The following is a 144,179-nucleotide window of genomic DNA, read 5'->3' on the forward strand; positions in this document are numbered from 1 at the left end:
TTTATTTAAATTTTAAATATTATTATAAAAATTATTACATAAAAAAACTTTTATACTATTTGAGATAATATTCAAATGACGATTACAATATTCAATCGTTAAATTGAATTCTTTATCTTGAGTGAGTGTAATTGTTGCTAATAAAATATATAAAAAATATTTAAAAGATCATATATTGTTTTGTTGGTCGAAATTTTAAACAATAAATAAATATTATTCAAAAAATTAATTTTTTATTAGATGAATAAATTTTGATTAAAAATTGTAGTTATTTTTAAGACATGTTAAAAATATTTACATTGAAATTTTGACTAAGATACATAATAATAATAATAATAAGAACAACAACAACAACAATAGAAATATGCGAACAATTAATATATAAAAATTTCACTACGAAACTCTTTTAAATATCTAGAAAACATAATATTATGTATAAAATTTGTATTTTATTTAATATGTCATAGCAGTGAGAATTAAATATATAAAAGTGACACAAAACTTAAAATCATAATCAATATTAAATGAAATGATATAATCAATACATTTGATTTATCACTAAACACACATGTCATATGTTAATTGGACGAAAACATTAACCATATTTAATCTAAGTTTTATGTTAGAAAAAAGACAATATACCAATCTCAATTGACATGGCTATGAAAAACCCTTCTCCAACATTAATTTTTTTCGTCTCAAGTTTGGTGACAGTTAATAAATTTTTAGTCAACTGAACAAATATAAATAAATCAACAAATTCCAAGTGTAACATTTTAAATCACATAATGCATTTAATTTTCATACTGATCCTCTAAAAATAATATTTAATATAAAGAATCGTTAGCATAACACGTGTAAGCTACGTAACATGGAAGGTGTTTTATTTTAATAAATTTCTTTTGCAAGTCATTTATATGTATATTTTATATTTATTATATTTGATAGAAAATTAAATTTGATATTATTTCTAAAATTATTTAAATATATATTCTTTGTAATTATCGTTTTTAACATTAATATATATTCTTTGTAATTATCGTTTTTAACATTAATAAACTTTGACATATTTCTTGGTATTCACTCACTAAAATTTTTGATAATCAATAATAGATATCAAATAGGACAAAATATAAAATTTATCTCTGATTTTGTAAACTTAGTCGAACAACTCAAATTTATATTAATTAAATTAAATTAATTAAGATAACTATACTGCGCCCCACGTCATAACAAATTTCTAATGGTGCAACAGCATAATTATATTTTTGCACAAAAAAAAATTATATATATATATATATATATATATTCTAATATTTGATGAAGTCTTTTTTTTTAAAAATTATAATAATGAACTTGGCATTTGACGAGTCAAACGTTAATGAGTAGGTCTCTTGTGGGACGACCTCACAAATCTTTATCTATGAAATATGTCAACCCTACCGATATTCACAATAAAAAGTAATACTCTTAGCATAAAAAGTAATAATTTTTTTATAGATGACTCGAATAAGAGATTCGTCTCACAAAATACGACCAGTGAGATCGTCTCATACAAGTTTTTGTCAATATTTAATTTTGTTGATATTCTGAACTGTTACATATAACATGATTATATTTTTATTATGTCAAATAGTCCGACTCAGCACAGAGTAAGCTTCAGAAAATGACACCTTAATTAATATAATTTTTGTTTTTCTTTTTACTTTCTTTCTTTATTTTTTTGGACACGTTATTGTTTCTCAAACGTTCACGGATGGCATCAATTGCAGAACTACTGATACGTTAATCTCTTTAAATGAAAAATCTTTGTATCTCACATATATTTTCTTGAAATTTCGACAGAATTCTTAAACTTTTCATATATCAAATGATCAAAATTGGCCATTAAAATTTTTGATATACACCCGAGCTACATTGTTTACAAAAGAAAGAACATAATGTTGATACAAAAATGTGAGAAAATTATAACATGGTCCTGTAAGTTGGCTTATTTTGGTTTTTATAATTTAAATAGTTCATCGTGAAAGTTGAGTTTATAATATTATTTTGTCAGAATGCGGATATGACGTCGACACTTGCAAATTATGATTAGGGAGGCGAAAAAACCCAACTTGATTTGGACTAAAATTTGATGACTTAAAGTGACCATATCCAAAATAGGTTATGTATCTCTACAAATAATTTTATTAAGGAATACAATGAAGGTATGGTTATATATCACTCAAATTAAAATTGGAATATATGTGATAGATAAGGTTGTATGTCTAAAATAAATCATTAAAAATTCTAATACACGTGGATCCCTTGGGGCAAGATAAAACTTTGATTCTGTATACAAACTTTAATATTTTTTTGTAGTATATATGTTTTGGAAACAAACACCACGATTTATTTGGCATATTTGTTCTTTTTTTTTTTCTGTTGCTTCCATCCTACGTATAAGGACATTACCCATGATAGAATTAATGGTCCAAATTTAGCCACACATACATGGGGTCCACTATTTTTTTTAAAATCACATATGTGTGTGAATCTTGTTCATCCAAACCATGTGGGACATTGCCTCCACATGTAGCATCGAAGCCACTTTTTTTCCAGACAATAATATTATATATAGTTGGCGTTAATATTTCCTCGCGATTTCGAACTTTCAACCATTTGTCAGATAATGTTATCCATAACTCAATTTATTTAAACTTTATTTTTGGAATATAAATATTTAATTCACAACCAAGAGCTACAAATATGCTTCGAATCCCCCCTATTCCACACACTTATGTGTCTTTTATGCGTGTATTTTCCGGCCCTGTTTTAATTTACGTGTGTTCTTTGAGCACACATTTATGGTGTTTCTTTCCAGTTTCGTGATTAATTCTCTTGAATTTCCTCGATCCGATATGATTTTTTTTCGATATCGAATTTAAGAATTTAGAACTGAAATCACTGATCCCAGTTCAAGATTTTGATTCGTATTGTTGTTAAACTAAATGGGTAGGGGACAAGAAAATACTGTTTGAGAAATACGAGATGGGAAAGCTTTTAGGCCAAGGTGATGTTTTAAGACAAAACCCTGCCTGAATTCTGTTTAGTTCAATTCGAAGAGTAACAATGTTTAAAAGGAATTCTCAGAATAATCATGCATGAGAAAAATTTGGATCCATGTTTATAAGATCTGTTAAATGAAGAATGAAAGAAGAAGAACAAGCTCTTCTCTTGCTGAACTGAATCTCGAAATTGAATTAATTGACTACTGAAGAATACACGCATTTATATGTCTAAAACTAAAAACCATTAAAGTGCTAATCCAATAGCTAATAAGGAAAAAGAAAGCGTATAAAATGAAAGCACGTTTCTTCTACAACTTGTACCAGAATATAACCAACACACCCCCCTCAAGCTTGATACAAGTTTCGAGTACCAAGCTTGGATAGAAGATGACGATAATGATCTTTCCCTAAACTCTTGGTGAAGATATCAGCAAGCTGATTAGTGGAAGAAATGTGAGTTGTTTGAAGGACGCCCATGGTGATCTTCTCACCGACCACGTGGCAATCGATTTCAATATGTTTAGTACGTTCATAATACATCGGATTAGCAGCAATGTGAAGAGCAGCTTTATTATCACAATAAATAGTTGCTGGGGAATGTATGGGGATGCCCATATCAAGCAAAATCCCACGGATCCAAACAATTTCATGAGTAGTAGCAGCCATAGCTCGGTATTCGGCTTCAGCAGAGGATTTTGACACGATTTGTTGCTTTTTTGTTCGCCAGGAGATTAATGAATCACCAAGCTTGACACAGAAACCAGTTAGGGACCTTCTAGACATAGGGCAAGAAGCCCAATCAGAGTCACTATGTGCCACAAGAGACATGGAGTTTTGTGCTGCCAACAATATGCCCATACCAGGAGAACATTTAAGATATTTTACTACCCGTAAAGCAGCATGCATGTGAGATTGTTTTGGAGAATGCATGAATTGGCTAAGATGTTGGACGGCATAACAAACTGTCTGGCCGAGTGATAGTGAGATAAATCAAGCGGCCAACCAACCTTTGATATGAATCTGATTTACTCAGTAAAGGATCATTAGGACAACTGGACGTAGCTGTTGCAATTATGGTATCTAACTCCACAGATGTCAACTTCTTATGTTGCTCCATAGGTGTATCACATGGTTTACTACCAGAAAGACCAGAATCGGCAATGAGTTCCAGCGCATATTTACGTTGATCTCGAATTTGTAAACGAGTGTGTAAAAAAATTTTGAGCTTTGCAATCAATTCCAAGCTACTTCCCGTGATGACAATATCATCAACATAAATCACTAGAATTGTGATATGTTGAGAGTCTCGACTAGTAAAGAGGGAATGATCATGATGAGATTGGACAAAACCAGCAGCTTGCATGATACTCACAAATTTATGATTCCATTGCCGAGAGGCTTGTTTGAGACCGTATAGTGATTTGCGTAAACGACATACCTTATGAAGACCTTGAACATGATAGCCAAGTGGGATCTTCATAAAAATCTCCTCATCCAAATCACCCTGAACAAAAGCATTGGCAACATCCATTTGTGTCAATGACCAGTTATTTACGGCAGCCAAGCCAAGCAAGCAGCGGATGGTAACGATCTTGGCCGTAGGAGAAAAAGTATCATGAAAGTCAATGCCCTGTTGTTGGGTATAACCTTTTGCGACCAAACGGGCTTTAAATTTATCCACTGCCCCATCAGGATGATACTTAATCTTATAGACCCATCGACAACCAATTGGTTTAGCATGAGTGGGAAGATCAACAACATCCCAAGTATGATTAGAATCCAATGCGGCAATCTCTAAATCCATAGCCTTCTTCCATCTAGGATCTGTCACTGCCTCATGGTAAAAGCGAGGTTCCATGATTGATGATATGGCAACCACAAAGTGTTGATAGGCTGGTGTAAAATTAGAATAGGAAAGATATTGAGAAATATGATATGTGCAAGGAACAGAATTACTTTGAGGTAATGTAGGACAAGAGTAATCTTGTGTCCATTGGGGAACAACTTGGATTCTGTTAGATCTTCGAAATGGTGGTTGGGAATCAGCACTTGGTAATGGAAGGACTGAAGATTCAGTTGTTTGTGGGATACAAGAATTATCAGTAGAAAAATTTTCAGGACAAGTGAATGAGGGTGGAAATGGTGGAGCTGTAGGTAAAGTTGAGGCAAATGGAAACAAATTCTCATGAAACACAACATCCCGAGAAATAACAAATTTGCTGCTCTGAAGATTCATGACTCTATATCCTTTTTGTACATTTGAATATCCCAAAAAAACAAAAGCTGTAGCACGAGCAGAAAATTTGTGTTCAATGGTCGGGGAATGAACGTAACAAAGACATCCAAAAACTTTGAGATGATTATAAGTTGGAACTTGGTTGAACAAAACTTCGAAAGGAGTTTTAGTTCCTAGGACATGAGTAGGGGTTCGATTGATTATATATACGGATGTCAACACACAATCATCGCAAAATCTTAAAGGTAGAGAAGCTTGAAACCTTAAGGATCGAGCTATATCAAGAACATGCCTATGCTTACGTTCCACTACCCCATTTTGCTGTGGTGTATAAGGACATGAACTGAAATGAATAACACCTTGGGAAGCAAAAAAATCACGGCACTCAGCTTTAAAGAAATCAGTCACATTGTCCGACCGAATGGAATTTAATTTGAGCAGAAAACTGATTGTGCACCAAAGCAAAAAATTGCTTAAGAATTCGAAATACATCAAGCTTAGAATGCATAAGATAAACCCAGGTTCCTCTCGAAAAATCATCCAAAATTGTTAGAAAATATCTTTCCCCATTGTATGTTGGTGTATTAAATGGACCCCAAATATCCATATGTATGAATTGAAAAGGGAATTGAGATTTTGTCAAGCTCATTTTTGGAAATGATAATCTAGATTGTTTTGATTGATGACAAATAGAACAATGCTTCAATGACACATTTTTTGACAGAAAGGGCAGCAAATACATTCTGGAAATAGGCATATGTCCCAATATTTTGTGCCAAGTATCACAATCAACCGAAACTGAGCTTTGACACACAACATTATTTTGATAATGCAAGTTATTACAACTAGGACCGAAAAAAGGCAACGAAATTACAGTAGAAGAAGGGTTGAAGTGTTGAAGCAATTTATTGGTGAGATGATATAACCCATTCTCTTCTTTACCAATCCCAACTATTTTCCCACTCACCAGGTCATGAAATAGGCAAAAACGAGGGAAAAAAACATAGAGCAGTTGTGAGACTTGGTGAATTTAGAAACATATAAAAGGTTGAATTGAAAATGAGGAACACAAAGTACATCTTGCAATGTAATTGAAGATGTAAGGATACAGAACCAATGCAGCTAATGGACAGCTTGTTACCATTTGGTAGTCTAACTGAACTAGAGGATTCAGCCATGGATTGAGCATCTTGCAATAGAGATGAACAACCAGTCATGTGTTTATTTGCTCCTGTATCAATTATCCAACTAGTACAAGATTTCGAAAAAACATTACCTGCCATATTAGCAGCTGGAGTATTCGAGCTATATGTGGTGTGATTTCCCAACAACTTCATAATCTCAACATACTGTTCTTGAGAAAAAATTGGAACAGGGGAAACACAATCAGCTGCTGGTTCTTTATCACCTGATTCCTTATTATTTTTATCTTCCACTGAATTTGCTGCTACAACTTGCCTTTTTTGTTTCACATACATTTTTGGATTTCTTCGATTATCACCACGAGGTTGCTGCCCATATAGGCGATGTACAATAGGATAACCAACCAACTTGTAACATGTGGCTTTCGTATGTCCTGTCCAGTGACAATACTCACAATATGGCTGGCCTTTTTTTGGTTCTTCAGCTTTATGTTGCATAGAATAAAACACGGATGCTGGGTTGGAATCCACTGAAGTTAATGATCTATGTGATTCCTCCTGGGATATAATAGAAAAAGCATGTCCAACACTCGGTAGTGGACTCATCATAAGAATTTGGCTACGAACCGACATGTAGCTATCGTTTAATCCTATAAGGAATTGAAGTAACTTCTGCTGTTGGTCATGATGCAAGTACTTTCTAGCTGTATCACATTCACACGAAGGGAGAGTGACCAAAGATGCATATTCATCCCATAAGTGTTTGAGTTTCGAATAATAAGCTGAAATTGTGCTGCTTCCTTGAGTCAATAGATTAATATCACGATGAATTGAAAAAATCCTTGATCCATTCACTTTGTGAAACTGTTCTTTCAGATCACTCCAAACTATTGAAGCGTCTGTTGAATACACAATTCCTCCATAAATCTCCTTAGACACTGTGTTCATTAGCCAAGAAAGCACCAAAGCATTACATCGCTGCCCACTGACGTAATGTAACATGTCCAACCGCTGGTCGCGGAAGAGTACCATCAACGAACACAATCTTATTTTTAGCTCTTAAGGCAATTATCATAGCTCGACTCCAAACTCCGTAATTTTCAACACCGAGCAATTGATCATTAACTAGATTCATTCATGGTGTGTCCGAAGGATGCAAAAATAGAGGATCGTTGAAATTACCTGGATTTGCCATCAATTAATGTCTTCGCTGGTCTCTTATGTGCAACTTCTGTGGTACACTTGAGATATTCACGCAGCTAAATCCAATAAGATAATCTGAGCGAAGAAACGAAGAAGTGCAGCTCCTATTGATGTGATCTTGATTTTGTAACGAGTCAGGAAGTAGGATCGAAACCTACTTGCTCTGATACCATGTTAAATGAAGAATGAAAGAAGAAGAACAAGCTCTGCTCTTGCTGAACTGAATCTCGAAATTGAATTAATTGACTACTGAAGAATACACGCATTTATATGTCTAAAACTAAAAACCGTTAAAGTGCTAATCCAATAGCTAATAAGGAAAAAGAAAGCGTATAAAATGAAAGCACGTTTCTTCTACAACTTGTACCAGAATATAACCAACAAGATCTTCCAACATTTGTCCGATCATTTATAAGATTCGAGCCCGAAAGTTTTCTTCATTTTCGATACATCATGCAGACGTCTGGATTTCAAAAATTTCACACGACTTGATAGTTCCGTATTTTTCCATCACTCGCAGTTACATTTGCCAAAGTTTACTACGGAAAAAACCTGGCAACCGGCGTGTGCGTGGCGATTAAGGTCATCAAGAAAGACGAGGTTATCCGAAGCGAAAGAATGATGGAGCAAATCAAGAGGGAGATCTCAGTCATGCGTTTGGTTCGCCACCCAAACATCGCTGAACTCAAAGAAGTCATGGCCACCAAATCCAAGATTTACATAATCATGGAGTACGTTCGAGGCGGCGAGTTGTTAGCCAAGGTGGCGCGTGGCCTGCTCAAGGAGGATGCGGCCAAGAAGTACTTCCAGCAGCTGATCAGCGCTGTCGATTTCTGTCATAGCCGTGGCGTCATCCACCGTGATCTGAAGCTGGATAATCTGCTCCTCGATGAGAATGAGGACTTGAAAATATCCGATTTCGGGTTGTCGGCCCTGTATGAACATCGTTGTAAAGATGGTCTTCTTCACACTCAATGCGGGACGCCGGCATACATTGCGCCAGAGGTTTTGAAGACGAAAGGCTACGACGGAGCCAAGGCCGATCTATGGTCGTGCGGCGTCATATTATACGTTCTATTGGCGGGTTTTCTTTTATTTCAAGATGATAATCTCTCTACAATGTATAAGAAGATCTTTCGAGCCGAATACGAGTTTCCTTCATGGTTTTCTACGCATTCAAAAAGGATTGTATCTAAGTTATTGGTTGCGAACCCTTGTAGAAGGATTGGGATCCAAGGTATAATGAAGACGCATTGGTTTAGAAAAGCGTTCAAGAGACCTAATGCATTCTCCATGCAAGAATCTATCTTCGAAAAATTCGATGAAGAGGAGAAATTCATGCACGAAATGATAAAAAAGTTCTCGTCCTTGCCGGCCTTCCTCGACGCTTTTCAGTTCATTTCCGCGATGTCCACGGGGTTCGACCTGACGAGCATGTTCGAGGATGAGCGGAAGGTGGGGTTCACATTCGCGTCGAGATGTTCAGCAAAGGTTATCATGGCAAAGATGGAGACGGTGGCGAAGAAGCTAGAGTGTTGCTAGGATGAAGGATTTCAAGCTGAGGTTGTTAGGGACAACCGAAGGTCGAAAGGGGCGATTGTCCCTATACACCGAGGTTTTTAAGGTGGCACCGGAGGTGACAGTGGTCGAGCTTTCGAAGTCTTCGGGCGACACGCTGGAGTACATTAAGTTTCGTGAAGATGAATTTAGGCCCGCCTTGAATGACATTGTTTGGGCATGGCAAGGTGACCCTTCATTTGGCGAAGAATGTTCTAAGCAATAATTTTTCCTTTTTTTTTTAAAAATTTTTAATTATTAATTTAATGTCTTTCCCTTGAATATCTATAGACGGGAACCTTTTTTTTATGTAATGGATTGAGGTTAATTAGTCTATGGCATGATTTTGTATATGGTAATGCTTAAATTAAGGTAAGTACTCTTCGACGTACTTTGGATATATATTTTTATATAAAAAAACCAATTTTTTTTATTTATTAGAGAAAATTACAATCTTAGTCTTATAAGTTAGTCTGTTTTGGATTATATTCCTTAACTTGTCGAAGTTTGGTTTTCATTTAGTAATTTGGATTTTTTTAGTTTTTTGTCTTTATTTTATGAAACCACTAAAGCAACCAGACATTACTTATTTAGCACTGAAAGTCTCTTATGTAGCTCATGTGACAAGGATAGAACTTAGATTACACACATTAAATATACATAAACAAAAATAATGAGAAACAACAAACTTTTTTCCTATCATTTGAAGTATTGAAGGTCATTTTGCTTTATTTTTTCTTTTTTTGATTAGATGAATTTGAATTTGAGTAATATGAATGTATTTCATATGTGCTACATAAAAGAAAATCAATACCCAATAAATCGTATTTGATGGAATTAATTGTTTAGGGGGAAAAATACAAAAAAAATTACAAGTTAGTGTATGAAAACCAAAATTTAAAAACTTACAAAATTAAAACCAAAACCTGTAAAGTTACTGGACTAAAATTACAAATTTCTCACATTTTTTAACTTTTCGATTTCAATCCCCACTCCACGTAGATGTGCTATTAATGAGCGGAAGCAACTATCGAAAGTAATACCATGTCTAATAATAAATAACAAAGGAAAAACTGATAAATTGCATATTTATATTCTCACAAACTATAAATTATAGTAAAACGACAAACATTGCAATTTTAGTTATTTCTTAATATAGTGCTGATATAATATTGACATAGCGCTGATCGCTGATGTATACAATGTTATACGAGTAATCATGAGGTAAAATGATTAAAATTATCAAGAATTAATAGATACAAAAATAAAAATGAAATTTGACAATCGAAGTACAAAGAAGACATGAGCATAACAAATTATATCTATTAAAATAATATATGTTTGCTACAAAATTAGTTAGTATGTAATAGCTCATTATAAACCAGTTCGTATAGATATAAAACATAGTTATTTCAAATAATATATTTTATGATGAAATTATTTAGTAATTTACTGTGAAGGAAATTTAACAACAACCAAATAAATATTTGACACTCACTGAAAATTTAGGGTCCGATTCCAGCAAGTGAAACTAGTCTAGACGCGGGCTTCGAATTTGCCCTAAGCCTGAAATCACGAAGAAGACCGTTAGAAGGAAGTCGGGAGGGTGTCCCGCTTTATCCCTTCCGACGCTCAAGTCAGAGACTGAAGATATATGAGGGAAACATCTAAGGGTGATGCTGGAAAACAATATAGTGAATGATCAATTAGAGACACTCAAACCTGATATTTATAGTAGAATACATAGGCCTGTCATGGGCATTCTAACTGAGATAGGGATGGGCCGAGGATTTGGGCCTGATCTTGAGGGCCCATTTATGAGGTATCGATATTGATTTACATTATCATGTTTAGGTCTCTTCTAATTTAGCAATAAAAGAAAATAGAACAACTGAATATAATATTCTTAAAAATACATATATATTTTTATATAAAAAGTCATATAACTAGACCTCAACTCCGAGACAAACCACTTCAAAATATTCTTGCTCTCAAGTAATTCACAGAATGTTCAAAACTAATGAACACGTCCTCAAACCTCTAAAAAGAGCCCAAAACTAAATTGCATTACTCTCTTCCTTTTGCTCGTCATATTTTATTATTAATTCAATAACATATTTAACTTTCCATTACTTTTTTTTCACGGTGAAACCAAAATTATATGTCGTAAATACATGAGCTTACAAATACACTGAACATACCCGGCGAGAATACAACCATCCAATATCAAATCACTCAAATATCGAAAAACATGTACTTTAATTATAAAGAAAAACCTATATAGGTATGGCAGGAGTTCTCCAAAGTGGAGGAGAAACCCGAAGTTTGAGCCTTCATAATCCGAGATGTACATTATAAGCTTTCTTGATTCACTTGGGGACACTCCAAATGGTAATTGGAAATCGAATACCAAACCATCCTCCAACCTTGTCCCAAATTTCTTGTCTGAAAGTTTCAGGCAAAGCAACACACAGCTGACATTTTTACTATATCACTCGCCGATGCTAAATTTTCTTATTTTAGAAATATTTTAGGTCTTCATGATCTATCTTAGAATGCAGACCGACCATTTAAATTCTTTTTAAATATAATTTATTAAATTTAGATCTTTCAAAATTGTTTTTAACATTTTAATTTATTGCACTTTAAGTGGCTGATTGGTTCGTTCAAAGTACTTATTTTTGAAATTTCAAATATTTATAATCGGTAGTGTGACGTGTGTCTCGACTGTCTGAGTAAGATTGCATACATAAATATCAGACATCTTTATTCACTTTATTTCACCTCAATTCAAATTTCTTGTAAACTCTTCGAATTCTCATTTTTATTCTCTTTACATTCAAACTCTTCTTATTTCTCTTCAAGAAATCCATCCACAGAAATGACAACTCCTTCTTACATCGCAAATGTTATGGCTATCTATTTTGAATCGATTTACTCTATGGAAGATGCAGCAACCGCCTCTGTCTTCAAGCTTGTTCAGTCATCTGAACTCAAAGCTTTCTTGAGCTCAACTTTGTGCATCTATTTCCATAACTGAAGTAATTCTATGATAGAGGATCTGTTTCCTAAAGAAAGATAATTATGCTAGTTGGAGAGCAGACACAACAGATCGATGAAGCTTATTTTTCTACGCTGTTTCAGTTGCTCGTTGAAGGGTTAATTGGCTTCTATGTTATTCTCCTGGTTCCAATGAGCTTATCAAGACATCTCGAAAGAAGAAGGAAATGAAGATGAAATTTCGACTCATTGCTGATGTGGTAGCCAAACTGTTTTTGGCTAAGGCATGATCATTTGATGTATATACGACTGAGAAGTTAATTGTGATGGTTGTCATTGCATCTGGCATGAAGATTAACTGGTCATCGGTGCTATTTAAGATTCTAAACGCTATGATTTTTTTCTGAGAGTTAATCATAGAGATTTGCCATTCCATTAAGCCGACTATTCGAGGATGTTGGTGTACCTCTGAGTGATCCAGTTACTCTGCACAAGTTCAAAACTCTGAATGTGCAAAATGTAATTGCACTCAAACCAAAAGGACAAGCTCTTAACATCTTCTCCGCAGGCCTATTGAAGGTCAAGAAACAAATCGGAGAATAACTCACTGTTGTCAAGAAGTCAACTAGTGAAAGAAAAGACCAATTGATAGATCATATAAGATTTTATAACACATTTATCAGTCCATTAGAATGTCAAAGTTGATACACACTACCTGCATGTACTATTTGTCAGAAAGAATGATGACACGACACAAAGACTTCCTGATTTGGGAACGGCTATCAGATTCAAAAATGCCGATAGTTAGAATCAAAGCTTATAAATAGATAAGTTGAATGGACTTTTAAGCTCTCCCAACCTTCCGAATCATCAAGTTCTTGAGAGCTTATCTGATCGAGCAAAAAACTCATCACACATATATCTTATTTTATTTGATCATTTAATTATCATTTTGTGCTTAGTATTTTTCTGAGAAATCATTGTAATTGACAGAAAGAATTCTTAATGATAACTTTGTTTAAGTTTGTGAATATACTAAGAGTTTCACTTAGACATTCTTAAGCCCTGCTGAAGCGAGAATTTGAAAATTGTTGTAATTTGTCAAAGTCTTTTAGTAAAAATCTTTCCACGAGAAATAAGGAGTGACACAGAAGTTATTCAAATATCCAAACATCAAGAAACACACATTTGCTTTTACACTTAAGTTACCTTGTTTTTAGCTTTCATTTGATAATCAAATTGTTCTTTTAACTGCTAGCTTTTAAATACCCAACTAATAAAAATTTCATTTAGTGTTGTTAAGCACAATCGAAATATTTACAAAATTTGTTAAGATTATTTATTCACCCCCTCTGAATCAATCTTAGATCCTAAAAAAATTTATATATAAATGTTTGACTTCTTCCATTAGTCTACTCATCCAGAAGCTATCACGGTTTCAACACTGATATATATCTATGTTATCGACATTATATTATTAAATAAATAATTTTAGTTTTTCACGCTATGAGAAAAAATAATAAAACACTAACTCACAATTTTTTTTATTTTTTGTGAACTAATTAAAATATAAGTTAAAATCCAGACGATGAGCTAATGTAAATGAAATTTAATTATGAGATAATTCTTCCAATGAAATGATAAGAAATATTGATATTGTAAATAAAAAAATATTTATATATAAATATTATTAAACATGAAACACATTTTTGGGGAAACATCAAAAGTAATGGCATGGCATGAACAAAATCCATATATAATATGACATTGAAGATATTTTCGTGGATTAATTTTGCAACACAACAGCTAGAGTAACTATAAGGCACAATTTGGTTAATAAGATGAGATAATCATACTATGAGAATAATTAATAAATTGAAAGTATAACTCTAACTATTTTAAAACTCGAGCCAAAAATTAGATGAAATAATTATGGAAAAAAAATTCAATATTTTATCTTTCGCACCAAGTTGTGTTTTGAGATTATTATTTTTTATATATTATACAAATAAAGATAAAAATGAAATTATTATTTTTTCTGTTGTTGTTATTATTATTATTATTACTATTATTATACTATTAACTAAGATAATGATTGTGCATTGTTGTACCTAATCCATGATACAAGGTTTTGTCGGAAGATTCACTACGATAATGTTTGAACAAAGAACTCCTACTTTATTTTTTTACAATTAATTAGTTATTAGTCATTCTTAATAATTATTACAGACTATGTAGAAAAAGAAAGAATTACTTCGAAGCCAAGTTTGATCATATCATGTTTGATTTCTAGGTTTTAAAGTAAAAAAACATAAATTAGTATATACGCATCGACATATCTTGACGTGTGATATTGTGTGCGTATACAATATTAAAGTTTAATATTGTGTGCGTATGTATTCTGTGTTATTCTCTGTGCCTTGAAGACCATAACCTTAGATAACATTAGCAGTCTACGACCCATTATATAAGACCTAATTGGGATAGGTTTCTACACATAATGTAGACCATACCGATTTATTTAATATTTTGAAAACGTATAATTAATTAGATCACTTTATTGAGTCTTTTATTAGATAGCTTGTCCATGTACAATTAATTAAATTATATGAGCTCCACAAAATAATTCCAACACTTAGTCCATAGCTGAAATTGTCCCTTTTTAAACGATTGGAGTACCAAAGTCTTTAAGAAAAAATGCAAATATTAATGGTTAACGTATTCGATAGGATAATTATTTTCAACCAATTAATGCTAGAGCATCATAAAAAATTTCAAATTGAAATTATGATCATGTATGCTTAATTAATTATATTTTAATAATAAATTATATATCTAATTTTCAAGTGATGGATATTAAACAAATATATTTCTTCCATTCAAAATGGCAGTTTTATATTATAATTATAATTATTATTATTACGATTTACAACAATTTGTTTTGAATTTCTTTGTTATTTCATGATCCAAGGTAAGAAACTAAATTATAGTAAAATCTTTACACATGCTATAAATAAATATTTATCCCATTTCTTGATTTTACATCACAAAATAGCATATAATATCCGCTGATTATATAACACCATTTTCCAATACAATTTCTTCGAAAAATTGCATCTATTAAACCAAAAATCATATAATTCTTAACAGATAAGGTTTCCACACAAGATATATATGAATAAATCTTCCACCTTGGCTAAAATACGAATACAGATTGTAGAACATGGACAGCTTCAAGGGACAGATTAATCGGCCTAATGAAATTACTGGAAAATTTCCCCGCAATAATATAATTATGAAGCCTCAGAGAGAAGTAAAAAAGACTCGACTCAGCTTCAAGAATTATATATCTTATGCCACAAATGTTAAGTCTATAAATATAGGTTATTCAATCTTAGTCAATTTCAATTCATTTATTCAATATATTTCCCAAAAAAAGTGTTCAATCTATTCACAAGAAATTCTTGCAAAAATCGAAGCTCGAGCTGTAGTTACCCTTCAAAACTCGTTGATCGAATCGAATCATCTTGATACGAATTCTTATTAAATTTCTTGATTCTCAGTATTGATAGAATGGAGAAAGGTAACTTGTTAAATGGGAACTGTTTTATCGACCTCAACTCGAACCCCATGCAGAACCCTAGTGAATATTCGGTAAGCAATATTTTGTCAAAAAAAAAAAAAAGGATTTATTTTTATTTTATTTTTTCATTTTATTTTAATAAAGGGAATGTTAAAATTGTATGAATTTTATCATTTTTTTCATCAGAATTCGGAGTTTGAAGATAATTTTAATTATCATGAAAAAGGGTTGTCTTTGAAAGATCATGAGGTATGCCTAATCATATCATAGTGCTGCAAATTATTATATTTTCTCTTCATGCCATTTTATGCATTATGTGATATAATCTGTATATTATAACTAAAATTCTTGATTATTTACTATTTATATAGACTATAGTATATAAGTTTGCAATATTAATTTCATGCACGTAAACTAAAACTGATCCAGGAGTTGGATCGACTAAAATCCGAAAACAAGAAGCTGAATGATATGCTTGCGAATTTCCTCAAAAATCAAAACGATTCGACACAAAAGCAATCTAATTCTGATGAGAAGTTTTCGCGGAAGAGGAAGCTCGACGATTCGAATTTTATTAAAAAGAGATGTTGTAATCAAGCTTGTTGCGAAGAATGTTGGTCACACGGAAGACCAAAAGGGATAAAAACGAATGCTTCGAAAAAAGTTTTAGTGAGCGCCGATCCCTCGGACACGAGCCTAGTAAGAATATTTTGATGATAAATAAAACTTGTTATATCCAGCATGAAAATCTGCATTTGTGGATAATGGATTCTAAAATTCTTAAACATTTTTAAAAGATAAGAGTAAATTTGTTTTTTTTTTTCTCGTTGAGAGCGAATACGACGAGTTTTCTGGATATTCCTCAATGTCCCGACTATTCACGGCATGAACTCATTATCTTATATAAGAATTTCAATTGCATTTTGCAAAACTGGAACTTTTTTACAGGTAGTAAAGGATGGGCACCAATGGAGAAAATATGGACAAAAGGTTACAAGAGATAATCCATCTCCAAGGGCCTATTATAAGTGCTCTTTTGCCCCCATTTGCTCAGTCAAGAAGAAGGTGAATTCATATAATCTTTTTAATGAAACAACAATTTAATTTAATTTACTGTATATTTATTCAAAACATTCAATTTTAATTAAATTTAATAGAGATATTGCTTTTGGAAATTGCTTTGTGCTTGTAGGTGCAGAGAAGTGTAGATGATCCATCCCTTTTAGTTGTTACATACGAAGGCAAGCACTACCACCACCGCTCTTCCTCTCAATCTGAAACAGCCGGAGTTTCGTCTCCAGGCTCGATTTCCGGTGAGTGTACAAGCCCTACAGCGAGTCTTGATTTGAGAGATCCTATAATGCACTGCAAAATGCAGAGGGCTATAGCAAATTGTGATAGCAAGGAAATCCAAGAATTTTTTGTGGATCAAATGGCTTGTTCCTTGACAAGAATTCCAGGTTTCACTGCTGCACTTGTTTCAGCAATATCAGGAAGGATACTAGACGAGGAAATACCTGAACCATGATGAGAAATGCTAGTAAATGAAATGATTTTGTAATTTTGGAATAAAAAATATACACATTTGAGAGGTAAACAATACAAAAATGTATATATAACAGGGCGTCAAGATACGTGATATAAACTACATGAACGAACTCGTGCAGATTTTGATCCGAAAAGAAATGAAACGGGAATCGAACTTAAAGAGCAAGGCAGCGAAAACGCAGTCCCGTTAAGTTACATGCATATTGTTCACCATTTCATGTAATTTCAAGAAAGACATGCCTGAGATAATCATACAATTTTTCTTCTAGATGCTATGAAGCTTTAACGTTAAGCATTCCTAAGAAACATAGAGCTGGGAAAGTGAACCTTGAAACCCAGATTCAGTATATGACCAGTAGCTTTTTAAGCAAGGTGGCCTCAGCACAACTCGGTATTTAACTTGAGAGAAATTCCCATACTGAACAGCTCCTGACAGTGAAGCTTCGCTCCGTATGGGACGTTGACCCTCACCACATCTTCCACCGACTCACAGAACCGACAATAGGGACCACGAATCTTCCGGCCACCAAAAACTGGGCGCTGAATTACGTTGGCCACGTTCTTACAGCTGCGGCAGATGTGAATCTGAGAGGAATCACTCAGGGTGAAGAGGCGCTCGTGTAAATTTGCAGCTGCACCGTGGGCTAATAGACAGTCGCGTTCCATCTCACCGAATTTGATCCCGCCAAATCGCTTCCTATCTGCAACTGGCTGGCGGGTAAGTGGATGGACTAGCCCTGTATTCCTGAATTTCACTTTATCCTCGGCCATGTGAGTGAGGCGCTGGTAGAAAGTTGGGCACATAAAAATCAGGGAACGAACTGCTTCTCCAGTCCGACCATCGTAAACTCTTTCATGCCCCCATCTTGAAAATCCAAGCCTGCAAGTTACATGTGCTTAAATATATCCAAACATACAAATTGATTAGGTATAATAAAATGTTAAGTGGGACGGACAATGATTCTCCTACATAACGGATGATACCTATGAAGTTGAGCTGTGATATCTTCAACCGATGGTGTTGAAAATGGGGTGGCATATTTTAGTGCACCCCCCAAGGCAATCCCTTTGCCTAAGGCGGCCTCTAAAAGTTGACCAGGAGTTTGTCGGGAGGGAAATGCGTGAGGATTTATCACAATGTCTGGGACTATTCCTTGTTTCGTAAAAGGGAAATTTTCTTGAGACTCCAGAAAGCCAAGAACGCCCTTTTGTCCATGCATACTCGAGAACTTGTCGCCAAGACATGGAGAACGAACCTGCACAGTCATCCTTATGCCACAACTACCATGAAAAAACTAGGGTATAATGAAATTTTAGAGAATAAGAACAAGAATCAAAGGGCCAAATTGGTCTGTGACAAATCGAAGAGAGTAGCTCTCGGTTGTGTTCACAAACACGGAGACATAATTGACATAAAAAACACATCAAATGCAATCCAACAACAGTGGCATAAGTTGTGGGGAATACTCACCTGTCCTAGAGATACAACGGCATAGTTCTTTCCATCATCATTAGCAGAAAGCACGACTTTGTGAACCATCCCTCTTTCAGTGTGCCGCAACTTAATGCTGTGATCGACCCCTGATTCAGAATGCTTTCCTATGATTATGTCGCCTGTTTGGAGGTTGGCACCAACGAAGGGAAGGCCATCATCGTCAAGGCTGTCTACCCGACCAATTTTGCTCTGTGTTTTCCCAAAGCTTATACCGTCCTCAGGCTTAAGCTTTTTCCCTAATCCTTCGGAGCTCTCAACCTCCGCCTTATAGCTTCTAATGTGTTCAGATCGAAACATTCCACGCTCCAGGGATGAACGATTCATCACAATCGAGTCCTCTTGGTTGTATCCCAGATGGACATTAACAGACACGATCGCGGACTGACCATTAGAGAACTCGGGGTGTGGGATCATCCCCCTTTGCTGATGAGAATATGATGATTTTCCTAGACAATCAGAAAGCATCGTCCGGAAAAGTGGCCTCTGGGGGTAATACAGCTGATGAGAATTAGTATCGACTCTGGCATTCGGGTTTGTCGTAGAAAATCCAATTGCTTGCTGGGAATGCTTCTCGGACTGGTAGAGTACTCTCTTCGCGTGATCGTGGTTGTTGAACGGAATGATTCCGCAACTTAAGCCTTCCAAAAACGAACAATCTAACTCACAGTGTGTATATACAGGTTGCCTAGATTTTTCATTGGTGAAAAGGTATCTAATTCCCCATGCAGTCTGGCAATCTTCCTCTTCTTCTGGTCTTATTAACTCTATTATTCCATTATCTAGTAGAGTCTGAAATGTATAATCTCCTTTTACTCCTTTAATCTTCTTTAAATTTCGAACAACTAAAAGAGGCCGGAATATCCTTCCAGAATCAGCAAATATGCGCACTTCAGAATGATGCTCGTCTCTCTTAATCTCAACCTACAAGAGGACAGAGTGTGAAAAGTTCGCCGACAGAAGCTGACAAATGGAAAGCACGTTGGTAGACAGTCGCAGCAGAGCAATGCTATCACGCTACAGAAGAAAATGGGGGAGAGTAAGGAAAATGAGCAATTATTTTCCATGTTATTGGAAAATAATATTTAAAATGTGTGTATTGAATATTTAAATGTTGAATATTTAAATGTTAAAAATAAGAGTTGTAAATATTGAAATTAGTGTGTGATGATGTAGATAATGATGTATTTTATTTTTGGATTATTTGTAAAGATTTCCTATAAATAGATCTCTCATTTGTGAAGAAAATCACAATTGAGTAGAGAGAAAAATATTATAAAGTGTGTAGTTTGGTAAATTTTGAGAGTTTGAGATTTTTACTTTTTACCATAAATTTTTACTTTTTCACAACACGTTATCAGCACGAAGCTCTAAAAGTCCTACATACTTTTCCAAGCTCCAAACAGAAGAAAAAGGTAACAAAAATAATTATATTTATTTTACTGTTATTTATTTATTGTGTATTTATTTAATATACAATATAATGTTATTATTAGAAATAATAAAAATAAATTTTTCATAAACTTGTTATAAATCCTGGGAGGATGTTAAGACGACATCCCACACTCCCGGTAAGGGATACGACAAGTATAAAAGCCTATAAGGTTTTTAAACAAAATAAATTATGACACTCATTATAATATTATGATATGATATACATAATTATTTAAACATGTCTAATATTATATATATCATATTATTACCATAAAATTATACAAATACATACCTTTATTTTTTTTTGTACCCCAACGGTCATAAATGGTAAAAAACGGCTAGTTTTTGCCCTATAAATATGATCTCACAAACACATTCCATCACTCCAACTTTTTCTTCTTCTCTAAAAATTATTCATCATCAAATTTTTCGAAGAAAAAAGAAGATGGCTTTCTCAAGGATATTTTTAATTATTTTGGTTGTCATACTCACGAGTCTTGTATTTATCGAAGAATATCCTCCTCGTACGTTTTCTTTATTTTTACAAATACTTGTACTTGTTGTTTATCCGTTACTTTGTATTGCAATAATTATTAACTAATAAAATGCATCGTAATTTTTTTTAGTACCACCATGTCAAATTTAACAAAGCTCGAATTTGTTGCGCTCGACATCACGGGAAAGAATTATATGCCATGGACTCTAGATGTAGAAATGCATCTTGAGTCATTGGGTCTAAGCGAGACCATTAAAGAAAATGGCATATGCACGTCACAAGAAAAGGGAAGAGCCATGATATTTTTGCGTCGACATCTCGACGATGGATTGAAATGTGAATATCTGACTGAAAAAAATCCCATGGCTTTGTGGAAGGGATTAAAAGAAAGATTCGAACATATAAGAGAAGTTATACTTCCGACCGCCCGGGATGAATGGAATACATTGAGATTCCAAGACTTTAAAAAAGTCAGTGATTACAATTCGGCGATGTATAGAATAATCTCGCAATTAAAATTTTGTGGACATGAGGTCACAGAATCTGAGATGCTTGAAAAAACATTTTCCACGTTTCATGCATCAAATATTACTCTACAACAACAATATAGAGTACGTGGATTCGCAAGATATTCTGAACTCATCGCCTGTCTTCTTGTGGCGGAAAAAAACAACGAGCTATTAATGAGAAATCATCAGTCCCGACCCACTGGATCAACAGCATTTCCATAAGTAAATGCTGTAAGTAAAAATGAATTTAAACCTGGAAACCAAAATCAAATTCAAAGACAAGGTTTTGGTCGAGGTCGAGGTCGTGGACGTGGACGTGGACGTGGAATTGGCCGTGGTCGTGGTCAAGGCCGTGGTTTTGAAAATAATCGAGATAGTTATTTTTATAACTCATCTCAAAAGAACGTCCCAAACCATCCACAGAAAAGGCATCATGAGAATACAAGTGTTAATGAGAAGCACTCAAAAAGATATGAAAGTTCTTGTTACAGATGTGGTACTCCAGGACATTGGTCCAAAGTTTGTCGAGCCCCTGAGCACCTTTGTAAACTTTATAAAGAATCATTAAAGGGAAAGAAAAGGAGACCAACTTCACTGAACGCAGTGACCGTTTGAGTGATTCAACTCATTTTGATGCTGGTGATTTTATGAATGATTTCTCTGGAAATGATCAATATGTTGGTGGGATAGAAATGAACAATATTGATGCTGCAGATTTTCTCAACGATTTCTCTGAAAATGAACAATATAATGGTAGAATATAAATGTACAATAATCTATTTTTCATGTATTCATAGAATAATGTTTTATTGTATAATTATGATTTGTGTTATATTTAAATATATATTGCAAGTAATTTATTTCATTGCATATTTTTTTGAAGTTCAAATATGGAAAATACTATGAGCAAAGCTGAAGTTTGCATACCCGATAGTGGTACAACGCACACTATCCTCCGAGATAAAATATATTTCTTGGAACTAAAACCAACAAAAACAACGGTGAATACAATATCAGGTCCTGTAGACTTGATTAAAGGATGTGGTAAAGCACAATTTTTGTTACCTAATGGTACAAAATTTTTGATCAATGATGCTTTGTATTCACCACAATCGAAAAGAAATTTGTTGAGTTTTAATGATATATATTCCCATGGGTATGATACTCAAACAATGAATGAAGGGAATGAGAAATATATGTGTCTTATCACATATAAATCAGGAAAGAAATATGTGATTGAAAAACTACCAATGCTCCCTACTGGATTGCATTATACACATATAAGTCTCATTGAATCAAACATGGTAGTTGATAATTCTTCGATATTAACCAATTGGCATGATCGATTGGGACATCCTAGTTCAACAATGATGTGAAGAATTATAGAAAATACACATGGTCATCCACTGAAAGACCAGAAGATCTTTCAGAATAATAGGTTTCAATGTAAAGCATGTTCTCTTGGAAAACTTATTATAAGACCATCACCAGTCAAAATCCAAACTGAATCACCAATGTTTCTTGAACGTATTCAGGGTGATATTTGTGGACCAATCCATCCACCATGTGGACCATTCAGATACTTTATGGTATTGATTGATGCCTCCAGCAGATGGTCACATGTATGTTTATTATCAACTCGAAATGTTGCATTTGCAAGATTACTTGCTCAAATAATAAAATTGAGGAATCAATTTCCCGATTATACAATCAAGAAAATTAGACTTGATAATGCTGGTGAATTTACTTCCCAAACTTTCAATGATTATTGTATGTCTATGGGAATCATTGTTGAGCATCATGTTGCTCATGTACATACACAGAATGGATTGGCTGAATCATTGATTAAACGTCTGCAAATGATTGCTAGACCAATGATTATGAAAACAAAGCTCCCTATTTCTATATGGGGACATGCAATTTTACACGCTGCTTCATTAATTCGCATCAGACCAAGTGCATATCATAAATACTCCCCATTGCAGCTTGCATTTGGTAAAGAACCAGACATTTCTCATCTGAGAATTTTTGGATGTATGGTGTATGTGCCTATTGCACCACCGCAACGAAAGAAAATGGGACCTCAAAGAAAGGTTGGAATTTATATCGGTTATGATAGTCCATCAATCATTCGATATCTTGAACCTCAGACAGGCGACGTGTTCACAGCACGTTTTGCTGATTGTCATTTTAATGAGGAAATCTTCCCAATGTTAGGGGGAGAACAGAAACATACCGAAAAAGAAATTACATGGTATGTATCATCATTGTTACATCTGGATCCAAGAACAAAACAATGTGAAAAAGATGTACAACAAATTGTACACTTGCAAAGAATAGCAAATCAAATACCAGATGCATTTGCAGACACAAAAGGGGTAACTAAATCATATATACATGCTGCAAATGCCCCTGCTCGAATTGAAATTCCAAAGAAACAAATGGAAGATACTCATGATGTCATTAAACGCCTGAAGCGTGGAAGACCAGTCGGTTCCAAGGATAAAAATCCTCGAAAAAGAAAATTCATAGAGAAACACGATGATCACAAAATAAAGAATGACGTTTCTGAACAAACACATGATGATCACAAAATAGAGAATGATGTTCCTGAAGAAACACATGATGATGAAAATGATCTGTCAGAACCACAAACTGACGAGAATCATGAAATCTCTATCAATTATATTAATACTGGAAAAATATGGAACCGAAAAGATATAGATGAAATTGATGATATATTTTCTTATAATGTGGCAATCGACATCATAAATGATAACGAAGATCATGAACCAAAATCTTTTGGTGAATGTAAAAATCGGCAGGATTGGATAAAATGGAAAGATGCCATCCAGGTTGAATTAAATTCGCTAAATAAACGTAATGTTTTTGGACCTATAGTCCTTACACCTGAAGGTGTAAAACCTGTTGGATACAAATGGGTTTTTATTCGAAAGCGAAATGAGAAAAATGAAATAGTAAGATATAAAGCTCGACTTGTTGCACAAGGTTTTTCTCAAAGGCCTGTAATTGATTATGAAGAAACGTATTCTCCTGTGATGGATGCAATTACGTTTCGGTATTTGATTATCTTGGCGGTATCTGAAAATTTAGAAATGCGTCTTATGGATGTTGTTACAGCTTACTTATATGGATCACTTGATAGTAATATATATATGAAAATCCCTGAAGGATTTAAGATGCCTGAAGCACAAAGTTCAAAACCCAGGGAATGTTATTCTGTGAAATTACAAAGATCATTATATGGGTTAAAGCAATCAGGTCGAATGTGGTATAATCGACTAAGTGATCACTTGATGAAAAAGGGATACGTAAATAATTCAATATGCCCTTGTGTTTTCATTAAGAAAACAACATCCGGATGCGTAATTATTGCTGTATATGTTGATGATTTAAACATCATTGGAACGAATAAAGAAATTCAAGAAGTTGTGTCATACTTGAAGGAAGAATTTGAAATGAAGGATCTTGGAAAAACCAAGTATTGTCTGGGTTTACAAATTGAACAAAAAAAATGTGGAATGTTTGTTCACCAGACAAATTATACAGAAAAGATCCTTAAACGTTTTAATATGGATAAAGCAAATCCTTTAAGTACTCCAATGGTTGTTAGATCATTAAACATAGAAAATGATCCATTCCGTCCATGTGAAGATGATGAAGATATTCTTGGTCCAGAAGTACCATATCTAAGTGTCATCGGTGCCCTTATGTACCTTACAAATTGTACAAGGCCTGATATATCTTTTGCCGTGAATCTGTTGGCAAGATTTAGCACATATCCAACAAAGAGACACTGGAACGGAATTAAACATATATTCCGTTATCTACGAGGAACGACAGACTTGGGACTTTTGTATTCAAAAGATGCTAATCCAAGTATAATTGGTTATGCTGATGCTGGATACTTATCTGATCCACACAAGGCACGTTCCCAAACTGGATATGTATTTACTCGTGGAGGCACTGCAATATCTTGACGTTCTCAGAAACAAACGCTCGTAACAACTTCATCAAATCATGCCGAGATTATTGCACTACATGAAGCAAGTCGTGAATGTGTGTGGTTAAAATCAATGACCCAACATATCCAAATTTCATGCGGATTATCATCTGATGAGAAGCCTGTGATACTATATGAAGATAATGCTGCATGTGTTGCTCAAAAGAAAGAAGGATACATAAAAAGCGACAGAACTAAACATATTCCTCCTAAGTTCTTCGCATTCACCAAGGAGCTTGAGAAGAATAGATGTATTGATGTTCGTCACATTCAATCAAGTGAAAACTCATCAGATCTCTTCACAAAGGCACTTCCTACGTCAATATTCAGAAAGCACATATATAATATTGGGATGCGCAATCTACGAAATTTGTGAAGAATTGTTCATGTCAACATCAGGGAGAGTTTACGTGACTGCACTCTTTTTCCCTTACTATGGTTTTTATCCCAATGGGTTTTTCCAAGTAAGGTTTTTAACGAGGCAGTACAAAAACACGTAATGAAGACATCATCGTATCATGATCATCATCACAAGGGGGAGTATTGGAAAATAATATTTAAAATATGTGTATTGAATATTTGAATGTTGAATATTTGAATGTTGAAAATAAGAGTTGTAAATATTGAAAATTAGTGTGTGATGATGTAGGTAATGATGTATTTTATTTTTGGATTATTTGTAAAGATTTCCTATAAATAGATCTCTCATTTGTGAAGAAAATCACAATTGAGTAGAGAGAAAAATATTATAAAGTGTGTAGTTTGGTAAATTTTGAGAGTTTGAGATTTTTACTTTTTACCATAAATTTTTATTTTTTCACAGCACTTATTTATTACTTATTAGGATGCTTCATTCTGCAATAAAAATATAATTTATACAAAAATGATATTTATTCGTTACTCTGAAACACGTGTGACAGGTACCAAACAGGTAACAGCAACCATGAAAATTAATGCATGGTAAAATAGTCCCATTTAGAAATCATATTTACTCTATTACAAATTAAGTGAATTAAATGCAAAGAAAAAATTGGAATCAAATTTGAAATCACAAACCAAACAAGGCACTGAAGACAATTTTTATTTGAAGTTCCTGCAGGTAATGAGATTTGCTAACATCTTATGGCATTGCCGATCTCAACCTACGATTTGAGATCTGCCTCTTAAAGTTTCCAAGGAATACAAAATAAATGTAGATGAACCAAATGAGGCACTTCCATCCTGCGACGTTTACGTCTTAGCTTAGCAACAAATGACGCAGAATTTTCAACCCCTCCAACCCAATCTCCATCTAAAAGAACCTTTTGCTTCCCTTCGAGCAAACTTGAAGTATCGTCAACCAAAATTTCCATTCCATACTGGCGTAATTTTCGGAGAAGACCATTCTTTTCCAATACGTGGATGCTGACAAGACCTAAGCTTGCTAGATTCTTAACTAGTCCACAATTTTCTCCGTCAGGTGTAGAAAGGAAGCAAATCTTACCCCAGTGAGATGGGTGGCTGTATCATAATGCAACCAATCATAAGCTATTCTACTATTCTTGTTGAGATATCAAGAATATAGTTAGAATGCTAATGAAAACAAGATTCAAATAATATGAAAAACACATGTACGCCACATCTGGCCAAAAGAAACTAGGAAATGTAGTTTCCCTGTAAAAAACTACACCAACATATGCATGAGAAGCAGTTTTCAAAGCAGAAGAGAATTTGGCCAAGGTATTACATAAAAACTAAACTCAAAAGCAAACAAGAACAAATTTTGCTGTCGATTTAAAGCAGAAGAGAATTTGACAAAGGTATTATATAAAAACTAAACTCAAAAGCAAACAAGAACAAATTTTGCTGTCGATTTAAAGAATCAATAGTTCACCATCCTTTACAATGCTGCACCATGCTCATGATCAAGTACAAACAAAAACCCCAGCACCAATTGAAATCACACAAAAAGAACTACTGACGCACACTGCTTTTTAAATGGATAAAGTAGGTCAAACATGGTGAAGCAAAGGTAAAACAAGCCATGCTGAAAACAAAAGAAACATTTTCGGATAGTGAAAACAAATCAGAGTATCAGTTTCAATGGGAAATTGAAACTCAGTCAGAGAAGGAAAAATATGTTGGTTAACTGCTTCCCGCACGACCATTTTCGAATAGTGAAAACAAATCAGAGTATCAGTTACAGATTGAAACTCAGTCAGAGGAAGAAAATATGTTGGTTAAGAAACTGCTTCCAGCACGACCATTATTAAGGTACAATGCATAGAAACAAAAAAAAAAATCAGAATACACGCACATAAGCAATACAAGCTCTCTACAGGATTCAGTTGCTACACATGAAGAAAGCATGCCACCACAACTCACATTTTTTGTTTGGGGACTGGCATGATGAATAAGCCAATGAAACAAAGCAACACAAGGAAGAATGGAGCAGCCAAGAGTGTGACAAAAAGGCATTTGCTCCAAAAGAATAGTATGATGACAGACAAAAGCAAAACAATTAAGAATCATAAAGAGAAAAGTTGAAATGTACGCTACCAAAAATGACAACAGCAGAAGATACAATTAAAGGTTGTGTTTGATCAATATACAACAACAATCAAGCCTTTATCTCACTAATTGGGATCGGCTATATTTATCCTCCTACATCATTGTGTTCTTCCCCTGTTATATCATCGTCTATATTTAAATGAATTTTATCCTATTTTATAGTTATTAACCAGGTCTTCTTTGGTCTTCCTCTTTCTCAGTTAATGTGCATATTTGTTATGATCTCAGATTGCCTAATTGGGGCATTATTGTGTTTAATCAGTATCTCTCCAGAAAATTTTGGAGATCATCATGGGTAAGTATGTGCTGAAATTTTGAAATGGGTCGCGATAGATGTAGTGCAGTAACTGTGGTGATTGTAGGAAAAACAGAGAGCAATTTGTTATAGCTGTATCTTTTGAAGGTAGACAAATAGCATGTTTGAAAAAAATTAGGGAAAAAAAACAGAAGAATGGTGAAGTAAAATAAACCATTAAAGTAACAAAATTGCCACTCAAGTTACAAACAAGCCCAATTCAGTTTCCTAAACAATGCATCAAGGTTAGCCAATCGTTTATCAGCACATTATACATTTCTGAAATCTGGAAATAACTATTCCCCATTGAACGTATTATTTTGGCTTCTCACAGAAATAGCTGCTGATATTGGGGGATTTTACTTGTTTTTCACATCTTGTTATGTCGCATTGTGTTGCATTTACCATTTAGATTGCATGCATTTTGTATGATTTTAGCATAATTTATGTTTTATTGTGGCTCATGCGTCCAAGATGTGGGAAAAAGATGAAATCTGCGAAGACCATCCGCCCGGGAGGAAACTTATGTCCGCCCGGGCGCGCTTGTAATTTTGGAAAAAATTCTGGACGATTCCATTCCTTATTTTCTGAAGGTGGATGATATGGTAGGGTATGGAGCACGAAATCAGTCATTCTTCATCACTATTCAGAGCCGCCATAAGCTTTGGAGAGACTTTTGCGCTTGGATTGAAGATTCGATGATTTCCGGGCACCGTTCTTCGCGTTTTTCGTCAATTCTAGTATTTCTAATTTAGTTTTCATCTTATAAACATTGTTGTGTTTATTTTCAATATGAATTCTAGTAGCTAACTTTTTATAATTTGTTGGGATTTAAGGAGATCCTACCCCAAACTTTGATATAATTAATTTACATCTCGATTTCTGATTTGTTCTTGATTATACTATTGTTTTATCGTGTTGTTAGAGCGTAACTAACTTTAACAACGTTTTTATATTGCGAGTGAGTTCGAGAGAATAACTTGTGATAGGAACGAGTAGTATAATCCGTGGATCTACAATTTGCATAGATATATGAAATTGGATACGCGCCGATAGTCATAGTCCTAAGGGTCGAAAACTAGGGGATTTCACAAATCGACATGCAATTCACTCTTGATAAATAATTAAAGACATTTAATTACTTCATTGAGTAGAATTAGTTTGGCATAGCTCGAGAGAGTGTGTTCAATTGAATAGGAAATCCTGTCGCAAGCATATAATCATTATCGAACGAATTAATTAATTAACGAGGGGTAGATGAACCGATATTCCCAACAAATTTATTTCTCATAGAATTTTCATCAACTAATTTTTTTGATGTTATATTTCATTATTCCATTCTTGAATATTTTTTATTTGCATGTTTATTTGATTATAGTAGAAATAAAACAACCAATCACTTTTCGTTGCTAAAGATCTAATAACTGAAAATAATAATTGTTAAATACAGTCTTCAGTGGAACGACACTCGTACTCACGTACATTATACTATAACTTGACATCGTGCACTTGCGATTAATTTTGAGCATATAAAACGTATTTTTATTGAGGATTCCACAGTGCAAGTTTTGCTCGATCAGCTGCTAATTTACTAAGCACCATGTTGAATGAAGTACAGTACAATCACATGGCAGGAGTTGATGCAATAAAGACAGAATCCATAAAATGAGTTTTCACTTTTCAGAGTCAAGTCCTAAAACCAGATAAATAAACATGACAACTTACGGGTATCTAGCATCACCAGCCCTCCCTGTGTATGAAACCTGCTGGCGTGTTTTCCTCATATCACAAGTCGCTTGCAAAGGATTTGTTCGCCTTAGAGTAGCCACAACACCAGAAATTCTCTCCATCCTCTTGTAAGGATGTGACCAAGCTCCAGTAGAAAAAGCCCTGGAAAGACCGTTCGTGATGATTGAAGTATCCAAGTAGTGTTCAATTGACTGTATCTCCCGATCTCCATAAAGATCCCTTTGCATGGCTTTCACCATGCGCCTCTCAGCATGTTTCATGTGAACTCTCAATTCTCTCTCAAGTAGCTCACTAGCCAACTCCAACCTCTTGTTCCTGAAATCATCCCTGCTGTCAACTTTGCGAAGTCCCATGTAAGCTTCTAACACACACTTGACCATGTATGCCAGAAACCGAGCCTTCTGCCCCAAGCTTTTGAGGTTAGGAAAGAGATAATTTTTAAAGCATTCTTCCACGGACTCTGTAGGTGGGAATTTGCAACCCTGCATGAGTTTCTTAATATGATTTATTGCACTGTCCGCCTTACGGAAACCCTCATAATTTTTATCAGCAACATGAATCGATGCAACAAGTACATTTGCAACCCTGCAGTCTTCAATGTCCAGATCTATCAACTTTACAACCTCTAGGTCATTTGAAACACCCAAGGCAAAGAACAGAATCCAGATTGGAACTTCAGTTGCCATAAAGTAAACTGTAAGGATCTTCTCTCCTCCACTGATGTGCTCCACTTTTGGAACTAACTTTACGTGAACTTTTCTTCGCTTGGCAACTGAGCGATATGCGATTGACCAATTCGGATCTTTTGCTATCCACAGTCTTTTTAGACACATTTGCTCCTGTGCAATGAAAGTCTGCATAAATGTTGAAATTAATCCTTTAGTATTCGAATTAACTGCATTGGTCACAGAAGACAAATTCTAAGTCATCAATAAAATGGTTAACTGGTAATAATAAACGGTGAAATTAAATATAGCTCGTGAGTTTGTTACTCTACTACTCGTGTAGCCAGTTAAAGGGTGAACTGGTGTGGATAAAAGACATTGACTAAGACAAATCTTGACCTTGTACAACAGCATTTTGCGTTTTAATTGATACTACAAACTCCCTTGTTTGAACTTTACCAACATTTGCAAGGAATATACAGAAAACCACTATAAAACTAAACCCTCACCTTCTCAGCACCCTTAATAATAAAATATCCTCCATGGTCAAATTCACAATCCATTTTCTCAGTTCCTTTCTCATTGCACAAATCTGATTTCACCATTACCGGGAGGCTGCCAAATAGAATGTCACTCTGATGCACACTTACCACCGTCTTTTCAACTTCTTGTTGTACACCAGTCTTGAACTTGTCACTGCTAGCAAGATTTTCGGTAAAAACCTGAAAAGTTACAAAATGATAACAAGATAATAAAATATGATACATAAATTTTTTAGGAGGTAGAAAGCTTTGGCTACATCATCATCTGACAGTAAAATTTTATATAGGTTTTAGTTTACGATCAAAATAATAATAATAATAATTTGAAAAGGTAGGTACAAAATAGACACAGTATAGCATCTGTTCGAAAGCTACAACTACTACAGTTCTTAAGAACGTAGGTCATGCAAAAATTTACGTGAAATTTTCAGAAGATGAAAACAAATACAAGAGGAAAACTGAAAAGAATGTAGAACGAAAAAGTTAAATAAAAAAATAATCTAATACATACTACTAGTTTATCGTATAATATCTGTATCTATGCTCATCATCTAGGAGATGCTCTTCATCCAAAAATATTCTGATTGTTCATCCACAACCATAGGTTTTACATAAAATGAAGAGCAATCCCACAGAACTAGCACAAGCAACACAATCAAGGAACTACTGTTTTAATCCACTTTTTAGAACTATAACATGCGTGTTAGAAAACCTTAAGGGAAAAAACATGATGGTCAAAATTAGCTTGGGGGTGGTTGAATGCCAAACAAAAGATAGATTCTCTGACAAATAGAACCTCCAAGATGAACCTGGTCGCCAGCAGATTGTACCAAGCATTCAACCCACAAAATACAAGAAGCAATGATCACTGAAGAAATAAGAAAATAACATGCATAAACCCTAGTCCAGAACGTCTTCAGAAAAAGAAAGAAATAATCTTAACACGGATCCATTTACAAACCTCAAGATGAGTATCGATTCTGATCTTGGATGAGTAGGTCATATTCTGAAGCCGTGCATGCCGGGGCAACAAATTTAAATAATCCTTCCCACCATCGGCTGAAAACTTATCGCCGGTCCAAAATATAGGCTTCTCAAGGGTAACCTTCCCAAATTTGAGAGATGCCTGTTATACAAAATGTATGCTGAAACAGAAAGGTATACAAAACCAGCGAGCTAGTACAGCGAACTAAACAGTAGCACAATGCATAAAATAAAGCAAACCGAGGCCTGTATGTAATACAGTGTCCTTAAAACAGATTCGTCCCCTCCGGTGTGCTTCGAGGATGAACTTGGACGTCTGTTTCCCAGGATACAACGGAACAACCAGCAATACCTTAGCACGAGATACCACAAAGGCGAACTGAAATGTACCTGAACTTTATCACGAGACAGAACGAGAAAAGGAGCAGCAGCCGGTGGAAGGAGCAGCAGCCGAGACAACAGAACAAGCAAAGCGTCGAAATAACAGAATGTAGGAGAGTGTGTTGGTATATCTGAAAGACTCGAGGCTGCCTCTATTTATAGGCACTCATATGGACAGTTACGGCTGGCCATCTGAAAGGCCAAAGGTCAGCAGCTGGAGCACCAAAAGTCAGCAGCTGGAGCACCAAAGGTCATTTCAGTTACAACACCAAGGGTCAGCTGAAATACCAAAGGTCTTGGTCCATAATTCCAATTTTCGAAAATAAAAATAGCAAAAGCCAGGTGAACCTTGGTGGGAAATTTTGCCTTGATCGGTCCGACATTCGACGCACCCAGGTCGCGCTCGTACGCTTGCACACAAGTCAAGCCTTTTTCCACTGCAAATCGGGCCCATGATTTGCACCCCCGCTGCGCCTGTGCGCGCGAGAGAGAGCCTCTTGACCAATCATTGTTACACCTCCATAAAGTGTAACACTATATAAACTCACCAATGCTATGTTCATTTTCCAATGTGGGACATTTCCCACTTGCCATCTACTAGGCCTTGTCCAATTTCTCATTCAAAGAACAAGCCCAATAAGCCTTTATAAGTCCAACAATGCCTGCCTCCAACCATCATCTCTCCTTTTCGATGGATCATACCCTTGCGAGATAACAATCTCACCAATAGAGTCAAACAATTGTTGTATACCATATTTAAAAAAGTCGTTATATGAATTAATTTGGTGACTAATTAGCCCATACTGATAATAAAAGGTGGTCGAAGCCTTCTTGCAGAAAGTTTTCAGCGACCCTTCACCTAATTCTTGAAAAGAACTGCCCACATGATCACCGTCATCAGAATCAGAAAGCTCAAAGTCCATATCATCGTCAATATCCATTCTGGTGGTGCCATTGGAAAACTTCTCATTGGCGCCACTAGGTCCAGCTTTTGGAAAATCCGATCCACCCATCTGTTTAGAAACAACAAAAAACTAAAATTGTCAATCCCCGACCAATATAACTCAAAATTTCTTTCAAAAACCACTTATGTGATCTTTTACAAAGACTCAAACATAAATGGTTTCTTCAGCACAAAGAGCAAGGTAAGCAGCTCTAGTTGCGATACTTTCATTACAGAACATAATTTAACACGGAAAAAGCTTAATAACTCTCATTCACTCATGCCCCATAAAAAATAATAATTTCTACACACACAAAAAAAAAATCCTTCAAAACACATAATATTAGATAGGAGAACACGTTTCTATTAGTCGCATTTTATGTTAATTCCTCTGTGTATATATAGCATCACCCTTGTACTAAAACTCATTCACTCATATCAATACAATGGAAGTTTCTCTCACCCAACTCTTCAATCGAAACTATAATATGATATTAGAGCTCAGACCCACCGTTATGTGTTGGACTGCCCTAATGGACCACCCGCTAATATCTTGCATATTTCACGGTTCAAATGTTCATTCTTGGACGTGAGGGGCTGTGCTAGATGTCTCACATCGGCTGGATTAAGTCCTTGATAATTATATATACAAACTTGAACAATTCTCCCCCCTTGAGTAGCTTTTGACGTTGAGTTATGTTCAAGTCTCAATCTTAACATGATATCGTAGAGTTAGATCTGTTTGCTGCTTTGTTCTTCTCATGGCTAAAGGAGCTCAAACATTGAACGCTCAAGCTTCAAATGCCAATGCTTCGAATCCTCAAAATACCAGAATTGTGTTTGAAGATTCGAGCATTCCATTTCATCTTCAAAATGGAGATCGTCCCGGTTTGATACTAGTTTTTCACTCACTTACACAGCCGGAAACTACAACACCTGAAATCGAGCAATGTCAATGGCGTTAACTGCAAAAAATAAACTCAGATTTGTTGACGGTATGGTATGTTTCTGCAACCCTTGCTTGACGATCTCTTATATGGAGCATGGATACGATGCAATCGTATGGTGATTTCATGGCTCCTTAACTCAGTCAATCGTGAAATTGTTGATAGTTTAATGTACATTTCCACTGCACGGGAGATGTGCATCGATTTGCTAGATCGATTCCGCCAAAGCAACGTTCCTCAAATTTTCCATATTAAGAAAACTTTGAGTGTTATACAGCAAGGTTCAATGGACATCGGTGGATATTATACTCGAATGCGGATTTTATGGGATGAATTGACAGATTTTCAGCCAGTATCTGTTTGTCGATGTAGATTTGTGAAGGAATGAGTGACTTATCAAAATCACGAGTGTGTTATGTAGTTCTTTATGGGTCTCAATAACTCGTATGCTCAAATCAGAGCCCAAATTCTCATGATGGATCCAATTCCAGCAATCTCCATAAAAATTTCATTTGTCGTACAAGAGGAACAACAGAGATCTGTCGACAATGATGTTACTTGTGTCTTAGTGGATCAAAGTCTTTTAACTACTCCTTCCGCTAATGCTGTTGTTGGGCGAGGATCTCACCCCAATAAGGGAGGTAAATCTGAAAAACCTTCTTGTTCTCATTGTCACTTTCCAGGTCACACGGTTGACAAGTGTTATCAAGTACACAGATACCGACCTGGACATCCCAAATACAAACAGAAACCAAGTGACAATCAAATGCGAGTGAACCAAACCAGAGCTTCTTCCTCTGTTGTTGTTGATGATTTGCATCGCTCTCATACTGATAGATCTTCCAATGGCGTCGGTGATAAGTTAAGTCCCGAACAGTGCAAGCAACTCATTGCTTTTCTAAGCTCGAAACTCCAGCTTGGGTATGGACAAACACCGATTGATCCTTTTGTGTCATGTTTTAGTGGTATTCTTTCAACTTTTTCTAATTTTCCTTCTATATGAGACGCTCATTGTGCACTTGATACTGGGGAAACTCATTACATTTGTACTTTACTTTCTTCTTTTCAGTCTTTTGAATCTTTCCACTGTCACTTTAACAAATAATTTTATAGTTCCCACCGCACATACAGGTTTGGTGAAGATTTCTCCTGATTTACTTTTGCACAATGTCTTGTGTGTGTGCCTCAGTTCCATTTTAATCTTCTTTCATTTAATTTTCACACTCAGCAGCTTTCATGCTCAGTTTCTTTCTTCTCATATTTTTGCAAAATCCAAGTCCACGGCAAGGATATGATGACCAGGATGAGTAGACGAGTTGGCAATCTTTATGTCCTCAATACTTCCAGCCTATCACCAACAGTTTATAATGTTTCTTCTACTCAACATACTTGGGGAATAATCGGATGGATCATCCCTCTTTGTCCAGACTTCATATTTTAGGCAATGTTCTTCATTTTGATTCTCTCAAACATGATGATTTGCTGAATTGTTTTGCCTGTCATTCAGCGAAACATAAATGATTGCCCTTTGGGTATAATAATACAATTTGTGATGCATCTTTTGACTTGCTTTAGTAGATATTTGGGGTCCTTTTCATCCTATAAGTGTTGATGGTTATAAATATTTTCTGACTACTGTGACGATCATACACGTTTTACTTGGATTTTTTTGTTGGAAGCAAAATCTGAAGTCTTAAGTATTTTTCCTAACTTCTGCAAGATGATCTGTACCGAATTTGGTGTCAGACACGAACGAAATTTACATTTCTCGCGATGTTATCTTCCATGAAACAACATTTCCCTTCAAGGTTAGTGTTGATACTTCTGACCCCTTTGTTATTTTTCCTCATCGTGTATTGTCAACTCAACTTAACTGCTTCTACTCATGTACCTGGAGTTCTGGTGACTCTCAGCCTGATTTTCCCCAACAAACTCATTTCCGTAGGGTTTCAAATAAGCCTAATCATTTGTGTGATTATTATTGTTTTGCTACTAATGTTTCTTCTTCACCTACGGCCCATTCTTTAAACATGTTTTTTAGTGACGCAAGTTGTCTTCTTCCTATAAAGCTTTTGTTCACGAGCGTATCATCCGTTGTTTAACCTCGTACCTTTTCTCAAGCTGAAAAATCTCCAGTGTGGTGCCAGACCATGGCTGCTGAGTTACGAGCTTTAGAGGACAATAGTATTTGGTCAATTGTTCCCTTGCAACACTGTAAAAGTGTTGTGGGTCGCAGGTGGGTTTATAAAGCAAAAATCTTAGCTGATGGGACTTTAGAACGTTATAAAGTGAGGCTTGTGGCTAAGGGCTATAGCAACAAGAGGGAATTGACTATTTTGATACTTTCTCTCCCGTTGTTAAGCTTGTCGCTGCTCGAGCTCTTCTTGCTTTAACTGTCATTCATGGCTTGTCTTTAACGCAATTAGATGTTAACAATGTCTTCTTACACGGGGATTTATTAGAAGAAGTTCACATGTATTTACCACTTGGTTATCATCGAAAGGAGGAGATTTTACCTTCAAATGCAGAGATTAAATTATACAAGTCCTTATATGGTTTATAGCAGGCATCTTGACAGTGGTTCGCAAAATTTTCTTCCTCCTTAACTCGCATTGATTTTGTTCAGTCGCATGCTGATAATTCTCTCTTTCTTAGAACTTGTGGTAATATTTTTTTGGCATTGCTAGTCAATGTTGATGACATTGTTATTGCAACCAATGATCCAGCCGACACCATTGCCCTAAAAGTATTTCTCAATTATCAATTCAAGCTCAAGGACTTGGGCAGCTTAAAATATTTTCTGGGTATTGAAGTTGCTCATTCCTTGCCAGGGATTTATCTTTGCCAACGTCATTATGCCCTTCAACTACTTGATGAAACTGGCTTACTTGGGTGCAAGCTTGCACTACACCTCTGGATGTGAATTTTAAAACTTTGCCAGGATGAAGGTGAGCTTCTTCCTGATTCTTCTTTGTATCAACGTTTGATAGGGAATCTTCTGTATCTCACAGTTACACGTCCTGACTTAGCTTACTCTGTATATAAGTAGAGTCAACTTGTTTCTGCTCCTGCCGCCTCGTGATGCCCATTTGCATGTTGCATATTTTGTTCTTAAGTAAGTCAAAGGAACGATTGGGCAGGGATTATTTTACAGCTCCTCATCTGATCTCAAGTTGAGTTTATTCTCTGAATCTGACTGGGCTGCACGCCCTGATACCGCTCTGTAATCTGTATTTGGTTTTTGTGTGCTTACTAGTGGCTCTTTGATCTCTTGGAAACATATTGTTTCTAAGTCTTCGGCGGAGGCCGAGTATCGCTCTATGGCTCTAGCCACTTGAGAAATGGTGTGGTTACTCTCTTAACTAAAGGATGTACAAGTTTGTGTCCAGCTTCCAGTTCTTTTGTCCCGTGATAACCAGGCAGCTCTACATATTGCCTCTAATCCAGTCTTTCACGAAAGAACAAAGTATATTGAAATTGATTGCCATGTTGTTCGGGAACGCATTCAAGTCGGCCTTCTGAAAGTTCTCCATCTTGCTTCTCATCTGCAACTTGCTGATTTGCTAACAAAGCCTCTCTTTCCAGCCCAGTTTCGTGAGTTCTTGGTCAAGATGTGTATTCTAAACATTCATTCCCCATCTTGAGGGGGAGTATTAGATAGGAGAACACGTTTCTATTAGTCGCAGTTTTTGTTAATTCTTCTGTGTGTATATAGAACCACCTTTGTACTAGAACTCATTCATTCATATCAATACAATGGCAGTTTCTCTCGCCCAACTCTTCATTCAAAACTCTAATGCATAACTAGCGAAAAAGGTGACATGCACTTCACTTTGCAAACCATTATTCACATAAAAACAAAAACAAAACAAAACTCACATTCCCAAAAGACCCATAAACCTTTGAACGACGACGAAAAAAGATATCGCACAATATGAAAAACATGAGATTGAAACTTACTTAAATCTGACTGTTGGGTTACCAAATATTTCAATTCTCAAGCATTTTGAAACTTTTGCTCCTCGTTTTAGACACCCAACATACACACATTCAAACTCTCTTGGCGACGGAAATATTTAGTTAACTAAAACGCTGCCTTGCAGGAGAAAAACCAAAGACTCAAAATTTAAATTAAAAAAAAACCCCACAAGAAAACCAAAGAAAAGGAAGCGAAAAGGACGGGAATTTTCTACCCGTTCTCCTTTTTACTTGCTGGAGACTAGCAGAAATTTTGGTGCAGAGATAATAAATTAATGCCGAGATTGCTGTATGAATATGTGTAGTGAGAAGTAAGTCCACTGGCTGACGAGTGAGGTGTAGTGTAGGGTATAGAGAATTAACTTTCTTTAAAACAAAATTACAGAAATAATGCCATGTATCCTTATTCCTTGTATATTTAAAAATATGACGACGGAAATTCGGAAGATATAGACAAGGGTAGATAAATATTTTAATAAATTTGGAAATTTCGGAAATGCGGTATAGTAGTTAGTTACAGATGGGTCATAAATCAACTTAAAATAACCTTTTTTTATGATACTATCGATGCATACGTTACATGCTAGTTAATTGGTATAAAATATCATAGCAAAAACAAGATCGTCAACATTCAAGACAAGGCTCTCGGTAGGTGAAAATGAACTAATTCTGTGTACAGATATAGTTCACATTTAATTGTATGTATAGTAAACTTTTTTTAGAATATATATATATATATATATATGGATCAATGAAAATATAGTTTTTAAGAAAATTAAATGCAAATAATGTAATAATATTTGAGGTAGGTATCCCCATGCTACACAAAGTCCAGCTTGAAATCATAGCTATGTTGCAGTCCATGGACATTGATTTGTAATGATTAAATTAACATTTAACCAAATGAAACAAATCATGTGTAACATAAGATGAATGAATCCAAATTAGCTGTGGCTCCAACTCCTTTCACAAAAAGGAGAGCCAACCAACAAACACAGATCTTCCATTATCATGAACCAACTGATCAAAAACACACACATCCTGTCAATGTATGTCCATATTACTTGCTTGCAAGTAAAATTCCATCAGCTTTAATACACATGACTTGTTTCCGATGGGTCGACCAGCACTGCACAGGGCGAATTCCAATCGGCATCAAAGATTTTTTGACTTTGAGACACAATTGCAAAGTTATAAGTCCCAAAGCTGGCTCCTGCTGCGGTATAGAAGTAATCCAAATTAGATTGCTGGTCCCTATATGGGCTCGAACGTTGCTGACTGCATATTTTCCATGGTTGACACGTGTGTAGCCTGGGTATATGTTTCCGGTTGCTGAGCCTTTTTTGATGGCAGGCCCAGTTAGATTGGATCCTGGAACAAGATAATATCTTATCTCGACTTTTCCAGAACATTTGTTGTATCTTGAAGAAGAGCACAAGGTATTGGTGTAGAGGAGATCTTTTAGGTATGGATCTGTGTTGTTTATGAAATGCGCCCAGCATGCAACTAATAGCTGTACCTTAGCATGCTTGGCATAGACTACCTAAAGCCAAGAAGATGTAACACGGGTAACACCAGTCTTTTGAGGTCGAACATGGAAACACTAGTCCCAACAGAAATTCTACAAAAGTTTACATCGAATACCACTAAACTTTTACAGAGTATATAAAAGTCTAGTTTGAGTACTTCTGGACTTTAAACACCATAAAAGTCATTAAAAGTCTAGAACCAATACATCATCCTTAATTTCTTCTTTTTAATCATCCTTGGTTGGATTTGTGGCCCATCCCTTGATTTTTCTTGATTTTTAAAAACTCTACAAAAGTCTATAGATATTCAAAACTCTACAAAACTCGACCCTGATTAGAAATATTTTTTAACATAATTATTATTTATTTTCAAGTACAAAAAATTGTCTTGCTTATTTTTTTATTTGACAAATTGTTTGTATATTACATTATTATTTATATTTTTGTAGTTTTCAAATATTATTTATATTATTCATTAGTTAATTAACTCTACAAATATAATTTGATGGGTAAATATTTTTTAGTGGATTGTGGATATCCACATCGACGTCAATTCTTGGCTCATTTTCGAGATGTACGTTATCATCTTCAAGAATTCACAGGTCAATGTCGTCACCATGAATATGCTAAAGATTTGTTCAATCTTCGTCATGCTTCTTTGATGAATGCTATTGACTGGACATTTGATATATTTAAATCACGGTTCAAAATATTCAAGAAGACTCTTACATTTCCATATACGACCCAAACAGAGCTTGTATTGGCTTGTACTGGATTACACAATTTTCTTCGAAAAATTTTCGATTGATGTGGAGCGATGTTGATCAAATTGTCAATAATGATTAGATTTTTTCTGTAAAAGACTACTCATTATTTTGATTGTTCTTTTAATAAAATTTTATTATGAACTTATAAAATATTGTTCATTAATATGTTAAATTGACATAAAGAATTGAAATTTTGATTTCAATAATTTGGATAATTCATTTGTTGTTTTTCACATATTAAATTGATTTAACTTTTAAGTAAGTAAAATTCATTTACATTCTTAAATTAAAAAATAATTTAAAACTGAAAAAGTTATCTATGTCCAATAATTATTTAAAAAAAATTAATAAAAAAATAAATTACAATTATAAATTACAAAAATCACATAGTTCTATGAAAAAGTTTACAAAAGTCTACAAAAATATTGAAAAAAAGTTTATAGGAGTATATGAAATTTGTTTTACAATTCTATGAGATTGTATAAAAGTCAATAAAAATTCATCAACTCCACAAAAGTCAATCATTTAAAAAAAGCCATTAAAAATCTTTAAAAGTATAGAATGAATACACCTCCCGTGAAATTGTTTGTGCGATATTTCTAAATATAATTTTGCTGAAATATCCAATGAATCCCCACTTCCTAGAGTCAAATCCTGGGTATGCATGCCACTAAAAGAGATGATGTACGATCTCAACCCTATGGTGGAGATACCAGGTAAATATAGCATAAAAAGGAACATGGGCAATGCAAAGAAAATGAGCTTTTGAATAACATAATTACCACTACATACTAAAATTTTTACCTCGGATATTGCAGAAGAGAGGGATGACCAATACACAGTCTGAGCCAAGTATTGTGATTGACCGAGCTAATCCATAGTACTTATTCTAACCGTTCCTCCATTTCATACATATTTGATTGTATCCACCTTGAAAATATCTAGAGAATGGAATGAAATTCATGGCAGAGAACAGAATGTGAAAAATCCAATGAGACCATGAGCTCATTTTCGATATACATTTCAGTAAGGATATTATATGAAGAATATAAGTATAATATTTTGCTGCTTATATTGATTCCGTAACGGAAATCTGTACAACAAAAAGATAAGTGTTTACAAAATAATTGAAAGAAGAATTAACTCAAATTGCTAGATGAGATTTTTTCAAGCGAATCTTAATTTTACAAAAAGGAATAAGATGACATAAATATTAATCAGAGGTGCAAGACAAATACATTGGTATAAGATAAAAACACCACCGATTTATTTTCATGATACATGAACAAACATGTTGATGGGAAATAATTTTTTCAAATTTTTAAATCCTATACACAATAAAATGAGACTACAAGATTAGTGTTTACAATATCATGTGATTATAAAGTCATAGTCTAGAAACTAAGAAATGTATTTTACAGAAAATTGTCAATCCAGTTTCGCAGCAAGCTTGGTGATTAAGTAAAACTTTTGAACAAAAAGATGAAAGATTCTAGACGGTTTGAAGAAATGATACTTCAATTAAGAGCTGATCAAAACCTCTAACTAGAGTAAATAGAATTCTTCAAAAATTATTTACATCAGAAGGATGTAGCGTCAGAATAATTAGCATACCTAGAATATGTCAAGAAATGATCAAAGAAAACTATAATGAAGATCACTTGTCATGATGAGATAGAAATCAACTCCAATTTAGCCTTAAAATTAAGGAAGACATGGAATATGAGTTCACTTATCCCAATGGACATAAATTATCATAAGGATATCCAAATTATTATCAAGAAACACTTCACCTCGAATATTGAAGAGGGAGATATTAACCTTAGACCTCAAACTGACAAAGAAAAATATAAGTTTGGTACTAACAAGCTTATAGTTTATCCATTTCAGGTATATCAACATAACTGAGAGAAATTGAGAGCAAAAATATGCATCAATCCAGCCATAATCCGAGTTGATGTAGCAGGAAAGTATCATAGAATATTGATGAAACCAAATTCTTATCACAATGAGATAAAATCATGGTATGAATTTAGGGCTCTTGCCTCAGTAAATTGGATCAAGTAAATTTTTCATGAAACATGGACAAATAATGATTATTTGTCAAGATGAGATATTTCGGAGCTTTACTTTTTTAGTACATCACCAGAACCAGCCGGAAAAGGCTCACATGAATCCTTTCACTTGATTAAGTTCAAAAGATGAACATTCAAAAGTTCATCAAAGATCCATGGATGGTGAAACACCTCCTGTTTCATGACTCACTGAAGACGGCATCTCCACCAGACGAGCATGATGATTATGGGTCTGTCTCACAAAGATGTACAAAGCCGAGTTTCCATTTAATCTAACAAATTATGTATATGGATCTTTTTTGTTAAATACTACGACATGAAAAACTACAAGCTTTGCATAAGAAATATTTGAAAATAAAAGAAAAGAAATATTATGTGAAATAACAAGTTGTCGGTGATTAAATAAACTCGTCGAAAATTTTACAATATGACTCATGTGGGAAGATAGTCAGAAGAAATCTGTCCAGAATGCCCAAACTAGAAAGAACCAAAATCCGAGAAAGGTTTTCGTTCCAAATATGACCGAAAGCATAATCCAGAGATAAATCTAAGTGGTGAAGATCTACACAAGTCATGTTTTCCCGGGGGACCATATTAAAACAAAAGATTCTCTAAAAAAAGGTAAAGAAGACATGTGATCAACCACTTCATTTGTAACGTACCGTACTTTTTACTACTTAAAATTTGCGGAAAAATTAAAAATTTTCTTAAATAATTCGTGAACCTTCAAAATTTGATAAAACAACTGTTCATCCTCAAAAATTGTTGCAATAGAACAAAGTCTCAAAATAATGTCTACCAAAAGTATTTGCTCGAACCTCAAACAATAACATAAAATCAGAGTATTTAAACATTTCAAATATCATTAAAACATGGGCGGTCCTCGGGTCTAGCCTCCTGCTTAGTCCAAGCCTGCTCCTTGGTCCCCACCCCTAGTCTCCTCGAAATCGTCCTCACCTGCATCGATCAAGTCTAGTGAGTCTAAAAACTCAACACGTATAAACTGAGAGTAACAAGTACTACATAATAAAACTACATACAACTTTAAGATAGAGCATACATAACTTGAAACTTGAACTTGCACTTAAACTTGAACTTACATACGTACATACGTAGTGCCATAAACATAAAACTTTTCTTAAACATGCTTGCATACTTGAACATACATAACTTCATCATTTTGCGTAGAGGCATGTTTCAAAGCAAGTGACCCATAACATAAATCGCCTGATCAGACTAAACCACAATACTGGGCTGACAGGGACAAATCCACTGCCACATACATGAGATCTCCGTTCATGCTTTAACGGGTGGATTGGTCCCCGTTCATGCTTTAACGCTTTCCAATCCTGATCTAAACTCGTTCATGCTTTAACACTTTCCAATCCTGATCTAAATCCGTTCATGCTTTAACGGGGTGGGTTGGTCCCCGTTCATGATTTAACGCTTTCCAACCCCATACATAAATTGGTCACAAGACATTTAGCATACCTCAAAAACTTGAAAATATTTTCTTGCACGTCAACATACTTACTTGGCGTTGAAGGATTCGTTGGGTCTTGATTGGGACCGCTGCTGCAACATACCACAAGAGTTCAAGCACTTAATTTTCATACTTAGACATAATGATCGTGCTCACCACCCAAAATGGCAATTTTCTTATGACATTCTAAATTGCTCGGGACTTGACCTCCTTTAATCGTTGTACTAAACCATGACATCAACCCTCGAAACAAATCCTAAAATGATGCGTGAACATTCCTCAAAACATAAAAGACATGAGCCTAAAATAGTGATTTAAAAAGTCATGGACGATCGCTGGACAGTGCTGCGCTGCGGCACTGCCTAGCGCGCCGCGGCGCTAGCATTGCCAAAGGCCAAGCGCTTCGGCGCCACAAGGGCAAGGCCGCGGCGCCTGGCTTGCGCGCTAATCCTGCGCACAAGCAACCCAAAATAACACATTTTTGATGCAATTTTAAAAGTCATGCTTAAACGACTCGAACCGATGCAACGAGACTCATCTTAGGACGCTATGACGTGGATTCAACTCAAACAAATGTCCCCAAAACAACGACACACGACAACTACGCAACAAAAATCCGTAAACATGAATTTTGACACCCAAAATACTTTCTACGACTTCAATTGTAATCAAGTGCCTATCGACTCGAGATTAAACACCAATCATCAACCCCACATCATACTCACCATGCTTACACGCAGCAGCAGTCACCCAACGTTCCCAACAAAGCCTTCAACAATAAAACTTCAAGGCGCATCAATATCATAATTTTAGGAAAAATGCAGTTTGAGCAGTCTGACGAAAAACGCCATAACTCACCCAATTTTTATCCAAATATTTTGAATTTATTGTCAAATCGAAGGTATCAAAAAGTTCTAAAATTTTCATCTTGAAATTTTTCTCAGAATCACGACCGAAAAATCACAGTTTTAAAAATGACAGCAAAACCGAGATTTGAGATCTAAAACTTTTTCAAAATTGATCCAAACATCATCGCTCAAACTTCCACACCTCACACATATATTTTTACGCATAAATAACAACACAACGCATAATATAACGAGATCGATGCAGCAATAACAGAATATACATGCCTTTGATGATTAAAAATACCGATATGACGACACCGACGCGGGAAAAGATGCGAGGTTGATCCGGGACGCTTGTGGGACGGTTTTCTTGCAATAAAATTCACCGAAAATTGCTGAAATTTTTTGAAGGGAGGGGCGGTTGCTGAGTTTCTCAAGAACCCTAGGTTGTGACTTTTTAAAAATCTGAAATAAGAGTGTGTGTTGTGTGTTGTATGTTTTGGTGTGTGTAAAAATGTGTAAGTGTGTGTGAGTGTGTGAAACGTGTGTGTGTGTGTTTTAAATTAGGAGTATTTAGTGCTAATTTAACTTATTAAAATTGTAAGGCCCGAGAATTCGATTACCGTGATCTGAAATGATTTGGGGGATAATTGATATGTTTATAGACGGGAAGGATCGGACCGGGAAAGACAAGATAATGCATGAAAATGTGCGAGGAACAGTAGCCCTCGCGCATATGCGCGCGCGAGCAGGTGTATTCAGGAATGCCGAGTCCAGAGAGTTGGGCGCATATGCGCGGAAATGTGTCGCGCATATGCGCCAGCAGTTGGGAAGACACGCGCCGAGACTTAAGGTCTCGCGCATACGCGCCGGTTGATGTCGCGCAAGAAAAACGGAGGGAGAAACGAAGAAAGAGAAGATTCAGAGAAGCTCCGAAAATCCTTACGCCTTTTGTGAGAAATCCGCCCGTCCGATTTTGAATCCGACTTCGGTATTGAGTTCCTATCAACGTCGGCTACAACTAGACGTAAGTTTTACTACGTTTTGATATGATTTGAAATTATGGTATTGTCAGAATCTGATATGATTCTTATATGATGTTCTGGTCATGTTAGACATCGTATAATCGAAACCGGACTGAAGAATAAATACCATATGGAATTGTTATGATTTTCGGAGTTGTTTTGGAATCGATTTGATATTAGAATTGAATTGTTACCGATTATGAGATGTTAGAATTGATATCTGACTGAGATGATATTGCTGGGTATACTGAGACTATGACGTTATATTGTTGAAACAGAATTTGATTTAATTCTGATTATATCCAGTGTTGTTTGAGTGGTGTATTGATACCGTACCCTCGATATTGTTATTGTCAGACTGAGTATTGACAGGCTTTGAGTTCGAGACTTCGACAGAGTCAGAGTATCAGAAAGAAATGTATAAATTAATGTTGAGTTGGGATTGCACAACTCGAGTGAGGTTTGACTCGAGTTTCCCTAAATCACATACTTAGTTTATTGCATTGATATTTGTAATTGATGAGATTGATGTTTGTAGTCTATTGATTTATAGCCACTGCATGTATTGACTACTGATTCGCTAGTTATCGGCTGATTCGCCTAGTTACTGTATGCATGTATTGACTGCTGATTCGCTAGTCATTGGCTGATTCGCCTAGTCACCGGCTGATTCGTCTGGTTATTGGCTGATTCGTCTAGTTATTGACCGATTCGTCTAAACTTTGACTGATTCGCTTAATTACTGGCTGATTCGTCTAGTTATTGACCGATTCGTCTAAACTTTGGCCGATTCGCTTAATTACTGGCTGATTCGTCTAGTTATTGGCTGATTCGCTTAATCCTTGACTGATTCGTCAATTCTGTGGCTGTTTCGCCCAGACACTGAATATAGGAATTATATCGATGCCGTTTAGGGTTGAGTCATTCCTATCGACTGAGATTCGATATAATTCTCAATATTCAAAACCGGGATCCCTAGATTAGGAATGAGTCGAGTCTGAGACGACGCATTGTTTGAGTCAAGTCTGATACGACTAGTTGATTTACAGTTTTGATGTCATACATGTTTGTTGATTGGCTGCATGTGAATGATATATGTTATATGCTTTTGTATATGTTTTTATATGATTGCATGTTTACATTGTTTATATTGAGATTTATTCTCACCGGAGTTATCCGGCTGTTGTCTTGTTTTGTATGTGTGCATGACAACATGTGAGACAGGTTCAGGGTTGAGAAGATGAAGAGAGATCGTGATTAGAGTGGAGGCTCCGGACTTGGATTAGAGATAGGGTTGGACACTTGATATTAGCTGTTAAACCTTAGTTGAATCAATGTATGTAGTACAAGACTTGTACTTTTATACTGAGATGTATATATATGTTTTATTTCACTACGTTCCGCATTTAAAAAAAAAAATTTAGACCTTATTTTATAATTGATTAATTAGTCCCAATGATGATTAAGAACATGATTAGCGTCCGGGTCCCCACAAAAATGCTATCAGAAGTTAACTCACACTAATTTTTTTCTAAAATTCTCATTTCTAACAAAAATAAATTGCACAAAGTCAACTTTAAAAGTTTTAAAATTCTAAGCTCTCTAAATAAATCAATTAGACTTGAAAAATGTTAAAAACATAATAATTTATTTAAAATGCCTCAAACTCAACTTAAAATAAAATATCACATTTTATAATTGCCAAAAATCATCACTGGTCTCTTCTTCTCGATCTCGCATCGTATAATCGCCTGAAACATGAAACTCGAAAAACAATTTAACGTGCATCACCTAAACTTAAATAATTTAAAATAATACATTTAAATAAGTCATGCATGGCAAAAACTCATTTTAAACTTAAATAAATGCTTTTAATAATTAAATAAATGCATGAGTTTTACGTGTATTGATTTTGGGCTCTACAGTTCCTCCCCCACTTATATAAATTTCGTCCTCAAAATTAAATCTTACCAAACAACTCCGGGTAGCGAATTCTCATGTCTGCTTCGGCTTCCCAAGTAGCCTCTTCCACTGATTGGTTCAACCACTGAACCTTGACCAACTTGGTCACCTTACTCCAAAGTCTGCGCTCCTGTCTGTCTAGGATTTGGGCGGATCTTTCCTCATATGACAGATCCGGAGTAAGCTGCAACGGCTCATAACTCAAAACATGCGAAGGATTAGCTAGGTACTTCCTCAGCATCGAGACATGGAACGCATTGTGTACCCCGGCCAAATTCGGTGGTAGGGCTACACGATAAGCTAGTGTCCCAACTCTGTCAAGAATTTCGAACGGTCCAATGAACCTCGGACTCAGCTTGCCTCTTTTCCCAAATCTCATAACACCCTTCATAGGTGCTATCTTTATAAAAACGTGATCACCTACGGTAAACTTTAGATCTCTTCTCGTTTTATCGGCATAGCTCTTTTGGCGACTCTGGGCGGTCTTCATTCTGTCTCGAATCTTGACCACCACATCTCCAGTCTGCTGAACTATCTCCGGACCAAGTTCTGCTCTTTTACCAACCTCATCCCAGTGAATCGGCGATCTGCACTTCCTCCCATACAATGCCTCGTAGGGAGCTATACCAATGGATGATTGAAAACTATTGTTGTATGTGAACTCCACTAGAGGTAGTTTAGATCCCCAAGTCCCCTGGAAATCAATCATACATGCTCGCAATAAATCCTCCAAAATCTGAATCACTCGCTCATACTGGCCATCTGTCTGCGGGTGAAAAGCTGTACTGAATAGCAACTTCGTCCCCATGGCTGCATGCAAACTCTTCCAAAAGGACGATGTGAACCTCGGGTCCCTGTCGGACACAATAGAAACTGGGATCCCATGCAACCGAACTATCTCCCTGATATAAAGCTCCGCATACTGCGTCATGGAGAAAGTCGTCTTCACTGACAGGAAATGTGCTGACTTAGTGAGTCGGTCCACTATAACCCAAATGGCATTGAATCCTCTGACTGATCTCGGCAAACCAACCACAAAGTCCATTGTAATATTCTCTCATTTCCACTCGGGAATAGGGAGTGGCTTATGCATTCCTGCTGGCCTCTGATGTTCTGCCTTCACCTGCTGACAAGTGAGGCATTCAGACACGAATCTGCGAATGTCTCGCTTCATCCCTGGCCACCAATACAAAATCTTCAAGTCCTTGTACATTTTGGTGCCTTCTGGGTGGATTGAATACGGAGATGCATGTGCCTCTATCAGAATATCTTCTCTGATCGAATCAACACTAGGCACCCACATTCTACCTCTGTACCTCACAACATCATCTGAAACTGTGTAGAGAACACTGCACTTGGCCTCATCCTTAAGTCTCCATTTCAATAACTGCTCATCTGAAGACTGACCTCTGTGGATTCGGTCTAGCAAATCAGACTTGACTGTCAGATTAGATAGTCTGGGGGCTCTGCCCTTGGGATAAACCTCTAAGCCAAACCTCTGAATCTTAGACTGAAGAGATCTCTGCACTGAAAACTGTGCTACAACTGCCACTTTTCTGCTCAAGGCGTCTGCGACAACATTAGCCTTCCCTGGATGGTAGCTAATCTCGCAATCATAGTCTTTTACCAATTCCATCCATCGTCTCTGTCTCATATTCAGCTCTTTCTGCGTGAAGAAATACTTGAGACTCTTGTGATCGGTAAATATCTAGCATTTCTCGTCGTACAAGTAGTGTCTCCAAATCTTCAATGCAAAGACAACGGCGGCTAATTCTAAATCATGAGTTGGATATTTCTTCTCATGCACCTTCAATTGTCTGGAAGCATAAGCTATCACCCGACCATGCTGCATCAATACTACGCCTAACCCGAGCTTATATGCATCGGTGTATAGCACAAAATCTCCTTGCCCAGAAGGCATGGCTAACACTGGCGCTGAAATGAGAGTTTGCTTCAAAGTATCAAAGCTCTTCTGACACTCGCCACTCCACACGAACTTAGCATTCTTTTTGGTCAGTGAAGTGAGTGGCATTGCTATCGAAGAAAACCCCTGAATGAACTTGCGGTAGTAACCGGCCAAGCCTAAGAAACTGCGGATCTCTGAAGCATTCTTCGGTTCAGCCCATTCCTTAACGGCTGCTACCTTGGCTGGATCCACCTCAATCCCGCTGCTTGACACTATGTGCCCCAAAAGGCTACATTTTCTAACCAGAATTCACACTTACTGAACTTCGCAAATAACTTGCGACTCTGCAAAACCTGCAAAATTGTCCTCAAAAGCTGCTATGCTCCTCCTGGCTCTTCGAGTAGATGAGAATGTCGTCAATAAATACTATGACAAACTGATCAAGGTAAGGCTGAAATACTCGGTTCATGAGGTCCATGAAAATTGCTGGAGCGTTCGTCAATCCAAAAGGCATCACTAAGAACTCGTAATGCCCATGCCTGGTCCTGAAGGCTGTTTTGTGAACATCTGCGTCCTTCACCTTCAGCTGGTGATACCCTGATCGAAGATCTATTTTAGAGAACACTGAATCTCCCTGCAACTGGTCGAACAAGTCCTCGATCCTTGATAATTGGTATTTATTCTTGATCATTTCCTTGTTCAATTCTCGGTAATCGATGCACAGTCTCATGCTCCCATCCTTCTTCTTTACGAAGAGTACTGGTGCGCCCCACGGTGAGAAACTAGGGCAGATAAATTCCTTGTCAAGGAGCTCCCGAATCTGCTGTTTGAGTTCTAGCATCTCAGCTGGAGCTAAACGGTACGGTGCCTTGGAGATTGGCACAGAGCCTGGCATGAGATCAATCGCAAACTCCACCTCTCTATCCGGTGGAAGACCTGTGACGTCATCAGGAAAGATGTCTTGGAACTCTCTGACTATTGGCACATCTGATAATAATGGAGTGGGTATGTCAGGTGTTGAAATGATGCTGGTCAAGAAAGCCTGACACCCCTTGGAAATAAGTTTTCGCGCCTGCATGCAAGAGATGATGCAAGGAAAACTCCTCCATCTAGCTGGCTCGAAGAGAAACTGCTTCATACCCAAAGGTCTAACCAATACTGACCTCTTCTGAAAATCAATTAGGACTCGGTTCTTCGTCAGCCAGTCCATACCCAGAATGATATCAAACTCTGGCATTGGCAACACTATCAAGTCGGCATATACTAGGTGGCCCTGCAGCTCTAGATCAATATCTCTGACCACGCTGGTAGCTAACAATTCTTCCCCTGATGGGACTGTCACCGAGTAGTTCATGTCAAGGTCTATAGACTTGATGTCTAAATGAATAGCGAATGTCTCCGAGATAAAGGAGTGAGTAGCTTCTGAGTCTATCAGGGCCTTCGTAGCTAATCTCTTGATGAAAATATTTCCTGAGAGACGTTAGCACCATGCAACTTATATCCCAAAATTCTAATAGTGGTCTTATGCAACAAAAGACACCAAAAATTCCATCTAGCATCCTAATCATCCCAATTCAAATAAACATGCAAGGCGAAAATTTAATACTGTACGGAATTAAATAAATTACCCGTCAGCAGTGTAGTGTCTGGGTTTGTCTCCTGTGCATGCATGGCGAACACTCTGCCCTGAGTTGGCTGCCTCTACTAGCGGGCACTCCTTCAGCATGTGGTCACTTGCCCCGCATTTAAAGCACTTGCCTGACCCGTATAAACATTGCCCCGGGTGCTGGCGGTTGCACTTAGGGCACACTGGGAATTCACCGGGTTTCTGAGGCGCCCTCTGCTGTTGAATTGGACCCTTGCCCTTTGGCGGTCCCTGATAGGGCTTCTTCCCTGGCTACCCTTGGAACGGCCTCTTAAACTAAGGTCGTTGATGCTGCTGCTGCTAAGGTGCCTGATAGGGCCTCTTGCCCTGCCTATCAACCTCAATATCTCTCTGGTCTTGTTCTGCCGCCAAGGCTCTAGATACTGCCACGGCATAGGTAGTAGGTCCAGCAATCCTGACATCACGGCGCAAGATCGGCCGCAACCCATCCATGAAATGCCTCAGCTTCCCCTGGGCATCATTAGCTATCATGGGCACAAAGTGACACCCCCTCTCGAACTTCCTCACGAACTCCGCCACGCTGCTATCCCCCTGACGCAACGTCATGAATTCCCTGGACAGTATGGATCGTACTTCTTCAGTGAAGTACTTGGAGTAGAATACCTCCTAGAAACCATTCCAAGGCAACACCTGCAAGTTGACTGCCACTGACGCACTCTCCCACCATAATCTGGCGTCCCCTGTCAGAAGGAACGTGGCACACCTGACCCTATCTGCATCGGTCAGTTCCATAAAATCGAAGATTACCTCGATGGACTTAATCCATCCCTCTGCTATCATCGGTTCAGTGGTCCCCGAAAACTCCTTTGGGCTCATACGTCTGAACCTCTCGTATAATGCTTCTGGTCTGGGCCTTGCTTCTGTATTTTCGCAGACTGGTTCCCCGCAAACTGTGCGAAGAATTGCGTCATACCTGCAAGCATCTGAGCTTGCATATCCGGCGGTGGAGGAGGTGGAGCGTCTCTCCCCTCCTCTCGAGCCTCTCTGTCTTCCTCCCTAGCTTCCCGGTTAATTATGCGTCTAGGAGGCATACTGTTCCAACAATTTACCCAACACCTAAACCCCATATGCATGGATCATGATATCAATAATATAAGATGCACGTACTTGAACTTAAAATTATGCACATGCTGAAATCAGAACTTCATGCTTACTACATAACATAAATTTAAAACTTTAAAACTTACAGACTTGATGTGTGACTTAGTGAGCTTCTTGCGACTGGCAATAGGCGTAACCCTTTAAAAGAACACCGCTCTGATACCAACTGTAACGTACCGTACTTTTCACTACTTAAAATTTGCGGAAAAATTAAAAATTTTCTTAAATAATTCGTGAACCTTCAAAATTTGATAAAACAACTGTTCATCCTCAAAAATTGTTGCAACAGAACAAATTCTCAAAATAATGTCTACCAAAAATATTTGCTCGAACCTCAAACAGTAACATAAAATCAGAGTATTTAAACATTTCAAATATCATTAAAACATGGGCGGTCCTCGGGTCTAGCCTCCTGCTCAGTCCAAGCCTGCTCCTTGGTCCCCACCCTTATTCTCCTCAAAATCGTCCTCACCTGCATCGATCAAGTCTAGTGAGTCTAAAGACTCAACACGTATAAACTGTGAGTAACAAGTATTACATAATAAAACCACATACAACTTTAAGATAGAGCATACATAACTTGAAACTTGAACTTGCACTTAAACTTGAACTTACATACGTACATACGTAGACGTGCCATAAACATAAAACTTTTCTTAAACATGTTTGCATACTTGAACATACATAACTTCATCATTTTGCGTAAATGCATGTTTCAAAGCAAGTGACCCGTAACATAAATCGCCGGATCAGACTAAACCACAGTACTTGGCTGACAGGGACGAATCCACTGTCACGTACATGAGATCCCCTTTCATGTTTTAACGGGTGGATTGGTCCCCGTTCATGCTTTAACGCTTTCCAATCCTGATCTAAACTCGTTCATGCTTTAACGGGGTGGGTTGGTCCCCGTTCATGATTTAACACTTTCCAACCTCATACATAAATTGGTCACAAGATATTTAGCATACCTCAAAAACTTGAAAATATTTTATTGCACGTCAACATACTTACTTGACGTTGAGGGATTCGTTGGGTATCGTTTGGGACCGCTGCTGCAATATACTACAAGAGTTCAAGCACTTAATTTCCATACTTAGACATAATGATGGTGCTCACCACCCAAAATGGCAATTTTCTTATGACGTTCTAAATTGCTCGGGACTTGACCTCTTTTAATCGTTGTACTAAACCATGACATCAACCCCCGAAACAAATCCTAAAATGATGTGTGAACATTTCTCAAAACATAAAAGACATGAGCCTAAAATAGTGATTTAAAAAGTCATAGACGAGCGCCTAGGCGCTGGACAGTGCTAGGCGCTAGCATTTCCGAAGGCCAAGCGCTGCGGCGCCACAAGGGCAAGGCCGCGGCGCCTGGCTTGCGCAGAACGGGCGCTGCGGCGCTCCCTGGCGAGCGCTGCGGCGCTAATCCTGCGCACAAGCAACCCAAAATAACACATTTTTTATGCAATTTTAAAAGTCATGCTTAAACGACTCGAACCGATGCAACGAGACTCATCTTAGGACGCTATGACGTGGATTCAACTCAAACAAATGTCCCCAAAACAACGACACATGACAACTACGCAACAAAAATCCGTAAACGTGAATTTTGACACCCAAAATACTTTCTACGACTTCAATTGTAATCAAGTGCCTATCGACTCGAGATGAAACACCAATCATCAACCCCACATCATACTCACCATGCTTACACGCAGTAGCAGTCACCCAACGTTCCCAACGAAGCCTGCAACAATAAAACTTCAAGGCGCATCAATATCATAATTTTAGGAAAAACGTAGTTTGAGCAGTCTCACAAAAAATGCCATAACTCACCCAATTTTTATCCAAATATTTTTAATTTACTGTCAAATCGAAGGTATCAAAAAGTTCTACAATTTTCATGTTGAAAGTTTTCCCAGAATCACTGACCGAAAAATCGCAGTTTTAAAAATGACAACAAAAACGAGATTTGAGATCTAAAACTTCTTCAAAATTGATACAAACATCATTGCTCAAACTTCTACACCTCACACATGTATTTTTACGTATAAATAACAACACAACGCATAATATAACGAGATCGATGCAGCAATAACAGAATATATGTGTCTTTGATGATTAAAAATACCGATACGACGACACCGACGCGGGAAAAGATGCGAGGTTGATCCGGGACGCTTGTGGGACGGTTTTCTTGCAATAAAATTCACCGAAAATTGCTGAAATTCTTTGAAGGGAGGGGCGGCTGCTGAGTTTCTCAAGAACCCTAGGTTTTAACTTTTTAAAAATCTGAAATAAGAGTGTGTAGGTGTGTGTTGTGTGTTTTGGTGTGTGTAAAAACGTGTAAGTGTGTGTGAGTGTGTGAAACGTGTGTGTGTTTTAAATTAGGAGTATTTAGTGCTAATTTAACTAATTAAAATGCTAACAAAAGTTAACTCACACTAATTTTTTCTAAAATTCTCTTTCTAACAAAAATAAATCGCACAAAGTCAACTTTAAAAGTTTTAAAATTCTAAGCTCTCTAAATAAATCAATTAGACTCGAAAAATGTTAAAAACATAATAATTTATTTAAAATGCCCCAAACTCAACTTAAAATAAAATACCACATTTTATAATTGCCAATAATCGTCACCGGTCTCTTCTCATCGATCCTGCATCGAATAATCGTCTGAAACATGAAACTCAAAAAACAATTTAACGTGTATCACCTAAACTTAAATAATTTAAAATAATGCATTTAAATAAGTCATGCATGGCAAAAACTCATTTTAAACTTAAATAAATGCTTTTAATAATTAAATAAATGCATGGGTTTTACGTGTATTGATTTTGAGCTCTACACCATTAATGGAGGATGGACTATTCAACGACCACAATATGATAAATCACTACGTAGTGGTATACCAACTAAAAAGATGTCGGCCACAACTGACAATATAATTTACAAGTTTGAAATCCGGATTTCAAATCCACCATGACTTCAATATATATCAAGACAGAATCATTCAACCTCTTCATTTTTTTCAAAAAAAAAATTGTTATATTTTCATTTTATGTGTAGCTAAACAAGTTTTTTCACCTCTATAAAAGGTTACTATGTAATAATATATTGTATGTTTGAATAAAAGAACTAATGTTTATTGTCTCTCTCACGTATTATTTTCAAAAATTAAACTCACTATACACCATTAGGTAAAAAATGAAACATGGTTATGCTAAGTATTTTTAAAGGAATCTACATTGGGAACCATATGTTGCGACTATGTGGTTAAGCTGTGAGGAGCAGTCTGTGAAACTCGATGGATATAATTCGAAGGCACTCCGATCAAAGAGGTAAAATATTTAGTTTATTATACAGAATCCTGGTGCAATATATATATATATATATATTTGATATAAAAGTTTCAAATTTAGGACAACCTTCGAATTCAAGTACAATTGTGAAAAATATCTTCTCCACCTAAAACACACAATATATTATTGAAATAAATTTTCATTTGAAAAAAATAAAAGTGAATTTTTTTAATAAAACACTTTAAAAATACTCATCCAAGGAGAGTCTTTTTGTTGGTATTGAAATCACCTTCAGCTTGACAATTATACCATAATTTTTTTATAGAAATGCTTCAACATTTTTAAGTCCGAAAATACATTGTGACAAACATGTATATTCGTGTGCGCAAAATTTAATTTTGCTTGCAATATGATACTGGTTCGAAAACAAAGTTAACGGTTAGTAACAAAAAACAGGTCTTTTTTCCTTAGTCATAAAAACAGTAAAAATTCCATCCTTTTAAAAGAAATTAACAGTGAAGTAAAATCAGAAAATTAAGATGGCAAATATAGTTCTATAAAAAGATGCCAAATATGATCGCATCTTTAAGTCATAACAGATAAAGTATCTACAATACTAGTCAATCTTATATGAGAAAGATAGAAACTGAATATTGATCAAATACAAGAAGCATACCAATAAAGTACATTAAATAACTGCAAGTGTCATCAGCACTGGCTGTGATGCACGCAAAAATAATTGAGAATCACGTTCCGTCTAAGAAAGATTGATGTCTTCTGATGTTTGAGAGTGCAGGGGAATACGAAGTTACTAAATAAAACGGCCATGAATTTCACAAACGAAAACCGGCAATGTTAAAGCTGTGAACCTACAAGGAGAGATGTAGTCAGAAGAGCTAGAGCAATACAAAATAACAATCAAAGAATGGTAAGAGGGGATTAGGATCAGTGGATGATGAGCGACAGATCTACACATCAAATAATGTGAAGGTTTCATGTTATGAAAGCTGCTATTAACATAAAAGCAACAAAAACAAATATCCACCGAGTGATTGAGGTTCCCCATTTTCAATAGTGTAGCAACCGCAAAATTGTATGCTATTCTCACAACCCAATCATTCAAAAAATAACATAACACTTGTTGAAATAGTGGAATCATTCATTTTGTATCTGAGTTCAAACAGTAGCAAAGACATAGGACGAGGATAGTAGTAGAAGTAAAGAGGGTGAAAAAGAAGGATTTATATTTTTACGAGGATTTTACAGATAAATACTGCGAAAGAAAGTTGCATCAACGTCAAGGCATGAGCCAGGCAATTCAAGTTTTTTCCTTTGAAAATCCTGTGAAAGTTCAAATAAGGAAACTACTACCAAGTTATGCAGTCTCTATAAGAGATCAAACCATAGAGCACATGTTATATCTCCCACTTTAGGATGCAAATGGTTATGAAATATTGAAAATTTTTCACATTTAGCTCTGACTAGAGAACCAATCTCTCCCAAAATTATCCTATGCATTATTCAGCCAGGTGTCCATCTCTCTTTCACACAGATTTATGTGAGTGTTAAAAGACAATGATTACACCCAGTTCAACATATAACATCCATGTTTTCAGAGCACTCCACTCTTAATAATTCTAACACTAGAAATCATGAAATTGAACTTCTAAACATTCCATCAGTAATCTTATGATATCCCAAAAGCAACTTGTAGAATGAGTAAATGATACAGAGTTGGCAAAGCAGTAGACACGGATGAGACAATACATTCAGAAGAATCCTTTTAGTAATTTTACTTTGGGAAAATAAATATTTTAAGACCCAAAACTATATTTGCAAGCACGGAGTAAAACACATTTTAATTACCACTGACTGAAGGTTATAGATATCATTAATAAAGGTTATAGATATCATTAATAGTTTTCGAGTAGAAAAATTGCTTCTGCTATTCCATAGAGGGCTAAAGACTTTCCAAGTATCTCAACCTAAAAATGGCAATAGAAAACTTGACTAGTGGAGGAGCAATCAGCAGGCCCACTGTTCATGGTTTGTTCAACTATCAAGGAGAGTGGTGTCTCAATTACCTAAACAAAAGCTATAAGTTGCAAACATGAAATCAAAATAAAAATTGTTAGAAGTGGACAGAATACTACACCGACTTTTTGAGAGTTCTGATTATAACTCGAATTTTTATGTTGGTAGCACAGCTCGTATAGTCTATAATCAATGCACTAGAATCTAATATCTCAGACGCTATCCAAATGTAAACTGAAGAGGTAGCTTCTTTCATAAAGTCAGACAACACTTTAAGCAATGAAAGATATGAAGAGTAATATCTTTAAAAAATAGCTGTTGTTTTCTATTTTAAGACATCAACAGGCAACCACTATAAAAGGAGCTTGAACTCGAATCACGTTCAATAAATTCCATGATATACAACCCTGACATCAAATGAATCCAAATATTTTATCAACTGATAAAAATCATTATTGCATGTGTAATCTCGCTGTCAATTAGCATCTTTCGCCCTTCGGTGAAATCACACTTTTCAAACTTTTCGGTGAAATTGCACTTTTCAAACTTTACAGAAAACATTTATGCAGACTTTAGACGCTATCTACGGTGGTCAGGTTGGTAGCATTTTGGTTTCAGTAAAGTTTTAGCATTCATTTTCCCGCTGGATCCACTTTGCCACAAAAGTCGCAATGCAAAAATCGAAGAAAAGGAGTTAAAGGGAAAATATTAACTACTTACTTTCCTTTCTATCTGCTTCATCGTTGCAATTTATCGTGTTATATACTCTCTGTGTTTTAAAAAATATATATATAATCAAGAGAAAAGCCATGCAGACTAGTTAATATCAGCTTGTATTGATGAACTTACATACATAAAATAACCATGTTTGACATTCTTTCAAAATCTTTAATAGACTTATAATGGTTATTGTCAATTTAAATTTCACACGGATGAGTATGAAATAATATCGTTAAAATCATTTCGATCATAATTAACGATACAACTCATATTCGAATATAACAGAACTACGGAAGTTAATGTTTAAAAAGAATTCAAGTTCTGCTGAGATTCAAGAGAAATTTAAATATACACCAAATAAATGATGGTATACGTAGATGCCAAATAAGCATGGCAAAATATGCCTCGAGAACATTTTGAACATACAAAAATAATATACATAAAATAAATAATTAGTCATTACCTTAACATTTGGGACAATGACCCTTGCATAGGATAGTGATTCATGAAAACCAATCAAATATGGAAGAAAGCCTAATAATTTTCTTTAGTTTTCTTTTCCTTTCCCACACAAATTCCGCAGAGTGCATACACCAAGCAATCAAGTTAAATTTTCACTTTCAGGGATCAAACGACCCACAATTTGTGAAAGGAAACTATAAAACCAAGAAACTTCTCTCACATGACAGCGAAATCACGTCATAAGATATGCAGGACATTTATGGGCAAAATCAAACGAAACCGCAGAAGAAAAAAACTTAAGTCTACCAGAGGATCAATCCTGAGTTTATGACTCACCCTCGGAATCCTCAGATCGTAACTGTAAAGGTCCTTTTGTAACATTTTTATTATCACCAAGTAGTTCACGTGATGCTTTCTCAAGGAATTCCTGAGCTGCAGAACGAAGAGATTGCTTCTCCGGTGCCGGATATTTTCTCTTCTTTTCAATACTTCTTTCCAAATAGTTAATCCTTCGGCTCTCCCCCCGACTTACTTCCCTCATGCTCTGCTTCTGCTCTGCAAAATCGATTTATTGCACAAAAGACGCCTATACATGAAGGCTACATATCTGTAAAAACAAAATCATATACCTCGTGAAAGATCAGGCAATGAATGCTCAATAAAGCGGGCAGCTGCTTGCGGATTAATGGTTGTTGAAGGTCGAAGAGGTGCTGCAAAAACAAAGGACAGTTAGACAAGGATAGTAAAGCCATTCTCATAGATAACACTACCATCATAAGACCCAAATGGCAGATATAGCGCACATGAAAGTGCCAATTTCACCGTACAATATGACCTGAAATATAACATACCACACAATCTAACTTTCACGTTCATGAAGGAAATAAAGGTGTCAAAACTTGACAGTAATTCCCATTGACTTCTTAGATGAGTGGTTATTATTTAAAACCAGTCATTTAGAGTGCGAAATGCACTAAGGCACACAGTGCTATGGGGCCTAGGCGCAAAGCACGAGGTGATGTGTGTCATCAAAGAGAAGCACAATAATACATAATATTTTAAAATATAAGGATATAATTATATTATATGGCATCCAAGCTATACTTATAAAAAATCCAACAAGCATACAAATAAAATTTTTATTAGTTTATTCGATATTCCTTCTTAGATCTTATGCACAACATTAATTCTCAAATATTCGTTTCACTTAGCTATACAACACCCTAACTAATCTCTTGTGCATTGTCAATTAACATGCAGGATTAAAAAATACGAAAGTTATGAGTGAAAAATTGAAAAACATAAAATCACTCTTGGTTTTTTAAGACATTTTCTTTCAAAAAGCTCTCTCACAATTCTTGCATATTTCATGTTAGGTTGTCAGCTTATTTTTTACCATTCTCACATATTCACATAGGGGAGGTATATTGCGAGATTTTCAATGATTTTTAAGTGGGTTCCCTTTTTCTCTTGGTTATGAAGTTTTAAAGCTTTTTGAGTCATGCTGCCATGGGAAAGGGAAGGGCTACAGTCCTGATGAAAAAAGAAGGTTTCAAAATGATTAAGGTCTTTATGTTTTATGGCAACAAGATCCTTCCTCAAAGGCATAGCCTGCCGCGTGCCTCTTTGAACTGCTGTACCCTGGAATGCAGCAGGCTGCAGGGTATACAGGACGCATCCGACTGTGCCCTGCACCTAGTTGTGCCAGGCCCTTATCTTTGCATTGATAACTATGATCAATACCATAAGCAATTGTGTTTGAAAAGGGTAACACGGTTAATTTTTATATATAAAAAAACCTTAATTCTATGTTTTCGAAACAGTAACACAACGAAATAAAAAAAATTAAGTAGAGTTCTACTTAATGTCTAATCTTTGAGAATGAAAGGAAGCATATGTATACCTTTGTTCAAGTCCATGGACTGCTTCAATTTCTCTTCATACAAGCTCAATCTCTCCTAAATTCATTGCAAACAGGAAAAAATTAACAAAAAAAAGATAACAATTACCAACTTCCTATCCAATAGGACCGATACCAGATATTGTGTGCATTCAAAGATAAAAAAAACCTCATATACACCAGAATCAATCAAGAAAACAACCACTATTTTTTTAATATATTAATTTGAAACGGTACATATCCACATATGTGACTACAAAAAATAACAAATAAGAAGACAAGCACTCCAACTTGAAGACCTATAATAATTTATTTGAGCATCAAGAATGCAAGAATTAACTGAACTTTTGCCATCCCTTCCCTGATAGACCGATACCAGATAACATGAAAGGCTAGCATCAATCATCTATGGAGGAAAAATATCCCTTCCCCGTCTCATAGGGAACTATTTAACATGCAATGGCATGAGGAAACCACAAGAACATCCCTCCTCAACCACATTTCAATATCACCTATAGCAAGAACTATCAGAACCAAGGAGCTCATGAAACCAACAAGAAAAAGGAAAATAAAGACTTAGGAAACAATTATAACATACGACTGTACCAAGAAACGAAAAGAAACATATTTATCTCCGAAGTAACTAATGAAAAATAAATAAAAACCCAAATCAAATACAGAAAAGAAGACCTGAAAATTAGAAATCATTTTACAAAAACACCATCATACAAAACCTCAAATCAGGGAGATTCATCAAATCAAACACCATGACTATATAAACCAAAAAGGTTAAGTGTATGGGGTGAGGAGTACAACATTGGTTGTGATAAATGTAACATACAAATTCTCTTTTGATAGGATGATCATCTGGGTCCACACCCTTGCATCTCAACCTCACTGTAAATCACGTCAAACAAGAAAAAATAATTAAACATTCGGTTTCATTAACTCACATTATAATACAAACAATGGGATATCAAAAAATTTGAAACTTCACATCAACGATGCGTGCTCAATCTTTAAACAAACACGGATGAAAATCTGCATACAAGCAAAGAGAGTGGTGTTGGCTTTGGCAATCATCAAAAAGACATTTGCCCTTTCGAGAGGCTCTAAATCGGAAAGGGTTTCCTTATCACAGTAAGACAAAAACTCCTCCAGATTTGCTTCGACCTCTTCAATGTTTCTTGATGTTCTCCTCACAGCCTCCATAACTGATTCAGGTATCACGTTGTGGCTACCCCCACTGCTGCTACCACCGCTTTCCATCGTTCTCTTTCAATTCTTGCAACTAAATTCGAGTTCTTTTCCTGTGGGTGTCTCCGAAAGAGGGTTCGAAGAATTAAATTCGTTGATTCGCACAATCGACAGCTGTTGTGGGGCGGAATTATAACAACGGGATTTCTTCGCTGGCGGCGGTTTACAAGAAATGGTAAGCGAGAGAATATAAAAATATGCTTTCAGAAAAAGAGAATATATAAAATATCTATATATATTTTTTAATTTGATACATTTTTATTTGATAAACAAAATATCATAAAAATATTTTTTATTATCTATAACTATTTTAAATACCATATCTCAACCACTTTCCAAAAAAATTAAAATTATTAAAATCTTTCTTTAATTTTTATCTAAACTTTCAAATTTTTTAAATACATAAAAATTTACTATAAAAACCGAAAAATTTATAAATTAAACAAAAATATTTAAAACAAAAAATTTATATATATACACCATTTATCGTATGTGAAGAAACACTTATATTTGTTATTATTTTTTAAAATATATATAAATAAAAAATCACAAAGTATTACTTATTAGATCATCCATGAAAAAATTTTATTTCGTAAGACGAATCTCATATCTAGATCACACATGAAAAAATATTATTTTTTATATCAAAAATATTACTTATTACTGAAAATATAGACATAATTGAATGATATCGTCTCACAATAAACTTACCAAAAAATTTATCTAGTCTGAGTTATAACATTTTTTAATATTTATTTGCTTGAGAATTAAGAATGATATTTTTAGATCACTTTTATTGCGTGTTTTCAAATACTCATTCTTTTCACCTTGATATTGTTTAGTTTCCTTTGATGCATTGTTAGCTTGAGTTCTAGTAAGCACAATATATTACAATCATAAAACAAAATTATCAAGAACAAAAGGCTATACCTCCATTGAAATGGTAATTTAAACTCAGATCTCAACATTAGTGAAAATTCATCCATCACACAAACATGTCAGAAATACAGTACAGATCTATAATGTTCGAACCTGTGGTTGAATCATCTGTACAAACTCTTCCTTTCGTCGAGGTAAACTCAAATTTAGTTTGAAGACAACCGTAGGAGTACTCCAATTCGTCCTCGAAATGCATCTGCTCCAGCCTGATTGATTGTACACGAACTAACTGGAACTTTCAAACACCAGAGTCGAATGTTACTTAACAGACGAGGCAGTCTAGGTTTCAGCCTCTGCTGGCTTTGAGTCGAGCTTTATTTCCTTAGAAGTGGAGGATTTGTCATTTGAAGATGTACTTGATGGTGTGATTTTCTTGAATTGCACCAGTATCATGGTCATGTTGTCACAGCCCTCGCCTCCAGCAGTGGGTGCCAGGCACCTATCGAAAACTTTTTCGCAGACAACAGACAGCTTACTCTCCTGCTAAGGCACGTGTAATATATAGGTTGGGTCAAATGGGATAGTCTATAGGCAAACATGGCATGGGATCCAGACAGTAAGGTGAACACGCCCAAACAGAGTTGTGAGAGGAAAAACAACGTTAAATTGGTTACATTGATTCACCTAAGATCCAACCAAACCACATGAGAATTTCCTGCCTACAACATTTCAAGTAGAATGTTTGAATTACCATTCGGTGGAAGACCAGGCTTGCGGCGGGGATGCTTGTCACCACTCAGTTGAAAACATTTTGAAATTTTAATCTGTGATACCCATTAACACCCCCTTCTCCCCCTGCTATTGTAAATATTGGGTTCGTCCCTGCCATACAAGAATGTTGCACTAAGGAAATCACCATGTAGTTCATTTATTGGGGCCCAACTTCAAGGACTCTGAGTGAAAACAAAGTAGCTATATATGATTTCAACTTTTTCAATTGTAACATTGTAACCCTCACACAGAAGTTATTAATTACTAGAACGACACCTCAAAGTTCTGAACAGTTTCGACTTTCACCCCTTTCCTCAATGGTAAAAACGGAGAACTCAATCAAATTATCATTCGACCTACAGAAACTGAATAAACTGAGTATGTCATTTAAGAAACCAACAAGACACTTGGCTGGTTTGTTTCGATAGCTATTTGGTAGAAACTTCTTTTTTTTGTGATAATGCTCCATTACAAAAGAGACTAATCAAGTCAGAGATGAGACAATCAAAATGATGTTATAAGTTCTTCTTGGGGTATGATAGGTTGGTTCAATTCAATGATAAAATCGACAAAAAAAAGGAACAAGAGAAAACCAAACAAGACTAAATAATTTCAAGATTTAAGACTCGAACATTCTATAAACTATGCAAGGACATACCGATTTCAGCTGCTCACGAATGAAATCTACCAGTTGTTGGCTTGACATACAATCCCTGGAAAATATCAAGAATTGTGAAGACGTACAAAATCCCCCATCAAGAATTCTTTTTTACATAAAAATTTACAGGACTAACAGTAAAATTAGGAGTCAGAGTGAGAAAAAGACTACAGATTAAAATTTTAGGAAGAAACCAACTGAAACAATCTTGAGTTCTTTCTTCAGACAGAGCAATGGACTGGAAATTATGTAAGTATCTGCATAATGGGGATTCCCCTTGAGCATCTAACAGATTAAACAAAGTTTAAGTTTTTCGAGCATACCAAATGCCATCACAGGCAAGCACAATGAACTCATCGTCGTCACAAAGTTCAACCTGGTTAAAGAATTAAGAAAAGTAGCATCATTATTTCTATGGCTTACAATAAGCAGAACAGTTTTACAGACTTCAGTATGAATGGTTATGATAACAGAGTAATATCTAATTCTCCACCGCAAATTCTTGAGGCCACAGTTTATCTAGTTATAATTTCAACAATCAACGTATTACATGTCCAAAGGGTTGCACTAGACCAAGTGTCCATCTATGACACCAAATAGGAGAATGTATGATTGGAAGTAGTTTAGTAAAAAGGCCAACAAAAAGGCCCGTAATTACCAAACATGTAGGTATAAATGCACCAGTGAATTCATTTCAAGAACAAAATCCCTTAGAATTTCAACATAGATTGACAAATGACAAAATTGTTTCTAGTATAATCCCAAAATTTATTCCAAGAATACAAATGACCCTCCAAATGAAAAACAAACTTCATCAAGGCATCGTTTGACGCAAAGGATGGAATATTGATTATTTCCACATTCTTATTTCATTCAGTATTTGGTTCACGTTTTACAATAATTTGAATTATGCATCCCTATGTCATTCATATTTTTCAACGTATTACCCTATATTATACATCTTACCTTGTCTCATCCCACAAACCAAGATGTGACCAACTATATGAAATAAAATAATATAAAATATTCAGTTCACTTATCACGTATTATGTAGAATTAAGTGAAGAAACAGCCGCATGCATGAATTCACCAAATTGAAGTGTCATGCCTGGTTGCACATCAAATTTCTGATTAAGTTTCCGTAGTGGTTGTCAGCCTTTTGCATTACAGCAAGAACAGGAGATCAAAACTTAATGTTGCACTAAAAAACAATGAAAATTTGACTCAACATAGAAGACAATGAAATAACGTACTATATTTATATCTGGATTGGCAGTTACTATTTGCTTTTCGGCTGGTAAAAACTTATTCTGCTTGAATTCCATATCACCTGCCGGATATTATAACTGGTCAATTACCCTTTCAAATAAAACAGGTCAATTATCAAAAATCCTATATTTTTCCTACTTTTATTTTCATTAATTAATTACAACTTGTGCCAAATATTATATTGCAGATTTTGTCATGGAATTAATAGCACTGTCCCAATAAAGGATCAAATGCATGCCAAGCACAAGCCATTTACCAACTTTCAATGTTAAAAAAATTAAATAAGCCAACAACAGCGCCAAGCAGACTTATATAGCACCTATAGCCCTTGCAAGATTTAAACTGCCATTGACACGACCCGCATGGATAAAACCACCAGCTTTAAAGATTCTGTCTCTCTCAACTTCGAGATCAGGCTTGTGGTCTCTTGAAAGGTTGTATGCCTGAAGAAGATAGAAGCACACAATATTACCTTTTTGTCAAGATAATTAAAAAGAGAGAAAAAATGAATGTTAGGACTTTTCCACAGTAAGTGCACATTGCTCTTTTATATTATTTTGGAACAATATAAACAAGCAATGGCAAAAAATACTAATAGTACATTCTACCTGACCATTCCTAGAAATTACGCAGCGAGAATCACCAGCATTTGCAACAACTAACTGGTTTTCCCGGATGATAGCAACACAAGCAGTGCTCCCAGAGGTTGGTCCAGCAAAATCAGAGTGTGGCCCCTGTGCAAAGCAATCACCCAAACTTTTAAAAAATATATATCAGAATAATGACACATAATGACCAGACACATTTCACATATCATGCTTATTCATCGCACTATAACATGCAATGCAAGTCAAGTAAGTCAAATATGCAATGAATTACCATATGCATTATTAGAGAAAAGGAAAGAAAATTTAGCTATTCCATTAGTGAATATAAACACCTCCTCAAATGCCCAATCATCAATCTGGTCATTCTTTTCGCTCCCTCTTGGAGACCAAATCAAACCCTCTATCATGCCAGTGAACTTGTTCATTTTATCTCCCAGGACAGCCAGCTCCCTCCACCCTTTTTGCCCCCGCATCATCTCATCCATCCTGCATAAACAAAGAAAAAAATGGAGAAAACAAACAAATGGTATAAGAGACACCAATGCTTCCAACAAAAAGTTCCAACACTCTCTGGAAACTGCAGAATAAGCATTAACATCCAATAATTTGGTATGTGATTCAGCATATCAGAAAAGCGAATCAGTCATACCAGTGAGAGCTGGCTTTGAGAAAATCATGTGCTATACAGCCTCTAAAGAGTTTAGATAGGCTTAGTTACGAGCCACAGTCCCACAGTTTAAAAAGTATGTGATGCATTTCATTGCAGAAATATCCTTTAAATGAAATATTCAGGAATGCATAAACAACAAACCTGAAAAATTCCATTTCATATCAAAACCAGCATAAGTTAAATATAGTAAATAGAATTAAAAAAAATAAACATCATATGGTATTAACTTAATGGGATAGAATTTGACAGTCCAGATATCCATCCAAGTGTGTTTCAATGTGGTGGAATGCAGCCTAGCACACAGCCACACATCAAAAGTGCAATAATTATCACCTGACTTCATGCTGAAAAGCTTACATTATTAAGCCTCTTAGGATCCTCCAGACTGTTTTTAGGTAAGAAAATTTCTAAGACTACAGGAAAACGAAGGGTCGCCTTTGCAATACCAACCGATTTTTCAATGAGTAATACATAATCGAATATTCGAATTGCATTTCAACCCAAAATTTTTTTATGTATGTAACCTAAAACTAACCAACTACAATTCTTGTCCATGTGAACAAACATTAAACATTTCTAGCACCTGGATTGTTAAGAGTTACCATCTTTTGCTTTATATGCAAAACAAATAGACAGTTGGCGATATCACTTTTGCTTTCAGCAGTGCCAACATATACTTTTCTCTCAAATACAATTGCTTTCAAAGAAAGGACAATTCAAATCACTTTTGGATCTTTTGCATGGATGTACATTCTCTGGCAAAAGCTAAATGCATTCTGTCATGATTTTAGATATTAGCAGAAATCTTTGTGCAAAATATTAGTATCTTTTTGGGTGTAAATTCAACTGCAGACACTTTGTATTGACGGCATAGAATGAGCCTAAAAGTCCAAACAATAAAAAAACTTGCAGTAAACACATAAGATTTAATGAAAGTTGCTAATGCCAAATAATATAATCAAATAACCTAAAAAAACTTTTCTGGACTGAAGTTCCTATATCACCGGCTAAATATGCTTCCTGCTTGAGCACTTGCCGATGAAGGTATTTAGCACAGAATTTGGCAACCACCTTACCTGCAGATTGGAATATACAAGAGAACCAAACAAAAAAATTTAAGTAATTATTTCACAAGAAAAATATTGAACAAAACATGAGTTATGAGAATATGTGAGTGCATCTACATATAACTCGCTTACAAATATTAATGTCAAAGACAATAAAATGAACTCACCTCCATGACCGTCGTAAACACCAAAAAATGATGTTGAAGTATCCAAATCAGGAAATGCAGCATGCTAAAAGAAAATCCATGACATCAAATTAAGCACGAATTTAAACACAAAAATAAAGAAGGATAAAAATAATCTTAATTAAAATATATACATCAGATAAAAACCTAACAAACAACATGATGTCAATCAAAGCAACTCAAAAAGAATTATGATGATAATATCGAACATATCAGCACTTGTATCAGAGCCCATAATATCCTAGTACACCCAACTTGAAGGATCCGATTTTACTACGTCCCAGATGTTTATTTTTGCCTCCATACATCTCTTTATTGCGAGGACGGGAAGAGTCTGTGTTTTCTTCCTCTCTCTTTCTCTATGAAATATTTGTAGGGGCCTGTGGGAGTATCTTCTCACCATCTGATATCTAAACAACTTAATAGCATCTAACAACGCATTCGCATCAAAAGGATTAATTCTGATAGAATTTTGAAAATATATTACTTACAGCATCTTCCATAGTAGCGCGCCACCCCTGCATGGAAGACAAACCAAACTTGAGCCTATCATTCTCGCCGTCTTCAGAAAATTTATCTGTTTTTGGAGTACTGAGGTATACACCCATCTCTCTAACTGGTCAGAAAATGGAAGTTACAAACAACCATTCAAATGAGCAGCACTTCGACAAAAATATTTAAGAACATAGTAAATTTTTTTTTGTGGAAATAAAAACTTCCCTAGCCACTTATACTTAATCAAACCCTTGACTTCCTAAATTCTGAAATATACAATCCAATTCGGTGCTACAACAAGCTGACTTTAATGAGGTTTTTTGTTGTTGATCACAGTTAGAATAGACATTGATTGACATTTAAAAGTAGCAACGCCGAAGATTCAAATTCAAATTACATTAATGCTACATATAATTCGTCGAGATCAATTCTTAAAATACTTCCATTTTTCTTTTCCATCCCTTTGGCATATGTCCAAAAAATTACAGCCTCTTTCGTTAATGATGGATCTGTGATGTCATAGTAATTATATCTTATGTAGTGAAATTTTAGATTCATTTCTGTAAATCATAGTGTGATAAGAGATTTGGCAAAGTCAAAAGTTTTATTTTCAGTTAATGTATCACCCAATTTTCCTACAGATTCAGCAGATACATAAAAATTATAATCTGCAGATTCAGCAGATATGTAACAGTTAGAACCTAATTTTCCACATCTTCGATGCTCGTCAAACTAAACTTGATCGATAATAAACCAAAAGAAAAAAAAAACTTATAAATGTATAAAGTAGGTATACAAATCAATCAAAGTGAAAGAAAACAGGAAAGAAAACAATAAGTAGTGACTATTAAAACTGACCAAAAAATTCATCTTTAAAAAGAGAAGATTTGTTTTACATACCATCAATTCAAGAATCTTAAATAATCATTAAAATATACAAAAGGGATTCCTGGTTTTGAAATCAAAGAGAAAAGTGGATAGTATGATATAGCTGATGATAGAAACAAACTAGCTAAATGATGAGAGACGGAGTATCTACATATAGATTATACACTATAAAAAGATAATCTTGGGAGCCATCCAAAGTTCTATATGTGGTGTGTTCCACTATGGAGTCTAAAGATACAGACACCATGACCATTGACGAGTTACAAAGCAGCCTACTCATTCATAAACAACAAATAAGCTCTCATATTGGAGAAGAACATGCTTTGAGATACCTCATACTGATTATTCCAGATGAAAGGGTTGAGGCAGTGAAGTCTTCTAGAGGATGAGGAAGGGAATAAGGCAAACAAAGCTTCAATAAAACTACAGTGGGTGCTATGAGCCTATAACACTCACAAGCTTGGGCACTTTCAATGGGAATATCTAGCAAGGAGAAGGTGACCAATTATTTTGAAACTTGAGATAATGTGATGGCCTATGTTGCTATTATTAATGTAAATCGAGATACTGTATCGTTTCTTGACTCGGGATGTAGCAATCACATATGTAGAGAGAAGGAATATTTCTTTGATCTTGATGAAAACTTCACAGAACAACTCAAGCATGGCCTTACTGGAAAAAGGTAATGCAAGATTACAGGTCAATCAAGCAATACATATCAAGACAGTTGTATTTCATCCAACAGGATTGAAGAACAATTTATTGAGTATATGACAATTGCAAGAAAAAGGATGTCAGATGTTTGAGGTGCTTCATCCTGAGGGAGGCTTAACCACGGATATAGAGAGTCTTCAAGTCAGATGTCTGCGTTGCATCTATATCACAACCTAGTACATCTACTTGTGTCAACACAGTTACAGAAGATATGGTGCAACCAAGGCATTGTAGATTTGAACAATTGAGCTTTGGAGGCTTAAGCTTCTTCAACAAAAGAAGATGGTTAGTCACAAATGAAATCTTCATCAAAGCTTTGCAAGGATTGTTTGTTGAGAAACAGCAACCTTCACAAAATCTTCAGTCCAGTACATGCTGATATTTAAGAGCGATCACACGTCTCCAACAGAAAGAAAAGTTACACTTGCTTTCGGGGAATGCTTTTTAGTTGAAAAACATGGGTTTACCTTTTTAGAGAAATTGGAAGCCTTCACTATTTTCAAAAGCTTTAAGACTTATCTTGAGAAAGAAGCAAACTTTCCTATTAGAGATACAAAAGCTGGTAAATATATACTCACTGCAACACAAAAAAAAAAAGAGTTGCAAGACAAAAGAATAAAACCATTATTAATATGGTTTGAAGTATACTTCACAAAAGAAGATCTCCAAAACTTTCACTTGAAGCTGTGAATTGGACAGTTCATGGTCTCGATATTGGCAGAGGACACGAACCCGGAAGATGCTTGGAGTGGATCCAACTTCCGGTTGAGTATTTTAGAGTATTTGTGAGTATCTCTCATGCTCCTATACCTAATAATAAAATATCTAAACTAGATGATAGGAGCTTGATCTGTGTGCTATTGAAAGTTAGTGAGGAATCAAAAGCTTATAGACTTCATGATCCAACTTCACAAAGGGTGACATTGTGACAATAAGAAGGGATGTTCTGATAAGAATTGGGATTGGGTTACAAATAAAAGATATGAAGCAAGTCATTTTATGTAGTTTAGATTGGGATGTTTGATGAGAATTGGGATTGGGTTATGGATAAAATATATGAAATAAGTCACTATATGGCCATGTCTGCAGTTGCGACCCTAGTTACTTTGATGATGCTGTGAAAAGCGAGAAACAGAGAAAAATCCATGGATGTGGACATGGCAATACAAAAGAATGGCACGTGATAAGTAGCAGAATTGCCCGAGGGAAGAAAGAGAGTTGAGGCGAAGTGGACTCCTAAGACTAAATTTAGAGAGAGTAAAGAAGTGGACAAATGTAACACTAAACTATTAGTGAAGGGATATACTCCACAGAATGGGTTAGACTATAGTGAAGTATTTGCACCCATGGTATGTATGGAGACATTTCGTTCGGTGGCACCAACCAGACATTAAGTCAACATTTTTTGCGTGGTATGGTGGATTAAAAGTTCTAGTGGAGCAAAGTTGTGATTAAGAGCACAAGGGACATGAACAAAAGGTTTAGAAGTTTAAAAAGCAAGTACCATGTGCTTGGTACAGCCATATAGAAGCCTATTCCATGAAAGCGGGTTTTCAAGTACAAGCACAAGCACAAATTATTTGTTGTAGGTAGGAAACAAAAATAATAATTATAAATGTTGTATGATGATGATCTCATTTGTTTACTAGAAATGGTAAATTGATGTTCATATAGTTTAAACCTTCTTTGAAGCATGAGTTCTACATGACAGATCTAAGATGAGGTGTTTTCCTGGTCTCATAGTCTTGCAAAGCTCAAATGGTGTTTTGTCGGTCAGAAAAGTGTGTTTTAGAGGTGTGAAAAAGGTTTGGAATGGATAAAGCAACTGAGCTTAAAGTATGATTGACAACCCCAGCTACCAGCACATGAAGATGAAGGTGGAGTCGAGATAGACAAGACTCACAAGACCTAGGTAGATAGTCTCATGTATCACATAGCTACTCAACCGGACATGAGATTATGGGCTGTCTTACAAGTGAGATTGAGTGTGAAATCTTTTATAAGATGATAGGATGACGAGCTTGTTGCTTATACCAACAGTGATTACACCGTAGCAGAGGCAAAGAGTGTTGGTATACTGATTAGATTCAGAAACATGACTCCTTAACCATTATTTAATGTGATAATAGCTCCGCAATCAAACTTTCAGAGAACTCTGTAGCGCACGATCGCAGCAAGCACACAGATGTGCAGTCCCGTTTTCTTCTAGATCTAACCAAGGATGGTGTTGTGGAGCTGGTACACTATGGTATACGGTACACAAAAAGTTGATATACACAACATGAAAGTGAAGATAGACAAAAGGCAATTTCCTAACAATTATTATTGCACGGAAAACCATGAGTTGACACACACACACTGACACCGCAATATGTAAAACATAAACGTAACCAAATTATACACCAAAATTTCCAGAAATCATCAACCCGTCCATCGAAATTCAGAAAACACAAATCAACTAAGTTGAAAATGATGGTAATTTTTCAAATACTCACTATCCAGAGCAAAAAATCTTCAAAACATGGAAATATGCAATCAGAAACCAGGATGGTTGAAGATTATTGTTATTTTTTCCAAGTAATCACGCTATTAAATGCGAGAATTTTAAGTAATCATTACAATATGCAGAAGGGCTTATGCAGGAGCTTCTTCACATACTTGGCCGGCGGAGAGTAAACGAGTTTTCGAATCTTGATGCGAGAAACAATAGCTGGGATTGTGATCTTTGAAATTGTCGGTCTTCCGAGTAATTCCAGAAAAGGGTTTCACCTTTCAGAGATTTAAATAAAAAACGACGAGGATATTATGAAATTATTGAAGAAGAATGGAGGCTTCAGTCAGTTTTGCGTGTAAAGCTTCACTTTTTATCCTCTCATTTCTTTTCTTTTAAATTGCATATAAGTAGAGCTTGACACTGTAAATAAATTTGTACACACTTTTTAATAAATAATAATTAATAATATTACACTATTGCAATTGCAGGTGTACGATATTTTTTTAATAATATAAATTAAAAATTATAACATAATTATATAAATAATTAATAATATTAACGATATTTTTTTTAATTAATTTAATTTATAATTATATAAATTAATGAAGGTTATAGTATAATTTGATAGAAATAATATTAAAAAATAAGTTGCACTGACAATTTTGAAAGAAAATATTAGCTTAAGAAGAATTTAGAAAGTAAAAGATTGTGTCCTCTTTTGTTTTTTGTCATATTGTTTTTATAATAATAAGTACAGTAAATATAGATAATATGGATAGATGTTAATGTTATATAACAATTTAAAAGTTTATGGGCAGATGGATTTTATTTTTTGAGAAACAATATCTGAAATGATTCTATTTTTGAATGAATTTGAAATTCATTGCAATAACTCGAACAAATAATTATTTTGGATTTGAAAACAATTAACCATGCAAACCATCGGATTTGAATTTTTTTCTTCAAATTTATTTCATCCAAATGCAAACAAATTTTTGTCTATCAAAACTAGTAAAATAATTTGAAATTCAACATTTTATATTCATCGTTTCAAGCACAATACAAGGTTGTGTTGGATGGATAATTTATTTAATTAGATATATTTGATTTGGGAAATATTAAATCATGTGTTTAAAATGAGACTCATGTTAAATATATTTCAAATTCGTCACAATTATCAATATTTTAATAAAGTATAAAATATCAAAAGAGTGGAAAATCCACCAAATATAAAAAAAATTCATTCATGTCGTATTTTGAATCGTTGATTTGAAACTAATGCTTTCATATATGATGGACTTCATGTCGGTGCTTGCCCAGCGTTTTACACCGATTGGGCTCGATGATGCTCCCTTCCCACCACCGCCAGCTTGGCCACCATAGTACCCACCACAAGACAGCCCCCCACCGCAGCCCATGGACGAGGACGCTGATGATGCCGCAGATGACGACTGGGGCAACGAGTTCTGACACTCGTGCGACAGGTATGTGTTGTCACGCGCTTTTGATTTATACATTGAGGACAATGCATACTGTAAGTTTGGGGGTGTGAGAATTTGCTTGCTTTGCTTGTTAGAATTAGTATTTGATTGTTAGAGTCCTACAGTAGTTAATTTGTTCTTATTTTCGTAGGGAGTTTAATTGTCAAAAAAAATTATTTATTGCATGCTAGAATCGTTAGGAACAGTCATGGATACGTCATTGCGTGGCCGATGATGAAAATGAAATCGTTGTTTTAATGCATATATGTATTCATGATAACTTGAGAGTCACAAATATTTTTTGCACGGTCATGTTTGTTAATACTATCGATGGTTAGAGACAATTTACATACCTGTGATGCTAATAAATAATATAGATCTGAATTTTAGTAATTATCACATGACATTAAGTGACACCTTTGCAAACACAGAAATGACATAGGCAATCTTTTTCAATGTCTTTGGGCATGTTTTCATTGTTATTATCGTTTGTTAGCCCATTGAGCCTCGAGTTCATAAAGGTGTTTGATTTTTCTTTGTGCACCTATCTCATATATCATTTTGACTGAAAAATGCATATAATTGGTTTGTATGAGTTGACTAATGGATTGATGGAAATCTAGAAATTTCTTGAACACTTTTCGAGACGAAATACGGATAATATATGACATAGGAATGATTTAGGCATTCTTTGGAACCGTTTAAACCTTCGAGCCTATCAAATAAACATGAAATATCCCTAGGGACAAAAACGCCACTTCTGATTTGTCATCTATTTTTTCGCTTTTATATTTTATTGTGTTGCGATGTCTAAAACTTTGAACATGTCTTGTTTCTGCTTAGATTTCGTGATGAACTAATTTTCCATTCTAGAGGATAATGTAACTTTGTGGACACGATGATTTAACTTGGTTATTTACATGATTGAATTCCGTTTGATTTAATTGTGTTTCTTTGTGTTTATTTCTACTGCAATTTACCGGCCATAAATTGTGTGTTTTCTGATTAATTCTACAACTCGGGAGAGGGACTATGATTATAGATCATTAGAGACACATCGTTGAATGTTTATATCGTTCTGTCCTAGGCATGTTTTGGCTCACACACTCATCATCAAGACGTGGACCTACAATGTACAGGTCATCAGAGCCCGCGGGTCCCGTCGGGCATTGTAGCTCTCGATGCCCCATCGTCCACAATACAGAATAAGGCCGTGCGGCCCCAACAAACGAGGTATATCTCAAAAGATATCAGGCTCAACATGATATGTCATGCATAATATGCCAAAACAGTAAAACATGTATCATGCAACAGATAAATATGCAGCATATAAGTTTATATACTACGCTTGGATATCTCAGTCAGTACATCACGTACCTCACTAAAACAATCTAACAGAAAGCTCTGAATCCTAGACAATACCAATAATATGAAATTACTATCAAATCAGATCATGATTTACCAAACATGCTTCAAAGTTCTTCCTAAAGGCTTTAGGATTATACATGCGTCTGTCGTCAGCCCGCTGATGATTTCTCGATCCCAGTTCACTGACCTCCCTCGCAGCTTCGAAAATTCTCGATACCAAAGTGCCCTAGAAACTGGCTATAAAATTAAGGTATATGGCTAGAACTCTCTCTGAAAGAAGTAGTGTAGGAAACAAAATAATTCAGCTTCCATTTATAGGATGCATCCGGACTAGTTCAGAAAATCTGAATCAATCTTATCTGCCACGTGTCAGTATCTTATTCGTCTAGTTGGATTTCTCAGGATAATGAAATCTGAAGTAGGTTGGGTTGTCTATTTTAAATTCGGTGGAACCCAACAAATTGATCCCGAATTATTAATTTCTTAATAATGTTTAGCAACCCTTTTAATCATCTCTTAAATAATACTTTATTCAAAATAAGGATTCGGGTCATTACATGGTCAGCGGTTCAACTAGTGTGCTGAAATCGGCCTTGCTGATTTCAGTTTGTGCACAACTAGTAGTTTCATCTTCATTTATCAACATCTTAAGCTTCGATTCAGACTTTGACTTCTGAAGATGATCTCTAGATCATCTTCTATCTTTCCAACGCATACTGAATCGCTTCATTCCAATAATCGAGCTGAGAGATATGGCCAAATTACCGCAATTGCTCATACCCAACTGATTGCTGTTTTCGTGCAATCAGTTTGGTCATTCAGCGAACGGTTTGACCTAGATAACATCCGATTTTGCCCAACTGAAGTGAAATACGATTTTGTCATTTGAATCATCCAGCTTAGAGATATCATCAAAACATCGAAGCTCGCCAGAAATTCAGTTTGGCTAAATTCAGTTTCGGTTTGCTTCTTGTGTTTGCAACTTCACACGTGAGTAAATATGTTAGAAATACAATAACAAGTTTTATTAACATCAAAATCAAGATTGCAAACAAGAAATGTTCCAACAAACTATAAATTTCAAATATAAACTATTTATTTTTTTAATATTATGGTGAATTTCAAATTAAACATAATATAAAATCATTTAAAATCACTAAATCCTCCCATAAAAATGCAATTATCAATCAAACGAGTTTAAAGTTCATAGTTTTGAATATCTTAATCCAAAAGCACCTGGACTTTTTCACTTAGTCCTTAGAGATGAAATCCATTTGATTTTGTACTGTTTTAATATAATGTTTTGAAACTTTTGATATGTCATAGAACAACAAAAGAAAAAGATAATTATCTTATAATTGAATTGAATGTATGTGATTTTAAAAATAATAGGTTCACATTGTTTTTGTTTATATAAGTGTAAAAAATATGAAGGATCGTGTGTTGGGCACCTTTGAGATGCTTCAAACACAATATTCTCCAATGAACTGCAATAACTCGTGTTCTAAGAATGTTAACACCGATGAATTAAAGCGAGTTTGGTTTTCGAACCAAGCGGAAGAAACTCGAAGTAATCATTCGTGAAGAAAGCTGTTATATTTGAAAGTATTTTAACTTATGTAAACTAAATAACTGAAAAACATTGTTATCAGTTATGAGATATATCATTTCAGTTATGGTGAGAATTGAACTGACAACACCTCGAACTAATCAAATCAGTTTGAAAACAATAGTTAATTAGTTAAGTACATAAGACATTTTTATGGATGTTTGGAGACTTCAAATGCTCCTACGTCACCCCTTCTACTACCTCGGGTAGGATCCACTAGAAGACTTTGATTTATACAACTCCTTGTACAAACCCACTCAGCTTAGAACTTACGCTACTGTCTAATCTGAACTCCTACCCTAGACTAAAGGTAGCACCTTTCAGCCAACACTTTCTTTAACGTCTGTGTGTCAAAGACTACATACACAAGTTTATTGTCTTTGTGCAAGACTGTATTTCAGAGGTGGTGTGTGTGCGTGTGTGAGAACTGAACAATGAATACACCAGGAAGGTGTTCTCACACACTGAGGGAAGTGGGCTTCTAAATTAAGCTGATATGACTTGAGTATTACCTCTGGGCTGATTGCTTCTTGAAAGCTGATAGGCAAATAAGCGTGCCCTTTCTTTTTCCACACTCTCGTATATCTTCGTTGCTGATGGTCTTGGCCTATATTTATAGCAGCAAGATGACCGTACACCAAGATTCATCACATGTGATCGTTGCAGCTTTGAATGCGTTCCTTGAACTTTGTATCTCGACTTTTCCGACAGCTCTTCTGGAACATTTTGTCTAAGCTTTTGCAACGTCTATTATTGTCCTTTGACTGGACACTTACTTTTATATCGTTGTGCACAGTTGGATTCCATTGAGTAAGCTTATTGTGTTCTACAAACTGATTGATTCCTAACTAATGCTTTGAACTGGTCTTGAACTGGTGAGGTGAAATCAGTTGGCTCGTCAGCTGAACTGATTTCACTAATTCAGTTGAACTGGTCAGTTGGGCTCCTCATCAGTTGAACTCTTCATCAGCTGGCCGGGCTTCTAAAGATCTTCTGCTGAGTCACTTATTAACTGATCAATCAATTGAACTGTTCTTGATACATCAGTTGGACTGGTTTAGTTTGATCAGTCAGTCGGTGCTTTCAGTTTGCTTCTCGATAGCTTCAGTTTTGCTCGATTAACTGATCAGTTCCAGTTTCATGCGCACTTCGATAAAACATTAGAAACAAAATAACAAGTTTTGTTAACATCAAAATTAATATTGCGAACTATGAAATGTTCCAACAAAATATAATTGTATCACAAGAAATCGTGTACGAGAGTTTTACAAATAAAAAAAAAAAACATACGAAGATTTTGCTTTGTTGATTTTCAAACTAGGTTCTACTCTTAAGTTAAAGTACAATGAGGTTTTAAATCAGTTACTTATATAAAATTTTCTCCTACAAAAAATACAAATATCTTTTTTAACTAGGGGATGCGTTTGTTATAATTAGGTATATGATATCATATATCGTCCTAAATTTAAAATATTAATGTCACATAAGCTATAAAATCATTGACATCACGTGTAGAAATATAATTTTAACCACATTTTTTTCATATGAACATTTTCATTTAGAATAAAAAAAAGAGATGTTAACATCACATATATCTTGTTGTAAACACAACATACGAGAGTAATCGTTTCACAAATAAAAAATGAATGTTTAGACATTATCTTGATTTCAATCATTTTGGATGCTCTATCATGTTAATGGGGCACATCAAGCATACATATCAATTATTGGAACAAACATATATTTTGTTGATTTTTTTTTATAGAGAATGAAAAATCATGTAGTAGCATTTGAACAATATTACTTTTAATTAAATGAGATGTATGTATGTATGTATATAAAGTGGGTTTCAAATGACATTTGACTTTCTGAAAGGTCAAATGACATTTAGTATCATGAAAGATCAAATGACATTTGGTTTTCTGAAAGATCAAATAACATTTTCTGAAAGGTTAAATAACATTAGTTTTTCTGAAACGTCAAATAACTTTTAACATTTAGAAGAGTCGACTTTTTTCCTAAATATATACATAATATTATCATTATTTTCAAATGAATAACTTAAAAGAACTTTCAAAACTCTCTATGAAGTTTCTTATTCTCTCGACTTCTGTCAATATTATGTCTTCTAAATCGTGATAAATTTCGGGCATTGATCAGTTCTCATGTATCATATTTTGTGCCAAGTTATTGCAGGTATCACTGTTGTATCCTAGGAAATAATCGTCCACTGTGAACCTCGGAGCACCATAGGATGGGACGAATGTGATTTAACGAAATTGTACTATATTACACGCCTCGGTTTGGTTTCTTTTTCTTTTAGCTTTATATCTGCATGATCGATATGCATTGGTGAAAATATTATAAGAAGTTTAATTTATTTTATTATTAATTTTATTGTAATTTACAATTGTAAGATCGTTTCATTCATAATTACTATTTCAAATATCATCCCCATCTCCCCCAACAAACTTAAAAATATCTAATTTTTGAAATATTCATTACATGATTTGTGTTTCAGATATGGCTAGTGGTTTGAATGACTAAAATGGGCCAAATGTAAATCCTTTTAATTTTAAGGTCATTGTTCTTGCTGGTGTGATGCCAGTGAACTATGCTGACAAAGCAGAGAAATTCGATGGGTCGAATTTCAAGAAGTTGCAGCAGAAGATGTTAATCTATCTTACTACCTTGAACTTGGCAAGGTTTTTGATTGATGATGTCCCAACCCTGTTGAGGACAAGGGAAATATGCAGAATTTTATTGTTGTTGATGCTTGGAACCATTGAGATTTCTTTTGTAGAAATTATTTAATGAATAGACTTGATGATTTACTATATAATGTATTTAGTGAAAAGAAAACGGCTCGAGATTTTTGTAAATCTCTTATCGGAATTATAAAACCGAAGATGTTGTTGTCCGATTCTTGGACTACAAAATTTTGGACTCCAAAATAGTGATCAGTCAGGTTCAAGAACTTCAAGTGATCTTGCATGATATTTATGCAAAGGACATGGTGTTGAGTGAAATTTTTCAAGTGGTATCCATAATTGAAATACTGTCTCTGGCTTGGAAAGATTTGAAGAATTATCGGAAACATAAACAAAATGAGATGAATGTGGGAGAAGTGGTTGTTTGGCTTCTTATTAAAGTAAACAACAAGATATCTATGAGAAGTTTTTTCAATTCTTATGTGGCTAAAGCCATCATCGTCGAGCATGGACAGGGCCGAAAGTCAAGAAATTGACTGGTTAGATGATATCGGTGCCAAGTTGGGACCCAGAAAAAAGCACTCAAGAAAAAATTTCCAGTGAAATGCTTCAATTGTGGCGGTCTGGGTCACATAGCTTCTGAATGTAAGAAACCAAAGAAAAAATAGAAATAAATGTGGTTGAGGCCATGTCTCAAGAGGTTTCTATTATGAATCTATGTGTTCTTATTTCTGAAGTTAATTTGGTTGGTTCAAACTCGCGAGAGTTGTGGATTAATGTCGGTGCCACTCGTCACGTGTTCTTCGATAAGAGATGTTTGCGAATCTTGATGGATTCGATAATGGTGAAAACGTGTACATGAGAAACTCTGATACATTTGATATCAAAGGTCAATGAAAAGTGATCTTGAAAATGAATTTTGGGAAAGAACTGACTTTCAACAATGTGTTGTATGTGCGGGAAATTCGAAATAATTTGGTGTCTGGTTCATTCTTGAATAAACACGACTTTTGTATTGTTTTTGAGTCGGACAAATTTTTTTTGGCAAAATGTGGAATGTTTATTGCAAATGGTTATGTTAGTTATGACATGTTTAAGCCCAATGTAATGACAATTAAGCCGAAAATAAATAAAATGAATGTTTCTACTTATTTGCTCGAGTCTTCCAATTTGTGACATGGTAGACTAGAACACGTTAATTATGATATAATCCGTATATTAATTAACTTGGAAAGCATGTTCATATTCCATGTTGATAAAAAGACACAAATGTGAAAATTGTGTTGAAGCAAAAGTAACAAGATCATTTTTCCAAACTATTTATCGAATATTTGCTATTTAAATGGAGTGCACACACATGGTGTAAATAAATATTTCATTAATTTTATTGAAAATAACACAAAATTTGGTTATGTGTATCTTTTTAAAAGTAAAGATAAAGTCGTAGATAAGTTTGTACTTTACAAAAATAAAGCTGAAAATCAATTTAACAAAAAAATTAAGGCGCTAAGAAATGATCGCAGAGCTGAATATGAATCATCATTTGTTGAGTGTTGTGTTCGATATAGAATCATACACAAAGAACTGTATTTTATTATTCCCAGCAAAATGACATTGCAGAAAGAAAAAATCATTTTTTTTAAAAAAATGATTAATTCAATTTTTTTGTGTTCGAAGTTTACCAGAAAACATGTGGAGCAAAACTATTTTAACAACTAATTACCTTTTAAATAATGTGCCTCAAAGAGACAAGATAAAAGTCTATATGAGTTATGGAAATGAAGAACAATTTCTTACTAATATTTGCGAGTATGAGGGTGTCTTGCCAAAGTAACAGTATCTGATCTGAAGAAGGTAAAAATAAGTCCAAAAATTGCGGATTGCATTTTCATTGGATATGCACAAAATAATATTGATTATCATTTTCTTGTGTATGCATCTCAAATACCCGATATCCTCCAGAATACGATAATGAAATAGAAAAATTCCTCATTTTTTAAAAGAATCAAGTTATTCTAAAAGATCATATGAGACAATGAAAAAAGAGCAATAGATTTATAATAAGGTTGAACCCAAACGAAAAGCTGGGGTGGAAAAATCTTTTGGTCCAGATTTTGTTACTTTTCATATTGGAAAGTGAATTTCAAAATTCTAAAGAGACAGTGAATTCATCTGAGGGATTTTAATGGAAATAAGCAATTAATTCCGAAATTGAATCCATTTTGCAAAGCAATACATGAGAATTAGTGGATCTTTCTCCGGAAAGCAAACCACTATGTGACAAATGGATTTTTAAACAAAAAATGAAAACAGATGGAACAACATATAATGATAAAGCCAGATTGGTAATCAAAGATTACCGTCAAAACGAAGTGCTCGACTGCCCTGACACATCTTCTTTGGTAACGAGAATAAAATCAATTCGAGTTATTCTTGCAATTGCTGCATTGCGAAATCTTGAAGTACACTAAATAGATGTAACATCTTTTCTAAATGAAGATTTAGAAAAGGAAATTTACATGTAACAATCTGAATGATTTTCTGCATCTGGTGAAGTCTTCTTATGGCTTAAAACAAGCACACAAAAATGGCACGAGAAGTTCTATAAAGTCATGATAGACAATGGATATAAGGTCAATGAGTGTGACAAATGTGTGTACTTTAAAGACACTGAAAATGACTATGTTATTTTATGTCTTTAATTATGTGACATGCTTATCATTAAAAACAATGATAAGATGATTAAATCACGACGAAGTTGTTGAACTCAATATTTGATATGAAAAACATGAGATTAGCTAATGTGATTATTGAAATTAAAATCCATAAAACCTCAGAATGGTTCTTCTAAGCCAGAGTCATTATGTTGACAAAATTCTTGAGAAATTCAATAAAGAAAATTTTGCATTTGCTAGAACTCCGATAGATACGAGTCAATATCTATCAAAGAATCGAAGTGATAGTGTATCTCAATTAGAATACTCTCGGATCATTGGAAGTTTGATGTGCTCAATGAGTTGTACAAGACCAGACATCGCTTAAGCACTGAGCAAATCGAGTAGATTCACCAATAATCCAAGAACTGAACGCTGAAAAACAATTGTGAGACTGCTGAAGTGCTTGAGTTATACTCGTGATTATGAAATGCACTATACCTGATATCCTATTGTAATTGAAGGATACAATGATGCGAACTGAATATCTGATATAAAATACTCAAAGTTTACTAATGAATTTGTATTCACACTGAGAGATGTAACAATTGTATGAAAACATTTAAGCAGATTGTAATAGTCAGATCTACGATGAAATCTAAATTTATAACCTTCGACAAATGTGCTAAGAGGCTGAATGGTTATGTCTATTCTTAGAAGATATCCTTGGATTGGAAAAACATGTTCCGACTATATGTATTCATTCGCTAACCAAATGGTTAAACATAGAGTTGGTTGTAAAATCATCCAGGAGAATGAGACTGAAGCCTATAGAATAAATTGGTACAAATAAAAACCCAACATATGCTGATTGGAGATCCTAAGAACTATGTTCAATGGGACAATATAATTGCACTGATGCGGTGAATCACTGTGGGGGTAGTTATCCATTGTCCATTCATAAGGTGAAACAGTGAATTTGGAGGATAAACATACAAATTTCAATTATTTTTATACGCCAGTAATGAGCGGAACAATATTGATTATTTTTTATTTATAATCACCTATGTGAGAGAAGTGGCTCTGCTTCGAAGGAATTGTCAGACTCGATTCTAGACCTTCTCGCAGAACCAAATGTGTGTTCATGGTCATAAAGAACACAATCATGAGAACTGAACTGTATCATGGATAATCTTGTGTGAAGTATTTTTCAATTTACACAAAATGCATAACAACTAAAGGACAACACATCTACTGTCAACTAGTAAATAAAAGAAAGTACTTTTACAATGGAAGTTTAAAGGTTCGCATCTACATCCAATGTAGGATTCAACTGTTGAACTTTTATCACTATAATTTTCGAATACCTTTAAATTTTCATTCATGTGAGAGATTTTTGAATTTTTTTTAATAGTGAATGAAAATTTAAATAGCTCGTGTAGTGAGCTTTGAACCATATCATTTTTAATTAAGTGAGATGTATATATAATAAAGTGAGTTTCAAATGACATTTGACTTTCTAAAATGTTAAATGACATTAGGTATTCTAAATGGTCAAATAATCTTTAAATTTTTGAAAGATTAAATAATATTTGCTTTTCTGAAAGATCAAATGACCTTAGATTTTTTTAGAAAGGTCAAAAAACAATTTCTGAAATGTTAAATAATCTTTACTTTTCTGAAAGATCAAATAATATTTGACATTAGGTCAACATTTTCCCTCTATACATGCATATCCTCCTCATTTTCAAATAAGTAACTTAAAAAAACTTTAATAACTTTTTCTTTGAAATTTCTTCGTCTTTCGACTTCAGTCACTGTTATTTCTTATAAATCGTAATAAAGTTTATGTAATGTTCAGTTCGCCTATATCATACTTTGTGCTGAGTTATTGTAGATATCACCGTTGTATCCTGTGAAATTTTTTTACTGTGGACTTCATAGTACCGTATGAGGTGACAAATATATTTTAAGAAAAATGTATTATATTACATGCTTATGTTTGGTTTCGTTTGCTTTTAAATTTATATATGCAAGATCGATATGCATTGATGCAAATATTATATGAAGTCTAATTTATTTTATATTAATTATATTGTAAATTACAATTGCAACACCAGTTCACCTATAATCAATATTTCAAATATTATCCTCATTTTCCTCCAACATATTTTTGTAACATGTTGTTTTGTCGTTGTCATATATATCAACAATGCACAGTTTTATAGAGTCGAGACTGGCAAATACTGAATACCGAAAATCTTGTGAAGTTATCATGTTGTTACATATTAATAACATACAAGTAATATTGATTATGATAAATTAATATATCGATAAATTTTGAAAAATATAACGAACAAGGCAAGAAATAAGAATCAAGGTGATAAAATGTTAGTTTTTCATAGTCATTGACTCAACTGTATCGCACAAATATTAATAAAGTTAATAAAAATTTTGGTTTTTCATATACATTTTATTTAAAAAATTTAAAAATTATCTATTAACTAATATTGAATGATCAAATTTTATTTTAACTTATGATGATATTTTTTTTGCTAAATAATATTGATATAAAGTTGGAAAATAGCGATTTAAATTTAAAAACTATAATTTTTCAAAAAAACTATATAAGTTTTAGCGGGTCCAACCTGCATTGGAGCTTCATTGTCATCCATAATCGTGGTTACTTCGTTGTTAAGGATGTTAATCGAGCGGGTACGAGTTTGTCATCTCATCCCCGTCCGCACCCCTGTTTTATCTAATCGGGGAATCCTCGTTCCCAACCTTGTGGGTTCCCCGATTCAAATATACACGGAGTTGATAAAAATGTTTTCAATTTTACTTAAGCAATATTGATAAAAGAATTCAATTATATTCATAAATACTGATATTATTTAAACAATACTCATATAATAACATTTATATTACATTGGTTAATAAAAAGAACCTGTTATTAGTTTATTCTCCATTTATGTCATTCCAGTTGGATCGAAAATAATAGTAGTTGTTGTTATTTATTTATTTAATCCATGATTGTAATTTATAAATAAAAAGTGCAATAGAAATAAATTCGCTAATCTATTTCTTATTATTATTTTTATTGTCATTATAATGCTACTAGCTTATTCTTCATATCATGAATTTAACTTTTTATGTTTAATATTAACTTATTTCTTATTTATAAATATTACACTTAAAATGAATATTATTTCACTTACAATAATTTATTGAGAGTAGGAAAAAAATAAAGAAAGACACATATTAGGATTTTTAAATTATAATATTTTATATTTTATAATCTTGAATAAATAAGATTAATTTTGAAAATATACCTTTGATATGAACTAGAATAAACAAATTCTATTATTATTAAAAAAATAATATATATACTAGAGATGTCAATGGAGCGGGTATGGTTAGACATAAGACTCATCCCATGAAAAAAACTTTGTCTCATTACCTGCTCCACTCCGATTAAATATTCTTCAGACCCGTCCCACCCTGAATATAAAACGAGGGCCGGTTAGACCCGTGAGACCGGTGAGTCCTTGTTTTTTTTAAAATGAAAACATTAATTTTCTTCTCACATGACTGAATTATAAAACAAACAAGCCTCTAAATATAACACAATAGAAAACTAATTCATGTCTTCGACCACACTTAATAATGACAAACAAATTATCTTCACGACATAAATGAATCACATAAAAAAGTTATTAGCTTACCAAAAAAAATATTGACATCCCAAATGAACATTAATAAAACAAAAAACCTAGAGTATTTATATTCACATCCCATGACCAGCCCTATACCTGGACAAGTATGAAAAATTGGACTTGAGACCCACCCCACGACCCATTTGATATGCCCAAACCCGCCTCAGACAGGATGGGTTCATTGTGGATCTAAGTAAAACCCGAATCTATTGACATCCCTAACATATACCTTTGATTTCTTTAATTTTGAAAAAATATACCTTTGATATGAACTACAATAAATATAACATGTCAGGACCCTTTAGGCCGGAAGTCTTGACCCGAGTCGGATCCCCGATTCGTCAACGTTTACCCGTATTGTCACATACCCTCCCTCTTTCAATACGCACACTTCGCAGAATTACAGAATTCAATTAATCTCTCCGTGCGGTAAACTCGGTCTCTCCATGTGCTAATGCATGGGTGTGTATGAATATACTTGAATATAGGAGCAAATATTTGTTTATTTTTGTATCCTTTTTTGAAATATACTCGAATGAATTGTCAGGGTTTTGTGACCAGGACTGTGCTATCAGAATCGAAATTTGGATTTTATTGAATTTGGGAATCGAGCTTCAATCGTTTTACTGTATAGTTTGCTCTGCCTTAGTGGATTTAGAATGCAGCGTCTTAAAAAAAAGTTGTGTTTTTCTGGGTTTTGATACTGGTATGTATGTGTTCTTTTTGGTCATTAATGTTTGATTGTTTTGTCTCTCTTTCAGCTTTTTTTCTTTTGTGGCTGTTTTTTAACTCCATGATTATCATGATTTTTTGCTCCTATGCAGTACAAAAACTTAAAAGAAAAGAACAACAAATCCTAATTCATCAATCATCATTATCTATCATTCACAGCTCACAGAAAAAATATATTAGACATAGGTTTCATGATTTTTTTTCGAGCTCCTATCGAAATTCTTTCATCAGAAACAATAAATTTCCTTGCGGCTGTACTCAAAGAAAGGTTAATTAATGTTTTCCGCAGTTCAATATTTTCTTGGTAACATGAGTTCCCGTAAGAAGACACCTTTTCAGAAGCACAGAGAAGACGAAGAGGCGAAGAAGAAGGTATCTCTATTGATCAGTAGCCCTTAATGATTGAAAGGAATTTAAGAAAGTTCTTCATAACGTTCCTTATATATTTCATTGTTAATTTAATTTCTTGATTTTTTTTTTCAGAGGGCAGAAGATGAGACAGCACGATTATACCAAGAGTTTGTAGAATCATTTCAAGCAGATGATACTCCGGGGTCGAAGGTTTTTGTCAGAGGTGGAACCATCAATCCTAATGACAAACATAAGAATGATTCAGAAGGTTAGTTGCCATTGATCAATATCATATCTATCATTAAACGTTATATCCTGGAAATAAGTTAATAATTATAATTAGTTTGTTAATTATCGCACAATCTGGATAAATGAATGATTTATTCTTTTTCACGTGGATGCATAAATAAAAACCTCGGCCTTTTCTATTCATTCGCGGATGGCAGGTGGAAATTCCAAAGATGAGGGTTCTGGTTTAAAGAAAGGGAGTAGGTAATTAAATGCTTTTGATCAACTATGCTGCAATGCTCTTATGATTAGGATTTATGATACAAGAATGATATGGTGATAATATCCGCAGATGCACACTGTGTTGATTGGGCTTGCATGTTTAGAAATTCGAATGATTAGTATCGCTGACCTCTTTCTAATAATTTTTTTTTAATATTAACCATGTTTTTTAATTCCTCCGCCATGGCAAGTGAACCACTTTTAAACTTATGGATATTTTTATAATTTTGTTTGTGAAAGAAGTTGCACTTATAGCTGAAGTGCGCTGCTTCTGTACGTGATGCCGTATTCACCGACAAACCTACTTTTTTGTATTCCCATTTCCTTGTAACATTAATATTGTCAATATAGTTGCATTGTAATTCTAATTGATTCAGCTTCTTTTTCAGATTAGTCTTGCTACTTAGCTTGATTTGGTGCTTCATTCACAGTGGATGATTGCACGTGGACCATTTAGTTCGAATTTTACTTTCTCCTCAAGAACAATGCTGCTTGTACTCAAATTTTAATTTCCCACATTGATGTTCTCTTACATCATTCATTAGTTCGTCAAATGTGAAATTGGCACTTGATAGTTAGTCAAAGACATAATTACTTTCCCCCTTGCTAATTCACCGTTTTGGCTTCACCAAGAAGAGATTGGGATTTCATGCTTTAAGTTATAAGCTTGGGATAACTAGCTCAAATGGATAAATATTTATCTGGTATATTTTTGCTGATGCACAAACTACTGAGCGCTAGATATACAAGATTTTGTTTTCATAGAATATCAAGCTATCCATGCCATTGAGTCCATCTAGAAATTTAAATACTGTTCATGGGCTGTGATTGACAGCCTTATACCTCCCACGGGTTCTAGCAGTATTTCATCTCCTTTTAATTCAACTCTCAACTCTTAAGTAAGTGCTTTGTGCTAAACCTACAATATCGTTGAGTATAACCAAATATGTTATTAGAATCATTAGATCCTTGTCTACAGGTATTTGATGATCTTTGAGAAGATCCACGCACCGATAGTCAGAAACCTGGATAGGTCTCGTGTGATTTAATTCCTTAAGAGTCTTGCTTGATTTATTTTTGGTTCATTATTTTTTAAGAAGTTATCTTTATTCCACACGTCTTTAAAAGTTGGGATGAAGTCTTAGGATGGGGATTTGAGAGATGAGGAAGTGAATGAACTGAGTTATTTGTTAGGATCTTTAGAGAGTGTCAACTTGGTTGAGGGGTTGAAGATACCAGGGTTTGGGACGGGGATTCTTCAGGAGTTTTCTCAGTCAAATCATTTTATGAGTCTTTCTTTCCGATTAGGGATTTTCCTTTATTTCCATTCTTTAATGTCATTTGGAAAAATTCAATCTCATCCAGAGGTTCAAGTATTCTCGTGGACTGCAGTGCTGGGTAAACTGCCCACTTTTGAGATTATGTAAAAGAAATGACCTTCGTGTGCTTTGTGTCCTAATTGATGTGTTTTGTGCCAGAAAGAGGTGGAGAATCAGAATCATAAACTTATTCAGTGTTCTTTCACGAGCATTCTTTGTTTTAAAGCTTTGGAGGAGATGAGTTTGGTCTGGGTAATTCCAAGATCATTGCCCGAGCTTTTTGAGGCAGATCTTGGACGCGATTTGGGTAAGAGGGGTAGAACTTTTTGGACAGTAATAGTACATTGTATTTGCTCGTCTGTATAGTTAGCGAAATAGACAGATTTTTGATGGTTTAGAAGATTCGACTAAAGATGTTTGGGAAAAAAATTAAGATTCGGGCATCTAGTTGGATAGGAAAGCAACTTCTCGATTTCAGATTTAGTGAGAAGTTGTCGTATATTTATGTTTGAGTTGACAATTATTTTTCTTGTCTTTTTTCCTGCTGTGCGCTTCTCTTTTCGGTCTCTTGTAATTTGTGTTTCTATTTAATGAATATATTATATTTTCCTAAATATATATATATATATATATATATTATTTTGATTTATTCATTATTCTTATATAATATTATAGCATTTTAGTGGATAAGTTGATATTTAATTGATTTAATTAATAAAATGCATATGAGTTCTTAGTTGATTAAATATATATACATATTTTATTTGCGAATCACTTTATAACATATAAAATTATTAATTTATCGATTAATTAGTATGATTTTTCATTAATATAATTTATATTGTTCTAAAGCTAATAATTTATTGAGGTTAAAATGCAGTAGTCAAATTTACTATCGAGGACATTGAATGGTACTCTGTAGGTGCAGTTGTGCATGATTGTCAAAATTCTTACAGGAATTTTATATTGCTAATGAACTTATCTTGTTGAGAGGACAAAAGCAGCCGAAGCTTGGGTGGATTTTCTCATGTGGAATCTTACTTCAAATGATCGGTGTGCTGGAATTATGAATTTGAGAAATAGAATTGTTAATGCTTAATAGTTTTACTAAATTTTTTTAAGATATAGGAATGATTATCTTAGTTGTATGTGACTCCTCAAGAGGAAGCTGGATCTAGATTGATATATGATGCAACTTGCTAGAAATACTGATTATTTAGGATCTTCCCGCTCCATATGTGGGGGTAATAGTGTGTCATATTCTTGAAATCCCAATCATCTATCTATAACTGGAAATTGTGGCGGAATTTGGAGAGTGGAGTGCGGAAGAGCATGCATTTAGATTATGGGTTATGATGAACTTAGCTTTATCCTGTCTTCAGTTCATTTGTTTATGTTCCATGTCATTGTAATTAGCATTCCAACTTTAGGATTAGGTATCTATCTATCTATGTGTAAATTTTACCCACAATAGGCCTTCTTTTCTACTACTGTATTACTAGCTACGTTTATGTTGTACATAGGTGAATTCTATCGTGTCACTAGATTTTCCTTCATTTTCTAACCTCTTTTAGGTCACAATAGAAGAATTTTGACCAACTTCAGGGCCAACTGATCTTTACACACCTGGCACGAGTCATTCTTGCCCAAAGCTAGATGATTTAACCTTTTATTCTCGCCCAAGTTTTCGATTGGATTTTATTTCACACTTATCTTGGCTTCTCTAGGACTAAATGAAAGTTTTAGAGGAAAATGACTGTGTTAGACCACTTTCAACTTATAAGATGCTAATGTCTCGAGGAAAATCGTGTTGCACTTTTGTTATTAATTTTTTAAAATAATAGATATGTACAGACACATTTGATAGAAGTCTAGTACCACTTTCCTGATATCATCAAGTCATTTGCATATTCGTTGATATGGTCAATCTTATTGTTTTTCCTTTTTACCTGTGGATTTCTTGTCCGTTTTTTGTAACTTATAGTTTTTATTATTTAATGTAATATCATTTCCTAAATAAAAAAGTCATTTGCATAATGCATGAAAAAATTCTTTTATTTTCGTCGTATGGTTTACGTAGACCACATTCCACGGGATATTAGAAGTGGCAAGAATTTTGCCAAAAAAAAGTGGCAAGATTTTGAACTTCCTGCTAATTAAGCGGTGAATTAGAATTGAAAATTTTTGTGAGAGGCGAAAGGGTATGAAACATACATCAGTGATATTTGAAGTGGAAATCTTGGAAAAGGTGGCTGGGCTAGTTTCTGATTGACTCTTCTTTTATCCTTCTGACAATCGCTTTTGTAAACTTTTAATTTTTATTAATTTTCCCTTAAAACTGTTGCCTTCTATAGCTTTCTGAGGACATTCTTATTAGTGGGATATGTATTAGATCATTTTTGAACTTCATGCAGGTATGTTCCATCATTCATCCCACCTCCTATGGCATCAAAGGGTAAAGAATATGAAAAGAAGGTCAGTACCAAGCTGCTATTTCACTTGTTCACCACTGCCTTCTTGTTAATGTTTCATGTGTTTGTGACAATCTACAGAAGGAGGAGAAGCCAAAGGAAAAGGAAAAAGGGAAGTCACGGAACATCGATCATTTTATGGAGGAGTTGAAGCATGAACAGGAGATGAGGGAGAGACGAAATCAAGATCGTGAACATTGGCGTGATTCACGCCATGGTGACAATTCTGCAGTATGTACTTCTGAAGTTTTCTATTTCAAATGGAAGATGAAGGCTGGTGGCGCATTTTATTTTATTTTTTCCTTGTTTTCTCCATTTGCTTCAGAATTTATTTCTCTCGACATGATTTGGTTCTTTCTTCGTGTTTTACTTACGAAGTGCAGTTTTCCATCTGCAATATGAGACTTGGTAGTTAGTGTGTGTTGTCCTAATATAACTCATGAGATTTGCTTTTTATTTTTGACTCGAAGTATTTATTTGTAATGATGCTACTCTCTCAGCTATCTAGTAGGTTTGATGAGCTGCCTAATGAATTTGATCCAACTGGAAGACCTGGATCTTTTGATGATGGAGATCCATTAACTACAAATCTTTATGTGGGAAACTTATCACCTCTGGTCAGCTTTTAATCCCCTGCATTCTCTATGCATGAATATTTCACTTCCTGCCTTTTTTACTCTTCAATATCTATTTGCCTAAGGATTTTTGTTCTGTGTGTTTTGTTCAATGTTAGGTCGATGAAAATTTTCTTTTGCGGACTTTTGGAAGATTTGGACCTATTGCTAGTGTAAAAATAATGTGGCCAAGGACAGAAGAGGAACGAAGAAGGGAAAGAAATTGTGGCTTTGTGGCTTTCATGAATAGAACTGATGGTCAAGCTGCGAAGGATGAAATGCAAGGTTGGTTTATGGATCTTCTTGTGTATTTCAAATAATGTGGTGTGTAAGGATAATAATAATTTAATTTTGATGAGTTTGGAAGATTTTCCTTTATTTTTTCACTGAAACTAAAATAACCGAAAGAAATTTTTATGATACAGGAGTGGTGGTCTACGATTACGAGTTAAAAATGGGGTGGGGTAAATCTGTTTCTCTTCCTTCACAAGCACTCCCTGCTCCACCCCCTGGACAAATGGCCATCAGGAGTAAAGGGGTGAGTCATATCATTTCTCATATCTGATAAGTTTGATAGTTCTGTAAATGTGAGCAGACAGTTGTTTTCCTTCTCATATGAGTGTGTTGCTTGATATCAGTCATACAACAAATAAACAATTACGGTGTAAAATTTATGTGCCTTGCTTTTTGCTCTACATCACGTTTCTCAGAAAGTTAACTCTTCCATGTTATCAGGGTGCCACTGTCATCTTGTCTGGCCCTTCTGGCCCTCCAGTTACTTCCGTTCCAATCCAGAACTCTGAGTTGGTAAGCACTTTTATACTTATTGCGTTCTTGATATATCTTGACAAGTAAATTTAATTTGTGAATGTCGTGAACTGGGGCAAAACTCCAGTATTTGGAGAGAAAATTACTGATTTGCATTTCAAAAATATTTCCATCCAGTATAAATTTCTATACCCCCAGGATTCTTTCTGTGAATAAAAGTGAATTATTTTATTAAGATATTTTGTTTTGTCCTGTGAAAAAACTGGGCTTAACTCCTAGATATGATGACTAATATCACTCTCTATCATTATTTGCCCGGTAAGATGAGAGATATGGCTTTGCTGCTGATGCCTATATTCCTCATTTCATTGCCAATTACCTGCTATGCGACAATCAAGTCATCCCTAAAACTAGAAAACAGCTGTTTCTGGTTATGAAAATAGCTTTCATATCATATTCGATATCCTGCTCACTTGCAATAGCACAATTTAATAGCCATTCTCTCAATCACTCAACCTTTCAGTTCCATGAATCCATTACTGGGAGCAGTTGAAAACAGGCCCTCCACATTCTAAAAAAGTAGCTTTTCTGGAATTCAGTATAACTTCAATGTTTACTATGGTTGCTCATATCTTTTTGATTGAATATGTAGGTTCTTACTCCAAATGTGCCTGATATTAGCGTTGTCCCTCCTGATGATAACCATCTCCAGCATGTTATAGATACAATGGCTCTGTATGTTCTTGATGGGGGTTGTTCCTTCGAACAAGCTATCATGGAACGTGGCCGAGGAAATCCTCTTTTCAGTTTTTTGTTTGAGCTTGGTTCTAAAGAACATACTTACTATGTTTGGAGGCTTTATTCATTTGCTCAGGTAAGTTAGTACAGATCAGGAAATTTATGTAGGGTACCGGCTTCCGTTCAAAGAGAGTTTGAATTGATGGCCCTATTGTCCTGCCAAGCTGCAAGTTTACTGCTTTCGTTTTTATCTGAACTACAACCATGCTTCAGGGGATATGATTATACCGTGTTACTAAAATTTATTACGGGCTAATCATTCTGCTCCAAAAGCTTTTATTACCTGATACTAACTAAAACTCATAAAGGTGTTTAAAAGGTTCTGTTTTGAAAATGAAAGATAAAAATGTGTCGCATTATTTTTTTGTGTGAAGTGGAAAACCTTACCAATTTACATAAATAAATTTGACCAGAGTTCCAGTTAATGCAGATTAAATCACAGATAACAAGTGATCGGTCCATGTTTCGAGTGATACTTTCAGCTTTAATTACAATCTTATTCCACACTCTTGCTGATTAGTAAGGACCTAATGTCCTCCTTTTCGAAGTGTACCTGAACTGATTTCTTTGAAATAACATATTATTTCTTCCCGGCACGCCCCTGTATTAGGTTCCAGAAGGTTATCAACATGGCCTGGTCATTATTTGAATGTTTGCATGGAAAAATCAAGTTACCAATTAAGCTTCATTCAGCCTATTTTATGATTCAAGATAAAGGCTGCTGTTTCTGCAGTGACCTGGCACACATGCGGCTACAAAATAAAAGTACAAAATAGATTTATAGTATGACAATACTTGGGCAGATAATTTCCTATGTTCACTTCCATGTGCATGCCAAATCATTTTTGTCCACAATTCTTAGCAAGTTGGGAAACGTATAACTCTCTTATGATGAAGATCTCCAATTGCAGGGGGATACACTTATGCGATGGCGAACAGAGCCTTTCATCATGATTACTGGCAGTGGAAGGTATACCAAGTTCTGTTTATTTATTTTCTAATTAACTCGGACAAAATTTGTTTCTATGTCACACCTTGAGTTCTGGATCTTGTTATGGGATGATGGATTGGAAAATCCTCAAAATTGGAAGTGTTTCTTTCTTGTTCGATTTCCTCCCCTTTCGATCTATGGTGACAATGGGGTTGGATTGAAACTTGTCGAAGAGAACATATCGATCTTTTGAAAAATACTTGTTGAGAAATTTTTTTATTCCATTCTTTATTCATCTTAACTCCTTGTAAATAGAAAGAGTCTAATGTATACCATCATCTACTGAGGACAAACTCAAATCCTTAGATAATTATTTCTTATTATCCCACATATATAGGTCACATATACTGACAAGAGTGTAACAACTAGAGTCCTAAGAATGAAGTTAACTGGAGTCCTTATGTTTTGATTTCCGTGGTCTTGAATTTGCTATGTGTGAATGTCACGGCACCTTCCAGTGGACCAAGCCCAAAAGATATCACATATCGAAGGTTCACGTACGGGCAGTATCGATCGAAGGCAGCATAGTCTCCTGGAGTTGCAGGACTCCTGAGTTTTATTTTGTAATTATCGTTTGAATAAAGCTGGGTTATCCTATGGGATTTTTATTCAGTTGTTAGGTGGTTTGTTACTAATTCTTAGGCGGGTTGGCGTTTTTATCTCTGTTTATAAAGATTAGATGCACTCTTGTATAAATATTCCTTGGAATGAATTCAATAAACAAACTTCAAATTATTATCAACAATTGTTCCGGAGATCGTGAGGTTCTCTCGTTAACGAGCCTCAACTCGAAATAGGTAAAAGCGGACATAAAACGCATGAACACCCGACGCAAACTGTGAGGATTTCTACGTTCACAGACCCATAACCTGATCCATATTGCGTAATCATGACTGTGAAGCATCGGTAAACAATGTGGTGGCCATGGGCATCCTGGTCCATTTTTCTTCATCTGCATGGTCACATGTGTGGCCCTTTTATTCTATCACTAACATTTGTCCCTTCTTGGGGAATACATGAACCTTGTTCATAGTTTTAACTGATAGAACGCCAAACACCTGATTATCTCTGTATTGACTATTGTCAAATAGAGGGACGCATATACCTTCCCCATTAATAGGGTACAGATTTTCTTGGGTAAGTTACAGCTATTAGGAGATAATTCCTTTTCCTTTCCTTTCTTCTTTTGATTTTCTTTTTTTTAATCTGATGGTAATAAATGATAATTTGTATCGACGTTCTCATGTTTGTATCCATAGATGGATACCACCTCCTTTACCAATTGCAAAAGGCGCGGAGCACGAAAAAGAAGCTGCAAGCACTTATGCTGCTGGGAAAAGCAAAGTATTCTCTTTAGTTTTTATACTTGTGGAGTTTATGTTTTTTTAAGTCGAGTTCTGATTTTGTGACTATTTACTATGGTTTCATGTTATGATTTTTACAGCGTCTGGAGGTGGAAATGACCCTGACAGATGCCCAAAGAGATGAATTTGAGGATATGCTGCGTGGATTAACATTAGAAAGAAGCCAGATAAAAGATGCCATGGGTTTTGCTCTGGATAATGCTGATGCTGCTGGAGAGGTAATTGGATAAGCTGCAATTATTGATAGACTAAATATGTTTGACACAACTTCTAGCAAATCTTTCATGGGTATGGTAGTCTTGGCACATGTTTGTCATCCATGAAACCATTGCTTGAAAAACAGACAACAGATTTTAGATAATATTTTTGCAACAGTTTTTTCTTTAGTAGACTTTCTTGTTATATTACCTGCATTTAGCTCTACCATGCGTGCTCATAATTGGTATCCTCAAGCGCATTAATGCTCATCAGATCCATATTGAACCTCCATATTTAAATCAACTAGATATGAAGATTATTCAACTTAACCTTCAACTTTTTGACATGTTTTTGTTGGATGAAAACTCATGCAATGAAATTTTAATAAAGCCTTGAATTAACATTTAAACTTTAGTCTATTCATGTTCTTCCTAGCCTTTGCACTGAAGTTACTTTTCTTATTTATTTGTATTTTTGCATGCTAGATAGTTGAAGTGTTAACTGAGTCCATGACCCTCAAAGAAACTCCAATTCCAACAAAAGTTGCAAGACTCATGCTCGTTTCGGACATCCTTCACAACAGCAGTGCTCCTGTGAAGAATGCTTCCGCTTATCGTACCAAATTCGAAGCAACTTTACCTGATATCATGGAAAGCTTTAATGACTTATATCGTAGTGTAACTGGACGGATCACAGCTGAGGCTCTCAAGGTAGCCATGCCTCAGAACTAGTTTCCTTACATACATCGTCGATCTCTTTTTTATCTTTTCCTTATTTAGACGCTAAGGTCTCTTTCCTGACAATTTCAGGAACGTGTCCTGAGAGTTCTTCAAGTATGGGCTGACTGGTTTCTTTTTTCGGATACTTTTGTGAATGGATTGCGAGCTACCTTTCTCCGTTCTGGTAACTCAGGTGTGATACCTTTCCATTCTATTTGTGGTGATGCCCCTGAACTTGAGAGAAATTCCGGTTCTGCGGACACAGGTGATGCGGAAAAGATTAATCAGGATACCGCGTTGGCCATTGGTAAAGGAGCTGCCATGAAGGAGCTTTTAAGTTTGCCCCTTACTGAGCTGGAAAGACGATGCCGACATAATGGACTTTCTCAGGTTGGTGGTAGGGAAATGATGGTAGCACGGTTACTTTATCTGGAAGATGCAGAAAAACAGAGAGCTTATGAGATAGATGATGAATTGAGGGCTTCACATAGCCATTCAAATTTGGGGAAAAACCCAAGTGGACAGGAGGGGACAAAAGTTGAAATTGATTCAGGGAAAATGTCCGGATGGATGAGTTATGATGAAAATGGTGAGCGGTCAAAAGGAGAAGAGTCGGTATCATTGCCCACTTCAGATCCTTCTTTGCAGAAGGAACTTATCTTTAGTGAAGTGCAAAATGAACTCGTTTTGCCAGCTTCTAAGTGGGCCAGAGAGGACAATGAAAGTGATGATGAACATAAGAGGAACGCACAAGAATTGGGCTTAACTTACTCATCTTCTGGAAGTGAAAATGCTGGCGATGGTCTTTATAAAAACGCGGAAGTGGATCTTACTTCTGATGCTAGCAATTCAGCATTTCTCAATGTTGGAATGAACGAAGAACAAAGGTACCACTAATCCACTATGCTAGTATGACTCAACAAGGCATACTTCCCTGTTTTCTGATGTTTAAATATCGTGATCTGATTTTTCCATGCTTTGATGAAACTAATCTGTTTTATAGAATCTTGGAAGTATAGTTTCTGTCTCTTTTGTTTCCTTTTGCTGATGATAGAATAATCAAGATTGCTTCTTGGTTCACGAAGAACTATTTGTAAGCATTATACATCTCTAGTTAACTGCAGTATTGAGATTAAAATAGTTATTTTTTTACCTGTACCTTTTGTGGCACCACTTCGGAAATATACTTTATCTTGAGGATGGATGTAGTAAGTCAGCTTCGGTGATGTTAATTGATGTATATCTTCTTGCATCACAAGTTTGATTCTTTAAAAATTCCATCCTCGCCATTTATAAATACAATTCACATGTATTAATTTTGATCGCTTTGATATCCCTTTGCCAACTATAACATGGTGTTTTCTGTCTCACAGACAAAAATTAAGGCGTCTTGAGGTTGCTCTGATGGAATACCGAGAATCTCTTGAAGAAAAGGGATTAAAAAATTCAGAGGAAATTGAGAGAAAAGTTGCCATCCATCGTAGACAGCTACAATCTGAATACGGTTTATCTGATTTGCATGCAGATGCCTCCGGCAGAAGTAAGTTACAAATCTTTGATCCAATATCATCATTATTGCTTTCCATGCATGTGGTTTCACATTGGTCTGATTTGTACTCTGCAAATTATTTCTTTAGTTGTATCATATGTAAATTTATCAAAGTTATGCTGTTAGAAGCAATTCTAAAGTGTGGAGAGAACTACTCAGACAACGATAATCGCACTCAGGGTCATTTAAATAAAAGAAAAAATATGAAGACACGGAATATTGTAGTCTCACTCCGGCTTTATTGATATACCAGATTTTTCCTAGATTTTTCTAAGCTGTCGTTGAAGACTTGATATTTCAATTTACTAGACCTTGTGGGATGTTGAGGGTCATTGCAAATGTTTTTCCGTGAAACATGCACACACCATCAAGTGTTCTTGTTGGGATTGGTCATGGTGAAGGAGTTTATTTCAAATAATTATCGTAGTCGTCTTGCATTTATCTCGAGGTTAGGTTCGTAACTACTTGTGACATAAATTCTCAACTTTGTCACTGCAGAGAGGACCTCTTCAGAGAGGAGGGACAGACAGGATGACTCCTACGAACCTTTAAAAAAGCACCACCGCAGCCGAAAGCAGAAGTGAAAGCCCTCAACGAAAATCATCCATTCGTGATAAAGAGAGGGAGAGCGACATGAAAGAGGACAGAGACAGACGACGTGACAGGGAAAGAGGCCATGATCTGGAGTCTGAACGGGCGAAGGACAGAGCACGTGATCGGGAGAAGAATGGCAGCAAGGAGAGGAATGACCATGAAAGGGACAAGGGACGAGATAGAGACAGGGACAGGAGGAGAGTGAAATGAGGTGGTTGTAAATTGTAATAGATGCTCTTGTGCTGGTGAAATGGTGATAATTAGCATCAATCATATTTTTGGATCGATTTTTTTCTCTGTGTTCTCTTTCGAGAATCGAATCTACGCTATATTAAGTGTCGACGGGGAACCATGGAGTGTGATGGGGGATGGAAGCAGTGGAGAGAGAGCAGCCCAAAAGTGTGTGCTCTATTTTAGGCAACAAAGTTGAAGGTGTGATGTATTTTAAATTGCTCCTCTCTCCGTCCTTGTTGATTATTGGTGCTATGTATGATAATTGATATTATTCATAAGGTTTTTTTGCCTAATTTAAATGATGATTTTGCTCTGGTTGTGTATAAAAAATTTGAATCTTGTTAAGTAAATTGGTTTACTCAGTTAAATCTTTTATTTTTTTCCTAAGAATAATTGAAACCAAACCGAATAAACCGATTGAACTGTCGTTTTTTGATAAATAACAATCCGATTCTTAATTTTACTAAAATGAATTTTTGAATTTAAGCTGTTCGGTCAATTATTTTCTTTTAACCAAATTTTGCTTACCCACAATTACGATTTGTTTATTATTGTTGTAAATATTACTATTAATTTTTTTTTTAGAGCTTCATCATTATTTAACGTCGGTTAATTCGATTTTATTTTGTTAGCTTTCATAAAAATATACCGAACTTCATTTTCATTTTTAATATTCAATCTTTACTAGGTTATTTAATAAAATGTCTGTATTTAAAAATTTCCCCAAAAATTCAATTTTTGGATATAAATCGAAATAATAGATTTCAGTTCAAATCGATTCTTTTTGTTTGGTTTTTGATGGAAATTTTTGTAGGTTTGGGTTTGTTTGAAAGTTTTCGCTTTAATTTTCAGATTTTTTAAAAAAACATTCGAAATTTAATTGAAAAATATAAAATTCAATATTTTATATTGAATTTTATTTCGAAACTCGGCTTTTAAGGTTTAACCGATGTTTTATGAAATAATTGAAAATGAAATCCAATAAACCGATTTAAGGTTTTGTTGAGGAAGATCCTGAAGTAATTATGAATGTGAGACAATATTCACTTAACGTAGGCCAAAGCCTCCGAAACAATCCCCATCAGCAGTTCCACATCTCCTGTGATCAAACAGAAATAGAGACTCTTGAAGAGCACGCGGATACTTTGAGAGAGGCATAATAATTCATCCAAGTAGTGGATATTTTGGTTAAGTTTATATAGCTCCTAGTTCTAGTGAAGTGCATTACCTGTTGGAGTATTGTGGGTTAGAAATTAGTCTTGAACAGAATGATTTTTTCCAGTTTGGTTGCTGTTATACAAGTATATGGGAATCAGGCGAACAGAGAATGGTGGTAGGACGATCTTTCGTTTTTTTACCAATAAGGTGTAGATATACGACTACAACCCTGAAAATGACATGCTAGCATAAGCGGTTATGCTAATCGATAGATGATGGTAGATAGTTGACAATACTCTTTTATCTTAATCTTGGTGCCATCGTGTTCATTTTACAAGATTGGGTTCCCTGAAAATTGTTTGCCTAAACTTTTATTTGAAAATGTATCTGTCGAAGGTGACAGGATATTGCGAAAGATGAGACAATGGCTTGTGGCCGTGTAACCACAGTAGAGTTTGTAGATGGGGTCCAGTTACGAATCGCTGTTTTGTGTAGCACAGAGTAAAACGAAGTCAGGTTTGCTGCAGAAAGTCGTTGAGGGAGGTATGGAAATGTAGTGACAATTCAGCCAGTGAGCACAGAGGTGATTGTATCAATGTGAGGAAGGTCAGCAATATCGTCTTCTGATGGGGTTTTGTAAAATTCATTTATCGAGGACGGAGAGAAATCGTAAATGATATCCCGAACAAATACTCTGACGTACTTAACCGAACGCCCATTTCCAATAGCGGAGACCAAATTGCAGTAGAATTAAAGTACTGGTCTTCTTGCATAAGGCATGACCGAATTAACAGTGGAGCTCAGCCTTCGTTGTTGCAAAAATGTGGATACGTTATACCTTCCGTATGCCCCGAAGTCGACATTGCGTTCTTCGATAAATTCAGGATGAGCATAAAGAGCCCATCTGCTGACAGCCGCCTCAGTATAGAATCTTGTTGAGAAGGAGTGGGCAAGATTGTGGGATGTGTTGCCAACATTATCTGCAACACTTGTGTCAACACCAACAGTAGGGTCTTCAAGTTCAACTTCAGGAGCAGAGACACTCACTGATTCTTTGGCTTCAAGGTTAGGTTCAGTCTCCTCAGGGATAACTGGAGTGCCTTCATCCCTAGTAGATCCCACGGTCTCCCCGCCTTTCGCCTCTTTCAGACTGTTCATAAAGTCTGCCAGAGATTGTTCATCTTCAGAAGAGAAACATACCTCGTTAGGTGGCTCAGAAGATCTATCAGTTGGAGGAGCGGATGAGGATGATGAAGCTGATGTTTTCTTTGTAAGAGTTGACCGCTTCTGATGAACCAACTCGAAATTTTCATCATCTGAGTCATCTCCGGACGAAAAATCTGGATCAAGTGTAAAATAGGTGGCCATTCGGGGTTTCTTTGGCGCATCGAAGTTAGGGCTGTACCTTGCTTGCCGCTTTGATTGCCTTCGAAACACTGGTGGTTGAGTGGGAAAAGCCCTTCGATAAATCTCGTTGTCTATGGGGTTGTCAGCATCCAATGGATTACCAGGCTCTCCAGGGAGAATTTCTTCCAACGGGACTGCTTCTGGGTCAACAGCCACCATCTGCAATGGTTTTTCAGGAGGGTTCTCAGACGATGGTGTTGTTGGAGGTGTTGTTGCCAGAGGAGAAACACCATGACTTGCCGCCATTTCACTTCGTATGTCCTGTGGATCGAATTGATGATTTGCCATTTGTTTTTACAAAGAGGGAGAGTGAGACAGTAAATTGAGAAGGGCAATTTTCACAGTTAAGGGATGAAACAGGGAGCAATGATCAAATTTGATAAATCTGAAAGAAAAGAGCAAAAACGCAATTTGATCAGAATTCAATTAGGTTGGTATAAAAACCCTCACATCAACGGTAACAAATAATTTCAATTTCGGAACGTTGCACAGTAACGGTAAAAATTTCCGACTTAAACGTTTACCATTTTCGAAATTATCTTACTAAATTGCAATTTTACTCCTTATATCCAACGGTAAAGGTCAATTCAAGTCACAGTAACATCAAAGAACAGCCTGAGCAAAACCACTTCGAGTTCACCCCATATCCATAAGACGTCACTTCTTTTCAACATGGTCAATTAAAGTTTCCATCAATCGTCATGAGTCAACACTGATATGTCACTAAATATGATGAGTTCACGAAACAAAAAAAAAAGAACAATATGCATGACTTACATATGCCTATAATATGATGATTTCTCAGAAAATTTCAGGTAGTGTATAACTTTGTGCAGTGTCTGAACTTGGTGTTGGCAACACTTCTGGCAACACCACTGAGTTTCATTCAAACTTCCATAAATTTCCTTTTGATTCAGAAATGGTAGCTCCCACTCTAGAAGAACGGTCTTCAAAGGACTCTTCTAGGTAGCTTTTTCCATTATTATTTTTACTTAGAAGTGGTAGCTCCCACACTAGAAGAACGGTCTTCAATGGACTCCTCTAGGTAGCTTTTTCCATTTTCTTCTAACAATTTTTTTTTCTTCTTTTCTGTTTTTCTCCTTATGCTCACATTTTCCAAGTCACTTTTTCACATTTGACAAGATCACGATTTACATGAACATCCTCAACTACTCAATGCCTTGGAGTGAGCATAATTTACTCCTCATCATTCGATTGGAAGTATGATCACTCAGAGAGTTCCTTTCGGAAATTTGCCTTCAGTGTTCAGTCATTGCACAAATAAATAGGATGATAATGAATATGCAGTATGCCTAATATCCTAGTAATAGTCATGCACAAATGGATGTTGTCTCTGGTGTTGGCAACACCATGGACAACACTGAACAAATGTTTTTTAAAGTACACACATGCTGAGAGATTTCCGAAGATTGGAAAATCTCTCAAAATCCAAAGGTTTCGTGAAAATATCGGCCAGCTGGTTTTCAGTCCTGACAAACTCCAATCGTATAATACCTTTTTCAACCAAGTCTCGAATAAAATGATGTCTTATATCTATGTGTTTAGTTCGAGAGTGTTGAACTGGGTTCTTAGAAATGTATTGGCACTAGAGTTGTCACAATACACAATCATTATGTCACTATGAAATCCATAATCATTGATCATTTGATTCATTCACATAAGTTGAGAGCAACAATTGGCAGCTGCCACATATTCAGATTCAACTGTGGACAGGGAGACACAGTTTTGTTTCTTGCTAGCCCATGATACAAGATTATTTCCTAAATAAAAACACCCTCCCGAGGTGCTTTTCCTATCATCTAAATCACCTGCTCAATCAGAGTCAGAGAAACCTACCAAGTTTATGTTTGTGTCATGAGTATACCACAAACCAAATTTTAGTGTACCTGCAATGTATCTTAGTATACGTTTCACAACTTTAAGGTGCGAAATTTTTGGATCTGCTTGGTACCTAGCACATAAGCACACACTGAACATAATATCGGGTCTAGTAGCAGTCAAGTACAGAAGACTCCCAATTATGCTACGATACATGGTGTTATCAACACCCTCGGCAACACCATCCTTAGATAACTTGTCATTCGACCCCATGAGTGTTCTCACATGTTTTAAGCTGTCAGTAGAGAACTTTTTGATCAGATTTTTTGCATACTTGGACTGACACAAGAATATACCATCATGCAATTGCTTAACTTGTAATCCAAGAAAGAAATTTAGTTCTCCTACCATGCTCATTTCGAATTGAGACGCCATGCAATCCACAAACTTACTCACAAGTATTTGGGATGAGGCACCGAAAACAATGTCATCAACATATACTTGACAAATCAAAATATCATTATTTAGTTGTTGAATGAAAAGGGTTTTGTCAACCTCACCTCGTTTGAACCCCAAGTCTATCAGATAGTCAGCTAACCTGTCGTACCAAGCCCGTGGAGCCTGTTTCAGTCCATACAAGGCCTTTTTCAGTTTGTAGACATGGTCCATGTAGTGAGAATCTTCAAATCCCTTAGGTTGACAGACATAGGCTTCTTCATTTAAAATGCCATTCAAGAAAGCACTTTTCACATCCATTTGATACAATTTAATACGCATATGACATGCAACAACAAGTAACAATCGGACAGACTCCATTCGTGCCACAGGTGCGAAGGTTTCATCAAAATCCACCCCTTCAACCTGTGTATACCCTTGATCTACCAATCGTGCCTTATTTCGAATAATGTTACCGGATTCATCTGTTTTATTTTTGAATATCCATTTTGATCCAATAACATTGACGTTCGAAGGTCTGGGAACTAAGTCCCACACATCATTGCGGACAAATTGTTCTAGTTCTTCATGCATGACATTAACCCAAAATTCATCCTTTAGAGCCTCATTCACATTTTTAGGTTCAATTGAAGACACAAAGCATGAGTGGCTTACCTGGGCGAATGTGGAGTTCATACACACTAATCCGATCATTTTCCGGTAGTCAACCTTCTCCTTTTTCTTTGTTTGCACATCCTCATATATTTCACCAATAATTTGAGACGATGGGTGATTCTTCTGAATTTTGATGGGAATATCTCTTCCTTCATTGTGTATCACTTCATCGTCGTCGTTTTCATTTTCCATGACTTCAGTTCTGGTTAGTGGCGGTGTTGTACACGGTGTTGCTTCATTGGTCTCAACACTAATCTCAACACCAATGCTGGTTGATGGCTCACTTGAATCCAACAGTCCCTCAGTATCATCCTCTTTAGATTTTCCTGTTAGTCCTGCAAGATCATCAAAAACGACATTAATAGATTCAATGGTAGTTCTTGTTCTTAAGTTAAACACACGATAAGACCGACTATTCATTGAATATCCGAGAAATAGGCACTTATCGCTTTTGGAATCGAATTTTGCGAGATGTTCTCGATCATTTAGGACGTGGCAAATACATCTGAAAATATGAAAGTATTTGAGGTTTGGTTTCCTCCCCATGATTATTTCATAGGAGGTCATAGTGGATCCACTTCTTAGAAACACACAGTTAAAAATGTGACAAGCTGTGTTCAAGGCTTCAGCCCAAAACCTTTTAGACACATTCTTCGAGCTCAGCATGACTCGTGCCATTTCTTGAAGAGTTCGATTCTTCCTTTCGGCTATACCATTTTGTTGAGGAGTTTTAGGAGCAGAAAATTCATGAGAGATTCCTTTCTTTTCACATAGGGAAGTAAAGAGAGAATTTTCAAATTCTTTCCCATGATCAGTTCGTATTCTAACAACTCTCTCATCATGCAAGTTGGTTATTCTTGCATGCAGTTTCTTGAAGACATCAAATGTATCCGATTTTTCTCTTATAAAACTTATCCAAGTGAAACGAGAAAAATCATCAACACAAACGAGTGAGTATTTCTTACCTCCCAAGCTTTCAACATCCATTGGACCCATTAGATCCATGTGTAGAAGTTCAAGACACCGTGTTGTCCCAAAGTGTTGCAACACCGGGTGTGCAACACGGGTTTGTTTACCTTTTTGACATGATCCACAAATATATGCATTATCTGAACACAAATTAGGCATACCTCTCACAGCTTCATACTTACAGAGATTTTTCAAGGTCTTGAAGCTCACATGACCCAGTTTTTGATGCCATAGATCCAGATTGCTTACCTTGGCACTTCGACAATCATTACTATCTCCCACAAGATAGCAATTATTAGCAGACCGTGTTTCTGTCATAACACAAACATTTGCATCATTAAAAACTTTACAATTATTCTTGTTGAACCTAACATGTAAGTCATCGTCACAAAGTTGACTTATGCTTATTAAGTTCGAGTTAAGTCCTTCAACATGTAGGACATTGTGAAGCATGGGAAGCCCATCAACATTCAGGGTTCCTTTGCCTACAATTCTCCCTTTGGCACCACCTCCATAAGTTATACGTCCACTCTTTAGTTCAGAATAATCAATGAGGTGTTCTTTAGAACCTGTCATGTGACGGGAACACCCACTGTCAAAGTACCATGCTCCTGGTATGTTAGTTTTCAGCGATGTATAAATGACATTGCATTGTATAACAGTTTTTGGTACCCATATTTTCTTAGTGGAAGAACTTTTGGATGTGGAGTTGGACATGGTGTTGGACAACACCTTATGCAACACCTGATTTGAATGCCACATGAGATAGTCAGTTATGAGTTTGTAGCAGAAAGGTTTGATGTGCCCAGTATTATGACAATAGTGACAGATGAAATGATGATTTCGCTGCTTGGGATTTGAGATTGATACATGCTTCTTGTCTTGAGCCATCTTTGCTGAGGAGTGACTTTTTGGCGGTGAGGAACCTGAACTGGATGTTTTCAGCGTCTGTTCAGAGACCAGCTTTGAGCTTTGTACAGTTTTCATGGGTGGATTTTCTGTTTTAGTGACAGCATCGACTCCTGCACCCTTCACAAATACTGTGGTCCTTGAACTGGAGTTAGACGACTCACCATGTTCATATATACTTGCAACATAACCAAGGCCAGATCTGCTGTCCTTTCCCATAGTCAGTACTGTGTCAAGTTTTGATGAGCTTGTATTGAATTTGGCAAGAGTTTTTGATGCTTTCTCAAAATCATCTTTGACTTTACACAGTTCAAGATCCTTCCTACTCAGCAAAACTTCTAGACGAGACAAGTTGCTCTTCAACTCAGTGTTTTCTTTTGACAGTAATGAGTTTGCCTTATTTCTTTTGAGCCAGTCATCATAAAGTTCTTCATACATCCTTTGGACAATTTCCATAGTAAGCTCTTCTTGGTCAGATTCCTGAATTTTGTCAGCTTCTGAAATTTTCAGAGAGTTAGCATTGAGACACAGTGATTCTGACACAGTGTTGCGCCCTGGTGTTGCAACACCAGTGGCAACACCAAAGGGATTGACCTGCAGTTTGTAGGTTTTATCCTGGACGACAGATAAAGAGGTGCAATCATCTCCTTTCTTGGTTTCAAAATCATCATCAGGGTCCTCATCACTCAGTGTAGCTGCCATATTTTTGTTTTTGCGAAGCCGATTTGCACACTCATTTGCGTAATGACCAAATCCAGAGCATTCTCTACATTGGACTAAATCAAGTTTCTTTGTTTCTGTTCGAGCTGATGAATCATTTCTCGATCTGAAATTCCCTTGTGTTGATGCAGTCATTTTATTTCTTTCATAAGGAACAAACTGTGGTCTTGATGTTGATACAATCTTCTTCTTATCTCTCATTCTTTTTAGGTAGTCACCAAATTTTTTTGTGATTAAGGAGATTGATTCCTCGTCAAGATCAGAGTCCTTTGCCTCCTGAATTAGACTATTCACATAATCATCAGTAGTTTGTAAGGCAACAACCTTCCCAGTATTTCTTTTCTGTAGGTCTAGATTCATCTCAATTGTTCTGAGAGAGCTAATTAGGTCTTCCAGATTGAGTGTAGAGGTGTCCTTGGATTCGTCAATATCACAGATTTTGATATTAAAACGCTCAGGAAGAGATCTCAGGACTTTGCTAACCAGTCTTTCGTTTGACATAGGATCACCGAGACTAAAGGCCTCATTTTCTATCTCACGCAATCTCCGATCATATTCCACAATAGTCTCGTTTTCCTCCATCCTTAAGCTTTCCAATTTAGAGGTCAACATCCTGAGTTTGGTTCTGTGAACACTCTCAGATCCTTCGCAGTGCTTTTGAAGAATATCCCAAGCTTCTTTGGCAGAAATGCAGTTGGTGATGAGACTGAACATGTTGACATCTACAGAGGTGAATATAGCATTTAGCGCCTTTGAGTTGAAGTTCGAGGTTTGAACTTCATCATTGGACCAGGAACTCTCTGGTTTGCTTCGACTATTTCCATCATCATCAACTATCCTTGGTGGAGACCAACCCTCTAAGACTCGTTGCCATGCCCTTTCTTCGATAGATTTGATGTACATCCTCATCTTGACTTTCCAGAGACCATAGTTCGAACCATCCAAGACTGGTGGTCTAAAAGTTGTGTTAGTCGCTAGTGGATCCATTTAGCTATCAGTGTATTTCCTGTAAAACAGCAATAAATCAGAATCAGTCACTTAGTATATCAAGTGAAGGCTCTGATACCACTTGTAAGAATTATTGCGCATAGATTAACAGGAAATAAATATTAAAAACTGGTATATTAGAATTGGGTGTTGTGCTCGGTGTTGTCAACACGACACACAACACAGCAGCGGAAATTTATTATTTAACATGGACGTAACTTCAACAAATGAATACTTGAATTTCAATTATGCACAAGTACAAATACTTGTGCGATGCCTCATGGCAAAAAAATTCACTAAAAAAATTATGTAAATCGTTTACACCAAAACAATCCTAGTGAGAAAACAAAATCAATTTCCTTGACACTCCAAGGAATTAAAAACTCATCAAAATAAACCACATAAAAACTAGATGCATAAACCAAACACGTATTGCTTAAAACCAAATGAATTCACTCTTCGATCAACACTCTGCTGTCAGTGTTGTTCTTGAGTGTTGGTAACACCAATTTGCAACACGGTCACTTGACTGACGAACCCCCGTGCTTTGTATGCAAGTCTTCACGAGCAAAACTCCTGCGGCCGTCCATGTCCTCGCATATTGATAATAGACCCTTGTATATATAGTCTCTTCTTTGACCTAGATCTTCATGGATCCTTCACACTTATAAACAAGGAAACTAGATACCATACCTTATATCTTATAGATAATTTTTCAACTAAATTGAATCATTCCTAATGATAGGATATAATAAATCTTGGAAAAACAAATCTATTAAATTTGTCTAGAAGTGCAAAATCAAAATAATATCTAAAATGAATTCGGAATACAATATTCATTTCAATATATTTTCTGCATCATACATGTTTTCACTCATTACTCTCTGGTATTTTTGAGTTGTAGGAATTTGTGAGCAAGAACAAATACCTCGCGGATATGATCAATCATCTTCGTGACCTCGTTGCTGATTTGTCGACTTGGCAAAGTCCTTGTTCAGTATGACTTTAAATTTGATGTTTTTAACTTTCTTGTAGGGGTTTGAGGACTTGCACCTGGCATGAAACACCAAGTAAAATAAATTTCTTTGTTGACGATAATGTCATTTACACTTGGGACTTTGGGAAGTCTTGGTCACTTGATACTACCAAACCTACGAGAAGTCTCAACTGTAAGGTTCGGTCAAATATTGTGCTACTAAATATCATTATGTTTCATGCAATCACACAGTTATTATATTTTCAAAATAGCTTCCAAACTATACCTTAAAAGTAGAAGATATGTGGTGATACCCGCATAAGGATCCGAGTCATTGATGACCCGGGTACCATCAAGAACCCGCCCGGTCTCTCACTCAACCACCCGGGTACTTCATTTCTTTCCGGGCAAACATCATAACCCGGGCTCTCATACAAGTACTCAGGTAACCGACTACCTGGGCCACCTCGAGAATTGCATATGATTGATACAGACAGTCTAATCTGTCAGAACAACTTGGGTTTGGAGTGTCTTAGAAGCCATCAGAAGCTATAGTATGGACAACCGACTTACCATACTTAGTAGGTGGCACGAGGATCGAGGTAACTACCCATTTTCTACTATAAATAGCAGGTATTAATCTCATTTAATGATTCTGAAATCTTTGAACTCTCAAGCATTATACATATTTTCTCTCAAATATTGCTTGTGTTCATCTTCAACCTGCTGACTTTAGCATCGGAGTGGCCACGCCAGACACCCCTCCGACGCTCATTCACGAGTTCTTTTCATTGTTGGCAGGTGCTATCACAGCCATTACCGTTACTCACATTCCCAAACATTATAAATTGTTGATTTGATCCGTTGGAGCTCCTTACCCAGCTCACCCATTTCAGCGCGACTGACATCAATATGTAAACATCAGTGCTAAGCAATATCGGTCCACTCATAACTACATGTGAAGTCAAAGAAAACTTGGAAACAATGATAATTTTGTGATGTACACTACACCGACTCTATTATGCATCACACTACATCTAACAAGAACTGTTGCACCAAAGGTAAACAAAATCATTTATCCTGCTTCAGAAAGCCATACTCCACCAGCGACGAGTAGAGATAACTGGACATGGAGAGGCATACCTCTGCCAGAAAACTCAATGAAGGGTCGTGTTATCAATCAAACACGAGCCAGAGGCAGAGGTGAAACCCGATCTGAGGTATGAGTTGGAAGGAGACCCGACGTATTAAGCTGTCAAACAATAAAGAACATCGAACACAAGTTCTTTAGAATGAACAAGCCAAACATCTGATTGAGAACCAATGTAGTGAAACAAAGCGACTCGGAACAGGCCTACATATCATCCATTATGGTTTTATAATATCAACACTTAAATTATTACCGATCATTATGTGTTATAAATATATATATATATATACATATATATATTCGCAATATTCATAAGTTACGTATGATGTAATTTTTTGATTCCACATTGGGTAAAATGAGGCACGATGAAATATATTATACAATATCTATATTTTTTTTTGACGGTTAACATTTGTAATTTATAGCAAAGTCAAGATGTCCTTAATTACAAGATGAATCAACCATAAGGGAAAATCTCCAATCTCCCATACAAATTGAGAGTTGGAAGAAATAACAAAAGCAACTATCGAATGGGCAACCACATTTGCCGATCGACGAACATGAAAAAGTGAAGTGCTATTCCGAGAATTCAATAGAAGTTTGATATCTGTAACAATGGAACCTGAATAGCTGAGGTTCTCTTCCGGCCTTGTGACTGCTTGCACGGCAAGGAGAGAATCTGAGGCAACTTGATGAATCTGTAAGTTATGCAGTTGAGCCTGTTTTAAACCCCCGTGAATAGCAAGAAGCTCGGAGCATATAACCGACTGGGGCATGTCAATCTTCGGTCCAAAAACTACTACTGGTTGTCCCTCGTGATTCCTCACTACTCCTCCAATTACGCAGTAGATTCCTCTATGTTTATATTGAGCAAATAAATAAATGAAGCAAATGTAAATTTATACAAGCACATGTATTTAATGATCTTGTTTTCTTTTTGTTTTGGAATATATTGATAATATACTCGAAAAAAATAAAGATGATGCCAATAATTTGTTTGAATATAATTTAAACATGTAAAATTAAAATAAATTTTTTAAATAATTTTATAACTTTTGTTAATTGATCAAAGAAAGAAGTATAAAATCATTTTTCGTTCGCTTGAAAGTCTCGTTAAAGGATATTCCATAACATATATTAATATCGTGGGCCGCCGAGTACCACTTACCTGGCAAATTCGCGGTGGTGCGGCGGCTGCAATGGCGGATGAAGGGGAATAGAGGGCCGTGGAACAGCAGCTTGAGTTCCAATTGAATGAGCAGAAGGCATCACTCGACGTCGTTGCCGATGCCCTTTCCTCCGTCCCTTCCAATACCGAACTTCTCTCGGTACCCACCTCCCTTTTAACCGTTACTGCGTTTGTTTATATGACATATATATGCTCACCGCTATCCCTGGATATGATAAAATTTGAATGTCAAAATTGATGCAGCTTCATCATTAACTTTTAGCAGAGGAATGAATTGATGTTCTATTTGGGTTTGATTTTGTGATGGCAAATTTATTTAATTTCACACAGCTTGCATGTTGATGCTTGCTTCCACTTTTTTGTGAAAATTAATGTGCCAATTGCTCCTCTCCCTTCCTGTTAGCCGTTGATTTAGAATTATTTCTCGATTTTAGTGTTTGCGCTATTGAGGATTGATGTTTGTTTTCTATGTTATGGAACCATTGGTTTGCGAGATTTTGTCTTTCCTTTATTTGTTTATCTGTGCATTGTGAAACTGAAATGAACCTTCGGAACTGATTGATTCTCAGTAAATAAAGAACAGATATAGATGGGGTAAGAACTGAACATACAGTTGATATAATGTAAACTAGTTACAATCTTTGAGAAACCAAACCCAAGTGATGGATATGCATTAATGAAGCATATACCTCAGCATCATCAATAGGCTGTCTGAAGCATTGTTATTAGTTCGACTTCTCCTCTGCTTGAACTTTTTTACAACCCCCAGAAATGCCTTTATTGATGTCAGGATGAAGCACCTGGAAGATTTAATTTGGATTGTAAGTGAAGAAGTTCTCAACTCAGAATTTATATTTCTTACAAAAATCTTTTGCACAACAACTAACATGAGCACATCATTATTGAAAAGACAGCTAGATTTACCCTTAGGTTCACTTAGATTGAGGGATCCACATGAAACAACATCCACAACTTCTCCACACGAAGGTTTAATTCCCACTACAAAAAATTTAGGTGTTAGAAACCGTCGCCTTTAAAAAATTGTGACGGTTTTAATAAAACCGTCGGTAAGCAAAACCGACACTTATAAATCCGTCGCCGATCAGTTGTAAAACCGTAGCTAATAGCGACGATTTTGCAAATTATCTATAAATATGGGCATATTCGGTCCATTTTTCTCCGTACCGCTTCTCTTCTGTTATAAATTTTTCTCTCTTAGGCGATTTTAGTTTCGAGTTGGGGTAAGTTTTTTAGCTTCAGTTCTTGGTAAATTTCTTATTATTGGTTAAGATCATGAATTTTGTTAGCTTGTAGTGCATGTCGTTTTTCAGCTGATTTTTTTGCGCGTGCACAGTGCGACGGGTGTCTTCTACGGTCAGATTGTAAGTTTGTTGTAGATTTATACATAGTTTAATTTGTTTTTATTGCATGTTATTTAGAAATTAAATAATATATATTACATGTTTGTTATTAAAATATTATATAATTTAAATGTTCAATTAATTGTCATCATTAAAATTGTTAAATCTGCCTACTTATGTTGTTGAATGAGAACTAAAGAGTTCATATATTAATTTTTTTAATTAATGAGTAAATGATAGCGATTAAGTAAAATACATCTTATTTATTCTTTTGTAGGATAAAATGGATAACGATAGAAATTGGATATATCGTCGGTTGGAGAATGGATTTCTAACGAATGAATATCGTGTTGGTGTAGAGTCGTTTGTAACATTTGCACTTAGTCATCCTGAGTGTTTATTAAATAGAAATATACGTTGTCCTTACAATCGAAAAAAATGTCAGAACAAAATACATTTAGATGAAGATACCGTTAAGGTACATCTCAGTCGTTATGGATTTGTATCGAATTACTACAATTGGTTTTTTCATGGAGAGGTACATCTCGGTCGTTCTGGATTTGGGTGTTAGGTTGCTTGTGAGTTTTGTAAGTAAGCTCAGGACTGGACATGAGCTTCGCCGGTAAGCTAATTGGTGGTGGTGTGGCTGTAAAACAAAACAAGAATGAAAACTGAATGATCCTCTAACTTACTGTAACATGTCATTATTCCTTCTACTCCCCACATATTCAGTGCCCGCCCACACCAGTGGCAATTATTGGATCCCCTTTTGTGGTTTTTGTCATCATCTTGATTCTCTATCATGCAGGAAATGAAAGCTCCTCGACGCCTTGGGGTGTGGAAGATGGGTGTAGTTAATTACTTGGAGGCACTTAAGCTGCAAGATGAACTCACATCCAATAGAAAAATACTCAAGGTTACGGATATTCTTCTGTCCCTACAACATCCTCCTACATACACTCTCGGCAAAAGGCGAACTGATCACAACATATTGGTTTCCGAGTCTGAACTGAAAGCCATGGGTGCAGACCTTCACTATACACAACGTGGAGGTGATGTCACATTCCACGGTCCTCACCAGGCCATTTTATATCCAATTATCTCATTGAGAGAAATCGGCTTAGGGGCAAAACAGTACGTGGAAAAGCTCGAAACAACAATGATTCAGTTAGCATCTTTACACGGTGTTGAAGCTCGTGCTGGACAAAAAGGTGAAACGGGAGTGTGGGTTGGAGGGAGAAAGATTGGGGCGATCGGAGTACGTATATCTTCTGGGATTACATCTCATGGGTTGGCATTCAACATCAATCCTGACATGAACTACTTCAAGCACATTGTGCCATGTGGGCTTGAAGATAAAGAAGTCACTTCTTTGCAAAACGAAGTAAAACAGGTACTTCCTCCCGATGACGTAATTCATGAGCAGTTGATTTCTTGTTTTGTAAGCACATTTGGATACACTGATATTATTTGGAAAGATGGTTCGTCTGTAGTTTCATTTGATCAAGAAAGTTGAATATTCAAATTATCATAGATCTTTACACTCTGTTCTAGACTTCTTGTATTTGGTTATTTTATGTATACAGCTCACATTCCTTTCTTTACACATTCAATTTGAATATGCAATTTGCTCATACTTAAATGGAATCATTCAGGCACATATGCATTATATCTTATCTAGCTCGAACTTTGTGCCTAAATATTTAAAAGCCTTGTTTGATTCTTTTGAACTGAAGGGATTAAATAGATTACTGATACCAAATGGAGTTCACTCAATTAAGTGAGCGAGATTAGACATTGACATAGGTGTTCTCCGTTGCAAATTGCGATGAAAGGAGATAATTAACTTTTAATTAGTCTTCAATCAATCTATTCAAGTCGAGGCTCATCTAGCAGAGGACGCGCTTTACTAGGGTCATCACATTTTGATGACCCATACGCAGCTGGATCCTCACATCATCGACGTTCGGGTAAAGTCCTGAGTACATCCCACCATCACAAGACATGGTCACGACGATGGTGATGACGATAGCGACGATAATGAAACTCAGTTTCCTTAGTTTTTTATTTTATCTACGCCTGTATTTATTGAAACATATGAACGATTTGTTTTTTCAGATTTATGACATTATTTAATTTTGTTGTTCGCTTATTTTATCGCAATGTTTAATCGTTTAATAGATTATTTACAAATTTGAATTTCATTAATTTAGATAAGTTGACGAGATTATTTAAAAATATCAAATATGTACAAATAATTATAAAACTAAATTCTTTTTTATTAAATTATATACAATGTTTTTTTTTTTTAAAAAAATGGTGACGGTTTATAATTAGCGACGGATTTTGAAAAACCGTCACAACACGAAAGCGACGGTGACTTTTTGGACGGTTTTAAGTTCAGCGACGGAAAAAATCGTCGCTGATTAGAATTTTTTTGTAGTGTCCTCCTACCAAAATATTTTTATTTAAACAAAGTTAAGATAAACAAGAATTTTCTGACATTTTTTGCATTACACAGGAAGAAAAAGAGCAACAATTTCTCATACATGGAAGGGAATAATACTTAAGGACATATCAGCTCTGGCCACAAATTTCATCTTCTAATTATCTCTTTTTCTGTTCCATAAGGACAAGAAAGATAGCTCAAGCAAGCATGCCTAGCTAGGTAACCGCGACTATTTAAAGAAAGAAGGAAATCATTATATGAAATATTGTCAAGGAGCACTGCGTTTATTGTTATTATTTTTATCTAAGTAATATTTAGTTTTTAAAAAAACTTTTTGATATAATTTAATTTATTTATTTTGTGTTTTTTTTAAAAGTGATAATTTGTTTACTTGATGTTGGTTTTGAGTATGTTTAGTTAATAAAATTTATGACGTTATCTTGTGCATTTTGTGTTTCAATGTTTTACTATTATTTGTATTTTTTTTATGAATACGATTATATGTTTTTCCTCAAGAGTGATGAGTGTTTATTTGGGGATTCTTAAAAAATACATTAGTAAAAACTATAATGCTTCTTATTTAATAGATATTATAGATATAGATTTATAATAAATTATTATGATTATGATTTTATTTGTTAGCTAACTAGCATATGCATTTCGTACATATAATTATTATATATTTTTGAAAATGTATTTTAAAGTTGAACTCTAAAATTCAAATATTTTTTAAGAATGAAGAAATCAATTAAAATTGAATTCGTGACATTGACTATAATATCAATTTAAGATAAGTATTTGTGACGTTATAATTTTAAGATAAATATTTGTTATTTTATCAAATGTTGTTACTTGTAGTAAACGATACTAACACATATCTTTTATACCTGATTGATTGAGTCGCGGTTGAGTATCGCTGTAGTAATGTTGACTTATAAGTAGGAAAATTAATCGAGTTGATTTAGGCTCTAACTGATTTCAAAAATGTTCCAAATCAACTAAAGTCACAGGGACATGTAAAAACAATAAAAGACCACCGAACTGAATGGGACAAGTTGTACAATGAACGAGAAAAACTTTCAAAATTCCATTCGTTTGCCTAATTTATGCGAGAATGCAAAACCAGCTTAATAGACAGAAGGTCCTCCATGTGACAGTCAATATAAACAAGTTACATATACAATGTGTACGAGCTGAGTCAAGCTTGTTAAGTAATCAAGCCATATTTGAATTCAAAGCACACCATTTTGGAATTCAACCACATAATTAACACATGTGTTGATTAGTCAAAAATAATGAGGTAAGCCAGTGCGGTTTTATTTTTTGTTTTTTCCCTAAACTTCACCTATAAATACCCATCCATTCTTCATTTCAAAAACACAACAAAACACAAAATCCTCTCATCTACAATCATAAGTGTAGAAGTGAGAAAAAGGATTTAGTGTGAGATTTCTTAAGGAGTGTTTATCCTTGGAAGGAATAGGATTAGTGGAGAGAAAGTGAGTGTTAAAATCAGAGTGTTCTGAGTGAAATACTTTGTATTCTCAATTCTCTTGTCTTCTTTGTTATTAATAAAGAAGTGATCTCTTTGAGAGGTTTAAAGTGGACGTAGCCCAATCTTGGCGTGAACCACTATAAATATTGGTGTCCATCTTATTCATTGTTGATATCACTTATGATGTTCCGCTGCGATGTTACCTCGTTTATTTCTCTGATATCCCAACAACTGGTATCAGAGCTAGATTCTCAAATACTATAGGAAGTCCTCGTATGCTCTGTGGTTGCAGCTTAGTCTGAACTTCCAGATCAGAAAAGGCTTTCTAGACAGTATTAGGGAAAGTGGTTCTTTTGTGTTCAGGCTTTGACGATTATTCGTTGGTAACATTCACAAAAGATGGAGGTACGCACAAGCAAGATGATTAGCCTTAATGGCTCTAATTATCAACTTTGGAAAAGTAAGATGAAAGATCTTCTATTCGTCACCAAGATGCACCTACCGGTGTTCAGCGAGTCTAAACCAGATGATAAATCAGATGCTGAATGGAACTTCGAGCACGAGCAAGTCTGCGGGTACATCCGACAATTTGTCGATGACAACGTCTATAATCACATCTCTAACGAGACACATGCTCGTATGCTTTGGACAAAGTTGGAGACACTATATGCCTCCAAAAGTGGCAACAACAAATTGTTCTATTTGAGCAAGCTTGTCCAGGTTCGATACAAAGAAGGAACTCTGGTCGCAGATCATCTGAACGAGATTCAAGGATTCGTGGAGCATTTATCAAGTATGAGCATAAAACTTGATGACGAGGTGATAGCTCTGATTGTGCTAGCTTCATTGCCAGAGTCTTGGGAGACTCTGAAGGTATCACTCACGAACACAGCACCGGGAGGAGCCGTGAGTATGGATTTCATCAAGAGTGGCATCTTGAATGAAGAGATGAGGCGGAGATCTCAAGGATCCTCTACCTCACAGTCAGATGTTTTGGCTGCCGAGTCAAGGGGGAGAAGCAAGATCAAGAAAAACACAAATCAGAAGCCAAGAAGAAGCAAGTCCTCAGGGAGATATGCCAACATCAAATGTTATCGCTGTGGAGAAAACGGACATATTAAAAAATATTGTTCGGCAACCGAAAAACAAACATGAAACCGACGATGAGCAAACAAACGCCATTGATGAATTCAATGTTGTTCACGAGCTAGAGCAGGAGTCCGTAAATTTGGCAACTCAAGTAACTAGTTGGGTGATCGATAGTGTAGCAACAGTCCACGTCACATCTCGAAAAGAATGCTTTACATCCTACACACAAGGAGACTTTGGTGTGGTGAGAATGGGGAATAACGACTTATCCAGAGTCGTGGGAAAAGGAGATGTGAGCTTGACTACCGTGGATGGCTCTACATTGATCCTGAAAGACGTCAGGCATGTGCCAGATATACGCCTGAGTCTGATATCAGTCGAAAGACTCGATGAAGAAGGTTTCTGTACAACCTTCCGAAATGGGGTATATAAGATTTCAAGAGGATCACTTGTGGTGGCAAAAGGATTAAAAATGTCAAAGCTATATATAGTTCAGGAAAATCATTCTGAAGGAGTGAACTACGCAGGGGAAGAAAACTCAACAGAGTTGTGGCACCGACGTCTTGGTCACATAAGTGAAAAGAATCTTACACGCCTTGTGAGCAAGCAAGTTCTGCCCGGTATAAAGCAGGTTCATATGAAACAATGCACAAATTGCTTAACCGGAAAGCAAAACAGGATATCATTCAAAAGTTCACCTCCTAGCAGAGCCGATAAAATACTAGATCTGGTGCACTCAGATCTATGTGGTCCGATGCCATTATCGCTCGGAGGAGCGAGGTACTGGGTAACTTTTATCGATGATCATTCTCAGAAAATTTGGGTGTGGACACTCAAAACCTAGGATCAAGTTGCAGAAACATTCAACAATTTTCTAAACTTGGTTGAACGACAAACATCCATTAAACTCAAATGTATTCGAACGGATAATGGAGGAGAATACATTGGAACCTTTGATGAGATATGCAAAAAGAACGGAATCAAACATCAAACAACACCACCAAAGACACCACAACTCAACTGGATTAGCTGAGAGGATGAATAGAACTTAGGCAGAAAGAGTCAGAAGCATGCTCTCACATGCAAAGCTGACTAAGGAATTTTGGGTTGAGGCCATGGTTGCTGCTGCATATATATTGAATCGCTCACCTTGTGTTCCTCTCAATTATGATGTCCCGGAGCAGGTGTGGCAAGGAAAAGAAGTTTCCTATAATCATTTGCGGGTATTTGGCTGTGTTGCTTATGTTCATATACCAAAGGATGAAAGACAAAAGTTGGATGTCAAAACAAGAAAGTGCATATTTATAGGCTATGGCGAGGATCAACTTGGTTACAAGTTTTACAATACAGATCTCAAAAAGCCTATAAGAAGTCGTGATGCCATATTTCAGGAGAATGAATTCTTGGAGACTGCGGAAAAGGAGAATTCTGGATCTGAACAAGATCTGGAATGGTGGCCTTCAACGGTAAATCCACAACCGGTTGAAGATGAAGAATTGCAGAACGATCATGAAGATGAAGATGAGATCCGTGTTCACAGTGAACCACCAGCAGAAAGTTCTCGTGGTACAATGACCACACGTTCTGGAAGAGAAGTGCGACCCTCAACCAGATATTCCTCAAATGAATATATCCTGCTAACTGATGGGGGAGAACCAGAGAGCCTCGAGGAAGCTATTACCAGTGAACACAAGGATAAGTGGATGAAGGCTATGCAAGAAGAAATGCAATCATTGCATGATAATGAGATATTTGAGTTGGTGAAATTGCCGAAAGGCAAGAAAGCTTTGAAGAATAAGTGGGTGTTCAGATTGAAGCACGAAGAACACAGTAGTCAACCAAGATTCAAAGCTAGGATTGTCGTCAAAGGTTTCGGACAGAAACACGGGGTCGACTTTGACGAAATATTTTCACCTGTGGTGAAGATGACATCCATCCGGATTGTAGCTTGATCTGGAGGTGGAACAAATGGATGTCAAGACCGCATTCCTTCATGGGGATTTGGAGGAAGAAATCTACATGGAGCAACCAGAGGGGTTTGAAGAGAAGGGGAAAGAGGACCTCATGTGCAGATTAAAGAAGAGTTTGTACGGTCTCAAGCAAGCACCAAGACAGTGGTACAAGAAGTTTGAATCGATGATAACTCAACAGGGATTCAAGAAAACCACTGCAGACCATTGTGTGTTTGTCAAAGATACCTCTGTTGATGATTTGATGGTGCTTCTACTCTATGTAGATGATATGTTGATTGTTGGAAAAGATGTTTCTGAAATCAAAGGCCTAAAGAAGCAACTAAGCAAGACTTTTTCTATGAAAGACTTAGGGGCCAGCAAAAAGAATTATTGGCATGGAAATCCATCGAGACATGTATGCCAAGAAGACCTGGTTGTCGCAGGAGAAGTATATTGAGAAGGTACTTCAGAGGTTCAACATGGACCGGGCCAAAGCGGTTGGATGTCCTCTTGCCAACCACTTCAAGTTGAACTCAAAGCAGAGTCCTATTACAGAGGATGAGGAAGAAGAAATGAAAAGTGTTCCATATGCTTCAGCTGTTGGAAGTCTGATGTATGCCATGGTATGTACTCGGCCGGATTTAGCTCATTCAGTAGGTGTAGTGAGTAGATTCCTTTCAAAATCGGGAAAGGAACATTGGGCTGCAGTAAAATGGATATTCAGATATCTACGTGGAACCTCTAAATATAGATTGAGTTTTGGAGGATCCAGACTTGAGCTTGTAGGCTACACAGATGCAGATATGGCAGGAGATGTTGACTCCCGAAAATCTACATCAGGATACCTGATTACATTTGCAGGGGGAGCTGTGTCATGGCAGTCAAAGTTGCAAAAGTGTGTAGCATTATCAACTACTGAAGCAGAGTTCATTGCAGCAACTGAGGCATGCAAGGAAATGTTATGGACGAAATGGTTTTTGGAGGAATTAAGTTTTGTGCAAGATCAATACAAGTTGTTATGTGACAGTCAGAGTGCAATTCATCTTAGAAAGAATCCTTCAATGCATTCAAGATCAAAGCATATTGATGTTCATTATCATTGGATACGAGATGTATTGGAGAAGAAGTTGTTGAAGCTTGAGAAGATTCACACGGATGAAAATGGATCTGATATGATGACCAAGACGTTGCCGAGATGGAAGTTGGAATACTGTAAAGCTGTTGCAGGTTTGATCGAATTCACAAAATGGGCTTGAGGGGGAGAATTGTTAAGTAATCAAGCCATATTTGAATTCAAAGCACACCATTTTGGAATTCAACAACATAATTAACACATGTGTTGATTAGTAAAAAATAATGAGGTAAGCCATGAGGTTTTATTTTTTGTTTTTTCCCTAAACTTCACCTATAAATACCCATCCATTCTTCATTTCAAAAACACAACAAAACACAAAATCCTCTCATCTACAATCATAAGTGTAGAAGTGAGAAAAAAGATTTAGTGTGAGATTTCTTAAGGAGTGTTTATCCTTGGAAGGAATAGGATTAGTGGAGAGAAAGTGAGTGTTAAAATCAGAGTGTTCTGAGTGAAATACTTTGTATTCTCAATTCTCTTTTCTTCTTTGTTATTAATAAAGAAGTGATCTCCTTGAGAGGTTTAAAGTGGTCGTAGCCCAATCTTGGGGTGAACCACTATAAATATTGGTGTCCATCTTATTAATTGTTGATATCACTTGTGATGTTCCGCTGCGATGTTACCTCGTTTATTTCCCTGATATCCCAACAAAGCTCACGAATACATTGAGCTGAGTCAAGCTCGCGAAGGGCTAAGCTCGAGCTTGACTAGAATAGCAAAGCTCCATGGAAGATATATCATATATTAACATGTACTAAAATGTTGATTTCTTTTCTCTCTTTTCTAGCAACTGCATTTGACGCAGAAGTATGAGCAGCCTCAGAATCAGCCAAAGCTTTTCGAGTTTCGTTCAGCTTCCTCATGGTAGCCTCATCCACCACCATTTCTTTTCTATTTTGGTTCACAATTTCTTCTAGCTTTTCAACTTGCAGCCTCAAATTCTTTATCTCATCATCAAAAGCAACCAGAGCCCGTCTGTCCTCTTTCTTTGCCTCCCCATCTGCCTTCTTCGGTTACTTCTTCGAGCCCTTGCCATTGATAGTTTTTCCATGCATAGCAAGCTGTGTATTAATGAGAGAAAAAATGTCTTTTGATTCCTCCTCTTCTTCAGCAGCCTTAATAGCAGCTGCTAACTTCTTGTACCATTTCCTCTTACCACCTCTACTACATTTCTTTCCTTGAGTCTCATCGTGTTCTTCTTTTTGAAGAGACTTGAGAGTACAATCAAGGGACTGCTTTCAGTGCAGAAATAGTGGTCAGCATTATGGTAACCCATATTTGCCATCAGCTTCGAAGCAATGCCACGAGTGTGATTCTCCCACTCAGAAATTTAACAGCAGCCATGCACCAAGTATTTTAGAGATAGTGATCTACTTTAAGAAATATCATATGAGTATATGCTAACTGAATCTGGGGCGTATAATACTATAATACATCAATTACAACAAAACAGAGATGCAGTATCTGTGTAGTGTAGAACCGTCTTGAAGATTTATGTTTTTTTTATTTTGTTATGCTGAGCGACATACCATGTGATAAGCGGCAATTACTACCAATTCGACACCCTTGCTGCAGAAAGAACTTGCACATCTGCACTTACGTGGTCTAGTGTTATTGTGAGAATCCGTCAGAGCCAGCCCATCCCATTCTAAAAAAAAAAAAAATCTTAAAAAGAATGATTAAATATGTCACACAATGAGAAATTTTATGATCCTAGACCTCTAGATAGCAGTTTCAAGGTTAGTCACTAGTAACCAAAAGGATAACATGATCTCTTTCAAAACTACAGATCTCTCATGCGTTCTTCGGCTCAACCCATTATTTCAACGTTTCTATCTTGGACGGGTCAACTTCAATGCCACTACTAGAGCTAACATGTCTCAAAAATGCCACATTCTCTAACCAAATTCGCATTTGCTGAATTTTGCAAACAGTTTCGAATTCTGCAACACTTGCAATGCAGTACACAAATGGTGGCTATGCTTCTTCTGGTTCTTCGAATAAATGAGGATGTCATCTATGAATATGATGACAAACTGATCCAAATAAGGCTGAAACACGCGATTCATGAGATTCATGAAGATCGCTGGAGCATTTGTCAATCCAAATGGCATCACTAGGAACTCGTAATACCCATAGCAAGTTCTAAAGGCTGTCTTGTGCACATCTGCGTCTTTCACCCTCAGCTGATGATACCCGGAGCGAAGATCTATCTTGAAAAATACAGAAGCTCCTTGCAATTGATCGAATAAGTCATCGATCCTAGGCAAAGGGTAGTTATTCTTCACGTAACTCTATTCAGCTCCCGGTAGTCGATGCAAAGCCTCATACTTCCATCCTTCTTCTTCACGAAGAGTACTGGTGTGCCCCAAGGTGAACAACTAGGGCGTATTAATCCTTTATCCAGTAGCTCCTGTATTTGCTATTGAGCTCCTTCATCTCTTCAGACGCTAACCGATAGGGTGCCTTGGAGAATGTCACGGTACCCGGCATAAGGTCAATAGAAAACTCCACCTCGTGCTCAGGTGGGATACCCGCAATGTCGTCAGGAAAGACGTCCGAAAAATCTCTAACAACTGAGACGTCTGCTATTGTCTGAGTGGTAGTAATAGGGGTTGAAATAATGCTCGCTAAGAACGCCTGGCACCCCTTAAGCATAAGCTTCCTCGCCTGAAGACATGATATCATCTGAGGTGTGCTGTTGCGTCCACTTGGCTCAAATACGAACTCCTCCTTACCCAATGCTCTGACCTTTACTGATTTTTGTTGGAAATCGATTGACACCCCATTCTTCGACAACCAGTCCATTCCTAGAATGATATCAAACTCGGGCATCGGCAATACAATAAGGTCAACGTAGACTATGTGGCCTTGCAGCTCGAGACTCAAGTCTCTGACCACACTAGAAGTAAACAGTTCCCCCCAGATGGAACTGTCAGGGAATAACTCACACCTAGCCTAGTGGGCTTGACTCCCAAATAGCTCACAAAGTCATCTGATATAAAAGAATGAGTAGCCCCGGAATCTAACAGAGCATTTTGTGGCTACTCCCGCTATATAGATCCTCACTGAGATAATATTAACATACTCTCAACCCAACAATTCTCAACAAGGACTAAACTTATTCTCATGCACATGCTTAATCCACTATCCTAAAGTTCTCAAGTAATTTTTGAAAATAGCCTACTAATATACCCCCAAAATCCTTAGGGTCCATCTTATGGAAACACTCATATACTGCCTCTGGCCTCGTACTTCTGTCCACCTCGGCATTGTTCCTGGCAAACTGCGCAAAGAACTGGGTCATGCCCGCAAGCATATGAGTCTGAAGGTCTGGTGGTGGAAATGGAGGGGAAGCTCTCCGCTCATCACGAACCTCACGGCCCTCACAGTCAATAACACGTTTAGGAGGCATATTGTTCCATAATTTAACCCAACATGTCACCAACATGCATAACCAAACTACTAATATAAAATGCTAAAACGGTTCAAAACTTAAACATGCAATTAAATAAACTCGTGCTTAACACTTAATCCATTTAAAACCTTAAAAACTTACAGACTTGAGGCGTGACTTCTTGAGCTTCTCACATCCAGCAGTAGGCACAACCCTATATCAGGAAACATTGCGCTCTGATACCAACTGTGACGAACCGTCTCTTAAAATACTACTACTTTAATATTTGCGAAAAAATTTAAAGTTTTCTTATTAAATAATTATTTATCAAAATAGCTCTTAGTTTAAAATTAAGAATCGCCACGCATTCAAAATTAATAATAAATTGCCAACATTTAATTAATCCCAAAAATCCAAAAACTATAATTTAATTTAAAAATAGTCTAATCAAAAATCATAAATTTAATTTACTTGTCACCAAAACTAATAAATAAAAAGTCAGAGTAAATAGTTTAAAAACGTGCGTAGTAATATAACTTAAACTACAAGTTCCTCGGGTTTGCACTGTCACTGGCCCGAGCCTGCTCACTGGTCACCGTCTCCCGTCTCCTCAACTACATAATCTGCATCGATCAAGTCTAGTGAGTCTAATGACTCAGCATGTATAAACCGTAAATAACGAATAATACGTAATAAAAATCCATGCAATTCAAACTTAGCTTGAACATAAAATATTATAAGCATAAATATGTATAACGCGACTTTCCTGCACAAACAATTTCATAAAAATCATATCTTCATACTTGTTATGGATAATCGTAAATGTAAATAATTTTGTGTAGAGTTCTGTTCAATGCAAGTGGCACATACACAAATAGTTTGATCAAACTAAATCACAGTACTGGCCGGCAGGGATCACCACAGCCTTTGGGCTGGGTGTCCCGCTCCCTAACATAATATAATCCTCCGAAGAGGTTGGAGAGGTCCCTGGACACTTTCTCGGGCTTCCAAACCCGTGACATAATTTAGCCACAAGACAAATCGCATAGCTCAAAAATAATTATTTTGCACGTGATACATATTTACGAACATCGTGGACTTCGTTGGATCGCCCTGGATATGCTGCCAAACCTCAATATTTAACTAACCAAACATAGCTTCGAAGATGCACTCGGGCACGTACGATTCCCGAATTAAATAACATAGCTTATGACCTACCGAACAACTCGGGACTCGAACCATACTTAGCCAACATCCTAACCTACTATCCAAGAGCCTAAAAACCATGTTCCAACCACTTAAAGACGTGAACAACATCCCATCCAAGAAAAACAGTCCATGCACTATGACCCGAATACGCTTCTCACGACTTCACGCCTAAACCAACGCGAACTGGACCCCAACCAAACCCTAGACCCAACCCTTAGACATCCCATGAGACCCTGGTCCAGTCCCTTTTCAGACCAGACCCGCAGCCAAAGCCTCCAACAAGCCAAAACCATGACAGCTCCTTTATGGGACTCAATCTGTGCAGCTTTCGTGTTTCTGGTTCTAGCGCTTTCTCTAGCCAACCAAGCCATGAACCACCTTAACTAGGCTCATCCTAGGAACCTTAGAGACTACCTAAACCATAGCCAAGAGTCCTGGTCCAGCCCCTGCACAGAAACGAACAACCAACCCAAATAACCCATAAGACTCGAAAAAAAACAGCATGTGTTCTCCCTTTTCCTATGCGCAACCAGACCCTTCTAAAACCTATCCAGCCCATACCAGGCTCCTAACTTGACCCTAAGACACTGTCATAGCCATAGCCACGAGCCCTAACCAGCCCATGCACTGAATCAAACGGCCAAACACCAACAGTCCACTCCTGAGCATGCAAAATCGCACAGTCCTATCCAGCCACGGCTTCTTGCTGTACCAGCGGCTCCTACCTCTTTCCAGTTCACTTAACCACGTCTAAACACATCCCATATCATAGTCACATACAGCAGCAACCTAGGGGAGGGTCCAACCGAAGGCTTCAATCAAGAAACGAACCAATTCATGCATAAAATTTCAGATATTGATCCAAATTGTTTTGCTTTAATTCTTGACACTTACCAAACGAATTTTCATGCATAGTTTGTATCAAAGTACGTAATATAACATGATCGATGCGTAAAGAAAGGATTAAGACATGCGTTTTTTAAACGCTCTAACCGTCGAATATCGTTGTGGGGAAAACGGTGGGCGATCGGAGCGACGTTTCGGTTTTTTTCCTTGCGTAAAAATGACGTGAATCAACTATGCCACGTGTGGGTGTGTGATCGGGGATGATAGGACCAAGAAAAGAGCAAAAATCCTAGGCTCTTTTGCACAGAAAAACTTTCGGCTTTGTGTGTGTTCTTGAGTGTGTAGAATTGTGTGTGCGTGGGTTTTATGTACAAGGTGTGGTAGGATTCTTCTAGTATTTAGGTAGATTAAAACTCTAATCAATAATTTAAACAAGCACTAAAAATCTCACCTTTTAATTTTAAAAAGATTAAGTGCCAAATTCACAAAAATTAAATCCCCAATTCACAAGATTAATATCTCCTATAATTTTTTTTAAAAAATTGTTAAATAAAATACTTAAAATCCTACTCTAACTTAAATACTAATTGAATAAATTAATTATGGCATAAAAATCATTATAAAATATTTTATCCCAAATTTAAGGAATAAATCCTTAATTTTTAAAATTAACATTTTAAATGCTTAAAATTTTATAAATCGCCTAATAAATTAATTAGACTTTAAAATACTATAATTCGTACATCAATTAAAATAATTAATTTTCTTGTCTTAAAATAAAATATAACATTCAATTTTTGCACGTTAATCGTCTCCGGTGTCCGATCCCCTTTCCCCGATCCGACACCGAATATTCGTATGAAAAGCTAAAACTCGCGAAAAAATTTTAAATTGCATAAGCATGAGTACATAAACATTTAAAATAATTTAATGATGTATCATGTACCATATAGATCATTAATTAATTAAATTATATTTTATAATTATATATGGGTTTACGTGTACTAATTTTTGGACACTACATTCCGATTAAAGAATTCATACGCATTCTTGAGACCCACAGTGCCACTGAACCAGCTGTGCAAAAGGAGGATAGCCGCATCTGTCGAGCCCAACACACAAATCAACTCATCCCTAACACTAAAAATCTGCTTGATTAGCGATGATACCTCTCGAGGCCACTCCCATTGCCACACATTACCAAGATTGCTATAAGTGTTATGCACTAATTTGATCCATAGGCTGTTGATAAGTGCAAGAATTGCACTTAATTTATATGAGAATCCATTTGAATTATGTTAGTTTCGGACATAATTACACTTGATATTTGTTGTTTTTGTGTCCGTACAGGAGATAAACCGCTATTGGATGATTGATGACGATTAGGGACAATTTTGGTGTCGAACGGTTGATGGACGAGAGCCATAGCGCTACTGTGTACGGGGGACAGGCGTCATAACGCTATCATGCCGAGCAACAAGTGCCGCGACGCTCATACAATGCCAAGAGATGAGTGCCTAGAGCAGCGTCACGACGCCACACACTCGAGACACGGGCACCTAGGTGCCGAACAACAAGCACCGCGGCGCTAATGGCTACGAGAATCAGACAAATGGGCTTGAACTTACGGCCCGGAAGAAAGTATAACAAGAGGAATAGGGTTCAGAAAGGAAGGACGACCGTTTTGGGGAGAAAAATGCAGCGAGAGACGAGGAGACACACGAGAGAACGAATTGGAGCGCAAATATCAATCACGAAGACGAAGAACGACGAATCTGGGGACATAGACGCCACTTCTGATTTGTTATCTAATTCTTTCGTCTTTAATTTCTTGTGTTGAGATGTCTTCATTTGTTTCTTGCCGAAATACCTCGTCTTCAGTTGGATTCTGATTCAGTTCCATCAGATTCTTCCTGACTCAAGACTTCTTCTTCTTCATATATACTTTCGTCATGAGGCAATATCCTCAAACTGGTATACTTGAATAAGATCTTTGTAATAAACTGCTTCTTCAATATCCGGGGTTGAATCGAAGCATTTTATTGCTCTTTTTTCATTTTCTAGACAGTTGGTCGAAATATGATCTCTTGCTCCACATGTCCAGCAATTACAATCTTAAAAATTTTATTGAGTGTAAGCTCTTCTGAAAGTTTTTTTTGTAGGTGTTCTTCCTGTGCTTCGAGATGTACTCGATGATTGAATGATACCCTACTTCTTGATGGTCCAATTCTTTGTCCAGATTTGTAGGACCTGGCTTTCTGTCTAGACCATATTGTTCTTAGTTTCTAAGAACTTCTTCCACTTCTGGCGTACGGATGAGATCTAAAATTCTTTCTTTTCTGCCTTTGTGGTTTACTTCTAATAATTGTTAGACGATCATTTTCTTTACAACACTGTGAGACCCTGAAATTCCAGCAGTAGCACAGCAGTAGCAGCAGCAGCAGCTAGCAGATTTCAGTAGAAGCTATCAATTCCAGCAGCAACTCATATTTCAGAAGATGGTATTTTCCAGCAGAAAAAATCCAGCAGACAAAATCCAGCAGCAGAAGAGTTCAGTAGCGAGATTCCAGCAAATAGCTACTGGTTCTGCTCAGGACTGGTAACTGAAGCATTTAACATGGAATAAAGGCTGTTAATGACATATTATGGTCATTAATTGGAAGACTAACAGTCAGATTTTGGCCTATAAATAGCACCCTCAATCCCTGAAATTGATGTTACCAAAATCTTGAGTTATCACTTGAAATTAGAGCTAAGAGAGTGCATATTTCGAAGCTGTAAAATCCAGTAGCGAGGCAACCAGATTCCAGAAGACTGCAACCGAAATCCTTCAAGCAAAATACGGTAAGTGGGCTTATATATAAATATCTTGAAATCCGTTTGATAATTCTGTTTTAAAGTTCAGTTTCTGTATGTTTAATTTTTTGATTTTGAAGCACTGAAACTCCCTAGTGAACTAATGGTAGGAATATATATTCTGAACATTTCTGAATTCTGATTCTGGTTCTGGCCTCACCCCATAGAGGAGAGAATATATAGGGGACTGATATCAGTTTAGCCATGAAATTCACTAACGTGCTCAGTGCTTACTAATTCTGATTTCTGTTCTGAAACCTGTGATCTCTGAACTCTGATTACTGTTCTGAAAATAAGAATTTTCTGTAAATTATTGTATTACTGTTTCTGAAAAAAATGGTTTTTTTGAAAACTGGGAGTTATTCCCGCCCCTGCTTACTGAGTGACAATCATATCACTCATCCACCAAACCCATCTCAGATAAGAACGAGGAAGAAAAATTAGAAGAAGAAGAGCAGATCAGGTTCTGGGGCTGGTGAAGAAGATTATTGTTCTCAGTTTATTTTTATGTTAATTCCGATGTATCTGTTAAGACATTGTTATGTCTGGTTTTACATTTCCGCTGTAAAACGTCAGTATTCGAGTTGTAACAGAAAATTAATTTATTCAGTATTATGAATAAAAGACTGGTTTCTGAATTCTGTACTCTGAGGCTTGTTGTTTTTGAATGTAAATTTGAGAGCAACGCCGGTGTCAACCAACCCCGTCCCGGGGCGTGACATTGAAGTGGTATCAGAGCAAACCAGGTTTTGTAATCTGGGGAGGATGAACTAGAAATAATAAGTTCTTATAGACTTCTGAAAATAAGTTCTGAAAGTTACTGAAATAGATTACTGAAAATAAGCTACTGTAATAGACTACTGAAATAAGTAGGAAAAAAAAATTCAGTAGGCCAAAAATCAGTAGACCAAAACCAGTAGCCCGAAATCAGAACCAGTAGATGGAAACCAGTAGATCTGAATGCAGAAGACTGAGCCAGTAGACTCGCAATACAGCAGACTGGTTCTAACAGTGCTGGAAAAGCAGCAGACTGATTGCAGTAGCATCAGAGTTGCAGTAGATAGGGAATTCCAGCAGGCGCATGCAGTAGACCTTGCAAATGGCATGGAAGTTGAGGTGTTTTTCGCACAAACTTCAAACAGCCATAACTTTTGATCCAGGAGGAATTTTTACTATTAAAAATATGCGTTGGGAAGCTTTCGACGAGAAGAACCTAACTTAGAACATTCAATTGTTCTAGCACCGCCGACGAACCCCAAAATCCTTCTTTAAGATAGTGATATCATCATTTCCGTAAAATTTTCCAATTTTTCTAAACTTTGAGGAATTTTCATTTCCGAACGGCTTAGTATTTTTACACCAAACTTGGTACCATTCATGTTCTTGATGTGAGGGATTTTTAGTAAATTTTTCACGGAATTCTGAGACCGAAAAATTTTGAGCTATTTCTTCTATTAAATGTATAGACAGTACTGATTTTGTTCATTCCAGTATTCGTCTATAACTTGACCCATATTTCTGAGATCATTTCTGAACATTCTCTCTCATGTTTTGAATGTAGGATATGGCTGACCAGAGTACCTACATTAAGAGCTTAGAGAGGAAGCTAGAGAAACTAAAAGAGCATAACTACTGCCTAGAGCTGGACAAAGACGAGTTATAGCGTCGAGCAGAACACTTGAGGTGTGATGTGCAACGATATGCTCACTATCTGCATGAAACAGAAGAGAGGAATAGGAAGACTCAAGAAGAGTTTGAGACCTCTCAAGAGACTGTTGCCGAGTTCATCGAGTGACGTGATACCTTGGTTGAGAAGATCCAAGTGCTTAAGGATCAAAATCACCAACTCATTTACCAACATAACCAGTTTAGTGAACAGATTGATGCTCAGATTCAAGAGCTGCATGACACCGTGGAAGTTCTTAGTGACCAGAATGCGGTTCTGCATGGTCATATTGAACATCTGGAAGCAGTAGTAGCCAATCACGAAGAAGAACCCGAGGAGGATCCCGAAGAAGATGAAGAAGTCGTGGAGGATCCTATGGATTTGGGATTAGGAGAAGTGATAGATTAGAACATTAGTAGTGGTTTTCTTTGTAATATCACTTGTTCCAATTGCATTTCTGTTTTCAATTTCGATGTTTCGTTGTAATTTCACTTTCTTGAGGAATCAATAAAAATCTATTTCTATCCATTGGTTTCATATTTAATTTTTGGAGCAATTACTCGATCATTGTGATTCCTTTGTTTAGTCTCTATTCTGTCATCAACCTTAGAACTTTCATAATTGTAGAAAATGGACGGACGACCAGTTAGAAGCAATTGCAATCCTCGCTACGGCAACCGCAACAACAACCGCAATGATGAGGATGCACAACAACAACCACCACAACCACCACCAGCAGTTGGCCTCAGTCAGGCGGATTTGATGGCTATAGCCACGATTGTGGCAACCACACTACAAAGGTTTGTCAATCCTAATGCTAATCAGCCACCGCCACCACCTCCAGCTCAGTATGGGACTAAGCAACACTATGAGGCTCTCCGAAAAGCAAGAGTCCTGAATTTCGACGGAAGCTCCGATTCTGAGGTCGGACAGAATTGGATGAAAGAGGTGGAGAACCATCTTCGACTACTTGAGGTTTCACAAGGGGTCAAGGTAGATGTGATTACACATTTTCTTGTGGATAAAGCAGCCAAATGGTGGGAAGGAGTCTCACTAGCTATGGTAAGGGCGGGACCTATCACTTGGCAAAGGTTCCGAGAGGCATTTCTGAAGCAGTACTTACCGACAGCAGTTCGAGTGCAGAAGCTGTCAGAATTTGAAAGCTTGGTACAAGAACCAAACATGTCAGTGGTGGAGTATTCATCCAAGTTCCACTCATTGGGAACTTACTCCCCAGCAATCATGGGAGACGAGGCCTTGAAGATGCATCGCTTCAAGAAGGGATTGAACAGTTGTATTCAATCTGCCCTTGCCGTTATCGAACCCGATAGTTTTGATGAATTGTTGGGAGCCGCCATCAGAGCTGAGAATGACATCAAGAGGCGTGAAGGCGAGAACAAACTCAAGCGTCCTCAGCCAAGCCAGTACCAACCGGGCCAGCAATTCAAGAGGCCTAGGTTTTCAAGCAACCAATTTACCAGTGCTCCATCCAAAGGAACCACTTCTTCTCAATCAAGCAAAGAAGGAGTCAAGTGCCAAACTTGCGGATTCACACACACTGGTGAATGTCGTAGGAATTCTGGAGCTTGTTTCCGTTGTGGAAAGATGGACCATCGCATTGCTCAATGTCCTCTTCCAGATCCAAAGAATGGTCCAGCAGGAGGAACAACTCCGAACAAGCCTAAGGAAAACAAGACAAATGCTCGAGTTTATGCTCTTACTCAAGAAGAGGCTGACAATTCAAATGATGTCGTAGCAGGTACCATTATAATCAATGATATGCCTGCGTATGTGTTATTTGATTGTGGTTCTACGCATTCATTTATGTCTAAGAGATTTGTCAAGAAGTTAGGAGCTAAGCCTGATAACTTAGAAGAACCATATAGAGTAGCAACTCCTGCAAATCGAATTTTAGAAACTCGCACTCTATATCGGGATATTGGTGTTCTCATAGATAATCAGAGTTTCAAGACAGACTTAATTCAACTAAACATGGTAGAATTCGACGTAATTCTTGGAATGGATTGGTTAGCCAAGAATCATGCTTTAGTAGACTGTCATGGAAAGACGGTAACCATCCAAACTCCACGCCAAGAGAAACTTTTATTTCATGGTAAGACAAAACAACGAAAGACTCTTCTTTCTGCTTCTCAAACTTGGAAAGCCATGAAAAGTGGAGAAGAAGTTTACCTAGCTATGTTAAGCGAGGTAAAGAAAGAAACCACACTTACCCTAGAAGAGATTCCGGTTGTACAAGAATTTTCCGGATGTATTTCCCGAAGATCTCCCTGGCGAACTTCCCGACCGCGAGGTGGAATTTGAGATTAATTTAGTGCCCAATGCTACACCAATCTCAAAAGCACCATACCGAATGGCTCCGGCAGAGTTGAAAAAACTCAAAGAGCAACTTCAAGAATTGTTGGATAAGAAGCAAATCCGACCAAGCGCATCTCCGTGGGGAGCTCCTGTCCTAATTGTAAAGAAGAAGGACGGAAGCATGAGAATGTGTATTGATTACAGAGAGCTGAATAAGATCACAATAAAAAACAAGTATCCGCTTCCAAGGATAGATGACTTGTTTGACCAACTCAAAGGAGCTTCAGTCTTTTCCAAGCTCGACTTAAGGTCAGGCTACCACCAACTGAAGGTCAAGACAGACGATATTCCGAAGACAACCTTCAGAACAAGGTATGGATACTATGAGTTCATGGTGATGCTGTTCGGGTTAACAAATGCTCCGGCAGTATTCATGGATCTCATGAATAGAGTGTTTAAACCATTTCTTGACAAGTTTGTTGTGGTATTCATTGACGACATTCTAGTGTATTCGTCAAGTGAAGAAGACCACAAAGAACATCTTCGTCTCGCCCTTCAGACGCTGAGAGAAAAAGAACTTTACGCCAAGTTTAAGAAATGTGAATTCTGGCTAGAGAGCGTCGCATTCATGGGGCACATAATATCAGCAGCAGGAGTATCTGTGGACCCTAAGAAAGTAGAGGCAATCTCAGATTGGCCTAGACCAAAGAATGTGACAGAAATTCGAAGCTTCTTGGGACTAGCAGGCTATTATCGAAAATTTGTTGAATGATTCTCTTCAATAGCCATACCCCTCACCAAGCTCACACAGAAGAACTCTAAATTTCAATGGAGTGAAGATTGTGAGAAGAGCTTCGAGACTTTGAAGAAAAAGCTTACCTCCACGCCAGTGTTGGTATTGCCAACTGAAGGTAAAGACTTCACCATCTACAGTGATGCATCTAAAGAAGGTTTAGGATGTGTACTCATGCAAGAGGGAAGGGTGATAGCATACGCGTCGAGACAGTTGAAGCCGTATGAACAGAATTACCCAACGCACGACCTCGAGCTAGCTGCAGTGGTATTCGCACTAAAGATTTGGAGACCTTATCTTTATGGAGCCAAGTGTGAGATTTTCACCGATCACAAAAGTCTCAAATATTTGTTTACACAAAAGGAACTAAATATGAGACAAAGACGATGGATCGAACTCATGAAGGATTACGACTTGACAATAAGCTACCATCCAGGCAAAGCCAACAAGGTAGCAGATGCTTTAAGTCGAAAGAATATGAGTAAGGTGATCCTGACATCACTTTCAGCACAACCATGTCTTCGAGAGACAATCAAGATAAGTCAAGATAGAGATTTCGCTTTGGTGAAACTAAAAGAGCAAGTTAAAGAAGGGAAATCACCAGATTTCACGACGGATAACAAAGGAATTTTGTGGATGAAAGGACGATTGTGTGTACCAGACATCGATAACCTTCGACAAGAAGTAATGTCTGAGGCACATAAGTCCAAATTTTCAGTCCATCCTGGCAGTACCAAGATGTACAGAGATTTGAAGAAAAATTTTGGTGGAGTGGAATGAAGAAAGACGTGGCAATTTTTGTTTCCAAGTGTCACGTGTGCCAGCAAGTCAAGACAGAGCACCAAAGACCTGGAGGACTTCTGCAACCTCTAGAAATTCCAGAATGGAAATGAGAGCATATTTCTATGGATTTCGTAGTGGGTTTACCAAAGACGAGACAAGGTCATGACAGAATATGGGTAATCGTAGATAGACTCACAAAATCTGCTCATTTCTTACCTGTCCGCATGAATTATAATTTGGACAAGCTAGCCACCTTGTACATGAACGAGATCGTGCGATTACATGGAGTACCAGCTAGCATACTATTAGACAGAGATCCTAGATTTACATCTCGATTTTGGAAGAGCTTTCAGCAAGCTATGAGGATTAAGGTTACTCTTAGTACGGCATATCACCCTCAGACCGATGGCCAAACAGAGAGGACAATTCAAACTCTAGAAGATATGCTGAAGCATGTGCTCTAGATTTCAGTGGTAATTGGAGCGAACATCTGCCCTTAATTGAGTTCGCGTACAATAATAGTTACCACAGCAGTATTGAAATGGCACCATACGAAGCTCTGTATGGCTGAAAGTGTCGATCGCCACTGTATTGGGATGAGGTAGGGAAAAAAGCCATTGTTGGACCCGAAATGATCCAAGAAACAGTGAATAAAGTTGTTGTGATCAAGGAGAGATTAAAAGCTGCACAAGATCAACAGAAAAGCTGGGCTGACCTTAAAAGAAGACCCATGGAATTCGAAGTTGGAGAGAAGACATATGTGAAAGTGTCACCTATTAAGGGTGTTATCCGATTCAATAAGGCTGGGAAACTGAATCCTAGATACGTCGGACCATTTGAAATCCTCGAGAAAGTGGGAACACTTGCTTATAGATTAGCACTTCCACCCGACATGTCAAGAATTCACAATGTATTCCACGTTTCGCAGCTGAGGAGATATATTTCTGATCCTAGTCATATTCTTGAAGCTGGACCACTGTTGGTTGAGGGAAATTTAAACGAAGAGCTGAAATATGAAGAGATTCCGATTCGAATTGTGGATAACAAAAACTAAGTACTGAGAAGACGAACTATTCCATATGTCAAAGTATAATGGTCCAACCACACCGAAAGAGAAGCTACTTGGGAGTTGGAAGAAAAGATGCGAGCACAATACCCTTATCTCTTTGAAGATCATGTATAGCCAAGTTTCGAGGACGAAACTTTTCATAAGGAGGGAGGGATGTGAGACCCTGAAATTCCAGCAGTAGCACAACATTAGCAGCAGCAGCAGCAGCAGCAGCAGCTAGCAGATTTCAGTAGAAGCTATCAATTCCAGCAGCAACTCATATTTCAGAAGATGATATTTTCCAGCAGACAAAATCCAGCAGCAGAAGAGTTCAGTAGCGAGATTCCAGCAGATAGCTACTGGTTCTGCTCAGGACTGGTAACTGAAGCATTTAACATGGAATAAAGGCTGTTAATGGCAGATTATGGTCATTAATTGGAAGGCTAACAGTCAGATTTTGGCCTATAAATAGCACCCTCAATCCCTGAAATTGATGTTACCAAAACCTTGAGTTATCACTTGAAATTAGAGCTAAGAGAGTGCATATTTCGAAGCTGTAAAATCAAGTAGCGAAGGCAACCAGATTCTAGAAGACTGCAACCGAAATCCTTTAAGCAAAATACGGTAAGTGGGCTTATATATAAATATCTTGAAATATTATTTGATAATTCTGTTTTAAAGTTCAGTTTCTGTATGTTTGATTTTTGATTTTGAAGCACTGAAACTCCCTAGTGAACTAATGGTAGGAATATATATTTTGAACATTTCTGAATTCTGATTCTGATTCTGGTCTCACCCCTTAGAGGAGAGAACATATAGGGGACTGATATCAGTTTAGCCATGAAATTCACTAACGTGCTCAGTGCTTACTAATTCTGATTTCTGTTCTGAAACTTGTAATCTCTGAACTCTGATTACTGTTCTGAAAATAAGAATTTTGTGAACATTATTATATTACTGTTTCTGAAAAAAATGGTTTTTTTGAAAACTGGGAGTTATTTCCGCCCCTGCTTACTGAGTGACAATCATATCACTCACCCACCAAACCCATCTCAGATAAGAACGAGGAAGAAAAATTAGAAGAAGAAGAGCAGATCAGGTTCTATGGCTGGTGAAGAAGATTATTGTTCTCAGTTTATTTTTATGTTAATTCCGCTGTATCTGTTAAAACACTGTTATGTCTGGTTTTACATTTCCGCTGTATAACGTCAGTATTCGAGTTGTAACAGAAAATTAATTTATTCAGTATTATGAATAAAAGACTGATTTCTGAATTCTGTACTCTGAGGCTTGTTGTTTTCGAATGTAAATTTGAGAGCAACGCCGGTGTCAACCAACCCCCGTTCCGAGGCGTGACAAAGGAGTTCTTTTATTGATACCCCTTAAGCATTTGTAATTCTTTTGTAATGCTGTCCTAATGACACCATTCTGTCAATTTTCCTTTGGAAAAGATGCTCTTCTTACCAAAATATCTGGATTGCTAGGGACATATTCCCTTATAAGTATTTCTCTCCATGGACTTGCCATTTTGGCGAAGAAAAGCCGCATTGCTATATTTTCTTTGACACCTGAATTCCATCTATATTTAGTGAATAACATAATGTATTCATCCACTAAACGTATGTCATGTAATTCAAGGCTATATAGAGCTTGAGTATATTTCTTCCTCTTCTCTGTATCTTGACTGTTAAAATCGTCTACCCCTATAAATTATACTTTAAATAGGATAGCTATTTTTTCAGCTATCTCACTAAGAGATTCTCCAGCTAGGACTGGCTCTTTGGTTTCTAATGAAGTCATGTCCCAAGCAATTTTAACTGATCCCATAAGACGCATTTATAAAAGTTTAATAAATCATTCTCTGTTGAAATCAAGTGTTCCTGTTGCGATTCTCATAGCTGATGTCTAGTCATCTATGAGATGTTCTTTGTTTTTGAAATCTAATACATCTAGGTTAAACATGACCCCATAAGGATGTATAGGTTCTAAAACAGTTTTCCCATAGGGTGTTTGGTGCAAGGGAATTTGACTTCTCCTTGTCCTTGTTTCCGCTGGGTGTGAGTCTCCACTAGTATGAAAATCGAGTTGGGATTCTCTCATATTTATATTCTGAGATCACATACTTTCCCTTGGTAGTTCCTGAGAAGATGACCAGGTTATGGAGGGTTGTTCTCCTCCCGTTGTATTCATCTTCATATCTACGACATTGAGGTTCACAAATGATTCTGCAAGGTCTTGGAGATCATCGAGACCAATCCTTTCTAAAGTTGTCATCAGATTTATCAATCCGTTTGATTTATCAAATATAAGGGCAAATAAGGGTATTTTTGTCTTTTTAAATACTTTTTAGGTAGTTGAACCAAAGTTTTTTAGTATAGGTAGTAAATTTAAAATTTAGTTTGGTTTAAGTATCTTTCACAATTTACTTTTTTTTAAGCAAACTTTTAGTTTTCTCGTTAAAAGAATTAATTTGTAATTTAAATATGACGCTAAATTAGCACGGCCTTGTTTGCATGGGATACGTAGCTTAAGGAGAAGAAATGGTCGCAATCATACAAGAAAATGTGGCAAGACCCTACAAGACAAGCACAATTAATGGTGGGAAATATACATATCGCTCCCATTTTTTGTGAGGTTGATTCAAAAAACTATGATATTCTAAATAATAAGCTAAATATTTGTATCAACTAGAAAATCACGTGAAATCGATTTTATTTGAAAGAAAAATAGTTAATCTAATAAATAAAAATGAAAATCATTCATATTAATCACATATATGGCGTTTGCATTTTTCACGTGTTTTATTTTAAATTTTAATCACTTCACTTTTCCTTATATAATATTGTTCTTTTTTTTATTGATTACAAATATTTTCTCATTATACTCAGTCTCAATCATAATTAATTAAATATAAACATGTATAAGAATTTATTTTCGAGTTATAATAAATTTAAAATATTAAATAATACATGAGTGTCATTTATAATACATTGATTTTTTTTAAAAAAAACATAATGCTATTTTTTTAATGAGATAATATACATATATTTTTTTATTGTGGTGCAAGATTACTAAAATTTATAATACATAAAAAAAGTGACCAAAATTTTACATACACGTGCTAAAACTTGGGATAAACTATGAATAATATTAAATTTTAAGATTAAAATAGAAGTTTTACTTTTCATTTTATATTTTATTTCTATGTAATAAAAAATTATGACAAATTTTAAAAATATTAAAATTTTTGGTTGCAAGTTGTTAGCATATAAAAGTTGGGAAGTCGGGAAGTGTTAATAGTCTCCATTTCTAAAATAAATTATCTAGAAATAGAAAAAACACAAAAAAAAAATTTAAAATATTATTCATTAACTAATTGTTATTTTCATTCCATCGTACTCTACTTTTTACTTTGAATTTTGAACCAAGTAATGTTTCATTCTTATTTTTTTGTACGTAACTTAAAAATTAATTTCTTTAATTGATCACAGTAAAATGTTACTAACAAAATTGTAAATTTATAATAAAATATGATTGTAAAATTTATTGGGAACATAATTTCTTAAACATATTTTTGAAATAGAAACACATTGAATACAAATTAATTTCAATATTTAGTGTGTATGTATGTAAAATGAGGAAAAGAGTTCAAAATAAAATTCATCAGTTTGGTACAAAGAATAAGATATGACGTGGATAAAAGATGTTATTAATAGAATGTTTAAGTTGGATGTGAAACAGTGTTTGATGTGAGGAAACTAATTAATTATTTAATTGATATATAGAGAGTATAATATATAAAATACATTAATAATGTGATTGATGTGAGAGAAATAATAATAATAATAATAATAAAAATATGGAGAGTATAATAAAAAAAAAGACATGGAAGATAATATTATAATTTTATATTAATGATGTAACTGATATGTGAGAAATAATGATTGATTTGATTGATGTGAAATGAATAATTAATTATTTTATTGACAAAGATGAACATATTGATATTTGATAGGATTCACCAATCTCATCTCATTCCAACTACCAAACACAATCTTAGATAATGTTTGGTTCGTAGCATTACACATATAACACGTAGATAATTAATATTTTTAAATAATAAAATAAATAAAAATGATAATTAATACAATGATTGATTAAATTTAAGATAATACGATATTATCGTTTTGTTTTTTTAAAAAATATTAATAAAATATTTATAATATTATTTATTAAGATTAATATTGTAAATTCAATTCAACGATTTGGTTGATTTAATATAAATAATTATTAATTTGATTGATGCAAGATAAATGATTGATAAATAGATAAATAACATAATATTTGATTGGATACAAATATGAATACGATGATAAATTTGAGATATGCATGACATATTATACGATAATAAATTTGAGATATGATTAAATTGTTAAAGATAATTTGGTCCATTGATTCCAAGATGAATTTCTACACTGTTGCACAATTTTTTCGGCAATCACATTTTTTGTTGCTTCCTCCATTAATTCCAAGATGAATTTCCGTTGATTTATTGTATCCTAGTCAGCATTATTTTTTAGTATGTTTCGTAGGCCATTCATTTGTTCTATTTAGGTAGGTTGTTTAAAGTAGTACTGGTATATAGGAATAGTTGGTATTGTTCCTAGGTTTTAGCTCTTTCTGTTTCTAAGCTATCTTTTATATATTCTTTGTAATCTGCATTTGATACTGGTAAGAGAATATTGATATTTGTTCTCAAATTCTTCATGGTATCAGAGCCTCCTCTGACCTAAAATTAATCAATCAAGTTTATTTATCTTCAACCACGTCGCAATGGTGAAATACGGTGGCATGGCAGCTGATAAGACTGACTCTGCATCGTCGACCATCTCCTCATCAGAAGGGACTTCTCTCGTGGTTACTGGTCATAAACTGAATGGCCATAACTTTCTCCAGTGGTCTCAATCGGTGATGATGTTTATCTGCGGCAAAGGAAAAGATGAATACCTCACGGGCTCCATCACACAGCCCAAGTCTGATGATCCGAAATTCAAGGCTTGGAAGACAGAAAATAACATGGTTATGTCTTGGTTAATCAACTCAATGACTAATGAAATTGGAGAGAACTTTCTGATATATGGCACAGCTCAGGAAATTTGGGAAGCTGCTAAGGAGACATACTCAAACAATGAGAATACCTCAGAATTGTTTGAGATTGAAACTATCCTCCATGATCTGCGACAAGACGACCTGAATGTCACTCAGTACTACAACACCCTCAATCGTCACTGGTAACATCTGGATCTATTCGAGGCTAATGAGTGGAAGTGTGCAGAAGATGAAGCCCGATACAAGGACATCATCAGCAAGAAGAGAGTCTTTAAGTTCCTGCTTGGGCTGAATAAGAACCTCGATGAGGTGAGAGGACGTATGCTAGCTATAAAACCATTGCCAACCATTCGAGAAGTTTTCTCTAAGGTGCGACGAGAGGAGAGTAGGAGGAAAGTCATGCTGGGATCAACTACCAGTAGCCTCACAACTGAAATCTCAGCTATGGTATCGCACGGAAGTCAGAACAACTCGATCGATGGCCAATATCGGAAAGCTAGACCGTGGTGTGATCATTGCAAGAGGACGGAACATACCAGAGAATCGTGTTGGAAGATTCATGGGAAACCAGTTGATTGGAAGCCAAGAAGTCGTGCTAACACATCGTCCACAACCGATGACAATAACTCAACAGTCAATATGAGTCCATTTACTAAAGACCAGTTGGAGGCACTACAACTGATGATGATTCAGGTCTCAAACCCGAAGAACACCAGCACTCAAATGGCAACTAGCTCCCTAGCTCAGTCAGGTAACATGTCTAATGCCCTCACATCTAATAAGAAATCGTCCGGGGAATGGATCATTGACTCTGGCGCTTCCGACCACATGACTGGTAATCTCTTACTACTCCAAAAGTATATCCCCTGTCCTCAAGACAGCAAACATTGGGTAACAATTGCAGATGGCTCACGATCATGTGTGGCAGGGACATGCATAGTCACTGTGACAAAGAATTTGTGTTTAAATTCTGTACTATATGTTCCTACCTTGGATTGTAATCTAGTTTCTATTAGTAAATTGTCTCAGGATGCTAATTGTGTTGCCAAATTCTTTCCATCTGTGTGTGAATTTCAGGACTTGGACTCGGGGAAGGTGATTGGGAGTGCTAGGATGGGTTCAGGGCTGTATCTCCTCAACACCACTCCTGAAGAAATAACTCGGCCACAATGCTACAGCTCATCCATAAGTCAGTCAGTTGACGAGCCTTTGAATTTTATTAATAGTGATGATGAAATTATGCGTTTGCATTATCGTCTTGGTCATCCCAATTTCTTGTATTTGAAAAACTTTTCCCTCATTTATTTATCAATAAAAACCAAAGTTTTTTCATTGTGAAATATGTCAATTGGCCAAACACACTCGCACTATCTTTCCCAGTGTCACTTATCAGCCTTCAAAACTATTTTCACTTGTACATAGCGATATTTAGGGACCCTCTCGGGTGAAAAATATAACTGGTACTAGATGGTTTATTTCTTTCATTGATGATCATACAAGACTCACGTGGATATTTCTTATGAAATCAAAATCTGAAACCGGACAAATTTTCAAGCAATTCAATACCATGGTTCAAACTCAATTTGATACAAAAATTCAAGTTGTTAGGACCGACAATGGTAGATAATACTTTGAATTCATTCTGGGAAGTTACCTGCTAGAACAAGGTATTATACACCATAGCTCTTGTGTTATCACACCTCAACAAAATGGGGTTGCGGAACGCAAGAATCGTCACATATTAGAAGTTGCTCGTGCCCTCATGTTTTCCACAAATGTACCAAAATATTTATGGGGGAAAGCCATTCTTACAGCCACGTATCTCATTAACAGAATGCCATCTAGACCTCTCAAATTCAAGACACCATGTCAAACTCTTCAAAATTGGTACCCTTGCACCCGGGTTTTTAGTTCTATTCCTATGAAGATTTTTGGTTGTTCAGTTTTTGTGCATAACCATCACAGTGGTAAACTCGACCCAAAGGCAATCAAGTGTGTGTTTGTCGGGTATTCAAATGTCCAGAAAGGTTATAAATGTTTTTCACCATCAAATAGAAAATTTTACATATCTGCTGATGTAACCTTCTTTGAGCATCAATCATATTTCCCCAAATCTGATATTCAGGGGGAGAATTCAAATGAATATCAGTTCTGGGACACAGAGACTGAACCGACCACCATACCTGATACTCCATCAGAGCCGATTCTATACACTGATGATCAAGGAGAACCTGTCACGACAAGTCCTGCTCAACAAACAACTGAACCCACACCTATGCCTACTTATGAGATCGAACCGACTCCTCAACCAAGTCCTAACACGAGTTCACCAGGTAATATTACTCCTGAGACAATTACCACTAATGATCTAGACTTACCCATTGCTGCCAGGAAACCAGTCAGATCGTGTACCTTACATCCCTGGCACAAGTACATGTCATACTCGGTGTTATCTCCACAGTAC

At 36.0% G+C, this 144,179-nt stretch overlaps 6 protein-coding genes, 2 long non-coding RNA genes and 1 pseudogene across 22 annotated transcripts; 5 read left to right on the top strand and 4 right to left on the bottom strand.

The window, feature by feature from the left end:
• Nucleotides 1-7,629: 7,629 nt before the first annotated feature.
• LOC142527093 (CBL-interacting serine/threonine-protein kinase 5-like) lies at nt 7,630-9,414 on the top strand (annotated as a pseudogene).
• A 6,180-nt stretch (nt 9,415-15,594) lies between these two features.
• Nucleotides 15,595-17,299, top strand: LOC142526966 (putative WRKY transcription factor 40). Of its 2 annotated transcripts, XM_075631665.1 has the most exons (5): nt 15,595-15,842; nt 15,958-16,020; nt 16,201-16,470; nt 16,720-16,836; nt 16,964-17,299. In XM_075631665.1, the coding sequence occupies exons 1-5, from the start codon at nt 15,762-15,764 to the stop codon at nt 17,297-17,299; spliced, it is 867 nt and encodes a 288-aa protein (XP_075487780.1). In that variant the 5' UTR covers nt 15,595-15,761. The 2 variants fall into 2 exon arrangements, with proteins under 2 accessions (XP_075487780.1, XP_075487781.1); XM_075631666.1 differs by lacking the exon at nt 16,201-16,470.
• Nucleotides 17,151-38,446, bottom strand: LOC142526965 (DNA-directed RNA polymerases IV and V subunit 2-like). Of its 4 annotated transcripts, XM_075631660.1 has the most exons (10): nt 38,291-38,446; nt 33,103-33,453; nt 32,037-32,201; nt 31,043-31,255; nt 29,845-30,722; nt 26,477-26,774; nt 18,791-19,735; nt 18,304-18,575; nt 17,647-18,199; nt 17,151-17,288 (listed from the first exon to the last, which is right to left on the bottom strand). In XM_075631660.1, the coding sequence occupies exons 2-9, from the start codon at nt 33,451-33,453 to the stop codon at nt 17,698-17,700; spliced, it is 3,624 nt and encodes a 1,207-aa protein (XP_075487775.1). In that variant the 5' UTR covers nt 38,291-38,446; the 3' UTR covers nt 17,151-17,288; nt 17,647-17,697. The 4 variants fall into 4 exon arrangements, with proteins under 4 accessions (XP_075487775.1, XP_075487776.1, XP_075487777.1 ...); XM_075631661.1 differs by lacking the exon at nt 17,151-17,288 and having other exon boundaries at nt 17,698-18,199; nt 31,184-31,255; XM_075631662.1 differs by lacking the exons at nt 17,151-17,288; nt 38,291-38,446 and having other exon boundaries at nt 17,698-18,199; nt 33,103-33,143; nt 33,245-33,374.
• Nucleotides 38,447-56,527: 18,081 nt separating this feature from the next.
• On the bottom strand, nt 56,528-62,549 carry LOC142526616 (uncharacterized). 2 transcript variants are annotated; one of them, XM_075631118.1, is made up of 6 exons: nt 62,141-62,549; nt 61,933-61,988; nt 61,095-61,149; nt 59,821-59,901; nt 59,498-59,746; nt 56,528-56,844 (listed from the first exon to the last, which is right to left on the bottom strand). In XM_075631118.1, exons 1-5 carry the CDS (start codon nt 62,358-62,360, stop codon nt 59,517-59,519), a joined length of 642 nt encoding a protein of 213 aa, XP_075487233.1. In that variant the 5' UTR covers nt 62,361-62,549; the 3' UTR covers nt 56,528-56,844; nt 59,498-59,516. The 2 variants fall into 2 exon arrangements, with proteins under 2 accessions (XP_075487233.1, XP_075487231.1); XM_075631116.1 differs by having other exon boundaries at nt 59,528-59,746; nt 62,141-62,547.
• A 706-nt stretch (nt 62,550-63,255) lies between these two features.
• Nucleotides 63,256-73,432, bottom strand: LOC142527639 (putative protein phosphatase 2C 60). Of its 10 annotated transcripts, none has more exons than XM_075632491.1 (11): nt 73,211-73,432; nt 68,947-69,071; nt 68,438-68,501; nt 68,171-68,279; nt 66,866-67,019; nt 66,534-66,659; nt 66,245-66,368; nt 65,910-65,986; nt 64,980-65,032; nt 64,657-64,711; nt 63,256-63,770 (listed from the first exon to the last, which is right to left on the bottom strand). In XM_075632491.1, the coding sequence occupies exons 2-11, from the start codon at nt 69,061-69,063 to the stop codon at nt 63,567-63,569; spliced, it is 1,083 nt and encodes a 360-aa protein (XP_075488606.1). In that variant the 5' UTR covers nt 69,064-69,071; nt 73,211-73,432; the 3' UTR covers nt 63,256-63,566. The 10 variants fall into 10 exon arrangements, 5 of the variants coding, with proteins under 5 accessions (XP_075488606.1, XP_075488608.1, XP_075488610.1 ...); XM_075632493.1 differs by having other exon boundaries at nt 68,947-69,067; nt 73,211-73,422; XM_075632495.1 differs by having other exon boundaries at nt 68,947-69,067; nt 73,172-73,422.
• Nucleotides 70,174-73,102, top strand: LOC142527640 (uncharacterized). Its single transcript, XR_012815490.1, has 2 exons — nt 70,174-71,946; nt 71,982-73,102. It is a non-coding gene; the product is annotated as an uncharacterized LOC142527640 (long non-coding RNA).
• A 13,714-nt stretch (nt 73,433-87,146) lies between the features above and the next one.
• On the top strand, nt 87,147-100,110 carry LOC142527709 (protein RRC1-like). Its single transcript, XM_075632601.1, is given in 19 exon segments — nt 87,147-87,291; nt 87,607-87,689; nt 87,801-87,936; nt 88,115-88,160; nt 91,912-91,972; nt 92,050-92,199; nt 92,469-92,585; nt 92,702-92,867; nt 93,008-93,120; nt 93,318-93,389; nt 94,003-94,224; nt 95,060-95,118; nt 96,399-96,483; nt 96,584-96,721; nt 97,187-97,411; nt 97,511-98,307; nt 98,794-98,960; nt 99,468-99,538; nt 99,540-100,110. Coding segments are annotated over 18 exon segments (2,922 nt in total). The 5' UTR covers nt 87,147-87,291; nt 87,607-87,626; the 3' UTR covers nt 99,774-100,110.
• Nucleotides 100,111-112,116: 12,006 nt separating this feature from the next.
• On the top strand, nt 112,117-115,185 carry LOC142527598 (octanoyltransferase LIP2, mitochondrial-like). The gene is made up of 2 exons (XM_075632440.1): nt 112,117-112,350; nt 114,381-115,185. Exon 2 carries the CDS (start codon nt 114,384-114,386, stop codon nt 115,086-115,088), a length of 705 nt encoding a protein of 234 aa, XP_075488555.1. The 5' UTR covers nt 112,117-112,350; nt 114,381-114,383; the 3' UTR covers nt 115,089-115,185.
• LOC142527599 (uncharacterized) lies at nt 112,381-114,372 on the bottom strand. The gene is made up of 2 exons (XR_012815482.1): nt 113,136-114,372; nt 112,381-113,011 (listed from the first exon to the last, which is right to left on the bottom strand). It is a non-coding gene; the product is annotated as an uncharacterized LOC142527599 (long non-coding RNA).
• Nucleotides 115,186-144,179: the final 28,994 nt, after the last annotated feature.

Source organism: Primulina tabacum, chromosome 15, assembly GCF_025594145.1.
Source record: "Primulina tabacum isolate GXHZ01 chromosome 15, ASM2559414v2, whole genome shotgun sequence".
Lineage (NCBI taxonomy): Eukaryota > Viridiplantae > Streptophyta > Magnoliopsida > Lamiales > Gesneriaceae > Primulina > Primulina tabacum.

What these genes read in the sequence shown, in the direction of transcription:
- LOC142526966 (XM_075631665.1), top strand. Translation starts at nt 15,762, where the DNA reads ATGGAGAAAGGTAACTTGTTAAATGGGAACTGTTTTATCGACCTCAAC. An exon ending in AGAACCCTAGTGAATATTCG is followed by an intron (nt 15,843 to 15,957) that starts GTAAGCAATATT and finishes TTTTTTCATCAG; the next exon opens with AATTCGGAGTTTGAAGATAA. An exon ending in ATCCCTCGGACACGAGCCTA is followed by an intron (nt 16,471 to 16,719) that starts GTAAGAATATTT and finishes ACTTTTTTACAG; the next exon opens with GTAGTAAAGGATGGGCACCA.
- LOC142526965 (XM_075631660.1), bottom strand. Translation starts at nt 33,453, where the DNA reads ATGGGTGGATCGGATTTTCCAAAAGCTGGACCTAGTGGCGCCAATGAG. An exon ending in GAATCGATACTCATCTTGAG is followed by an intron (nt 31,256 to 32,036) that starts GTTTGTAAATGG and finishes GTAACTTTTCAG; the next exon opens with GTTTTTACCGAAAATCTTGC. An exon ending in ATCACAGCTCAACTTCATAG is followed by an intron (nt 18,200 to 18,303) that starts GTATCATCCGTT and finishes TGTAACTTGCAG; the next exon opens with GCTTGGATTTTCAAGATGGG.
- LOC142526616 (XM_075631116.1), bottom strand. Translation starts at nt 62,360, where the DNA reads ATGGAAAGCGGTGGTAGCAGCAGTGGGGGTAGCCACAACGTGATACCT. An exon ending in ATCCTATCAAAAGAGAATTT is followed by an intron (nt 61,150 to 61,932) that starts GTATGTTACATT and finishes CAATGAATTTAG; the next exon opens with GAGAGATTGAGCTTGTATGA. An exon ending in GTCCATGGACTTGAACAAAG is followed by an intron (nt 59,902 to 61,094) that starts GTATACATATGC and finishes TTGTTTTTGCAG; the next exon opens with CACCTCTTCGACCTTCAACA.
- LOC142527639 (XM_075632491.1), bottom strand. Translation starts at nt 69,063, where the DNA reads ATGGGTGTATACCTCAGTACTCCAAAAACAGATAAATTTTCTGAAGAC. An exon ending in CCAATCCAGATATAAATATA is followed by an intron (nt 65,033 to 65,909) that starts GTACGTTATTTC and finishes TTCTTTAACCAG; the next exon opens with GTTGAACTTTGTGACGACGA. An exon ending in CTTGCCTGTGATGGCATTTG is followed by an intron (nt 64,712 to 64,979) that starts GTATGCTCGAAA and finishes GATATTTTCCAG; the next exon opens with GGATTGTATGTCAAGCCAAC.
- LOC142527598 (XM_075632440.1), top strand. Translation starts at nt 114,384, where the DNA reads ATGAAAGCTCCTCGACGCCTTGGGGTGTGGAAGATGGGTGTAGTTAAT.